Source organism: Cyprinodon tularosa, unplaced genomic scaffold (assembly GCF_016077235.1).
Source record: "Cyprinodon tularosa strain WSP-4 unplaced genomic scaffold, ASM1607723v1 ctg264, whole genome shotgun sequence".
Taxonomy (NCBI): domain Eukaryota; kingdom Metazoa; phylum Chordata; class Actinopteri; order Cyprinodontiformes; family Cyprinodontidae; genus Cyprinodon; species Cyprinodon tularosa.
This window is the reverse complement of record NW_024038968.1, coordinates 210,143-342,353: the sequence shown is the minus strand read 5'-3', so window position 1 is coordinate 342,353 and position 132,211 is coordinate 210,143. Positions and strand designations below refer to the sequence as shown.

The following is a 132,211-nucleotide window of genomic DNA, read 5'->3' as shown; positions in this document are numbered from 1 at the left end:
TAAGATCTGAGGTTAGAGGAGGACAAATGGAACATCCTAAAAAATGACTTTCCACGAGATTTTATACAAATAAATCAGTTATTCTGCTTGTAGAAAACGTAAATTTCTCCAACTTCAGCAGCTGCTGCTTCTGTATGGGAGAATTATCCTGCCATAATGCAAGAGCACATCATTTCAATTTGAGAAAAGAATTTCATCTTCTTGCACTCAAAACTTATAATGCTCACACTCCAAACATGCGCTCTCTCTCAAATATTTTCTCTTTTTCTCTCAAATCTTTGTTTCTTCTCTCAGATTTAATGCTTCTTGCACCGATATTTTCTCCTCTCGCTTGCCTCCTTCTCTTCGCGCACAAATTTAAAAGCTATCCATTTTCAGAGGTGACGTGATGTGAACAGAAAACTCCCGCCTCAGAGTTGCTCGTCAGAAAAAAAGAAAAAAAGTTTGCTAGTCAGAGCAGATGCTAATTCTGCCTCCAGCAGAAATTAAGTGACTTTTCATTGGTGATCCTTGAATCGCCCTTTATTATTTCCTTTTTTTATGTTCGCGATTGTTGTTGTTTTTCAGCTTCTTATTTTAATAGCTTTTAAATTAAAAAGCCAATTTATTGTCGGTAAGGTTTATCACAGGCACGCTCAGTAGAGTTAGACAAGCGCACCCTTTCCGAGGCTGTCACTCTATTGGCTGGAAAGGTTGCTAGGCGACGATCCGATCCAATCTGAGAGAGAGCAAAAAAAATCCGCAAGCAGAGCCTCTGGGTTTGTGAGCGTATCTGAGACTCGAGCAGAGCGCGGTTTGTGCGCGAAGAGAAGGAGGCAAGCGAGAGGAGAAAATATCTGTGCAAGAAGCATTAAATCTGAGAGAAGAAACAAAGATTTGAGAGAGAGCGCATGTTTGGAGTGTGAGCATTATAAGTTTTGAGTGCAAGAAGATGAAATTCTTTTCTCAAATTGAAATGATGTGCTCTTGCATTATGGCAGGATAATTCTCCCATACTTCTGAAGCGCATCACGCTCCTCAGAAGCTCATGAGCTGCTGCTCTAAACGCTGCAGGATCTTCTGCTGCACCTTGATGTGCGTCAACCAATGACTTTGCATGTAAAGCAGCTGCTTCTGCTGCCTCTGATGCTTGCGGTCTGAACGCAGCATAAATAAAGCTTAGGTTAGCGTCGTTAACTTGCTTATGTCTCATATTAATGTGTAATTCACACTGAGAGGAACTGAAATCTTTCATCTGCAGCTGGCTTTATTTTTCCGTCTGATGGTTCCAGCTTAGCTAATTTCTCCCGTATTTCTGGATCATCTCTCTGCATGGAGCAGCGTAACCTGATGAACTATAGATTGCATGTCTCTCTCTTTCACTCATTCACACTTTACAGATGAAGGAGCCTCTCTTGTTCCTGCCAAGGCAGTGACCAAGCACATGCATTCAGCTTTTAAAATGTTCTTTGTATTTTGTTGGATGTAATGTTAGGGAATGTTTTTAATCGCCTGTGGACTTTTTCTCCGGCATCATCTGTGTCACAGATATTTTAGAGGGACATCACAGCAGGACAGGATGTGATGACCAGAAGAGTTTACTTTCATAAACTACTGTAGCAAATACATGTGAACTGCCAGGTTTGCCTCAGCTCTGCAGAGGAACTGATAGTAGTTTTTTGTTTAATTTTGAACTAGTTAAAACAGCATGCTAAAGGGACACATTTATGCAGATTCACTAGTTTTGGTGTTAATCAGCTGCAGTGTTAAAAAGCTTTGATCTTCATATAAACGCTTTACAGTCACCTTATGCTTAATTTGTTTTTAAATAGGGATGCAGGATATAATGGGCCCCCTATCGGTAACGGCCTTAAAACTGAATATCGGACATCGGCCACCCCACCGATATTTAACCCGATATTTGATCAGCTTCTGAGTTTCTAAAGTTGGAAAAAAAAAATAAATACTACTTCTTCTTCTTCCTCAAAAACTTCTTTTTTACAGACTTAAAAACTTCTAAAGACGAGGGAAAAAATATTGATCCATTAAAATATCCCAATATCTTCATATGCTGATATATTGCCATTTAAAAACACCATATCAATCTCTGTTACTAATGAAATATTGCTATATGTCATCGTTATGCTACGAAATCCCCCGAAAATTCACCAAATGTTGCCATATTTTTATATGTTGATATATTGACGCGGTATCGATCTATTTTACTAACAAAATCTCACAAGAATTTGCAAAATATCACGAGAGTTTGTAACAGAACGATGAAATTTCACCAGATTTTGAAAGTAAAATAGATCGATACCGCGGTTTTAAAAATCTATTTGATATCAGCATATGAAAATATATTTGAGTATATTATTTTTCAAAGTGTTAGAAATGGATAACAAAACTGCTATTTTCAATGACTACTTATTTTTGTCCAGCTTTAACATCGGTATCGATATCGGTTATCGGCTACATGAGGTTTAAAATATCGGCATATCGGATATCGGCCAAAATGCCAATATCGTGCATCCCTATTTTTAAAGGAAAAGTCGCTAATACTCAAGATTTAAACTTCTGAAAGTTCTTTAAATCTGAAATGATTCCATCCTGTTCAATAAATGATCCGTGTTTTTAATTCAGAGTAATTTCCATGTGAATGTGCTTTACTGGAGGCATCCATGTTTGTCAAAGAACACTACTGCCACCTACTGGTTAGTGACGTCACGGTGCGGTATCGGCTGTTGATCAAGTCCCAGTGCTGTATCTGGTGTTTGTCACAACGCGCTATTATCCAAGTCATCTTGAAAACATTCTTCTTCCAAATGTCGGCTACATATTACGGGTTTTTTCTCTGGCCAGAAGTTCGATGGCAAATCCTCCCTCTTCAAGTTGGCGATCCAACGACCAACCCGTCCGTGGAGGATCAGGAATCAGAAAGGTGGAATAACTCTTTTTTTTTCCACTTTTCCCCGATGGATTCCAACATTTTCTTGTAAAGCGGGGAGAATGGCGCTAGGCTAACCGCACCGTGATGTCACTGCCGGATTAGTAGGGAGGGGTTACTATATTTGGGCAAAAATGGCCGCCCCCAGACTCAATGATCGCAACGAAAATTATTAAATTTTTTTTACTGATTAACGCTAAATTCATTAAATCACCGCTAACGTATTAGTTTAGGTATAAAAAATGATTATTCCTCGCTGATCGGATTTTTCCTTAAAAAACGTTATAAATTTTCAGTATGGTTGTTTCCTGCCGTTCGTTGACCAGCTCTGATATTCTTAGGAGGAAATATTGAAGAATAGCAATTAGATGGACATTTAAACTGCATATTTCTTCTCTTTGTTTCTGTCTGATTTGTAACCATAGCAAACAAACATATCTGCTCTTCGGGTTATTGATTGAATCATGCCTGCAGTAAACCATTGTTCTTGTTTCTCGGGTTTTTCTGCTGATACTTCCTGCTGATAAGCTCAATCACAGTGTGAATGAGTTATCAGTCATGTTCAGCTGCCGTCGGACTGATGTAACACGTCTGACTTGCTGCACACATTACACTGCAAAAAAAGAAATCTAAATACGTCCATTTTCTCTTGAATGAAGGAGGTATGTGTGACAATGTGCAAATGGAACAAGACAATTTACATTTAAAATAAGTAAAAAACAACAGTAGTCTCTTATTTCAAGTGCATATTATCTAATTAAATTATTTTAAGAGTAAAAAAGCTCATTTAATCGGCAAATCATCTTATTTACCTACTAAAATTAAAGGTAAATACACTTGATTTAAGAAATTTGTACTTATTTCTAGATGTTTTTGCAGTGTAGAAACCAAGTAGCCTCTGAAACCCTTGTCTGTTATTTGTGCCTCATTTGGTTGAATACATTGTTTGTTTATTTATTTATTGTTTTGCCAAGATGTCTTTTATTTGCACATTTGCTGTCAAAGCATTGCTCCTCCTTTCACTTTCTCTGGGAATTTAGAAGTTTAGAAGAAGCCTTTGTGCCAAAAGGGTGCATGAAGTCCAGAGATGAAATGATCCGGTTAGAGGAAAAACTGGGCTTAGTTTCCGTTCAGATAATAAGGAAATAAGAAGCTTTGCAGATTTCATCCCCGGATGAACATGGATTCTAAGTGCTTATCTTATGTAAACATTTTCTTCTGTCCATAAACTGGCGGAATGTTTTAGAAAAACCAGCGAGTGCCGCTAAGCTTTCATCTGAAGGAATGCTTTGCTTTGCTTTCTCCTCTTAAAACAAAGATTGTTTTTTTAAACTAAAATCTGCTCTTAGAAGAAAATCCTGTAAATGTTTAGTGGAACCTTACGAAACATAGAAGTGTTTAAAATGTTTTTATTTATGAATCCAGTCATTCCAAAATAGTTCAAAAACAATCTACTGGACTTTGTTTCCAAGTTTAAAGATGTTTCTCTTCCATCCAGGAAGATTTTTCAATTCAAAATGTCAGAAATAGCGTTTAGTTCCAGGTTTTATCCAGCAGCCCAACAAAGCCTGGTTTTAGTTTAGAAAACATGCAAATAGAAACAGATGAACGGGTCCCCCCCTTTGGAATGGGGGTCATTTGGCTTCGTTGTTAGCCTGCAATGCCCCATACCTGTCTATGTCTCTGAAAGGGGGTCGTTAAAGGGAATTGTTGGCCTGGCTGAATAGGTGAGGTCTTCTGTTCTCCTGTAAAGGGGTTGGGGCTGCGATGATAGCAGGAATGAATCAACTCTATCGCTGCATTGTAGGTTTTTGAAAGCTGAAACCTGAGTACCCCCTTCCCCCTTCCCCCCCCCCCCCCCCCCCGTTAAAGGTTGATGTTTCTTTCTTATCATTAGGCACAGACAGGTATGGGGCATTGCAGGCTAACAAAGAAGCCAAATGACCCCCATTCCAAAGGGGGGGACCCGTTCGCCCGTTTCAATTTACATGTTTTCTAAACTAAAACCAGGCTTTGTTGGGCTGCTGGATAAAACCTGGAACTGAAAACTATTTCTGACATTTTAAATTGAAAAATCTTCCTGGATGGGAAGAGAAACGTCCTAAAACTTGCAAACAAAGTCCAGTGGATTGATTTTTAACTTTTTTGGAATGACTCTGACCTGGATGGCTGAGAATCTGAACCAGTATTTATGAATCCAGCTTCAGCTCCTCTCTGTCAACCTTGGTGTATCTGCAGCCAAATTAAGCGCATAATAAAGAGAAAGGATGATTTGGTGTCTTTTTAAAAGAAATCCCAGGAACATCTACGTGAAACTGAACTATTGTCATCTTGTGATTATAATAGTGACCAAAACCTAAAGGAAGACTCTAAAATAAACAGAATATGATGCAGAAAGGGTAAAACTGGAACCTTTTCTCAGTTTGAGGCTAAACCTTTCAATTATTACTTTGTTGTGCCTGAAAAAGATAAATCTGTTGTACGTTCATATTAAATAGTGTTGATGACCAAACATTTTGATGATTGTTGCATATTAGACTACTGGATTGTAGTCCATTTGCTTTATTTAGTCATTTAAACATTCTCTTTGTTTTTCACCCATGATTTGGATCTATTTTTGGAATATCTGTAAGGATTTCCATAGATGTGTTTTCTGCAGTTAGTACTGTTCATAGGATGCAGGGATGCTGGTTCAAATCTCCAGCTCTGAGTGAGGGAGAGGTGGGGAGCTAAAACCTGGGAAAACAGCAGTAGACATTCAAAATGATGAACTTTCCTTGGCTGGTCCCCTACAATTCATTTTTAAACATCAATCTTTGTACTAAAATATTCATTCTGTCATGATTTGTGGACATTAAGATCCAAAGAGAAGCGCCATCTCCTGGTCAGACCCTGTAATTCAGTGAAAGGGTGGAGTCAGAGTACAAAAATATAAAAGGGGGTTCATTCCTGCAGCTGCTGCAGCACCTGCTCTCTCCTCCACCCAGAAATTGACAGCATTACACAGCAGTTGTCAGAAGCACTGAATGTCGTTACTGTTTATGCTGTGGAGAATTTTCCTCTAAATGCCTTTATTGCTCACTGCAGAGCCATAAAGACACGCGGCCATGTATGAGCGCTCTGGTGAAACAAGCATGGCTTTATGGATAGTGTTTACCTCCCTCCAGTTGTTCCGAGTGTCTCGGTTAAATCATTGCTGGTTTTTATTTTGCTTTTTTATGGTTGAATGGAAAAGCCAACATTTTAAAGCTGATTTTAAATAAAACACATTTGAATTATCTTTGAGCTGTTTGATCATTTAACCAGTGGCGGCCGGCCCATAGGGGGCGCTGGGGCACCGCCCTCCCTGATAAGAAGAGAGAAACGTAAAATATATTTTTAGAAATTAACTCATAAATGTCAGTTTTACTCTCTAGACTGTGTAACTATAAGCAAAACAAATTATATAAACTACATTTCCCTATCTACTGTCATTAATTTGTGGATTTCCACAGACAGACTCCTACCGTCTCTGTTCTGGGGGCGCTGATCAGACTGACCCACATTTGCAGAGAATCTGTCAATCATGTACTATTGCTAGGTGAATTTAATGGCCAATCAGCGTCTCAGAACTTTATGGTATTGGGGCGCTGAAAATACTGCGCTTTAACAGGCTTCTGAACCCAAGCGCAGGTGCAGACAATTAGAAGGAAGATGGCGAATGTAACGAACGAGATGCAGCTTCCACCAAATTCGGTGAGATCCTTATTTATCTACCCGTTTGCCAGAAGAACATCCCTGTTGTAGGATATGAACATTTCATGTCATGGTTATTGTGACTGTGACGAATCCACCTCGTCGCTTAAAACAACCTCTCTAACTTTGCGCGCCACACACACATTCCTGTTATACTGTGTTTGTGAGGACCAATACACTCGCGCTGAGACCAGTAGCTCCATGAACTTAAAACACACAAGCTGTTCCTGGTTACCTGCTGGCGTATTGAGGGTGCACACTTAATATTTCAGTGGGGTTAGCCGTGTGTGTGTGTGTGTGTGCGTGTGGGTGTGTGGGGGGTGTGGGTGTGTACGTGTTTATGCTACGGGGACTTGTCATCTTCAGTCTGGCTGCGTCTTTGCTGGGTTCAAACCCAGTTTGGTGTAATTGAATAAGTAAATGAATCTGTGTAAAAGAATTAAGTTGTAAAAATTATTTGTTTTTGTACATCAATTGTTTGTGGAGGTAATATATGGACAAAACTGATTAATGAGAAGAAATCAGAAATAAGAGAGCCTGTAGGGGCTTGAACTATTTAATGAGGGCTGTGGGAAGAAAAGCGGCAATTTTTGTTTTCTGTTTCTTTGTTACATTGCTGGTAACTGGAGGGAGGCTGAGGCCCAGAGGATCTTGTACATGTTTAGTTTCTTTTGCACCCTGTTTTGAGTTTTTGAGCTCAATAAATCACCAACACCGGTAACCCGACTGAGCCTGGATTCTTGGAGGCCAAAGAACCCCGTCACAGTGACCCAAATCATCACTGTTACTGTTATTATATAGTAAATTAAATCATTACTGTTAAATTGTATGTATTGTCCAATTGTTTATTTGAATTCTTATTCCGGATTAGTTGGAGACATACACTAGGCTATATCAGCCCCACCAAAAATATTTTTCACCAGCCGCCACTGCATTTAACTGCATGTTGACTTTAACAGGATCAATGACTGATTAGATGCTAGAACCGTAAATACTTTGGCAAAATGGTTAAACCAACTTTCAATTCTATTCAGTTTATTTCTATAGCTCCAATTCACATCACGTCATCTCAGGTCACTTTCCAGTTCACCAGATCATCCAGTCAGATTGATTCAAAGTTTTCTATCTAAGGAAAACCAGCTGATTGCATCGACTCATTGACTCTTCAGCAATCCCTCACACTAAGCATGCTTGTAGCGACAGTGGAGAGGAAAAACTCCCTTTGAACAGGAAGATACCTCCAGCAGAACCAGGCTCAGTGTGAGCGGCCATCTGCTGAGGCCCACTGGGGTTCAAGGAGACAGAAGCAGAGATACAAAAGGCAACTGTCAACCAGCTCCACAGGCGGCCCCGTCCAGGAAACACACAGCCAGGCAGACGAGCTCCGAGCCAGCTCCCATGTCAGAGGATGAAGAGAGCACATCCAGTTAGTCACAGTCAGAGAAACAGGACTACACTGGAAAACAGGCCAAGCTCCAACATCTAGAAACAAAGGTGTTGATGGCAGCAGCACAGCTGATATTTCTCTCCAGGATGGAGTCACAGCCAAACAGGAACAGACCAGATGAAGCTACTATGAGAAAAAGCAGAGAGAGCAGAACGTTAGAGATTGAACTAACAGATTCTGCAGAGTGGGAGAATAGAGATAGAATGAAGCAGAATGAGGAAAAAGGGGTCCCTATGTCCTCCAGCAGTCTAAGCCTATAGCAGCAGAACTATAGAGATAGCTCAGGATAACCTGAGCCACTCTAACTAGAAGCTTTATCAAAAAGGAAAGTTTTAAGTCTAGCCTTAAAAGTAGACAGGGTGTCTGCCTCACGGACTAAAACTGGTAGTTGGTTCCACAGGAGAGGAGCCTGAGAACTAAAAGATCTGCCTCCCATTCTACTTTTAGACATTCTAGGAACCACTAGTAAACCTGCAGATTGAGAGCGAAGTGCTCTGTTAGGAACATAAGGAACAATCAGATCTCTGATATAAGATGGAGCTTGGCCATTTAAGGCTTTATATGTGAGAAGGAGGATTTTAAATTCTATTCTGGATTTAACAGGAAGCCAATGAAGAGAAGCCAGGATAGGAGAGATATGATCTCTCTTTTTCATTTTCATTAGAACTCTGGCTGCAGCATTTTGGATCAGCTGAAGGCTTTTAACTACAGTTTGTGGACTTCCTGATAGTAAAGAATTACAATAGTCCAGCCTTGAAGTAACAAATGCATGGACTAGTTTCTCAGCATCACCCCTGGACAGGAGATTGCTCATTTTTGCAATGTTCCTCAGATGAAAGAAGGAAATTCTAGAAACCTCTTTGATATGGGATTTAAATGACAGGTCCTGATCAAAAATAACACCAAGATTTTTTACTTTATTATCTGAAATCAGTTTAATCCCATCCAAATGAAGTGACTGACTAATCAGCTTCTTTTTCAGAGACTCTGGTCCAAAGACTATAACTTCTGTTTTGTCTGCATTCAGAAGCAGAAAGTTAAGAATCATCCAGGTTTTTATGTCTTCAGACATGCCTGTAATCTATGTAATGGGTTAGCTTCATCTGGATTTATAGACAGATATAGCTGGGTATCATCAGCATAACAGTGGAAATTAATCCCATGCTGTCTAATAACTCTACCAATTGGGAGCATGTATAAAGTAAAGAGAATCGGTCCTAGCACTGATCCCTGTGGTACTCCACAGATAACCTTTGAGCATGTTGAAGATCTATCATTAACATGAACAAACTGAATTCGATCAGATAGATAAGATTTAAACCAGTCTAGTGCTGTTCCTTTAATTTCAACAAAATATTCAAGTCTTTCTAAAAGAATATTATGGTCAACAGTATCAAATGCAGCACTAAGATCCAACAGGACGAGCACAGATACAAGTCCATTATCTGAGGCCATGAGAATATCATTAGTGACTTTCACCAGAGCTGTTTCAGTGCTATGATGAGCTCTAAAGCCAGACTGAAACTCTTCAAAAAGTTCATTATGGTGGAAGTGATCGCACACCTATTTGGCAACTACTTTCTCAAGAATTTTAGATAAGAAAGGAAGATTGCTGTTTTCATTTTTTGACGACCCTTTGAGGAAGTTTAGGTATAATTATTAGCAGGTGTTATTTCTTTTATAGAGTATAACAACAAGAGATGGCGCCTAAACATCTGCTATTTTTTTGTTTATAAAGCATAATTAGGGTTCTACATAATAATAGTTCTATTTAATTGACTATTTCTACTCCAAGAAATAGGTTAAAGACAAGAACAAACAAAGGGACATTATTAACATTGATTTTATGTTACAAAGATTTCCACGCAGTCTATAAGTAAATTAGTGTTTGGTCGGCTGTTATCTCCACTTCACATGTATTTAGTAAGAAATGCGTTTGCAAGGGAGCCCCCTCTCCAGAGGAAATACTGCAGCCTATTGTTATTTGTAAGGGAAGTGGGGGCTATAGCTCCCAGAGGAAAAGTCATAGCATCATTAAAATGTGGCTGTTGTCATAATTGCAAAAATTGTCTTATTTCAAAAAGCAATCTAGTTATACTGCATTAAAAAATTCTGACCTTGCATCAGGAAATAAATTGAATTTCACTCCACTTTTCTGTGAATGTTGTTATATCCAATGTAGAAAATATAAATAAAAAAAAATGAGTCCTACCAATCTAAATGTATTTCTTAAAAAAACACAAAATTTAAGAAGTCAGTCCAGTTTTAAAGTTCAGTGACCTAGAAATGATTTGAGTGCTTTGGCTGTGTGGAACTTTCCCTTTAATAGTAGCTGCCATTTCTTTCAATTTATCCTCCTGGCTTCCTGGTTATTGTTCATCTGGAGACAAATCATTGTCCCAACCAGGAAGTTCCTTCTTCGGTAGCCTACTTTTATTCTTTTATATCTAGACAATTTAGTCCTGTTTTTATTACTTTATCATTTTAAATTATAGGGATGCTGTATAATATAATTCCACCTTTCAGTTTGACACTGCGGCCCACTGATGCTTATCCTTGAAGTAAAGTTAGCAATTATATTAAACGGCTCTCTTTCATGTTGAATTCTTATCAGCTGCACTTTGCCCCCTTCTATTAGTCATTAATTGGTCAAATATAAATAAGATGCCTCTTTAGTGAAGCCTGTATTCTGCTTGGCTCCTCTTAAGGAAAGGTAATTATCAATTTCATGTTATGGATTTTATATTTTGGCATAGTAGGTCACTTTACAAAAACGTGGAGAGATTTTCAAATCTTAGTTCCTCTGCTAAATGTAACCCTCAAATATTAGCTCCAAAATGAAAAACAAAAAAACAAATTGAAGTAGCTGATGTTCTTGAATTGCTTGGAATAGATTAAAAGTTGAATGTCTTTGTAAAGATAACACTATAATTTCAACAAAGCAGTCTATTTAGTTACACTACCAATCAGTTTATTGTAGAACTATGATAAGATTTAAAAAAAAAAATCTGTAAGGAAACCTTTGTCCTTATAACAGCTAAAGGGTTAAAATGGAAGAAGATTGACAAAAAATAAGACTCACTTAGAAGTAGTTATCTTATGAATATCTACATGTAAATTTTTGCTCATCTTGTTCATTTCGTTTATGGAGTTTCAGATTTTCAGGTTGTCGGAATTCAACCAGGAAAAAAAAATGACCAAACTACTCCCAGGTAAAAACCTCTTCATTTTTTCTGATCATTCATTTTCATCTGAAAATCAGCAGCATTTTTATATATATGTATATATGTTTTTTAATTCGTCATCGTCATGGTTGACGAAATGAACACTGGTCCAGAAGCGTGCCCACACAGACACACACAGATGCAGACAGCCAGGCTCCATAGTTGAGGGACAGAGATAAAACGGGGGTACCGGGATTTCTGCAGGGAACTTTAAACTGGTCTCCTCCTTGGAGCCAGGCTTACGGGAATAGAACTGACCTTCCCCGCTTTCCGAGCCAAAACCCTGAGGGCTCTGCGGAGAAGGATTGGGAAAAACAACAAGCAAAAAAAAAAAACCCTCTTACTCCACTGGCCGACAGGAACCAGAACATAAACCTTGGGACTAACTAAACACGACCAAACAGAAAATAACACAAAACAAAGATCTGGCCTTGATAGCTGGGCTGAGCCGAATATAAAGGAACAGGCACAGGTGGGTGAGATGAGTGATAATTAGAGACTGGGCAGAGTTAGGCAGTTGATTGAAATGAACAACTAAGGCCAGCTATCAGGGCAGATCAGTTTCCCCAGTGTAAAATCGATATTAGTTCCCCAAAAACAGACCTTATCAGTTTTCTTATCTACCAGGTAAAACTTTATAGTCATAGACAAACAAACACTACAGATATTCCCGACTCAGTATACGGAGGCTGCATTATGTCATTTTCATTTGTCAGACCAACCTAAAGTTTTTCATCGTAGCATCCACAGATGGCAGAAGTACTCACTTTCCGTACTTGAGTAAAAGTACAGATACTTGTGTTAAAAAATACTCTGGTAAAAGTGGAAGTACTGATTAAACTTCTTTACTCAAGTAAAAGTAACAAAGTACAGGATTGTAAATTTACTTAAAGTATAAAAGTAAACGTAGAAACCACTTTTTTCATGCCGTTGCCTACATTTTAAATGGATGTCTGCCAATAGGACTAGATCTCCGTTGTGTTCATTTTCAATCATCTCGTCGTCCATGCTACTATGCTAACGCCACCGCCACCAAGCTGCAATGATTTGCCGCCAAATAATACCGCCGAATCTGTCAATTCATCTTGTAGTGGTGCGTCAAATGCAACGTAGATTCCCATCCAATTAGATTGAATTTGGTATTGATGACGTGAAAAATAATAACGGTAACTCCATTGAAATTATTCAAAACTAAAGTAACGAGGCAATTTTTTTAAATGTAAGGAGTAGAAAGTACAGATATTTGTGTAAAAATGTAAGGAGTAGAAGTAAAAAGTCGCCATAAAAAAAGTAGTAAAGTAAAGTAAAAATATCAGAAAAATCTACTTGAGTACAGTAACAAAGTATTTTTACTTCGTTACTTCCCATCCCTGGTAGCATCAACCATGTGATGTAATGTCACTGGCATGCGGAGGTCACAAGCCAATCTATTCCCTGCAGTGGAACAGCTTAGGCCAGGAGGAACTCTTCAAGCTAGGTTAAAAACTGGCTTCATCTCTTGACTGATTATTTTCTTCGTCTCTCTCTTTGTTTTGCTTCTAGTTGCTTTGGGCTTTCTGCTCGTTCTGCACATCGGTAAGTCTCTGCTGTGAAGCTAAAAGTTGATAGTTTTGAGCTAGAATGCTAAATATCTTTTCCCTATAAATGTTCTCAGCTGTATCCAATAAGCTGGTGTGTCACATGACCAACTGGGCCCAGTACAGACCAAGTGGTGCTAAATTCACTCCAGACAACATTGACCCTTTCCTCTGCACCCATGTTATCTACTCTCTGGCTACAATCAACAGCTTCAACCAGATTATTCCCGTGGAGTGGAATGATGAGCAGCTGTATGGCAGCCTTAACAGCCTCAAAAACTAGTAAGTCCCCATAGTTACGTGGAAACATCTAGAATTGGTGCAATACTAATGAAAGGGAAAGACTGTGGTCCAACAACCAAAGGATAACACTTCTAAGCCTACCAAGGAAAGTTTACTCTTAGTTGTTAAGGTTGTTAAAGATAGGCTCTGTGTGTGCACCTTGACCCCCTACCTCTCTGGTTCTTTTCCCTGAAAAGAGATCACTCGGGACAAACTCTTTAAATAACACTTCATAACTATTATGTGTTAAATAACCAGGAGCAATGACAACAGATTCTGATGGAAATTGTAATCTTACGCCATTCAGAGAAGTTGTTTAGAATGTACAGAAGGCAGCTGCTAACCTCTGGGCTCACCTCTCAGGAAGTTGCCCCAATTAGCAGTTAAAAAGGCATTTTATACATCTCCAGTCTGCCACATCATTACATCACACACTTTAGAAGATGAGGAGACATTCAGGCCTCCAGCCTTATCAAGATATTACACTTCGTTCTTAGCTGAAGGACACTGCTCCAAATCTTTGCCACGAATAGAAAGAAGATTATTATTGTATATCCAGACAGAGGAACTGTCTTAATTGCAATAAAACAACAGTTCTGACACGCAACAGGCAGCCAATACCAAGGTGGAATAAACTCACACATCTTCAATGATAATTATCCTAGCAAGGTTGAGGCTTCCAATTATTCTTTAACCTCTAATTTAGGAGCTTTCATCCTGCCTAAGGAGCAATCGGCTGGACCTTTACCCTCACATAATCAATGTTGAAAGTATGAATCTTTGGTTCACATCTGTCTTGGTGATCTTTGTTGCTGACCTGAGACACTTTTAGGGAGATACTAATGGGAATGTTGAATCAGGCTGGTTTTCTAAAGCCGGGTATACGCTGTACGATTCTTTGCTCTTTTTGCGCCGATTCTCCAGTCGTGGGAGAATTTTTAGATCAAGCCAACTTTCAGCCTGATGTTACGTTGTCTAGTGTACAGGGGGTAACGAGAGGCGATCAGCCTCTTGGATAAATCGCTCAGTGTGCAAACAAAGATTCTTCTTCTTCTTCCTCTCAGAGGAAAACCCAGAAGCATGGCGGGGGTGCAGTGAGTGAAATGGAGTTTGTTTAAAATTGACAGACCGTAGTAGCCACGGTTGCTCAGCCATGTCTTTGTCCAAATACGTTGTCCCCTTTTCTTTTTAGGGCTTTCAGCACAAAATCGTACAAATTGCCAAGGCAGCACGTTTTACTCTAGTGAGCTTCATATTCCTCTTCTACTCATTTGGCTTTTGGAGAGAGTCCAAGTAGCGCCATCTCACTGTGGAGCTAAGTCCCACCTGGTTTTTAGTCGTATAGTGTGAGCAGGTGTGAGCAGGTTTCCCTGCGGTTTCATCATATAGTTGGAGTTGTAGACGTGTGCGACAATTGAAAATATCGCACAGCGTCTGCCCGGCTTAAGACTATGACCTTGTATACCTTGACTGATCCTGTTTGTGGTGTCAATAAGTAGGATGTAAAGGCCTTGTCTTTGACTTGTCTGATTTTGGTTGTGCAATCGAAATATTTTTGCCCATATGCGACCCCAATTGGAGCCACTCAGCTATGTGGTCCTAAATCCAATAAAAGTCCAATGTTTTCAAATGCGATGGCCATGTCTTTATCATCTGTTTGTCATTATAACTGATGAATCTCACCATGCTGCGTCTTGCTAAGTAGAAGTGAGAAGATAAACAACAACCATAGCTGACGATAATGCGGAGAGCAGTCCTTTCTGATCTACTTGAAAAGATACAATTTTTAATTCGCTGGCTCCGGTTGAAAATAATGTTAAAGATTACATTACCATCCATGTTTGCTTCCATAAATGCAGATGATGCTCACTACTTGTGTGAAGTCAGTGTGTCCTCTATTGCACATGGACGATATTTAAATTGTATGCATGCAGCTCAGACAGAAGGTCATATACAAGTTGCATTTATCTAGAAATGTGAACAATCACACAAAGCCATCGGATTTCACTAAAAGAATGGAATTGAGCGTTAAGGCCTGCAGTATGAACGTAACCCTACAGTCTCCTCTTTTTGATGTTGCTCTGTCTGGTCACTTCAGGCCATGACCTTCAGCTTTCATTGAAAAACAACCGGGGGAGGCTCAGCATATCTGATACAACAAATTGTAATTTCTTTACTGGAAAAAGGTTGATTTCTATAGAATTGCCAGTCCTTCTCAGGTCAGTTGTGGTGAAGTAACAGACCGAAGCAGCAAAACTCTATATATGCTGGTCTGTTAATGTTGCAAGTCTCAAAAAAGTGTAGGTATTTAAACCATATGGCTCCAGCATCTCTGTGTAGAATTTTCTCCCATAGCCTTATATATAACCGCGCTTGTTTTCCAGCCAACTGCTAAGCCGCTAAACTACGTAAAGTGCTAGCCATTCAAAATTTCCCCACTTTCCTTGACTGGTCCTTGGCTGGCCCTTGGCTGGTCTTTGGCTGGCCCTTGGCTGGTCTTTGGCTGGTCCTTGGCTGGCCCTTTGCTGGCCCTTGGCTGGTCTTTGGCTAGTCTTTGGCTGGTCCTTGGCTGGCCCTTTGCTGGTCTTTGGCTGGTACTTGGCTGGTCCTTGGCTGGCCCTTGGCTGGTCTTTGGCTAGTCTTTGGCTGGTCTTTGGCTGGCCCTTGGCTGGTCTTTGGCTAGTCTTTGGCTGGCCTTTGGCTGGTCTTTGGCTGGTCCTTGACTGGCCCTTGGCTGGTCTTTGGCTGGCCCTTGGCTGGTCCTTGGCTGGCCCTTGGCTGGTCTTTGGCTTGTCTTTGGCTGGTCCTTGGCTGGCCCTTGGCTGGTCTTTGGCTGGCCCTTGGCTGGTCTTTGGCTGGTCCTTGGCTGGCCCTTTGCTGGCCCTTGGCTGGTCTTTGGCTAGTCTTTGGCTGGTCCTTGGCTGGCCCTTTGCTGGTCTTTGGCTGGTACTTGGCTGGTCCTTGGCTGGCCCTTGGCTGGTCTTTGGCTAGTCTTTGGCTGGTCTTTGGCTGGCCCTTGGCTGGTCTTTGGCTAGTCTTTGGCTGGCCTTTGGCTGGTCTTTGGCTGGTCCTTGACTGGCCCTTGGCTGGTCTTTGGCTGGCCCTTGGCTGGTCCTTGGCTGGCCCTTGGCTGGTCTTTGGCTTGTCTTTGGCTGGTCCTTGGCTGGCCCTTGGCTGGTCTTTGGCTGGTACTTGGCTGGTCCTTGACTGGCCCTTGGCTGGTCTTTGGCTGGCCCTTGGCTGGCCTTTGGCTGGTCTTTGGCTGGTACTTGGCTGGCCCTTTGCTGGTCTTTGGCTGGTACTTGGCTGGTCCTTGGCTGGCCCTTGGCTGGTCTTTGGCTTGTCTTTGGCTGGTCCTTGGCTGGCCCTTGGCTGGTCTTTGGCTGGTACTTGGCTGGTCCTTGACTGGCCCTTGGCTGGTCTTTGGCTGGCCCTTGGCTGGTCTTTGGCTAGTCTTTGGCTGGTCTTTGGCTGGTCTTTGGCTGGTCCTTGGCTGGCCCTTGGCTGGTCTTTGGCTGGTACTTGGCTGGTCCTTGGCTGGTCCTTGACTGGCCCTTGGCTGGTCTTTGGCTAGTCTTTGGCTGGCCCTTGGCTGGTCTTTGGCTGGCCCTTGGCTGGCCTTTGGCTGGTCTTTGGCTGGTCCTTGGCTGGCCCTTGGCTGGTCTTTGGCTGGTACTTGGCTGGTCCTTGGCTGGTCCTTGACTGGCCCTTGGCTGGTCTTTGGCTAGTCTTTGGTTGGTCCTTGGCTGGTCTTTGGCTGGTACTTGGCTGGTCCTTGGCTGGTCCTTCACTGGCCCTTGGCTGGTCTTTGGCTAGTCTTTGGCTGGTCCTTGGCTGGCCCTTTGCTGGCCCTTGGCTGGTCTTTGGCTAGTCTTTGGCTAGTCCTTGGCTGGCCCTTGGCTGGTCTTTGGCTGGTACTTGGCTGATCCTTGGCTGGTCCTTGACTGGCCCTTGGCTGGTCTTTGGCTAGTCTTTGGTTGGTCCTTGGCTGGTCTTTGGCTGGTACTTGGCTGGTACTTGGCTGGTCCTTGGCTGGTCTTTGGCTAGTCTTTGGCTAGTCCTTGGCTGGCCCTTGGCTGGTCTTTGGCTGGTACTTGGCTGATCCTTGGCTGGTCCTTGACTGGCCCTTGGCTGGTCTTTGGCTAGTCTTTGGTTGGTCCTTGGCTGGTCTTTGGCTGGTACTTGGCTGGTCCTTGGCTGGTCCTTCACTGGCCCTTGGCTGGTCTTTGGCTAGTCTTTGGCTGGTCCTTGGCTGGCCCTTTGCTGGCCCTTGGCTGGTCTTTGGCTAGTCCTTGGCTGGCCCTTGGCTGGTCTTTGGCTGGTACTTGGCTGATCCTTGGCTGGTCCTTGACTGGCCCTTGGCTGGTCTTTGGCTAGTCTTTGGTTGGTCCTTGGCTGGTCTTTGGCTGGTCCTTGGCTGGTCCTTCACTGGCCCTTGGCTGGTCTTTGGCTAGTCTTTGGCTGGTCCTTGGCTGGCCCTTTGCTGGCCCTTGGCTGGTCTTTGGCTAGTCTTTGGCTGGCCCTTGACTGTCCATTTGCGTATCATTTACTGGTCCTTGGCTGGTCCCATACAATTCCTTTTTGAACATCGATCTTTTACCACAATATTCTTTCTGTCCTGATTTTTGGACATTAACATCTAAAGAGAAGCGCCATCTCCTGGTCAGATCCTGTAAGTCACTGAAAGGGTTGAGTCAGAATAAAAACATATGCAAGAGGGTGTCACTCCAGTGGCTGGAAGTTGGAGGGGATTTTGTTGCCATTCAGCTGGCTTTTGACTGGGAAGGGCCATTTTGAGTGGCTGTAACTGTGTTATTGACATAATTGATATGAGAGGGATTGTAAATTTCATATTTTCTTAATTTATTGTTCTATTACATGCATATTTTTTTCACTCAGCAACCCTGCGCTGAAGACTCTGCTGTCTGTGGGAGGCACTGTAAATGGGATTAGCCCGTAAGTTCTACTTTAACAACACTTTCACAGTTTATTTAATTCAAGTTTTATATGTAGGGAATCTCTAAAACACAATGTTTTCCTTTTAAGCTTTATTTCCTTGGTTGGCAAACCTGATAGTCGTGAAGCTTTCATTAAGTCAGCGATCAGCTTCCTGCGAACCCATAACTTTGATGGGCTAAACATCGCCTGGGAATACCCTGGAGACAACGGCAGCCCACCGGAGGACAGGGAGAGGTTCACTCTGCTGGTTACGGTTGGCAAGCCCTGCAATGCATTGACATGCTTTCTTACATGCTATTTATTCAATATTATTACATTAGATGTTTGGAAAAAGTTATTTGCATAAAAAGAGGTATTGGTAGTTTAAATGGGACCTTAGATAATCTAATTCATTTTAGGTTAATTCATTTCCGTGTCAAACAACAAAATAATCCCACCATTTATTTGAAAATTTTCAACTTAATATTTAGATAAATAATTTGGAAATTGCAGTACAAATTTATAATTAATCACGACTAATCAGATTTATTGAATAACTAAACAATAATATGGTGTAAATATTAGCTTGTTGTACCAAACACTGATAAACCATGGCTCTTTGTTTCTGTCTACAGGAGCTGGCCAAGGCATTCCAGGATGATGCCACAGAAAACAAGAAGACGAAGCTGCTTCTCTCAGTCAATGTGGCCAGCTTAACTACAACTATAGACAAGGCTTATGAGGTTAACAAGATTGCACCGTAAGTTTTAAAGTCCCCAGTTAGTTTATGCTTGTTTATGTTCTGTAATTTATGTTTTCCTTGCGCTCGGCTACGAAACAGGCTGCAGCCTTAGTTGGACTGAAAAATCGTTACACGGGGTGCATGGCAGAGTCCTGTCAATATATAATAACAGAGGCAGAAAAAATATTTGCCTCACGCTCAAATCCAGAGCGCGCTGCACTCAAATATTAACATCTGTAAATTTGGTTGAAGTAAGAATAGAAAAGAGAATACTGTTATCAGGATATTCTTCATCAATTTATTTAAAAAAAATAAGAACATATAAATAAGTTTCATTCATGCTGTCACTCTATGATACCTAGATTTTGTTCATATATAATATGTTTTTTTAGGGATGCACGATATAATCGGCCCCCTATCGGTATCGACCTTAAAACTGAATATCGGACATCGGCCACCCCACCGATATTTAACCCGATATTTGATCAGCTTCTTAGTTTCTAAAGTCTAAAAAAAATAAAAAAATACTACTTCTTCTTCTTCCTCAAAATCTTCTTTTTTACAGACTTAAAAACTTCTAAAGACGAGGGAAAAAATATTGATCCATTAAAATATCCCAATATCTTCATATGCTGATATATTGCCATTTAAAAACACCATATCAATCTCTTTTACTAATGAAATATTGCTATATGTCATCGTTATGCTACGAAATCCCCCGAAAATTCACCAAATGTTGCCATATTTTTATATGTTGATATATTGACGCGGTATCGATCTATTTTACTAACAAAATCTCACAAGAATTTGTAACAGAACGATGACATTTCACCAGATTTTGAAAGTAAAATAGATCGATACCGCGTTTTTAAAAATCAATTTGATATCAGCATATGAAAATATATTTGAGTTTATTATTTTTCAAAGTGTCAGAAATGGATAACAAAACTGCTATTTTCAATGACTACTTATTTTTGTACAGCTTTAACATCGATATCGGTTATCGGCTACAGGAGTTTTAAAATATCGGCATATCGGATATCGGCCAAAATCCCAATATCGTGCATCCCTAGTTTTTTTTCTACCCGTACCTATACAGGTACCCGCCGGGTAATCTGGGCCATGGGATTCACTTTTTTAGCTAAATTAATATAATAACATGCTGTAAATCAGGCATCCCCAACCTCGGTCCTCGAGGCCCCCTGCCGTGCAGGTTTTAGAGGTTTCTCTGCTTCAGCACAGCTGATTATAACGATTGCAGTAGACCAAAACCCAGTTAATCAGCTTTCAATTAAAATCAGCTGTGCTGGAGCAAGGAAACCTCTAAAACCTGCAGGACAGCGGGCCTCGAGGACCAAGTTTGGGAATGCCTGCTGTAAATGATCTATCTTACATAGTTGGAAAAAAGCCTTTTTGCACATTTTGGTGGTGTAGTTATAGAGTGCTCTATCTAAATATGGAGGCCTTAGCTCCTGATGCAGCAGTCTAGGTCCAGTCTTGACAGCTACATTTCTTCGAAGATAAACAGCTATTTAAGAAGCATTGCTTATCACTGTTCAATTTCTTTTGGATATTTAAAATATTGCTCTTTTTGAGAAGTAGCCATACTAGTAGTCATACTTATGTCCAAGTGAAACTGTCATGAAACGCGGACAGATGGACCCAGTATTTTACCGCCCAATCTCAGACACTCTAGGAGAGAAACACAGGTAAGTGACCACGATCATCTGACTGAAGATGTTCTCAGTGAGTCACTTACAGGTGCTGGTCATAAAATTAGAATATCATGAAAAAGTAGATTGATTTCAGTAATTCCATTTAAAAAGTGAAACTTGTATATTATATTCATACATTACATACAAACTCATATATTTCAGATGTTTATTTTGTTTAATTTTGATGATTACAAATGACAACAAATGAAAATCTCAAATTCATCATATCAGAAAATTAGAATATTGTGAAAAGGTTCAAAATTGATGGCCCCTGGTGCCACACTCTAATCAGCTAATTAACTCAAACCACCTGCAAAAGCCTTTAAATGGTCTTTCAGTCTAGTTCTATAGGCTACACAATCATGGGGAAGACTGCTGACTTGACAGTTGTCCAAAAGACGACCATCGACACCTTGCACAAGGAGGGCAAGACACAAAAGGTCATCGCTAAAGAGGCTGGCTGTTCACAGAGCTCAGTGTCCAAGCACATTAATAGAGAGGCGAAGGGAAGGAAAAGATGTGGTCGAAAAAAGTGTACAAGCAAGAGAGATAACCGCACCCTGGAGAGGATTGTGAAACAAAACCCCTTCAAAAATGTGGGGGAGATTCACAAAGAGTGGACTGCAGCTGGAGTGAGTGCTTCAAGAACCACCACACACAGACGTATGAAAGACATGGGTTTCTGCTGTCGCATTCCTTGTGTCAAGCCACTCTTGAACCACAGACAGCGTCAGAAGCGTCTAAAGAGAAACAGGACTGGACTGCTGGTGAGTGGTCCAAAGTCATGTTCTCTGATGAAAGTAAATTTTGCATTTCCTTTGGAAATCAAGGTCCCAGAGTCTGGAGGAAAAGAAGAGAGGCACTTCATCCACGTTGCTTGAAGTCCAGTGTAAAGTTTCCACAGTCAGTGATGGTTTGGGGTGCCATGTCATCTGCTGGTGTTGGTCCATTGTGTTTTCTGAGGTCCAGGGTCAACGCAGCCACATACCAGGAAGTTTTAGAGCACTTCATGCTTCCTGCAGCTGACCAACTTTTTGGAGATGCAGATTTCATTTTCCAACAGGACTTGGCACCTGCACACAGTGCCAAAGCTACCAGTACCTGGTTGAAGGACCATGGTATCCCTGTTCTTAATTGGCCAGCAAACTCTCCTGACCTTAACCCCATAGAAAATCTATGGGGTATTGTGAAGAAGAAGATGCAATACACCAGACCCAACAATTCAGAAGAGCTAAAAGCCACTATTAGAGCAACCTGGGCTATCATAACACCTGAGCAGTGCCACAGACTGATCGACTCCATGCCACGCCGCATTGCTGCAGTAATACAGGCCAAAGGAGGCCCAACTAAATACTGAGTGCTGTACATGCTCATACTTTTCATGTTCATACTTTTCAGTTGGCCAACATTTCTATAAATCCTTTGTTTTTATTGGTCTTCAGTAATATTCTAATTTTCTGATATGATGAATTTGAGATTTTCATTTGTTGTCATTTGTAATCATCAAAATTAAACAAAATAAACATCTGAAATATATGAGTTTGTATGTAATGTATGAATATAATATACAAGTTTCACTTTTTAAATGGAATTACTGAAATCAATCTACTTTTTCATGATATTCTAATTTTATGACCAGCACCTGTACCTGGTTTAACAGTCCAGACCAAGAATGTCCCAGTGCTGCAGCTCCAGAGGACATGCTGGAGCTGCATGCTGATCCTGGTCAGGGATCCAGAACAGACAGGAACAGAAACAGGTGGCAGGATCCAGGCTTCCAGGCATCCACAGGCTTCCAGGAGGGTTCAGAGTCTGACTGGGACCAGAAGCATGACCAGGTGGTCACGCACAGGAGCAGACAGGATCAGGTGCAGACAGGCAGGCTCAGTGGAAGAGGGTAGCCGAGACAGGACGTAGAACCGGAACTTGAAGCAGGACTTTAAACTGGTCTCCTCCCTGGAGCCAGGCTTACTGGATAAAAACTGAACCTCCCCACATATTGAGCCAAAAACCCAGAGGACTCCGCGGGGGAGGAACAGTGGACGATGAGGAGACGAGACAAACACTAAAACCCTCTTTCCACTGGCTGCCAGGATCCAGGACATGAACCATGACAAAAAACTAAACAGACAGACTGACAGAAAGACAAGCAATGATCTGGCACTGAATGCTCAGGCTGAACTGAATATAAACCAGAGGAAACAGGTGAGAGGAATAAATTATGATTGAGGCAGGGAAGGAAAACAGCAGGTGAAAGGAATGACTAATTAGGGAGAGCAAACAGGCCAGATCATGACCGAAACAGGAAATAAAATCGCTTACCGAACTATTGTTGGAAAACTTAATGCTACAAAGATACCAAGAATCAGATTCTACAAATAATTCAATGTTTACTGCTGAGAGAATTAGAGATCAACTTAAAGGAAAAGTCCGGTCAGCAAGGAATAATCAGTGGATCATTATTTATACCTAAAATATTTGCTGTCATTTAATGAATTTAGTGTTAATCAGTAATAAAATTTTAAATAATTTGTTAAACCTGGGAAATAACAGATCCTATTCATTACCCTGAGTCTTATTATCCTTAAAAATTAAGTGTACTGTTATATTACTATCAAATCTGTCGGCTACAATTTAGCTTACTACCATCGGCAGTAAATGTATTGTTCTGATCAAAAAAGGAAGATCAGGTTGAATTACTGTGAAGATATGTTCCCGAAGAGGTACCATGCATATTTGATCTAACTAAATCCTGTCCTAATTTTTTGGAAAAGCACTGTATACGTACATATTTACAGAGAAACTCTTTTTTTAATAATATGTAGTAAAAATGCTTGAAATATCATCAAACAATATCAATGTGATAGACGGAAGAACTTCTCTGGGCGTTTCCATTAAAAAGAGCCTAATATTACAAGTTCTTAAGATTTTGCTTTCAATATGATCAAAAAGATGTTTTATTTCTGTTTCTCTACAGCCAGTTAGACTTCATGAACATCATGACTTATGACTTCCATGGACACTGGGAGGATGTGACTGGACACAACAGCCCATTGTACCCCAGCTCTGTGGACACTGGAGCAAACCTGGACTATAACATAGTAAGTTCCACAGGTTTTGGGCTGACGGGTTTTAATATCATTCATTTCTAGGTTCGTAAACATCAATCAATCAATCAATCAATTTCTTTACTGTCAAATCCAATTTACATTGTAATCAGTTTGAGTACAAACCGTTCATCACAATACATCACATACATTGGCCATGCGTGCCGCAGAACGCTGCCTTTGGTGTGTTGTTATGGCTGCCGAGGGCCCCAACCCATAGCTGGTTCCCTATAGCGCTGCCTTTCTTCTGTGGAAAGAGAGGAGCCACATTGGGGCCACATTTTTTTATATCTGAAACTGTATCATTGACAGGATACAGCTTGAGATATATAAAAAAAACTGCATAAAAATGTTCTCTAAAATGCTTCTTATTTTCACTGATGTCACTTCCAATAAGAGATATTCAGGGGACCGTGCTAGAGACTTACATTGATTTTATATACGTATATATATACAGTCCATTATTGTCCCACAATGGGGAAATTCTGGTGTTACAGCGGCAAATTATTGTAGCAAAAGCAGTCACTTAAATGTGGACCTTAGAAAAGTGCATACAAATAACAGAATAAGTGACAGAAAATAAACAAATGAAATACTGTACTGTAGAGCGTTTTTACTATATAAATACTGTGCATCTGGAGAAAAAATAATCAATATACAGCTATGGACATTTTTACAGTAATAGATATGTGAAAAATGGCAGCAACACCACAGATGTGCAAAATGACACAGCAGGTTATTTAATTGACTAAGGTAGAAACTGAGCAAAATCAGCATGAATGGAAGAACTGATTGAGGTTGTTGGGAACAGTGGTGGTTCTAGAGTCTAGCAGCTGCTGGGAGGAAGGATCTGTGATAACGCTCCCTGGTGCATTTAAGGAGCAGCAGTCTGTCACTGAAGGAGCTCTCCAGTTCAGCACCAGATTCATGCATGGGGGGGGACATTATCCAACAGAGATGTTCATTATTTAGGATCCGTCTGTTTCCCACCTCCTGCACTGAGTCCAGAGAGCATCCAATCACAGAGCTGGCCTTCCTGATCAGCTGATCCAGATGCTTTCTCTCAGCTACAGATAAGCCACTGCTCCAACAGACAGCTCCATAGAAGATGGCCGATGCCACAGCAGAGTCAGAGAAGGTCTTTAGGAGCGCCCCCTGCAGTCCAACAGACCTCAGTCTCCTCAGCAGGAAGAGTCTGCTCTGACCTTTCTGATCCAGAGCCTCAAAAAAGTTCTTATTTAGACCTGCACAACACAAAACCGCTAATAATGAAATGTTTCTGTTTTTTCTGACCTTATTAATATACTTCATCATATTTATAAGCTCAGAGTCTTTATATCCGGACTCTGAAACATTTTATATTGTACTTTGTGACCGTTTCTCCATAGAACTCCTCTGTATCTCACTGGCGGATGCGGGGAGCACCAGCAGAGAAGTTGCTCCTGGGTTTTCCCACTTATGGCCGAACTTTCCGTCTCAGCACATCGGCGAGTGAACTGGGAGCTCCATCAAATGGCCCTGCAGATGCTGGACCTTACACTCGCACAGATGGGTTCTGGGCCTACTATGAGGTAGGACTAAAGACTTTAGGGACTTTATTTGTGAAAATAATGTACCAATTATCATATTCAAATATTTTTGTTGAATCAATAGATTTACTGGTCATAATTAGAATCAAACATTTAAAAATGAAAAAAAAAAAAAATACAACACAAATTTGAATTTGTACATCAGATATAAAAATAAGATGGCTAAGTTATAACTTGTCTGGCGTTGCAAAAAAGGCAATCCAATGGACTTGTCTGGAGATACACATCACAGAATATTTCATATATTTTCTGTCTTCCCAGATCTGTGATTTCACCAACAGTGCAACACTTTCATGGATCTCTGAGCAGCAGGTTCCATATGCCACATATGGCAGTGCTTGGGTAGGCTACGATGACAAGCGCAGCTTTTCTTCCAAGGTAAGAACTTCTGCTCTTTGAGCTAAGCTCTCTTTTTCAGTTTCACCTGCTTCAATCAGTCTAATGACCATTTGATGTGGATTCTTCTGGTTAACTGTTGGTGAACTTTTAGGTCCAGTGGATGACGAAAGCCTCTCTGGGTGGTGCTCATGTGTGGACTCTGGACATGGATGACTTTAGTGGATCCTTCTGTTCAGATGGACCTTACCCCCTCATAAACCATCTTAGATTGTCAATGGGTAAATATTCTTCAAATCTGGTGAACTGTTTGCATCTTATTTTTGTAACCAAATATACATTTTCTCTGTATGAAGGTTTTGGTCCAAAGCCAACCACCACCCCACGACCCACAACCACCAGGGATCCCATTGCAGATTTTTGCCAGGGCCGTCCTGATGGGTTGTATGAGAACCTCGCTGATAAGAACACCTACTTCCAGTGCTTCAAGGGAAATACTTACCTCCATAGCTGTCAGCCTGGCCTTATTTATTGGGATTCTTGCAAGTGTTGTGACTGGCCCTCAGCCAAATAAGCTTCAAGCAGAGCATACAAAGTCCTAAAGAATGTTGACTAGCATAGCTATAAGTAAAATGAGATCAAACTGTTCAATACTGCTTAAACTGAGGTATGCTCTTCAAGAGCCATTAATAAATCATTTATAAATCCTATTTGCGTCTGAATTTTGTTCCATACTAAAAAACGTACATATCACATAATTTAACCGGTTCAGGTCTGAATCCATCATGAAATCCAAATTCAGACCATGATCAGTGGTTTCTAGCTGGAGTAGCTGAAGCTGTGACATAACTCCAGGAACCCCACATGAAATATTTCTGGTCTTGAAGTTAAAGTCCCCTACTAACATATTGAAGTTTCTGCCCTTCAGGTAGGATGTGAACCAGTCCAGTCCTGTAAAAGAAACAGAAAAGCCAACCTAGTTTTCTAGCCACATTAATAAAATAGAGTGATCAACAGTATCAAATGCTGCACTGAGCTCCAGTAATACCAGCACCGTGGTTCTTTCAGGCTAAATTGAACAGGGCAGTCTCTGTGGTGCAGTTAGCAAGGAAACCTGACTGGATGACATTTAAGCACCTGGTTGCTGTTAAGAAGGCATTTAACTGTTATAAAACAACTTTTTTCAATAATCTTACCAATAAAGGGAAGATTTGAGATGGGTCTGTAGTTCTGCATGAGTAATTTGTTCAAGCTTTTCTTTTTCAACAAAAGTTTAAAAATTGCTGTTTTAAAATCCTGGGGGAAAATACTCAAAGTGAGGAATGTGTTTATAATTTAAATCAAATCAGACTCTGAAACAAGTAAAACATTCTCAATAAAACCTGTGGGTAAAACATCGAGACAGCAAGAAGAATCGCCCAAAGGGATTAATAAAGTATCATTTATTAATCCTAACAACTGTTAGGTTAAGTAGCTTCTCTAAATTCTCCTTAAGTGTGAGTATGTGCATAAACGGTTGTTTGTCCTTTTTGTCTCTGTGTTGCCCTGCGATGGACTTGAGACCTGTCCAGGGTAGACCCCGCCTCTCACCCGCATCATCAGCATAACAGTGGAAATTAATCCCATGCTGTCTAATAACTCTACCAATTGGGAGCATGTATAAAGTAAAGAGAAATGGTCCTAGCACTGATCCCTGTGGATCCTGTATTAATCACATCTAAAATGGAGGAGGAGATCTCCTTCAATAACTTGGTTGGAACTGGATCTAACATCCAAGTTGAAGGCTTAGATGAAGACAATAGTTTTGCTAAGTCTGAAAGTTCAACTAGATCAAAGCAGTCTAAACCCGGTTCAGATTCCATGACTACCTCGGATGCTGCCCCACCTCCCAGAGACAAACAAATTGCGGATAGAGGAGTGCTAATGATCTTATTTTTAATAAGATCAATCTTATTTATAAAGAATCCCATAAAATCATTGCTGCTAAGAGCAGGTGGAATGGACGGTTCAACAGAGCTATGGCTCTGGGTGAGTTTGGCAACTGGCTTAACAAGACTTAACAAGTTTAACAATCCCAGATAAGCTGGCTTATCTGGGATTATTCTCAGTCTGCTCTATTAATGAGGAGAAATATGCTACTCTTGCTTCACAAAGGGTCCTCTTATAAGGTAGTAAACTGCCTGTGAAGGGGAATAAACTAAGCTTTTGCACTCTGCAGCACTGCTAAGCGACACAGAGGAGAGAGAAAGGGAAACAGATTCTTTAAAATGTATAGCTGCACTATCTGATAATGATCTGCTAAAGTAGGACCTTCTTTTGGGGAAGGAGAGCTCTTTTGAAGTAATCCTGAAGGTTATCAAAAAATGGTCAAAGAGGACAGGGTTGTGAGAAAATACTGTTATTTCTTCACATTCTATGCTGTAAATCAGCACAAGATCCAAAATATGAAGATGAGACTGTGTGGGACTATTCACATTTTGAACAAAGCCAATAGCGTCTAAGATAAAGGCTGCTCTTAAGCTATCGCCTTCAATGTCAGCATGGATGTTAAAATCTCCCACTATGATGACCCTGTCAGTATTTAATACCAAATCAGAAAGGAACTCTGAGAAAGGAGCAAGAAGAGGTTTTCTTGCTTTGCAATTTGGATGAGGGAAATTAAGGGTTGTTCTAGTGCTAAGTACTCCAGTGATGTCTCAACAGTGTTCTCATGGTTTGTGAAGACCATCAGAACTACCTCAGTTAGGTCAGTAATGTAAACAAATAGGTAATTCATTATCATATGAAGGTACATGTATTTGGAAACACATTATCTTCTCTTGTTGCTGTATATGGACTGCGCAAAGGTAGCAGCAAAGGACTATTAATCTCTTTGAATCTCCAGCGTAAGCCATTAACCTGCTCCATAAAACACAAGCCTTTCTCGCTCTCTACTCCGTCAACTCTCTTCAGAGTGTTCAGAATGGGACAGACAGCTATCAGAGGACAAGCAAAACAAATGGGAAAGTTGGAAAGATTCTCTCAAAGATCTAAAAGAACTTCATATCCCAAGACTTACACATCCACGTCTCTCAGGCAAGCAAAAGCCAACAAACTGTATGCTTAAATCAAAGCTATTGGTTCTGTAGCCTACCTGAAAGCAGTACAACCAGATGATTATGTTGAGGTAGTATTTATAATGTGCAAGGCAAGACTCTCCCAAGTCAGAACCTACCACACCAAGGCTTGAACTGTTCCCCGCTGTCTTGGCAGTTGAGATTGCCCTTCTAATTTGGGACGAGTTATACCTATAGCTGGACCCAGTTCACTTTTACACAGACAGTAAGGTAGTCCTTGACTATATATATAACCAATCCAAAAGATTCTACACATATGTCCACAACACAGTGCAGCATATTCATCAGTACTCACAGCCAGAACAGTGGCACTGTGTACAGAGGAAGACCCTGTGGACCATGCCTCACAATTGCTGACAACATCTCAATTGACAAAGACAACTTGGTTCACTGGACGATTCTTCATCTACAATGCACCTGCTGAAACAAAACAAACTTGGAAAGAGTTAATTGGACCAGATAAAGATTGGGAAGTAAGGCCACAAGTGAAAACTCTGGTGACTCACCTCCAAATACTCATGTGCAAATGCTTTCAACGCTTCTCCACCTTCAAGTCCCTAGTGAGAGCAGTAGAATTCCTAATCCGCAATGCAAAGTCATTCAATGGCAGCATTCCAAACAGTGAATGAATGCAAAGTGTGTCACAAATGTCACTTACATTGAAAGCCTGAAGAAATGACTCGAGCAAAGAACATCATTATCCAAGAGACACAACAAGCAACCTTTGAAAAGGAATTATTGGCTCTTCAAGTTGGCAAATTAATGCCTATGCAAAACCCTCTGCAAAAACTCAGCCCAGTCCTCAACGTTGGTCTTATAGATCTAGATCAAATACTCTGAGCTTGAGAACTTTGAAAAGACCCTAATAATCCTTCCCAAAGACTCATTCCTCTCTCCTGCTCACTCGTCACCACCACGAGCAGGTAAAACACCAGGGTTGCCACCCAATCAGGGCTGCAGGTCTTTGGCTTTTAGGAGAAAAAAGACCTGTCAACTCAGTAATCCACAAATGCATTGTTTGCTACAAACTAATTGGAAAGCTGAAAGAAACCCTACCAGGCCTACCAGAGGCGGACAAACCCTAAGCAAGAGCTGCGCCATCATATTAAGTTGCATGAGTTCGAGAGAAGTACAAATTGAGGTGATCAAATCCCTAGACATGTCCAGCTGTGCAAACGCCCTATGATGCTTTTCTGCTCTAAGAGGCCCCGCCAAAAGACTCTTATCCGATAGAGGCACTAACTTCATAGGGGCATCCAAGGAGATAGGAATGGACAGGGCCGTGCTGCAAGATCTAGAAGACCAAGGCTGCAGCCTGGGAATTCAACCCGCCTCCTGCTTCCCACATGGGAGGCTCCTGGTGGCGGATAATTGGTGTTGCTCGAAGAATTCTGGACTCCATGCTTCTACAAAACAATGTACATCTAACTCATATAGTGTTGAGCACGCTCATGGCGGAAGTTACCTCCATCATAAATGCAAGACCATTTTCCCCAGTATCTTCGGATCCAGAGAACCCATTCAACCTCTCTCCATCAATGCTCCTCACATGCATATCTTACCTTCTGCCACCTCTTGGAAACTTCCTGCAAAACAACTTAAACATAAAGCAATGGAGACAAGTTCAGGCCCTCGCTAACCAGTTTTGGACATGCAACCAGTAACTGAAGTCCTCCTACCTAAGGACTCACTCTACCAGGGTTTAGTTTATAGTGCCACCTAGAGGCCAGGCAGGGAGTGTTTAGGCAATTTATTATTTAATAAATATTTCATAGGTAATTTACACATTTGAAATAAATGAAAAATGTTGCAATAAGCTTTACAATCATTTATTAAGTTATTTAATCAGTATTAATAAATAACTAAGGGTTTTCTTCATTCCTGCGATTGACATTTGATCCTCAACAGCAAAATTCCTTAAGGAAAAAAATTGCTTAAGCACATGTCTACCAAAATATCGTATTTTATTTCTTATATATATCAGGTTCAATATAATTGCTGAGATGTGTGAAATCACAAAAGCAAATCTCTGGAGGGGGATCAAAGTTGGTAAGTTTAGTTAAAGTTGGGGACCTTTAACTAAACTTACTTAACAAATATTTGCGTTTTAATATTTAAAATTTCTAAAGTCAGTTTAGTTTTACAGTTTAGTAAATTAATAATGTTTCATTTGAATAGAAACTTCCCTTTAATATTAGCTGCTCTTAAGCTCATTAAATGTATGAAACCAAAACTATGGATGCATATAAAGTAACTCATACGGATTAGTAGTAAATATTGTTTAATAGTTAATAATAAATGTTTAAAGTTCTAACTTAGATAAGAAAAAAAAAATACTTCTGTTAACTGGAAATGCTCATGGAGCTCATTGCACAATAATGGATCAACTCTACAATAAAAGAGGACATTAATCTATGAAAACATTTAAACCCAGAAAAAAATACCCAAAACAATAAAGGTAATACGGAAAAACAATCTAAGAAAACAGTTTTCGCTCTCATTTTTTTCTGATCTATACTTTCTAAACATTTAGTAATGTTTGTCGTTTGTTTTTTTCTTTTTTTTCTTTCCTTTCCCACCCTCTGTGTTTATTGCTTTAAGCAAGTAATATATGTGGTGTTAATTCGGATCTAGAAAATGTAAAATAAAAAGGATTTAATAAGTTTTACTTCTGCCTAAACCCTTTAGGTCAAAATTCCAACCGTAAAGTTGCAAGATTTGTTCTCAGGTACTTTATTATTTTATCTTTAGACTGTTTAGTCCTCCTTTTCATTAGATGTTTTCGTATCTTTTTCATATTTGTAGAGATGCTGAATGATTACACTAACTTACGATGACTATTCCCACCCTGATAACCACAGACCTTTTCCCAGAACTGCGGTTGGTCTTTCTTTGAAGTAGGCGTTATTAATCATATTTGGCATGCTGACTTCTTATCAGCTGTACTTTGCCACCTTCTATTAGTCATTAATTGGTAAAATATAAATAAGATCCCTCTTTAGTAAAATCAGTACTCTTCTTTGTTCCACTTGAAGAAAGGTAATTGTTTATATTGTATATTGCCTCATAATATCAGCATTTTCATATTTCCAGAGTTATGCGAAACTAGATTGATGTTATTTTCCTAGTTGCTGCATTTAAAAAAAAAGGAGATCAAAGAAAAAAACAAATTCATTCATGAACATCTGTGTTTAAAAGTCTGCTAATTTTTTAACTTCTAATCTGCAGGTTAGCAGGTGGTTTTGACTCACAAGAAGAAAAAATGACTAAACTACTTTCAGGTAAACTGTCATTATTTCTTCACTCTGAAATGCAATTTGACATTTTTTATTTGGATTCAAACCAGAGAGTCTAATTTTTCCCTCTGCAAAAAATAGGCAGACTGCTGCTCAGCTAATTAAAGGTTAATAAGCTACTGTTAGCTGAGTAATTAGTAGGCATATCTGCTCAGTTAGCAACAGGGATCTCAGCAGCTCTATAGAAAAGCAGCTTTTAGATCGCTACAGTAGCAGCACTTTTATTTTTTCTATAATATACAGTAACTTATCAAAGATGAATTTATCTTAACCATATAAAGCCAGAAACATTGTATGTAAAACTTGCATTTAACGCATGTAGTTTTTTTTTTTAATCAAACAAAGTATTTTGCAAATCCTTTCTAAATGTAGAATATCGGGACAAATTGCAATAAAGTGTCTGAAATGGTTATGAATTATGACGAAATAAATAAAAAAACAAAGAATAAATAAAAAAGGAAAAAGGAATGTTTTATCTTTTGTGAAGAGCTTTCAGAGAAATATTTTATATATTGTTTTAAAAGCGCAAACAGACTGCATTATACTATTCAGATACAAGATGTATCTGAAGATCATTAAATTTATGAGAAATCTGATCTAAATGATTTTTCTGGCATTTGGATCTTATGAAGAGGGGGGGTCTGTTGAGTTAGCTGCTAAGAAAATTAATTTAATTTGTTTCTCTGTGGCTATTTTTTGTTTAATATGTTTTATTTCAGTATGTAGATAAAAGGTGATTCATTATTTTCTCGTTCTTCATCCCTCTCTCTGGTTTGCCTCTAGTCGCTTTGGGCTTTCTGCTCATTCTGCACATCGGTAAGTTTCTGCAGTGGGAGTAAAAGTTGATATTTTTAGCTAGAAAGCTTAACATCTCTGCCTTTACTCTCCAAATGTTCTCAGCTGCATCCAGTAAGCTGGTGTGTCACATGACCAACTGGGCCCAGTACAGACCAAGTGGTGCTAAATTCACTCCAGACAACATTGACCCTTTCCTCTGCACCCATGTTATCTACTCTCTGGCTACAATCAACAGCTTCAACCAGATTATTCCCATCGAATGGAATGATGAGCAGCTGTATAGCAGCCTTAACAGCCTCAAAAACTAGTAAGTCCCCATAGTTACACCTTTCAGATGCCTATCATTTCCATATGGTCAGATATTTTTATACAGTATTATTTTATTGATTGTGGAGCTACTGACAGTTTTAAAAACAAAAATGAAAGCACAGAAACAATTAAATGAAAGGTACAAAGAATATATCTGTTAAGCATCCTAATTTATTATATTATTGTGTTGTTGATCTGAAGGATCTAAAAATTACACAGCATTTCCAGTATGGAGTCCTTGTCAAAAACCTTTTATATGCTCCACATGTTATGGTATCATTATTGATACCACTGTTACAAATGCTAATTGGTGCCTATATGTTGTCTAAGTTTTTTAAAGGAATAGTACACCCAAAACATGTTTAGCCTTCATTTTCTACTCACCCCCATGCTGAACAACACTCTGGAGTACTTTTTTGATATCTCAAATGCATCTGGAGATCTGGGAGGCTTCTTGCTGTCTGCTGACATTCAAATAATGGAGGTCTATGGCGCCCGAGGCAGAAAGGTCCATAAAAGTCCACAAAAAACGTGTCAATATTCCTCCATACTGCTCGTCCAATGTATTCCAAGTGTCCTGAGTGGGTAGCGTCCATAATTTACTCGAAACGAAGTCATTTAGAATGTTTTTAGAGCATAAACAGTAGTTTATAGGATTTCCTAAAACCGCGTTCACGAGTCTACGGAAACCGCGGCAGACCAAACCAGATGAAAGTGCGCATTCAGCTCGGCAAAGAACTCATGCTCTTCCTCAACACTGAAGTCCTCAGACATTTTTCTTTCGTTGTTTCTTTCTTTGCACAGGTAAACAGCACATTTCTTCTTCTACGCTTGCATTATCGGCAGAGCAGACGCTGAATGCGCACTTTCATCTGGTTTGGTCTGCCGCGGTTTCCGTAGACTCGTGAACGCGCTTTCAGGAAATCCTATACACTACTGTTTATGCTCTAAAAACATTCTAAATGACTTTGTTTCGAGTAAATTCTGGACGCTACCCACTCAGGACACTTGGAATACATTGGACGAGCAGTATGGAGGAATATTGACACGTTTTTTGTGGACTTTTATGGACCTTTCTGCCTCGGGCGCCATAGACCTCCATTATTTGAATGTCAGCAGACAGCAAGAAGCCTCCCAGATCTCCAGATGCATTTGAGATATCAAAAAAGTACTCCAGAGTGTTGTTCAGCATGGGGGTGAGTAGAAAATGAAGGCTAATCATGTTTTGGGTGTACTATTCCTTTAATACCAGTGCAGCGCTAAAAGACTCTGCACTAAAAGACCCAGACTGCACCATGGCTGATGTACACTGATTTTATTGATTCGGGTTCCTTGTAGTGCCCGCACTGCAGCTGCATCTTGTTCATTTTGAGCCTGGTGCTATGGCTACTGAAAAACCCTGTTGCATTATGGGCCCCGCCTTCTGGTTTTGGAGACCGTTGTTTAGACTGGAGACCATTGAGCCTTACCAGACTGTGTTTATGGCCAGGCTAAAGCAACAGTATTATATTAACATTTATCAGTCAATTCATAAAGTAATGGGAATGAATGGTTTCTGGAGGGAAAGTGGAAAAAGTTGTTTTTAAAAATCAATCTTTGGTTATATAAATCATCCACAGGAAATTATATTTAGTATATGAAGGCTATGAAAACCTATTTTTTTAAATCTATAACGCTCTAACAAAACTATTAGCATTATAATTCTCATTAATTTAAATCTCTCATTTGATCAGTGTGCCTTCTGCACAGTGCTGCAGAATGTTTCCTCAGGGAAGAGCCAGAACTTCCCAGGGATTTCCTGGAATCAGCCAATGGTTGAGTTGTTACCCCAACAGACTTGATCTAGTATAACCAAGACACAGCGTATACAGGTGCTGGTCATAAAATTAGAATATCATGAAAAAGTAGATTGATTTCAGTAATTCCATTTAAAAAGTGAAACTTGTATATTATATTCATACATTACATACAAACTCATATATTTCAGATGTTTATTTTGTTTAATTTTGATGATTACAAATGACAACAAATGAAAATCTCAAATTCATCATATCAGAAAATTAGAATATTGTGAAAAGGTTCAAAATTGATGGCCCCTGGTGCCACACTCTAATCAGCTAATTAACTCAAACCACCTGCAAAAGCCTTTAAATGGTCTTTCAGTCTAGTTCTATAGGCTACACAATCATGGGGAAGACTGCTGACTTGACAGTTGTCCAAAAGACGACCATCGACACCTTGCACAAGGAGGGCAAGACACAAAAGGTCATCGCTAAAGAGGCTGGCTGTTCACAGAGCTCAGTGTCCAAGCACATTAATAGAGAGGCGAAGGGAAGGAAAAGATGTGGTCGAAAAAAGTGTACAAGCAAGAGAGATAACCGCACCCTGGAGAGGATTGTGAAACAAAACCCCTTCAAAAATGTGGGGGAGATTCACAAAGAGTGGACTGCAGCTGGAGTGAGTGCTTCAAGAACCACCACACACAGACGTATGAAAGACATGGGTTTCTGCTGTCGCATTCCTTGTGTCAAGCCACTCTTGAACCACAGACAGCGTCAGAAGCGTCTTGCCTGGGCTAAAGAGAAACAGGACTGGACTGCTGGTGAGTGGTCCAAAGTCATGTTCTCTGATGAAAGTAAATTTTGCATTTCCTTTGGAAATCAAGGTCCCAGAGTCTGGAGGAAAAGAAGAGAGGCACTTCATCCACGTTGCTTGAAGTCCAGTGTAAAGTTTCCACAGTCAGTGATGGTTTGGGGTGCCATGTCATCTGCTGGTGTTGGTCCATTGTGTTTTCTGAGGTCCAGGGTCAACGCAGCCACATACCAGGAAGTTTTAGAGCACTTCATGCTTCCTGCAGCTGACCAACTTTTTGGAGATGCAGATTTCATTTTCCAACAGGACTTGGCACCTGCACACAGTGCCAAAGCTACCAGTACCTGGTTGAAGGACCATGGTATCCCTGTTCTTAATTGGCCAGCAAACTCTCCTGACCTTAACCCCATAGAAAATCTATAGGGAATTGTGAAGAAGAAGATGCAATACACCAGACCCAACAATTCAGAAGAGCTAAAAGCCACTATTAGAGCAACCTGGGCTATCATAACACCTGAGCAGTGCCACAGACTGATCGACTCCATGCCACGCCGCATTGCTGCAGTAATACAGGCCAAAGGAGGCCCAACTAAATACTGAGTGCTGTACATGCTCATACTTTTCATGTTCATACTTTTCAGTTGGCCAACATTTCTATAAATCCTTTGTTTTTATTGGTCTTCAGTAATATTCTAATTTTCTGATATGATGAATTTGAGATTTTCATTTGTTGTCATTTGTAATCATCAAAATTAAACAAAATAAACATCTGAAATATATGAGTTTGTATGTAATGTATGAATATAATATACAAGTTTCACTTTTTAAATGGAATTACTGAAATCAATCTACTTTTTCATGATATTCTAATTTTATGACCAGCACCTGTATATGGATGTATTACAGGATGGATGGATGAATGAAACTGGCCTACTGCTAAACTGCAGCGTATTGACAGGAGAGTGACTGTTAACGTCTCCTTCTCTTGACTCTATTTCTTGTCTTTCTGTCTCTCAGCAACCCTGCGCTGAAGACTCTGCTGTCTGTGGGAGGCACAGTGAATGGGGTTAGCCCGTAGGTTCTACTTTAAACACTTTTTACTCTTTAATGCAATGAACGTTTTTCTATAAACTGAAATCAAATGTTTTCCTTTCAGATTTATTTCCTTGGTTGGCAAACCTGATAGTCGTGAAGCTTTCATTAAGTCAGCGATAAGCTTCCTGCGAAGCCATAACTTTGATGGGCTAAACATCGCCTGGGAATACCCTGGACACAACGGCAGCCCACCGGAGGACAGGGAGAGGTTCACTCTGCTGGTTACGGTTAGCAAGCCCTGCAATGCATTGACATGCTTTCTTTTAAAGTTTTTCTTGTTATAATCATTTATCTAACCATCTTTTGAAAAAAAATGTTTTTTTTTGTTAAAAAAAAGAAAACCATTCTGAGGTTTAGATGGGACCATCTTTTTAATTTTCACTTCTTTCTGTTTAGTGCCTAATACCAATTTCATCCAATATCTTATTTCATTATTGTAAACTTAAAGCCCATTATGGCACCAGGTATAACAAGCAATTAGACAACTTTATTTATCCCGATTGGGACAATTCCTTCGAACAATACACAAGAAAAACATCAAAAAAATAAATAAACATTTAATAACATAAGAAATAAGATGTGTCAGGCAGCTTTGGGACCAGAATCTATAATAGAAAACACAGGAAAAAAAGTAAAGATAACAGAGTGGTCTTAAAAAAGAAAACAGCCCAGCCAGCCTGCATAGAGTCTAATGGCTGTTGGTACAAATGAATTAGCATAGCGCTTTGCTTTACGTAGCGGTGTCCTTAAGGCAGTGAAGAGAGTTCATTTTAGAGAACCTGTTAGATGAAGAGATGATCACTTTAGGTTTTTATGCAATTTGTTGATTACAAAAGGAAGGCAGCCCCCTCTGGTTTACACCATCCAGACAGCAGCGATGAACCATGGCTCTTTGTTTCTGTCAACAGGAGCTGGCCAAGGCGTTCCAGGATGATGCCACAGAAAACAGGAAGACAAAGCTGCTTCTCTCAGTCAATGTGGCCGGCTTCATTTCAACTATTGACAAAGCTTATGAGGTCAACAAGATTGCACCGTAAGTTGCCCAGTCCTGAATTATTCAAAGCTGGTACATGGTACAGCGTTTCCTCAACATGGAGAACGAGAAATACATATTATCATGCTCTAAATAATCTATCTTCCATAGTTAATTTTTGACTTCGTATTTATCTATACAAAATCTAACCAATAAGTAGTTATTAAAGAGACGTCTCATTTTTCTAACACTGAGAGATTTTGAGTTTTGTGACCATCTTTATCCTTCCCCCAAAACACCAGACGCCTTTTAGATCCAGAGGCGTCAACAAAGTACAAATATTTTGTTACTCTGGTTAAAGGTACACTATGCAACCGGTGTTGATTTTCCAGCGAGGCTCCCCCCAGAGGGCGAAAGTAAAAGTGCACTGTCGTGAATATGCTCAGCTGTTCTCCTGGTTTCTCCGTCAAGCCAGGCGCGGTTGTTTTGGCGAACGCAACGAATGACTAACACAGTGAAAGTAGGAACATGCACACAGAGAGAGAGAAACCATTCCAATGTTACTTACAATCGCATCAGCAAAAACGCGAGGTCCGCATCAGCCTTGCAGCCTTCTTTTTATTTTAGCTCTCGCCATTCGGAAAAAGCTTGCCCGATGTTCACCCGTGTACGACTCCTCTCTCTGTCCGGAGCCCTTTTCCTCTTTCTTGCCTGCTCCGACATGGGCTTTCGCTGTTTTCACGCTGGTTCCGCCATGATAACTGCAGAAAGATCGCCCCTGCGCTAGTAACGAGCATGCTTTTAACTGGGGGCGTGTAGCGCTTCCGCCGTAAAGCAAGACCGACTCTCGCGAGACTTCTGAGCCTGTGGGTGCGGGCCGAGGGCTCCTGCAATTGCAAGTGCGGTATTTCCCCCACAGACCACCAGGGCGGCCGAGAAAACCTTTGTTCGACCTGAAATTACTAATTTAATCATCCAAAACGTTATGGAACACATTAATTAACTGAAAAATGTTGCATAGTGTAAGTATGTTTAAGTAAAATGTTGGCTATCTATACCTCACTCAAGTAATAATTTTTTTAGACAACTTTTTCCTTCTGCTTCTTAATTTTTAAAAATGAACTCGTTAGTTTTCTTTCATTTAAGCTCATTTTCATTATGGCCTGTTGATATTTCAAGAAAATAAAAACCATCAAAATAATTAGTTTCATCCAGACAATTCCTTTCTTTGCAGTTGAACTCGGTGCTGCCCCAATTTGTTGTTCGCCACATACCAAAATAAATAATTCTTCGGGATGATGCAAAGTTATATTTAACTCTGTTACCATTAGTTGTAAAACTAAGAAAATGAAGTCTAAGGAAGTTATCATCCAGAATTGTTAACATTATCTCTACATTACTTTTACTTTTATACTTGAAGTAGTTTTAAAAAGCTGAATTTGATTTTCTAACTTCTACAAAAGTGTTTTTAAACAGGAGTAATTATAGTGGAGTAATAAACATCAATACTTTTTAGACCTCTGTTTAGATGTTGTTTTTTAGTCTGTCATAGTCGCAATTTAGTTCAGAAATAGTATTTGAAAATTGGGCTGTTTGGTCAGTATGATTTCATCCCATTTTAGTCCAATAATAGACGTTGAAGAGATGTTACAAACCCTGTTTTTAATAGGTCTTTTAAACAATCTCAAAATTACGGCTTTTCACCTTTCAGTTCTGAATCAAATGAAGATAGTTTGTATATAAATGATGTTGTCTTTTCAACCAATTTGTGCTCGATAGGTATGCACATGGTGAAAGATAATCCTTCTTCCTTACAAAGCTGGGTTTAACACTGTTGCATTTATTTTAAATTATTTGATTTTTTTTTTCTTTAAATGTGGATGTGAGCAGATTTAGGCAAGTGGGTTTTTTTTATGTAGTCATTTCCTGCACATTGTCATGTTCGGGCGAATATGCCTAACCCACATGCAGAACACTCGGAGGCAGAAGAAAAGTTCAAAGATTTATTTGACAATAAATGTTTAAAGTAGTTGTGGTTCAGAGAGTGGCTTGACTGGTCACAAGAGGATTCTGTTAGAGCACACAGGTTAATCAGATCCAGGATGTGATTTGACTGGTCACAAGTGGGTTCACTGCAGGGGAGGACAGAGAAGTTAGCGGAGGTCCAGGGAATTTTGCAGGTAGAGTGATTTCAGATCTGTACCTGTTCTTGAGTGGAGCGGAGCTGCAGAGGGTGGGAACCTTGAGGGTCCAGAGGCTGACGGCAGGCAGAGGGCAGAGGCGGAGGCGGAGCTTTACTGAGTGCAGGCAGATCACTGATTGAGTTTCCGGTAATCTTCTGAGAGCGGGCAGGCAGATTACCGGTAGAGAAACTCTCCAGAGTTTCAGGTTTCAGGCAGGTTCAATCTGAGGAGCAGAGAGGAGAGAAAACAGATCAGGTTGGGTTCTCAGGGGGGTCAGAGTTACAGACAGGCTGGCTGGCTCAGGCTTGCTAACCGTTACTGGCAAACACTCTGGTACTGGAGAGAAGCCCTCTGCCTCCTTAAGTACGGATCTCCTGATGAGCAGATGAGCGACAGGTGGTGCAATCAGCTCAGGCTCCAGGAGATCTCGTACGCCCTCTGGTGGAGAAAGTGGACAGACCTCCAGATCCCAACACACGTTTTAAAAGTTCACAAGTCTCATCTCAGTGTCCATCACACTTACACTCAAGTGAAACAGGACATTGTCTAAAAACAATCATTTTGTTTGAAGCCATTATACTTTCTTTAATGTGAAATTCTTTTTTCTTATTTTCTACCTGAGTGTTAAAAACTCTTATAATTAAATTAATAAAATGAAAGAAAACCGTTTTTTCATGATTTCATTGAGCTCAGCAGAATCTGAGCCTTGAGGAAATTTATTTTGATGATCATTCATAAAACGGTAAAATCGGGGACATTTCTGGGGACAGCTCTAGTCCAGTGGCGGCCGGCCCATAGGGGGCGCTGGGGCACCGCCCTCCCTGATAAGAAGAGAGAAACGTAAAATATATTTTTAGAAATTAACTCATAAATGTCAGTTTTACTCTCTAGACTGTGTAACTATAAGCAAAACTAATTATATAAACTACATTTCCCTATCTACTGTCATTAATTTGTGGATTTCCACAGACAGACTCCTACCGTCTCTGTTCTGGGGGCGCTGATCAGACAGCCCCACATTTGCAGAGAATCTGTCAATCATGTACTATTGCTAGGTGAATTTAATGGCCAATCAGCGTCTCGGAACTTTATGGTATTGGGGCGCTGAAAATACTGCGCTTTACCAGGCTTCTGAACCCAAGCGCAGGTGCAGACAGTTAGAGGGAAGATGGCGAATGTAACGAACGAGATGCAGCTTCCACCAAATTCGGTGAGATCCTTATTTATCTACCCGTTTGCCAGAAGAACATCTCTGTTGTAGGATATGAACATTTCATGTCATGGTTATTGTGACTGTGACGAATCCACCTCGTCGCTTAAAACAACCTCTAACTTTGCGCGCCACACACACATTCCTGTTATACTGTGTTTGTGAGGACCAATTCACTCGCGCTGAGACCAGTAGCTCCATGAACTTAAAACACACAAGCTGTTCCTGGTTACCTGCTGGCGTATTGAGGGTGCACACTTAATATTTCAGTGGGGTTAGCCGTGTGTGTGTGTGTGGGTGTGTGGGGGGTGTGGGTGTGTGTGTGTGTGTGTGTGTGTGTGTGTGTGTGTGTGTGTGTGTGTGTGTGTGTGTGTGTGTGGGTGTGTGGGGGGTGTGGGTGTGTACGTGTTTATGCTACGGGAACTTGTCATCTTCAGTCTGGCTGCGTCTTTGCTGGGTTCAAACCCAGTTTGGTGTAATTGAATAAGTAAATGAATCTGTGTAAAAGAATTAAGTTGTAAAAATTATTTGTTTTTGTACATCAATTGTTTGTGGAGGTAATATATGGACAAAACTGATTAATGAGAAGAAATCAGAAATAAGAGAGCCTGAGGTGAGGGGCTTAAACTATTTAATGAGGGCTGTGGGAAGAAAAGCGTCAGTTTTTGTTTTCTGTTTCTTTGTTACATTGCTGGTAACTGGAGGGAGGCTGAGGCCCAGAGGATCTTGTACATGTTTAGTTTCTTTTGCACCCTGTTTTGAGTTTTTGAGCTCAATAAATCACCAACACCGGTAACCCGACTGAGACTGGATTCTTGGAGGCCAAAGAACCCCGTCACAGTGACCCAAATCATCACTGTTACTGTTATTATATAGTAAATTAAATCATTACTGTTAAATTGTATGTATTGTCCAATTGTTTATTTGAGTTCTTATTCCGGATTAGTTGGAGACATACACTAGGCTATATCAGCCCCACCAAAAATATTTTTCACCAGCCGCCACTGCTCTAGTCCCCGTTTTGGACCACCTGTCCCCGGAATTTGGGGGTGTCTGGTCACCCTGAGTTTAACTCCCTTTACATTTATCTATTTTTCATATGCAGAATGTCTATAGAAGCGATGACATTTTGCAGGTAGTGTCTGTATCCCCCAAAAAACTCCTTGATCAGCTTTTCTGATCAAGGAGCTTTCTGGTAAAAGTTAAATTTACTGAATTCTATTGTGTAATGCTCGGACCCCCGAATGCTCGAAATGTGCAACTCCTGATGCCCATAAACTTTGCAATTAAACCCGAGGTTTGTTATGCCTTTGGTGTGAACGCAGCATTGGAGTCAGATTCCTGGTTTGTGTTTTCAAAAATGTAACAAATAAAGCTAAAATAGCCAATAAAATCATTCATCAAAATATGTGATGAATGACAGAAAGCCATAGAGGGGCTGCTCTCTGGCCCTTATAGTCTGTTATTTGTAGTTGCAAAGAATTTCCTGTTATTCAGCAATCTTTTTCTACCTGTATCTCAACAGCCACTTTGACTTCATGAACATCATGTCATATGACTTCCATGGACACTGGGAGGCCGTGACTGGACACAACAGCCCTTTGTACCGCAGCTCGGTGGATATTGGATCACAGCTGGACTATAACATAGTAAGAAACTAAGTCTCACAGATTCTTTTTAAACAATTTTAATTTATTGCTTTATTACTTTATATTTTTAGAAAGGAGGAAGACTGGATAGAAATGTGTGGCTTCATCTCTGCGATGCTTTAAGGGTTATCATCAGTCCAGTTGTCTAAATTAGTCCTTTATGCTGACTTTAATGGGTGAACTTACTTGGAAAATGTTTTTCAACACATTTACATGCATAATTACACATAAACATAGGAAACCGGTCTAGCATTTATATATATATAAATATATATATATATATATATATATATATATATATATATATATATATATATATATATATATATATATATATATATATATATATATGTATATATACATATATATATATATATATATATATATATATATATATATATATGTATATATACATATATATATATATATATATATATATATATATATATATATACATATATATGTGTATATATATATATATATATATATACATACATATATGTATATACGTATATATATATATATATATATATATATGTATATATACACATATATATACATATATATGTATATATATGTGTATATATATATATACATATATATGTATATATATGTGTATATATATATATGTATATATATGTGTATATATATATATATACACATATATATATGTATATATGTATGTATACATATATACATATGTCTACGGTCTAGCATTTATATATATATATATATATATATATATATATACATATATGTCTATATATATGTATGTATATATATATATATATATATATATACACATATATATATGTATATATGTATATATACATATGTCTACGGTCTAGCATTTATATATATATATATATATATATGTATATATATATATATATATATATATATATACATGTATATATACATATATGTATATATGTATATATACATATGTCTACGGTTTAGCATTTATATATCTATATATACATACATATATGTATATATGTATATATACATATGTCTACGGTTTAGCATTTTTATATCTATATATACATACATATATATATATATATATATATATATACGTATATATACATATATATATATGTATATATACATATATATATATGTATATATATATATATATATATTTATATATATGTATATATGTATATATACATATATACATATATATATACATATATATGTATATATATATGTATATATATATATATACATATGTCTACGGTCTAGCATTTATATATATATATATATATGTATATATATGTATATATACATATATACAAATGTCTACGGTCTAGCATTTATATATATATATACTTATATATACTTATATATACTTATATATACTTATATATCAGCAAACACTATTCAATGAGAGCGTTCACGCATAACACTGTCCCCATTGCATTTATGAGCATCTTATCATTTTTATTATCATTTATCTCTACTCACAATAAGCCGTCCATGTGGCCATAGGCTGTCTCAGTGATAATCACGGCAGCCTTGTGGAGTCTTTTTTTTTTTTCTGATCAAATAAATCTTGAGAAAAAACAGGTATTCAGACCTACTGGACATGTTTGAAATTGGGTGTGGGGAATTGGCACTATATAAATAAACTGTAATAAATGAATTGTAAGCCTCAGTTATGATGGAAGAATATTGTTGTTGTCCTAAATTGATCCGTATATTTACTACTTAAACAGATGCATGAAGTCAGTGTGTCCAAAAGCTTTACACTTTACTTTGTGACCGTTTCTCCATAGAACTCCTCTGTATCTCACTGGCGGATGTGGGGAGCACCAGCAGAGAAGTTGCTCCTGGGTTTTCCCACTTATGGCCGAACTTACCGTCTCAGCACATCGGCAAGTGAACTGGGAGCTCCATCAAATGGCCCTGCAGATGCTGGACCCTACACTCGCACAGCTGGGTTCTGGGCCTACTATGAGGTAAGAATTCATGATTAAAAAACTTAGCTAAATTTTTACTGAAATAAGTGATAAAGAAAGTACTGAAATGTTGCTTAATGACTCAAAAGCTTTTAATTAAAGCTAAATGTGTCCACTCTTAATTAACAAGACACTAGTATTACAGAAACGTGGATCAGTAAAATAAATGTAAAAATGAAAAGGAGATGGCTAAGTTAAAACTGGTTTGAAAAATATATACATCACAGAATATTTCATATATTTTCTGTCTTCCCAGATCTGTGATTTCACCAACAGTGCAACACTTTCATGGATCTCTGAGCAGCAGGTTCCATATGCCACATATGGCAGTGCTTGGGTAGGCTACGATGACAAGCGCAGCTTTTCTTCCAAGGTAAGAACTTCTGCTCTTTGAGCTAAGCTCTCTTTTTCAGTTTCACCTGCTTCAATCAGTCTAATGACCATTTGATGTGGATTCTTCTGGTTAACTGTTGGTGAACTTTTAGGTCCAGTGGATGACCAAAGCCTCTCTGGGTGGTGCTCATGTGTGGACTCTGGACATGGATGACTTTAGTGGATCCTTCTGTTCAGATGGACCTTACCCCCTCATAAACCATCTTAGATTGTCAATGGGTAAATATTCTTCAAATCTGGTGAACTGTTAGCATCTTATTTTTGTAACTACCTCACCTGAATATACATATTCTCTGTTGTCTCTGTATGAAGGTTTTGGTCCAAAGCCAACCACCACCCCACGACCCACAACCACCAGGGATCCCATTGCTGATTTTTGCAAGGGCCGTCCTGATGGGTTGTATGAGAACCTCGCTGATAAGAACACCTACTTCCAGTGCTTCCAGGGAATCACTTACCTACATCGCTGTCAGCCTGGCCTTGTTTATTGGGATTCCTGCAAGTGTTGCAACTGGCCTTAAGCCTTAAGGTCTATGTCATTAAAACAGCCGAAATTGTTATTACTGCTTAACATCAGAATCACTTTTCAGGAGCATTTTTTAAATCATCTATATATATAAATATATTGCATCTGATTCAGCGCTGAAGGCATTAGACAAATAAAATTATACTACACAAATTAGTAGCTATTTTGTTTTCTTTGAATGATACACAAACATCATTGAAACACCTACCATTTGAATTTGGACTAAGGTCTTAGTGTCAGAGTCTTGGTCTGTTTGTTCCTGTTTTTCTTGGTTTTCCATTTGTTGTTCTCTGCTGCCCTCTTGTGTCCTCCCTTGCTCTGTTTTTCCGTTCTGCCTTCACCTGTTTTCAATTCCCTCGTTAGCCCTCTCTTTGTCTCTGTCCCCTTTAAAAGCCCTCCCTCTTCAGTTCCTGTTTGCTGGATGCTCGTCTAACTTCTGTCTGTGTTCCTCGTCTCTCCTAGGCTTCTAGTTTTGGTTTTCCCCCAATGTCTCCTTGTTTCAGGTGCGTTAGTAGTTTTCTGTTGGACTTTGATTCCTGCCCTTGGATCTGAGAACTTAAATAAACCGACTTTAATTCACCTCTGCCTACTGGTCTCTGCATTTGGGTCCTCCTAACAAACACCGCTTCATGACACTTAGTAGTTCTACAAAAAGCTTAACACAAGACCGCGATGAAACTTTGGCTGAAATATAAACAATTTCAGCTTCAAGATGATTTATGAAAATAAATATTGCTGCATTTCTTTATTTGCAAAGAAGGTTATTGTGGCAATTTCAGCAACAGGACAGGGGTGCAGGAAATTTGACACAAATGCATGAAGTTTATTGTTTCCCCATTAGCTGTCAGAAACTTGACTACAATTCTTCCTGGGAACCTTCTTAAAAGTCAGGCAGACGATTCTACGTATGCGTTCCACCTTGAAAAAACAAGAGCAGCTGAGCTCCAGTCCAAAGGAAGCAGCACCCATAGCCAAACGTGGCACATGGCATATGTCAGTTAAAAAACGACATATGCCTGTTGGGAACTGGCTTATGTTGGTTCCCAACTGGTATATGGCATTTTTCAAAAAAGGTTTTTTAAAACCGTCATCTCAGATACCACTTTTGGCTCTCGCTGTCACTCCAAAAGGCAGTTGTGTTCTGTGCTTACTGAAGTCTAGATCGGTGTCTCTTTACTGCACCAAAACATACTAAACACTTTCAAAGCATAAAAATGGGAGGACAATACCGTATCATAAGCCAAGAAACTAGGAATAAAAAAGAAAATAACACTCAGTACCCTTCACTGCTACACATGGATTCACTTTAGTTAAATTTACTGTATTCAAATAACTTGTTCGCATCAAATTTCTTCTCAAGGATTTTTCAAAGGGAGACAGATCAACTTAACATAGAAATACATGACCAAGTCAATCAGGTCATAAAGCCAGACCAGGGGATCATCCGTCATCAGGAGTAATGGGATGTGGCCAAGGCTCTCGTCTTGACCGATCAAGAGTCCCTAAAAGGCTTTACCACAGACAAGGTTTGAGTTGCACCTGATTCTCTAAATCAGGGGTCTTCAACGTTTTCCAGGCCAAGGACCTCCAAACTGATGGCGAGATGGAGCAGGGACCCCCTTATTATATATATTGTATGAAATTGTGCTATATCAAACTGGTCCTATAGTCACTCCATTATATAATATGAAGTCATGTAATCAAAGTACCGTAAATCCTCTAATATTGGCCTGTATTTCATTAGCAGCCGGGTCTCTAATAATGGCCTGTGTCGCTGTCGGTGGAGGTAAATACTGGCCGGAAACTCTTATTCAGGCCGGGGGGAAATGTTTGCTAAAGAATCCAAGCCATTAGCATGGGAAGTCTTATCCTTACACAGAGATCGTAGTCGCCTCAATCGTCCTAATCCAAAAATGATGAGGAGATTATGGGGAGAGATGAAGAGGAGGAGGAAATTGTGGAGGATTAAACAGAATTGGAGAATTTTTATTTTTTTGTTTCACTTCAAACTAAGCAAGACTATTTGAGTGAGCGGCAAGGTGGTTAAAACTGTAAGTTGCCTTTTGTTATGAATAATTATCACCATGGAAAATGTTTACAATGCACTCAATGTCGCTCTGATGGCAGAACAGTTTTTGTCCCATTTTTTTTTTTTTACTTTGTTTCGCCAGTCGGTTTGGCAAAGATTCGTATTGCCATGCAGAAAAATTGCCTGGAAGCTGCTGGAAGATGTCTGAATTACCGGTATTTGTTGAAAATGTTCTGTATATCACTATGTTAACTTTTTCAATAAATGAATTTAGTATTTTATAGGTTCAAATAGACACAAAATCTTGTTTTTATTAATTCCACTGGTAATATGTTTTGCTCAAATAGAAATAGAGGCCTGCCTCCAATTCTGGCCTCCTTCCAATAATGGCCTGGACCAAGATGTACCTGGGTGAAATAAAGGCCCCGTCCTATATTAGAGGATTTACGATAATTTAGTCCTGGGATTATTAAAGTATTTATGATTCTGATTCCAGGTGTTGTGAATGAAACGGTGCCCAGGTTTGAAAGAGCTCCTGTGTGTCTCTGAATGTGAGCATTGATGACTGAAAGACATCTTCTGCCTCCATTTATCTGTTTAATACAGTGTGTGGAATTCATGTTAATGTGGATTTAAAGGCATTTCAATTAGTGGAAAAATTGCAGGGGTGAATATAAAAAGAAGTCTATTTAACCAAAACTTTCCCGACCCCCATGCAGTACCCCCGTGGACCCCCTGTTGAAGACCTCTGCTCTAAATAAATAATCAGTGTTCTTTGTGGCTCGTATGGAAATCTGTGTACCTGAAACTATTCCAGACTGAGCAAAAGCAATGGTGTGTATGTGCCCATGTCCTTGCTTTCAGTTTGTCACAGCAGTTTAAAAATACACAACATATTGAGCCCAATTCCCTGTAGTTTGTGAAGGAGCAAGAGAGACCGAAAAACAACAAGGATCAGAAGGAAGGAAAAAGACAAAAGGCACCGGCTACAAACCAGCACCGTTATAAATACTGATACTTGTTTTTAGAAGGAGTGGTAGGACATTAACTTTGATGGTAAAAAGAGGAAACATTAGCAAAGCTAGCAGAACAAGGCTATGCTGGTGAAGATTCTCAGTCATACAGTAGTCATTCCAAAAAAGTTTTCAAGTTCTGTTTTTGGGTCTTCCGAGTGTTTGGTTTGTCCCTGTTTTGCTGTTAGCTTGATCCTCTCTGGACTCATTCCTGGATTCTGGAATGATTACTGAACTTGGACCTGTCTTCTGACTCCAGCTTTGGATTTCCCCTCACGGACGCAGCTGGCGCCTGCTCTTTTGTCTGCTCTGCTCTTTCACTAGGAACTCTGAGGGGCGGCTCTGAACTCTGAACCAGGTTAGAGACTTATAGTGCTTATAGTTGTGGCCCGTCTTAGATTTAAAGTCACTAACCCGAGTTTTTGGCTTTGCCAGAGAATCCAGTGAGCCGAGCGGCCCTGCGTTCCTGGTTGTTTAAAGGCACACTATGCAACATTTTTCAGTTAATTAATGTGTTCCATAACGTTTTGGATGATTAAATGAGTCATTTCAGGTTGAACAAAGGTTTTCTCGGCCACCCTGGTGGTCTGTGGGGGAAATACCGCACTTGCAATTGCAGGAGCCCTCGGCCCGCACCCACAGGCTCAGAAGTCTCGCGAGAGTGGGTCTTGCTTTACGGCGAGAACTGCTACACGCCCCCAGTTAAAAGCATGCTCGTTACTAGCGCAGTGGCGATCTTTGTGCAATTATCAAGGCGGAACCAGCGTGAAAACAGCGAAAGCCCATGTCGGAGCAGGCAAGAAAGAGGAAAAGGGCTCCGGACAGAGAGAGGAGTCGTACACGGGTGAACATCGGGCAAGCTTTTTCCGAATGGCGAGAGCTAAAATAAAAAGAAGGCTGCAAGGCTGACGCGGACCTCGCGTTTCTGCTGATGCGATTGTAAGTAACATTGGAATGGTTTCTCTCTCTCTGTGTGCATGTTCATACTTTCACTGTGTTAGTCATTCGTTGCGTTCGCCTGTTTGCTAAGCTCAAAACAACCGCGCCTGGCTTGACGGAGAAACCAGGAGAACAGCTGAGCATATTTACGACAGTGCACTTTTACTTTCGCCCTCTGGGGGGAGCCTCGCTGGAAAATCAACACCGGTTGCATAGTGTACCTTTAAATAAACGCTTTGAACTTTCCCACTACCTTCCCACTCACCTTGAATATAGGGTCCTAGTTCTGAGATCATTACAAGATTAGATTCTAACTAATATTCTACCCAATAATCTGATATGTGCCTTTTTAGGCACCTGCCCCTTTAGTGGTTTTTGCAAAACCCTACTTCCTGAGGCAGTTTAGGCCATTCAGTCTCTCTTGTGGAGAGTGCAATCTATTCCATGATTATCTGCAGTAGTGTCAGCATCAGAGCAAATGATTTAAAGAAGCTCAACAAGCTGATAGAGACAGTTGGTTTCTCATCTGAGCTGCATACAGTCAGATTTGCAAACAATGTGTAATATATAAAATAATTTTACAATATGTTAATATAAAAAAATTATTTCCCCCTGTTAATTCCAGCTGCCAGTTCAGCATATGGACTAGCAAGGCGGTAAAGCATGTGATGCAGGGCTTTGTGAGTGTGATTACAGAGTATTTATAGGTTACTCATAAAGCAAATATTGATTCAAACCAAGTCTTCTGCCAGAAACGGAGCGCCAAATAACTTATTTCATTTATGTCTTTATCTAGGGTGACCATATTTTCATTTGGGAAAACCAGGACACCTTGGAGCGGGGGGGAGGGTGATATTGAAAGAACAAATGTCTCATCATCGGGATTTGCTCCGTGATCAGAGGAAATGTTACTTGGCGCAGAACAGTTGTGAAAATTTGAAGTTCAGTTTAATATAATAATACAACTCAGTGAATAGTTCCGTCTGAAATGAATGAAAATAGTTGTTTTAATGGTTATAGAGTCAGATATGTGGCGGTAATATTTGGTTTATCTAAAGGTTTTTATCTGTTACTGTGTAAATGGGTTTGGCTGTAATTTAAGGACAGATTCTAATAGATCTGCAGAATGGGAACTATAAATCTGATAGGAGTTTAATTTTTTTATTGTTGTTTTGCACAATATGCTTAACTACAGGTGCTGGTCATAAAATTAGAATATCATGAAAAAGTAGATTGATTTCAGTAATTCCATTTAAAAAGTGAAACTTGTATATTATATTCATACATTACATACAAACTCATATATTTCAGATGTTTATTTTGTTTAATTTTGATGATTACAAATGACAACAAATGAAAATCTCAAATTCATCATATCAGAAAATTAGAATATTGTGAAAAGGTTCAAAATTGATGGCCCCTGGTGCCACACTCTAATCAGCTAATTAACTCAAACCACCTGCAAAAGCCTTTAAATGGTCTTTCAGTCTAGTTCTATAGGCTACACAATCATGGGGAAGACTGCTGACTTGACAGTTGTCCAAAAGACGACCATCGACACCTTGCACAAGGAGGGCAAGACACAAAAGGTCATCGCTAAAGAGGCTGGCTGTTCACAGAGCTCAGTGTCCAAGCACATTAATAGAGAGGCGAAGGGAAGGAAAAGATGTGGTCGAAAAAAGTGTACAAGCAAGAGAGATAACCGCACCCTGGAGAGGATTGTGAAACAAAACCCATTCAAAAATGTGGGGGAGATTCACAAAGAGTGGACTGCAGCTGGAGTGAGTGCTTCAAGAACCACCACACACAGACGTATGAAAGACATGGGTTTCTGCTGTCGCATTCCTTGTGTCAAGCCACTCTTGAACCACAGACAGCGTCAGAAGCGTCTTGCCTGGGCTAAAGAGAAACAGGACTGGACTGCTGGTGAGTGGTCCAAAGTCATGTTCTCTGATGAAAGTAAATTTTGCATTTCCTTTGGAAATCAAGGTCCCAGAGTCTGGAGGAAAAGAAGAGAGGCACTTCATCCACGTTGCTTGAAGTCCAGTGTAAAGTTTCCACAGTCAGTGATGGTTTGGGGTGCCATGTCATCTGCTGGTGTTGGTCCATTGTGTTTTCTGAGGTCCAGGGTCAACGCAGCCACATACCAGGAAGTTTTAGAGCACTTCATGCTTCCTGCAGCTGACCAACTTTTTGGAGATGCAGATTTCATTTTCCAACAGGACTTGGCACCTGCACACAGTGCCAAAGCTACCAGTACCTGGTTGAAGGACCATGGTATCCCTGTTCTTAATTGGCCAGCAAACTCTCCTGACCTTAACCCCATAGAAAATCTATGGGGTATTGTGAAGAAGAAGATGCAATACACCAGACCCAACAATTCAGAAGAGCTAAAAGCCACTATTAGAGCAACCTGGGCTATCATAACACCTGAGCAGTGCCACAGACTGATCGACTCCATGCCACGCCGCATTGCTGCAGTAATACAGGCCAAAGGAGGCCCAACTAAATACTGAGTGCTGTACATGCTCATACTTTTCATGTTCATACTTTTCAGTTGGCCAACATTTCTATAAATCCTTTGTTTTTATTGGTCTTCAGTAATATTCTAATTTTCTGATATGATGAATTTGAGATTTTCATTTGTTGTCATTTGTAATCATCAAAATTAAACAAAATAAACATCTGAAATATATGATTTTGTATGTAATGTATAATTATAATATACAAGTTTCACTTTTTAATGGAATTACTGAAATCAATCTACTTTTTCATGATATTCTAATTTTATGACCAGCACCTGTAAGTATTTTTTGTTGTTGAATATTAGAGATTTTGCAGATAGATTTTTATGAATACATTGTTTAGATTTACTTATATATTTCTACCCTTTTATAGAATAGAATAGAAAATCCCTTTATTGTCCCACAATGGGCAGATTTACAGCAGCAGAAAGATTATTGAAAATGGTCACACAAATGTGGACCTTACAAAAATGTATAAGAATAACATAATAGGGAAGAGTTAAAATATAAAAAATAAAATCCTGTAAAGTGTTTTAACAATATAAAACTGGAGAATTAATAACCAATATGCAGCTATGGACATTTTTACAATAATGGATATCTGAAAATAGCAGCAGCATCAGAGATGTGCAGAATGACAGCAGCAGGTTATTTAACTGACTAAGGTTTCTATCATTACATTTGATTTTATTTGTTCCTGCTCCCGGTGGTTGGAACATTTATTCCACTCTGGATTCTGGTGAGTGTAGTCTTTGTTCACTTTAACTTTTTAAAAAATAAATAAATAAACAAACAGTTTTGAAAACCTCGGTATTCATTCTTTTCCTGCTTTGTGTGTCAACTTTCACGGTTGCTAAGCAACAGAGCATACGGCGGTAAAACCCGCCGAAGGGTAGACCTGTTCGAATTTACAGCCTAAACTCTTCCGGCCTTCTTATTTTCAAGGACTTCGAAGGATCCAGTCTAGGCAGACCGCGTCTTTGGAGGATGCGTCCTAGGTTTTTGAACAGAGCCTCTGATTAAGAACAGGGCTGCCCGCACTGACGCGGCTCAGGAATTACGTCACAGAGCGTCGTGCGCAGTGAAATCAGGACATTTCCTCACTTTCTAAAAAAAACCCGGGACGCCCGGGACAGGACGTGAAATACGGATATGTCCCGGGAAATACGGACGTTTGGTCACCCTACTTCATCTGCTTCTGTCTCCTTAAACCCCAGTAGGCCTCAGCAGAGGCCGCTTACACTGAGCCTGGTTCTGGTTCTGCTGGAGGTTTTCCTCTCTACTGTCTCTACAAGCATGTTTGGTGTGAGGGATTGCTGAAGAGTCAATGAGTCGATGCAATCAGCTGTTTTGTTTCTTAGAAATATTGTAAGAAATATATATATATATATGTATGTGATTTTATAATAAAATTATTACTTTTCTACTTGCAGTTTTTCTCTGTGTGAGTCTCTCCAGGTTGAATGAGGGCCATACTAAGGTCATTTTACTAATTCATAATTTTAGCGCTATGAGAATGAAGGCATAACAATACAAGTTAATATCATCATATTACAACAATGGATTTGAACTATGATGTGAATAGTGAGATAATATTACAGGATTGAGAAAGTAGCCTAGTTAGTGTAAACTGTCTTAAGATGCTGAGTTCAGGCTGTATTTCAGGGAAAGCTTGATCAATCACTTTATCCCAACGTTTGTGTTAATAAAACAACATTTTGGTCTTATAATATTTCAACTTTACTCTTATATTATTATCATATTTCATTTTCCCACTGTTACAATTTTAGTTTTAGCTCAACTGATATTGGGAACATGGTCTGTGACTCAACAAAATTATGTAATGCTATTTAAAATACAAGTTAGTTTTGGTAGTACAAAATGCTCGAAGTTGGTTTGATTTTCTTTTAATGTTTGAATTTTTAACACAATCACATTTTTTATTTGCCCCAATTTTTTATTATCACTCCAAAATAGTTTTCATCCTGTTAAATCCATAGGCTTTAGGATACCATCTCTCTAAATGAATGAATTGAATAAAATTAAAGACAAGGCATTAAATTTAGTAACAATTTTGCAAATTGATCTGGCATCAGGAAAACGCTAAATTGCAGTCGGTAGATTTATTTTATTGGCCAATAGTTATTCTTGGTAACCATTTTTATAGCTGAAGCCTGCCTTAAAGTGATAGTCACATTATATGACTACTTAAAAAAACATTTGATCATGATAAAACAAGTTTATATACACCAAGCAACCATCGTGATGTTGTTTTGATTGCCTTTGTCGAGCCAAGATCAATTTCCAGGTGCAATGAAATGAAACTAAGAAACGTGATGCCATCTGCTGGTAGTAATGCAGAACTAACAGAAATCCAGATCATGGCGATACACAACTACATTACAGCCCCCGACCGAGCCAGAACTTTAATGCAGTAAAATGCTATTTACCCAGTAGGGGAATTGATGACCCCTAAATCAAATTATTCTTCTGGATTAGCAGCTGTGACAGAAAACTGCAATCCCTGCTTTATTAATTTTGATCAATCTCTAGACAATAACAATAACTTCATCATTGATAAGTTTAGAGATGTTGGAGCTTGGCCTGTTTTCCAGTGTAGTCCTGTTTCTCTGACCGTGACTAACTGGATGTGCTCTCTTCATCCTCTGACATGGAAGCTGGCTCGGAGCTCGTCTGCCTGGCTGTGTGTTTCCTGGACGGGCCGCCTGTGGAGCTGGTTGACAGTTGCCTTTTGTATCCACTGGGGGATTGCATTTGAGTCAATGAGCCGATGCAATCAGCTGGTTTTCCTTAGATAGAAAACTTTGAATCAATCTGACTGGATGATCTGGTGGACTGGAAAGTGACCTGAGATGGCATGATGTGAATTGGAGCTATAGAAATAAACTGAATTGAATTGAATGGGTGAATATAGCATAAAACACTTTGATCAAGTCCTCTGACATGAAAAAGTGAAATATAAGTACGGGCAATTTACCAATTATCTAATGTTCTTTATTACTCATAGGGATTAAATGAATCTGCAAGTTGCTTGATCTTTTGAAAACAGTTTTTGCGACATGTGGTGGATGATCCTCCCACCACCACATCGTGTTAGTATTTTCTTTTCTTGCTTTATATTATATTACAATTTATGTTTTAGTTGGTTATTTTAGACAGGTATTTTCTAATGGGTGCACACTTTAGTTAATGTCTGTCTGAATGGTTTGTTTACACTTGTTCTTTTGTTTGAGGTGCTGGTGATACAAACCAGCTGGAGAAGGAAATGTGGAGCGTACCATCTTTGAAAGACTGAAGGGGGAGACTTGTTTCAAGAAGTTTTCAATTAGTTTGTCACTTAAATACTCATTTATTGTTTCTGTTAAGTAAGTTAGTTTTGCTTTATTTGTTTCATAGAATGGTTAATTTTGTATTTATTGGTTCTTTTGTTATGTCGTGCCTCCCTCATTTTGTCGACTTGGGTTACTCCATCCCTTTTTAAGCAGCCTTAAGTTCCTTGTTTGCAGGTCAGTTTTTTGTTTGAGTTGGATCCTCAGTTGACCTCAGTTAAGTTGGGCCCAGATTCTGTATTTAAGTTATTTTGTATTGCTTTTGAGCCTTTGTTAACCCTTTTTACACAATTAAATGAAAGCACTTTTTCAAATTTTGAACACAATTTGTCCTTATTTAAGTTTGGGCCTTCACAGTTGGTGTCAGAACAAGGAATTCACTGACACTATGATGCTATATAGTTAGACAAGTTTTCAATTATCTCAGTACAAAATGTTAATCTATATCAGACAGATAGCTCCATGATGACTCGTCCTCTACCAATAATATCTCTGCGATGTGTGCTGTTCTTGCAAAGTGTGTCCTTGCTGATCGATCAGTAATCTTTAAACTCCCTGAGTGGGATCAATTTCTGTCAGAGATGAAGTCCTGTTTTACAGTTATTTCAATACTGAGAAGTTTTGTTTACTGTGAGGTTAAATCTAGTCATACCCTTCAGGCCAAAAACTGTGAATAAAAGCTCATCTGATAAGTACCATGAGGGACCACAAGCTTTTATGACATTACTGTCTTATCCTTTGAACCCTGTTCTGTCTCTGACATATTAGCACATATATTTGACAACCGTCTCCTATCAGGTTCCCTCTTTTTTTATTCCTGGAAATGTTTATTTCTGAATTTTACCACCTCACCCAAGTTTATTACGTTCACACTGCAGCCTGAAGTGAACTAAAATCACATTTTTTTGCCCATATGTGACCTATATCTGATCTTTCCATGAAAGTCTGAACAACACAGATCCGATATTTTCCAATGCGACCCAGGCCACTTGGCTCCTGAATCCGAAATAAATGTGATCTTTTCAAATGTGACCTGTGTCTGAACAGCCAGGTCGCATTCATCCGAGCTGAACGCAATTAGTAGCCGACAAAGGTCACTATTCTTGGTCTTGCCAGCAGAAGCAGCAACAAAAATAACAACCACTGCCATAATGAGGAGAGCAGTCTTAATTTTCAAGCATCTTGAACGGTTGAGTATTTAAGGTGGTGAAAGATCGTTAGATGCACTCCAGCGCTACCATCCATGCTTACTTCCATAAACACAGAGCACACTGGCTTTTAACAACATTACATCCTCTACTGCGCATCAGTGTTAGTTTCGTCAGCTTTATTTTATTTAGTCTTAGTCACATGACAAAAATACATTTTAGTCTTAATCATATTTAGTCATTGCCTTCCCGATTTAGTTTTAGTCTTAGTCTAAATGACCAGAGATGGGAAGTAACGAAGTACAAATACTTCGTTACTGTACTCAAGTAGATTGTTCTGATATTTTTACTTTACTTTACTACTTATTTTTATGGCGACTTTTTACTTCTACTCCTTACATTTTAAAAAATTGGCTCGTTACTTTAGTTTTGAATCATTTCAATGGAGTTACCGTTATTATTTTTCACGTCATCAATACCAAATTCAATCTAATTGGATGGGAATCTACGTTGCATTTGACGCACCACTGCAAGATGAATCGACAGATTCGGCGGTATTCATTGGCGGCAAATCATTGCAGCTTGGTGGCGGTGGCGTTAGCATAGTAGCATGGACGACGAGATGATTGAAAATGAACACAACGGAGATCTAGTCCTATTGGCAGACATCCATTTAAAATGTAGGCAACGGCATGAAAAAAGTGGTTTCTACTTTTACTTTTATACTTTAAGTAAATTTACAAGCCTGTACTTTGTTACTTTTACTTGAGTAAAGAAAGTTAATCAGTACTTACACTTTTACCAGAGAATTTTTAACACAAGTATCTGTACTTTTACTCACGTACGGAAAGTGAGTACTTTTGCCATCTCTGTAAATGACGAACATCAATTTTAGTCTAAGTCAAATTTTAGTCATTTTAGTCATCACTGTAAATAATAGAACTTCTCCACACACTGCTTTTTTTTACATATAAATCACACTGTACAGAATAAAAATTCTTCACACACAGCTTCTCTTTTTCTATTTTTTATTTATATAACACTGTGCAGAATAGAACTCCACACACTGATTCTCTTTTTAACGTACACTCACCGGCCACTTTATTAGATACCCCATGCTAGTAACGGGTTGGACCCCCTTTTGCCTTCAGAACTGCCTCAATTCTTGGTGGCATAGATTCAACAAGGTGCTGGAAGCATTCCTCAGGGAGTTTGGTCCATATTGACATGATGGCATCACACAGTTGCCGCAGATTTGTCGGCTGCACATCCATGATGCGAATCTCCCGTTCCACCACATCCCAAAGATGCTCTATTGGATTGAGATCTGGTGACTGTGGAGGCCATTTGAGTACAGTGAACTCATTGTCATGTTCAAGAAACCAGTCTGAGATGATTCCAGCTTTATGACATGGCGCATTATCCTGCTGAAAGTAGCCATCAGAAGTTGGGTACATTGTGGTCATAAAGGGATGGACATGGTCAGCAACAATACTCAGGTAGGCTGTGGCGTTGCAACGATGCTCAATTGGTACCAAGGGGCCCAAAGAGTGCCAAGAAAATATTCCCCACACCATGACACCACCACCACCAGCCTGAACCGTTGATACAAGGCAGGATGGATCCATGCTTTCATGTTGTAGACGCCAAATTCTGACCCTACCATCCGAATGTCGCAGCAGAAATCGAGACTCATCAGACCAGGCAACGTTTTTCCAATCTTCTTTTGTCCAATTTCCATGAGCTTGTGCAAATTGTAGCCTCAGTTTCCTGTTCTTAGCTGAAAGGAGTGGCACCCGGTGTGGTCTTCTGCTGCTGTAGCCCATCTGCCTCAAAGTTCCACGTACTGTGCATTCAGAGATGCTCTTCTGCCCACCTTGGTTGTAACGGGTGGTTATTTGAGTCACTGTTGCCCTTCTATCAGCTCCAACCAGTCTGGCCATTCTCCTCTGACCTCTGGCATCAACAAGGCATTTCCGCCCACAGAACTGCCGCTCACTGGATGTTTTTTCTTTTTCGGACCATTCTCTGTAAACCCTAGAGATGGTTGTGCGTGAAAATCCCAGTAGATCAGCAGTTTCTGAAATACTCAGACCAGCCCTTCTGGCACCAACAATCATGCCACTTTCAAAGTCACTCAAATCACCTTTCTTCCCCATACTGATGCTCGCTTTGAACTGCAGGAGATAGTCTTGACCATGTCTACATGCCTAAATGCACTGAGTTGCCGCCATGTGATTGGCTGCTTAGAAATTAAGTGTTAACAAGCAGTTGGACAGGTGTACCTAATAAAGTGGCCGGTGAGTGTATATCACATTGCACACATTGAAGCTTTTGTCGGCTTGTTTATGTCGACTTATGTTGGATACGTCGGCTTGTCATATCCACAAAGTCTTCATCCTCAATGGTCCTTGCAGGCAGACCAGAACACCCAATCCACTTTGCCATTGAGTTCTCCAGGGCTTTCTGCTCTTTGGAGTCAGGTTTGTACAATGGGGAGCTCCCAACATCTCTGCAACAACCTTCCCCAACCTCTGATCTTGCTGTGGTGTCACTGTGTCAGGAATCTAGTTGGGAGGAAGGAAGTCAAACTATAAAGTGCCTTGAGATGACATGTGTTGTGAATTGGCGCTACAGAAATAAACTAACTTGAATTGAATTGAGGTACACTTACAGTCACAAAAGACATGGTCATAAAAAAAACTGCTTTCTTAAACAAATAGGTTTTCAGTTCACTCTTAAAAACAACAACAGAATCAAGTAAGTGCAAGGAAAGTAGGCCGACGTGACCGCCTGAAAGGAGCGATCTCCCCTGGTCCTGGAACCAATTACGAGGGACCATGAGCAGGTTCTGGTCCTGAGACCTGAGCCTCCCAGAGGGGAGTATAAGGACACAACAAGTCTCTAATGTAGAAGGGAGCCTGACCGTGGAAGGCCCTGAAGGTCAGCACCAGGATTTTAAATTGGAACTGAAAATAGACTTGGAGCCAATGAAGAATTTTTAAAATCCACGTAATATGAGCCCTTCTTTTTGTATGAGTCAGTAACCTGAACCTGCTGAAGATGCGACGACTCCTTTTTGTTTAGGCATGATAATAGACTGTTACAGTAGTAGTAAACAGGAAAACACAAACGCATGGATAATCATTTCAGGATCATCTTGTCAGGATTCCTGTCTGGAGGTTTGAACCCACTTTCCCTCAAGAGATCATTTGAGCTTCACACTGAGCAAGGGATTCATCTCCACTACGACCCGTTCAAGTACCTCAGGAAATCTGAGTGGCAGTCAGCTTCTCCGTTCGCCTACAAACAAAAGCATTCTGGGTAAACCCTGTCCGCCCTCCACCGAATCAGACAAACACTGGAACTACCGCACACAGACTGGAGTCTAACAGTCAGCTACTTCTCTGGAAATGTGAGTTATCTCCCAAATTCTCCTCTTCAAGTTCGAGAATCAAATTTCCTACTGAGCCTGAACTAACCGCAGTGTCTTCCCCTCACCTTTCAGTTCCGGTTGAGCAGTGGTCAGAGCAACACTGGATTCTTCACAAACTCTTAAATAAACCTGTTAAACCTTTCCCTTGGTCTCTCTGCATGTGGGTCCGAGCTCTTGACAAACCATGACACATCTCTGGACACAATTGTTCTTAGTTTAGAGATTTTAAATACAGTTCCTTGTCAGTAGTTAGGTACTCTACGGACAATGTTTTGTCAAAAATAATGCCAAGGTTTCGAAGGCTTGGTTTAGCAGACAAACTCAAGTCGCCCAGATACTGGTGGACATGGAAACATGTCACAGGTTGGAAAATATTCCACTGCATGTTTTTTGGCAGTTTTACTCTAGTTTTTCTGTATGCTTGCTGTTGCCATTGGAATTTAATAGATACATAAATACAATTGGACATTGTTTTATAAAGGTTATAACAAACTGCAGTAAAACAAAATATGTTCTTATTTCATTTTTGTGTGAAAAGAAAACTCCTTTTGTGTAGTTAATTATTAAACAACAAAGATGGATGAAATACCCATCTTATTTTGACCATATCTGTTCTCTCAACAATTTCTAATGACAACAGCAATAATTCTTTACTGATGATAGATATTATCATATCACTGATGAGCCAAAGTTCATTTTGGCTTATCAGTGATATGATATGTACTTTGTTGCAAAATCTATATAACACCCTGACTAAGTAAATTATTGCCTTTATGTAGCATCATAACATCTTATCTTGATATACTCTAATAATCATTACATTTATGGTGCTGTTTGGGACATGTTGCTACAACTTTCGCTCTCTCTCTAATCACCTTTTTTTATATAAAAGCCCAGAGAGTTCTGCCACTTTTTGGATGGTTGATCTGGTCCCAAGGTGAGTAGATGTTAGAATTTTATATTTGCAGCTCAAACTGTCAATGAGCGAATAACCTAAAAATTCTGGTTTCTTTTTAGCGTACATTCATCAGAGTTTTGAAATATACAGACAACATGGCGAAGCTCATATTGCTAACAGGTAATGGTCAAAAAAACAGTTTAACTGTCATTCTGAGATACATAGTTCTGTTGAATTATTGATTTGATTTTTCTCCCCACTCCTCTTCTCCAAAGCCTTGTGCCTGGTGTTATTCCAGCTTGGTGAGCTTTGAACAATTTTTACCAACCAATTTCATTTATCTTTTATCATTATGATATATTGTTGAATTTTCTATTGCTCCTTTGCAGCACACAGCAACAGAATGGAGTGCTATTTCACTAACTGGTCTCAGTACAGGCCTGGCGATGGCAAATTCCTGCCACAAAATGTAGACCCCTTCCTGTGTACCTCTCTTATCTATGCCTTTTCCATCATCAATCATGCCAATGAGCTGGTTACCTATGAATGGAATGATGATGTTCTCTACAAGGCCTTCAATGACCTGAAGACAAAGTAAGTCACCATTGTAATGAACCTCCAGTCAGACATTAGAATAAACCACAAAGTACATACGAGAATGAAATATTAATGCATTCCCTGGAGGATTACTAACATTTTCTTAAAATATTCTGCTTTTTCCAGGAATCCCCATTTAAAGACTCTGCTGGCTGTTGGTGGCTGGAACTTTGGCTCAACTCAGTAAGTCATCATTTAAATTAAAGCCTTATCTAGAAGGACTTTCTTGCAAGAGATACATCAACATTATCTTCTAAACTCTTCATATTCTAAATCACTTTGAACAACTTAGCCTAAGTCCTTAAACTTATTTCCTACAGGTTTTCCATCATGGTCTCCACTCCAGAAAACCGCCAGAAGTTCATCCAATCTTCTATTAAATTCCTGAGGACTCATGGATTTGATGGACTGGATCTGGACTGGGAGTACCCAGGTTCACGTGGAAGTCCTCCTGAAGATAAGCAAAGGTTTACTCTTCTCTGCAGGGTGGGTTGAAATAAAGTGCTAGTTCAGTTATCTTTCCCCATGCAAAGATATTCACACACCAACCTTTTGGTGTGATTATTGCAGGAACTTGTTGCAGCTTATGCAGCAGAGGCTGCCGCCACGGGAAGACCTCAGCTCATGTTGACTGCTGCAGTGTCTGCTGGAAAAGGTACCATTGATGGTGGATATGAGATTGCTGAGATTGCCAAGTAAGTACTCTTTCAAGTTTCTTTCTCTCAGTAAAAATGAGAGCATATCTTTATTTTGGCTAAGGATTTTTCTTTACCCAGGGAACTGGATTTCATCAATGTTATGACCTACGACTTCCATGGAACTTGGGAACAGTTTTCTGGGCATAACAGCCCTCTGTACCGTGGATCTGAGGACTTTGGTGACCTCATCTATTTCAACACTGTAAGTGTCCCTGTGGAGATATTATACAGTTACGCTGAGGGTGTATTTTATTCATTTGGAGGTGCAGCCATGTTTCACTGCATGAATGGGTTTAACCCAGGGAACTTGGTTCTTCCCACCACTGTCAAACATGCATCAGGTTAATTCTCCCCTAATTTTTCCTTTAAGGTGTGAGAGGGTTTTCTTTTCAAATCGGTGTTCATTTGAAAAGATCTGTTCATGCTTAGCCAGGGCTAAGCATGAACAGATCCTGAATGAATGGATTGTTTAGGTAATAGTATTTCACCTTCCTTTTTAAACAACATGATAGGACTATGCCATGAAGTACTGGAGAGACAACGGCACCCCATCAGAGAAACTGAGAATGGGCTTTGCAGCTTATGGTCGTACCTTCCGTCTGACATCATCAAATACAGGTGTTGGAGCCCCAGCTAGCGGACCTGCATCAGCCGGACCATACACCCGGGAAGCAGGATTCTGGTCCTACTATGAGGTAGGAAGCACTCTTTGGATAATAATCATGTATTTTGCATTATTAGTATCTGATAATATTGTCTATTAACAATATGGAAAATGTATCTTCATAATATACATTTATATAGACCTGACAATGTTTTTTATTTAATGTTTTATTGTTTAGATCTGCAACTTCCTGAAAGATACCACCGTCCAGTGGATCGATGACCAGAAAGTTCCCTATGCAACTAAAAATAATGAGTGGGTAGGATTTGACAACAAGGAGAGCTACAAAATCAAGGTATTTAGGGTTTTTCTGTGTCAGTATGTTACCTACATACGTATGAGGTGATTCCAGCATTCTCATTATTGTTGTCACATCAGGTCAGCTACCTGCAGGAGCAGAAGTTTGGTGGTGCTTTTGTATGGGCTCTTGACTTAGATGACTTCTCTGGAAAATTCTGTGGAGAAGGCAGCCACCCCCTGCTGTCTCATCTTCGCAGTCTTCTGGATATTGGTAGAGCATGAATTTTGTCCCATAATGCAAATATTGTGTGTAGGTTTCTTACCAGTAGATAAGAAATACATTTTTCTATTTATCACAGTAACCTCTATAACCCATTCTTTCTGTTTTATATGTATTCAGAGCTTCCACCACTGCCCTCAACCACAACCCCTAAACCTGGTGCGAGCACAACGTCTCCAACCACAACCACCACCACCACTGCTCATGCCCCAGGACCTGGATTCTGCAATGGCAAACCAGATGGACTGTACGCCAACCCAGACGACAGGACAAGTTTCTACATGTGTGCTGGAGGCATCACTCATGTGAGGTCCTGCGGCACTGGATCTGTCTTTGATGATAAATGCAAGTGCTGCGTTTGGCCTTGAGCTTTTCATGGTACTGATGTAAAATACAGGTGATACCAAGAATGAAAAAGATTTAAAAGACATCTCAATTGTTTAAATAATTATGCGACACTGAGTGCCATTACTTATTACAGAAAAATCTGAAATGCTGGTGAAGCATGGGGCAAAAGAACACACACCAGCAAAAAGAAATGACTAATGTTCTCCTTAAAAGCTTTCAATGTACGTTGTTGGAAATAAAGTAATAAAACACTGTCATCGTGTGAGTTTAAAATATGTGAGACTGTAAACTTACATTTTGAACATTTGGTAAACAGAGTGGAAAGTTTTCATTTTGATTTATTAATTGATTTTATTACACTCCTAGTGGAGAAATTTACTCTTTCTTAAACTTTATTCCAGTTGTGAAGTACAGTGGTGGCAGCATATTGCTATTTGTATGTAGATGTCCTCGGGGAATTAACACATGTTGAAATACAGTGGGGCAAAAAAGTATTTAGTCAGCCACCAATAGTGCAAGTTCTCCCACTTAAAAAGACGAGAGAGGCCGGTAATTTTCATCATAGATATACCTCAACTATGAGAGACAAAATGAGAAAAAAAATCCAGAAAATCACATTGTCTGATTTTTAAAGAATTCATTTGCAAAATATGGTGGAAAATAAGTATTTGGTCAATAACAAAAGTTCATCTCAATACTTATATACTTATATACAATACTTAATACTGTTATATACCCTTTGTTGGCAATGACAGAGATCAAACGTTTTCTGTAAGTCTTCACAAGGTTTTCACACACTGTTGCTGGTATTTTGGCCCATTCCTCCATGCAGATCTCCTCTAGAGCAGTGATGTTCTGGGGCTGTCGCTGGGCAACACGGACTTTCAACTCCCTCCAAAGATTTTCTATGGGGTTGAGATCTGGAGACTGACTAGGCCACTCCAGGACCTTGAAATGCTTCTTACGAAGCCACTCCTTCGTTACTCGGGCGGTGTGTTTGGGATCATTGTCATGCTGAAAGACCCAGCCACGTTTCATCTTCAATGCCCTTGCTGATGGAAGGAGGTTTTCACTCAAAATTTGATGATACATGGCCCCATTCATTCTTTCCTTCACACGGATCAGTCATCCTGGTCCCTTAGCAGAAAAACAGCCCCAAAGCATGATGTTTCCACCCCCATGCTTCACTGTAGGTATGGTGTTCTTTGGATGCAACTCAGCATTCTCTCTCCTCCAGACACGACGAGTAGAGTTTTTACCAAAAAGTTGTATTTTGGTTTCATCTGACCATATGATATTCTCCCAGTCATGGTCTGGATCATCCAAATGCTCTCTAGCAAACTTGAGACGGGCCTTGACATGTACTGGCTTAAGCAGGGGGACACGTCTGGCACTGCAGGATTTGAGTCCCTGGCGGCGTAGTGTGTTACTGATGGTAGCCTTTGTTACTTTGGTCCCAGCTCTCTGCAGGTCATTCACTAGGTCCCCCCGTGTGGTTCTGGGATTTTTACTCACCGTTCTTGTGATCATTTTGACCCCACGGGGTGAGATCTTGCGTGGAGCCCCAGATCGAGGAAGATTATCAGTGGTCTTGTATGTTTTCCATTTTCTAATAATTGATCCCACAGTTCATTTCTTCACACCAAGCTGTTTACCTATTGCAGATTCAGACTTCCCAGCCTGGTGCAGGTCTATCATTTGGTTTCGGGTGTCCTTTGACAGCTCTCTAGTTTTGGCCATGGTGGAGTTTAGAGTGTGACTGTTTGAGGTTGTGGACAGACTGCTGCTTATTTACACATTTTCTTGTTGATTTCTTTCTTTCTGTTGGCGCTGTCATCGTAAGGGCAGGGAACAGTCGGAGAATAACCGCACGCTACTACATCAATTTGAGTTTCCACAAGGTGCACGTCACAGGCAACCTTTCTTTAATTTGTCACACAACAACATTGCCCAGGTTCCACAATTTATAGTCACACCCATGAATGACATCATTAAAGAGCACTCATTATCAACACACATGTGAACACCCCCACTTGCTCTTGCACTATACAATCGTCATTCAAAATTACTATTTTTTTTTTTGTTTTGAACATTTAAAACAAGTTATTTTACATTCCAAACGTATAATGCCTACATTTTCCCAGTTTTAACTTTGTGGCAGGTTTGGTAAAAACGTCTGCAACCATATCTGCTGTTGAGCAGTACACAATGTTTATTTTTCCATCATAAAGTGCAGATATGACAAAATGATACTTGATATCAACATGTTTATGATTCTCTAATGGATAGTGTTAAAGACATGCTAAAAATGAGAGAAAGGGGGACGCTTAAACATTTTTTGGGCATTGATTTTACACAGACAGATGGAGAAATAAAAGTTAACCATTAAAGGCACATAATTAAAATACTGGAGAAATTTGGTATGTCTGAATGTCGTACTAGATGCACTCCATGTAAGCAGTAGTTAAACTTTGAAAGTGACAGTGACCTTGTAGACCTAAGATTGTATCGTGAGCTTGTAGGAAGCTTAAAGGAATAGTACACCCAAAACATGATTAGCCTTCATTTGCTACTCACCGTCATGCTGAACAACAGAATGTTAGAATGTTTTTAGAGCATAAACAGTAGTGTATAGGATTTCCTAAAAGCGCGCGCCTGCGAGTTCACGACTCTACGGAAACCGCGGCAGACCAAACCAGATGAAAGTGTGCATTCAGCTCGGCAAAGAACTCATGCTCTTCCTCAACACTGAAGTCCTCAGACATTTTTCTTTCGTTGTTTCTTTCTTTGCACAGGTAAACAGCACATTTCTTCTTCTACGCTTGCATTATTGGCAGAGCAGACGCTGAATGCGCACTTTCATCTGGTTTGGTCTGCCGCGGTTTCCTTAGACTCGTGAACGCGCTTTTAGGAAGTCCTATACACTACTGTTTATGCTCTAAAAACATTCGAAATGACTTCGTTTCGAGTAAATTATGGACGCTACCCACTCAGGACACTTGGAATACATTGGACGAGCAGTATGGAGGAATATTGACACGTTTTTTTGTGGACTTTTATGGACCTTTCTGCCTCGGGCGCCATAGACCTCCATTATTTGAATGTCAGCAGACAGCAAGAAGCCTCCCAGATCTCCAGATGCATTTGAGATATCAAAAAAGTACTCCAGAGTGTTGTTCAGCATGGGGGGGGAGTAGAAAATGAAGGCTAATCATGTTTTGGGTGTACTATTCCTTTAATGTATCTCATGACGTTGTTAAATGAGGAAGTTATGTCCCCTAAAAAGGCAGTTGCGCCTCGTTGCTTACTCACCCGTTCTTTTCCTGGGAGCAAGTTATTTACTACTCTTAACTCAAACTGGGTAAAACCATATAAAAAGGACTATAAAAACAGGAGTAAAAAATAACAAGAGTTTATTCCAGATCAGGTCGTTACAGGACAGAGAAAATGCTTGGAGCTTGCACAGCTGTGGGCTCAGAAATCACGTCCGCGAGCGTCCGGCAAAGATTGAGCCCCGAAGAAGGTCGGCTTCTCCTTCTTATAGCTCATGAGTCCATGTGTTGGATCATGTCGATGTTTAGATATCCGTATCAGAAACTGACACGCCATCCATGCCCTGACCTGTATGCATCTTGCCTCTATGCCCAAGATTGCAGCTACATCTCCTCTATCAGTCCGGCTCAAAGATGTGCCCATATCCTGTATATCTTTAAAAGACAAGAAGGCTGTCCTATTTAGATGACCTATGTACACAAAGTGACATTCTGGTTATGTCTACATTTGCATTGTTTCTCAGTTTAACCAGAATGTTGGTCACCTTATGAGCATGTGCATTAAAGAAGAACTTAGTCTAAGGTCTCTCAGGTGACAGTATGTATCTGTGACTTTTAAAATGTATGCCGCGAAGAAGAGAATAAAATTCAAAATAAGAAAATGGGGAAAAAAAGAACTTTGTAACTGTCCATATAATATTCCTATAAGACCAGTGGCCAAACCAGGCAAACAAAATTATAGATTGGTACTGTACATCATTTAATGAAAATAAATGCCTCATTGAGAACCTCTGGCTATGAAACACCTAAACCTTATAATATGCAGTCAAATCTAGGACCAGAATATAAATGGTTTATCACTCTGGATCGTAATAATACCTCATGTTGTATTCGCATTGCACCAGCCTACCAGCAACTTACACCAGGTTGCCACAGCGACTTAATGACAGCCCATCCCTTTATATAAATGTTTTTCAGGTTTTACTTACCTTTTTCCATAGTGATCTTTCGGAACCCTGTTGTATTTTTCAATATGTTGATGATATTCTCAGGAAAAAGCTGCTGCTACACTCACACAGATAGTTGGTTAAGCACTCAAGGCTTTTAAGTATCCAGGGACGAGATGCAGCTTTGGAGGCCGCATGCTGTTTTTCTGGGCAGTTATTACAACACAGGGTGTAGGCATAACAAGAAAAACACCGGAAACCTATTTTAAATTATCCATAGTTGAACATGTGATGTCATTTTTAGGAATGGAAAATTTTAGCAGGAACTATGTTACAAATTATGCTGCTTTTGTAGCTCGTTTGATAATAATCACAACTAATATGAGTACTACACATTGGTATGCTCCGCTGACGGACAGCAGAAACCAAAGAAGCCTTTGTATGCTTGAAACAGTTGTTAAATCAGAATTCTGAGTAGGCCTCTCCTGACTTAGGGAGGATGTTTTATTTGGATGTTAAAGGAAAAGTCCGGTCAGCAAGGAATAATCAGGGGATCATTATTTATACTTAAAATTAATGCGTTTGCTGTACATTTTTTTAATGAATTTAGCATTAATCAGTAAAAAAAATAAAAACTATAATTTTCCTTGTGAGCGGCCATCTTTGCCCAAATCTAGTAGCCCCTCCCTCCTGCCATCTTCCAGCAGTGACGTCACGTTGCGGTAAGCCTAGCGCCATTCTCCCCGCTTTCCAAGCTAAATCAATGGGAACTACTAGACACATCTGCAATCAACAACAATTATTGAAGATTTCCAGAGGACTTCACCATTGAAATTCACCAGAGCTATAGTGAAACTGACAATGCCCACGTGCATGGCAGCTGGATGCTGGAATACATCGGGTAAAAGTGAAAAAAAGAGTTATTCCACCTTTCTGATTCCTGATCCTCCACGGACGGGTTGGTCGTTGGATCGCCAACTTGAAGAGGGAGGATTTGCCATCGAACTTCTGGCCAGAGAAAAAACCCGTAATATGTAGCCAACATTTGGAAGAAGAATGTTTTCAAGATGACTTGGATAATAGCGCGTTGTGACAAACACCAGATACAGCACTGGGACTTGATCAACAGCCGATACCGCACCGTGACAATGTCACTAACCAGTAGGTGGCAGTAGTGTTCTTTGACAAACATGGATGCCTCCAGTAAAGCACATTTACATGAAAATTACTCTGAATTAAAAACACTGATCATTTATTGAACAGGATGGAATCATTTCAGATTTAAAGAACTTTCAGAAGTTTGAATTCTGAATATGAGCGAACTTTTGCTTTAAAGAATTTGAAGGGTTTCTTAGCTCTGTTTTATGGTAGCCTAGGATATCACGCAGGGAGACTTTTATGCTATATTAGTACAAAATTAGATCCATTTGAAAAGAAATAGCCGTCCTGCACCAGAGCTCTGCTTGTAATTGCTAAAGGTCTTAAAGGGACAGCTCATGTTAACCAAGGCCAGGACATCACTGTGCATATCTCTCATGCAGTGACTAGTAAGACGTTCACCTTTTGGTCACAAAAGGACCAGTAAAATACAGGAAATATTCTTACAGCCTACTGTTCATTATGCTTTCTCGGATCTAAATATGGCAGCACCAGTGTCTAGTAAAATCCCTCATGAATTTGAAGCCTTGGCAGCTGAGGAGACTAATATTTTCCCAAATAATTTTACAGAACTAATTTAGCATGCTATAGATCTTTTCACTGATGGCCATAACCATGCTATCCCAGGAGATGGAGTTGTTGCCTCATATGTTGTGGTCTCTCTTGTGGGAAATTTATCAGATAAATTGAGGCAGAGGTCATCCCTCCTCCTGCTGCCGTCACTAGAGCCTGTGAGCTTCATAAAGGCCAGAGCATCAATGTTTATACCGATTCTTATTATGCGGTCAAAGCTGTTCATGTAGATTTGGTACATTGGATTAGAACTGACCTCCTTGCAAAAGCTAAACCAGTAAAACATATATTCCAGTTGCTTTACTGGCTTAAATTAAGCCACATAAGGTAGCTGCAATCAAATTCTCAAGTCACCAGTCTTGCACAGGAAAGTTACTCTTAGAAATAGTGCTGTAGATGCAGCAGCTAAGACAGTTGCTTTTTATCATAATAAAGGAAAATGTTTGTTTCAGATGTAGCAGTTCTCCTCTTCTACTTTTTCATTAGATAATAAAACAAAACCTGGACTTGTGGATATGCAGATTGCGGCAGCCCGCATGAGAAGCAGGCATGGATAGAAAAGGGAGCATTGAAATGTAAAAATACTTGCAGTTGGGAGTCAAATGATTGGAGAATTGTGGCCCCTCAAAACTTCTTAATATTATGTGTGAGGAAGCCAATTATAGGGGTCATCAGTACTATGAGTAAGTAGCTGAGAGAAGGCAGCTGGATCATCTGATCAGGATGAGGTGATTTGATGCCCTCTGGACTCAGTGCAGGAGGTGGGAATGGACGGATCCTAAATAAATGAACATCTCTGTTGGATAATGTCTCCCACCGCATGCATGAAGCTGGTGCTGAACTGGAGAGCTCCTTCAGTGACAGACTGCTGCTCCCTGAATGCACCAGGGAGCGTTATCACAGATCCTTCCTCCCAGCAGCTGTTAGACTCTAGAACCACCACTGTTCCCAACAACCTCAACCAGTTTTTCTATTCATGCTGATTTTACACAGTTTCAAACTTTCAGTCAGTTAAAGAACATGCTGCTACCTCTGGGATCCAAGCACAATGCCCAAACCAGTAGGCCACCACATCCCGTAAATGACAATCCCGTAATTCTACAAAAGTTAGAGAAGCTCTTTGCCATTAAGCACAGGTTGGGCTCGGCATTCCACCCACAACTGTGTGACACAAAAATAACTTGACTAGAAGCTTTTCCTTTGCTCATGTTCTCACTTAGATCCTCCCCACATACTCAGCTTGGATTGACCCAAAAATGAGTTCTGACAGGGAGAAAGATGCCCTGTCCTTTCACTGCTCAGCTGGGCTGAGGTTGCTCGCTAACTCTGGGTGAGCAAAGCGAAGAGAAGATTATATAAAGATTATATAACTCGACTGCAATCTGCTGTAAAATTCCTGCCTCTTGATGTACATGAAGTACTGACAAAGGAACCAATCAAACATGTCAAACAACGAAACAATGGAACAGATTTAAAAGGAGAGTGGGTGTACAGAAAAGTACAGAATCTGGGAAGATCCAAGGTTAAATCACGATGAAGAACAAACTAAGGTAAGCATACCTTGGCATAAATCTCATTGCAGAAAAGGAGGATCACTTAAAAAAAGAATTTTCAGAGAAATCAGAAAGCATCGCCAGATATCAGAGCAGAAGTAGAGAAGTAAAAGATCTTGTTGTATGGAAGATGCACGGTCCTGGGAGGACTGTTGGTGGTAACACGGCTAAAAGTGGTGCCCACTACAGGTGGAAAAAAAATAACAACAAACTTTCTTGTGGGAAGGTTCCACAGAGAAGAAGAGAGCAAGAAGGGAGCTAAGGAAAAGGAGACACAAGAGGGCAAACAAAAAATATCTAAGAACTCAAAAACAATCAAAAATAACAAGAACACAAAACGGAAATATAAACCAAAGGAAAATTTGAACAGAACCAAAACCATGACATACAGGAATAAAAAAAAATCACTAATATAAAAGGAAAACAGTCATCCTTAATAGACAACTTAAAAAAATAAAAAAAAAACTCGAGAAAAACTATTATAGTTCAAATATTCTTAAAACTGTTTAATAGAAAACTAAAGACTTTCTAGAAGGTATTTATAGTGTGTTGTTCTGTGATACTGTTTCCTGACAAGTGTTTATATATACAGTGCTTTCTAGAGAAGGTAGGCAAGGTTGAATTTGTCAAAATAAATGGAATGCATATTTGCCCTTTTTCTTAACTTTGCCCAAATTGATGCCCAACATTCCCATCTCTTTGACAGCTGCCTGTTGGACAAACAGACTGGATTGAAGACGGGATCTCCGATCTGCAAAGAACCGACCAATCTGAGAAGTCCCGTCCATTACACCGAGCCAAAACAGTAATATCCATTTCAAAAAGTTAAAAAACAATCCACTGGGCTTTGTTTTCAAGTTTGAAGACGTTTCTCTTCCCATCCAGGAAACTTTTTCAATTCAAAATGTTACAAATTGCGTTGAGTTCCAGGTTTTATTCAGTAGCCCAACAAAGCCTTGTTTTAGTTTAGAAAATATTCAAATTGACCTGACTAACGGGTCCCCCCCTTTGGAATGGGGCTCATTTGGCTTCTTTGTTAGCCTGCAATTCCCCATACCTATATGTCTCTGAAAGGGGGGTCGTTAAAGGGAATTGTTGGCCTGGCTGAATAGGTGAGGCCCCTGTAAAGGGGTTGGGGCTGCGATGATAATGGGAAGGAATCAACTCTATCGCTGCATTGTACGTTTTTGAAAGCTGAAATCTGAGTCCACGCCCTGTGTCTAAAGTTTTTTTTTTTTTTATTAACATAGATGGCTTCCTTCATGGTCCTCTCAAACCACCTGCCTTCTTTGTGTCATGATGGGTTATGGAACCTAGCCCATATGCAGAACACTCGGAGGCAGGAGAAAAGTTCAAAGGTTTATTAAAGGAAATGTGAAATAATAAAACAGGTCCTGGGTTAGGGAGACTGATCTGGATAGGTTCACCACTGATCAGGAGATGAGCAGAGCTGCAGAGAAGGGGGGAACCTTGTGGATCCAGAGGCAGTTGGCAGGCCGAGGGTTGAGGGCTAGCAGAGTTTGAGCTAAGTGCAGGCCGGAGGAGAACTGAGAGCTTTGGCTGAGGCAGTCTGAGTACTGGCAGGCAGGTTCCAGGTTGGGAACACAGTGCAGGCAGGAGGAGAGCTGAGAGCTGGGCAGAGGCACTCTGAGTGCAGACAGGCAGACTCCAGGCTTGGCACTCTCTCTCTCTCTCTTGAGGACCTGGCTGAGGTGGAAGCAGAGCTTACTGTGTGCTTGAAGGCAGATCACTGACTGAGTCTCTCTCCAGGTTATCCCCTGAGGGCGGGCAGGCAGATTCTGACTGAAGAGGCCCTCCAGAGTTAAACTGAGAACGGGCAGGCAGATTCCCAGCAGAGTAAACTCTCCAGAGTTTCAGGTTAACGGGCAGGATCTACCGTTACTGGCAAACACTCTGGCCTTGGAGTGTTAGTCTCCTCCTCCTTAAGTAGGCCCAAGGCTGATGAGGAGATGAAAGACAGGTGTTGCAGGTGAGCACAAGCCCTCAGGAAGGGATCCTTGGCGCCCTCTGGTGGGCAAACCTCCGGATCCCAACACTTTTTCCAAAATGTGAACATTCTGGTCCTCCAAAGAATGTCCTTTGTCCATAAGGTGTAGAGTGGTGGTGTAGGTGTAAAGGCTTTTCCTGAGGAGGTCGCTTTTATGTGTTAGGCCATGCATCTGTAGAGAGGATGTTTGGTTTCATTCCTAACTGCATTGAACTGCATACACCACTCCACTCATGTTTGTTCTGGGGGGTTTTGTCCTTAGGATGCACTAGTCTCTGTTTAAGGGTCTTGTTTGGTTTGAAATGTTCTGGGATTTTGTGTTTTGAGAAAATCCTTTTATCTTTCAAAACCCTTTCAGAGACATAGACAGGTATTACAGGCTAACAAAGGAAGCCAAAGAACCTCCACTCCAAAGGGGTGGACCCGCTCGTCTCTATTCAATTTGCATGTTTTCGAAACAAAAACAAGGCTTTGTTGGTACACCTTGGCCTGGAACTCAACGCTATTTCTGACATTTTGAATTTAAAAAGCTTCCTGCATGGGAAGAGAAACGTCTTCAAACTTGGAAAAAAAGTCCAGTGGATTATTTTTAACTTTTTTGGAATGACTGTGACCCGGATGACTGAGAATCTTCACCATCACAGTAACATCGAACCTTCCCTCTTTCCATCTGATGCTTAACCCTTTATAGGGCAAGTTACTGTTTTTGATAAACTTTTTACCCATGGATCTTAAAATAAGATAATTAGATAATATGCTCTTGAAATAAGGCAATCCAATTATTTTTTTCTTATTTTAAATCTAAATGATCTTGTTTCATTGGCAAATTGTCTCTTTTATTTCCTCAATTCAAGAACAAATGCACTTATTTTAAGAAAAAAAAATGACCCATCTAGATTTAGATTTTTTTCCAGTGTACTGTAAATTAAGTTGGAAAAAAAGTTAAGTCAAGAAAAAAAGGTAAAAAGCTCATTAAAAATTTAAAAAGTTAATAAGCCTATTTAACAATAATATTTAGATTTATAAGCTAAAAAATGTAATAATTAATGCTTATTAATGCCTCTAAGGTTATGTTGGACCAAAAAAAAAAAGTGTTTCATGAATTTCTTATAGAAGAACTTTTGTTATTTTACCTAATATATTCTAGCAAGTTCTAGTTATAACATTGACATTAATTTTTGCCATCAAAATATCCATATTTTTTGAATGTTACAAATTGTAATAAGGTCTTGTTGTGGATTCCAATAAAACTATTGGCTGGAAATTGAGTGGAGTGCACTATAAAGGGTTAATAAGTGCTCTGCTTTGGTGAACTAGGTAGAGTAGATAATTGTGCATATGTGCGTGTTTTATCTAAAAGAAGCTTTCTTAACAGCCTCTATTAAGAGATTGGAATGCTAGTGTTCACTGAGTCAACAATGTTGTGCTATCCGTTTCTGGAGACACTGCAACAGGGGACTGCCTAGCATCGTTAGCTCGCAGCTGCCTCATGTCCAGCCACATTGTAGAAACCACGTTGTGAGCTTTAACCTTTCCTTTGTTTCAGAACTCGCCCAGACTGGAAGTTCCTGGGACCAGCTTGTCATGTTTTGTTTTAGGTTCATAACCCACATGTAGAAACACTTGGAAACAGGAGAAAAAGTTCAAAGGTTTATTGAATTAACAGGTCAGGGGGTAATCAGATTCAGGACTGGTCACGACTGGTTTCTCTGCAGAGGGGGACAGAATGGTTAGCAGATATCCTGATATGTTTGCTGGTTGGATGAGTGCAGGTCTGTACCTGTTCACAGGTTTGAGGAGAGCGGCTGAGGAGGGGAACCAGGAGGGTCCAGAGGCTGTGGGCAGGCAGAGAGCTAGGCAGACCGGTATCTTACAGATTAACCTTCCAGGGTTCTCCAAAGGTCAGACAGACTGGTTTCAGACTGAGAAACTCCTCCTGAATTTCTGGGTTCAGACAGGTTCTTCCTAGGAAGCAGAGAGGACAAAAACAGGTTAGGTTCTGGTTCAGGTTTCTGGGGAGTCAGAGAATCAGACAGGCAGGTCGGCTAAGGTTTGCTAACCATAACTGGCATAACACTCTGGCGTCGGAGTGATGCTCTGCCTCTCCTTAAATGCCGGTCTCCTGGTGAGCTCATGAGCCGCAGGTGTGGTGGTCAGCTTCAGCTCCAGGAGACCCAGAATGCCCTCTGCTGGAGAAAGGTGGACAGACCTCCAGATCCCAACACAGCTAAGCTAACCCATTCTGTTTCAGCTTCAACACACTTTTAAGCATTCCTGAGTCTTTGTTCATTTTTCACCGTAAAGCCAAATTAAACTTCACTGTTTTCACTGCATTTAACATCTCTGCTTCAGGGTTTATTTACATTTATCTACTTCTATTTTTAAAAGACGCTTTCAATGTCATGATTTTACCAAGGTTCAGATCCAAATGCAGAAGACCAAACAGAAAGACCAGGGAAAAGGTAAAACAGGTTTATTAAGAAATTGTGATGAATCCAGTGTTGCTCTGAACACTGCTAAACCGGAACTGAAAAGTGAGGGATGACATAGCGGTTAGTTCAGGCTCAGTGGGAAATTTGATTTGTGAACTTGCAGAGGAGGATTTGTTGACTCTTTGACTCCAGTTTGTGTGCTGTAGTTCCAGTGTTTGTCTGATTCGGTGGAGGGCGGAACAGGGTTTACCCAGAATACGGCTGTTTGTAGGTGAACGGAGAAAGCTGAGTACCACTCAGATTTCCTGTGGTACTTGAACGGGTCGTAGTGGAGATGAATCCCTTCCTCAGTGTGAAGCTCAAACGATCTCTTGGGGGAAAGGTTGATTCAAACCTCCAGTTTAAATCCTTAGCTCAGTTTGAAGCTCAGTTGATCCTTCCAGGGAGAGAAGGTCCGAAAAAAACAGTTTGCAGGATGACTTCCTGCCGTGAGGCAAAGACAAAAAAACTATGTTAAAACTCAGGTTGACAAAACACAGTTTGACTCAGCAAAACTCAGCTTGGCTAGAGTACCCAAAACTGGCAAACACTCTGGCGTCGAGGTAGTGGCAGTCAGCAGCTTAAGAACAGTCCGTTAACGAGGAAACCATCAGCAGGTGTGTGAGGAGGCGGACCAGAACCAGGCGCCTCCTGGTGGAGGAAGGGAGACAAACACAGAAACACAAACACGCAGAGAGGAGTCCTGCCATTCAATGCATTTAGCCTTAAAAACTGAACATCCACCAGAGGCTCTTAATGGGACCCTTTTATTTATGTATATACTTTTGCTTATTTTTAATAGTGTTTGTGTTTGTGTAGTTATTAGATATAATAATACTGTTATAGGGATTATTATTGACTTATTATTATTGATTATTATTGTTAGCAAATAAAGGTACAATTCTTAATCTCTGGTGTTTTTTGTGGCCTTTATACTGTGAAAGTTTTTCTCTCAATGTCAGAAGCATCCAAATGAACAGAGACAGATTTATTTGGTTGGTGATTAATATCTCTGCTGATAGCCATAGTCTAAATGGCCGGTCCAGCAGCCCATCCTTTTAGATAAGAGATTAAGAACCCTAGTGAGTAAGCAAATTGCAGTTATAATCATTATTCTTATGATAATTTATAAGTTTTAACATCAATTTGAATTACCTATTAATTAATTATAATGTGCATTTGTAATTATTTCATATATTCATAATATTCTGGTAAAATTCACAACACAGACAGGAAAAACTGGTTGGTGATTAATATCTCTGCTGATAATCTTGGTCTAAATTGCTGAATTTGTGAAAGACAATTGGATTTGAACAGCCGGTCCAGATGTCCAACCTTGGGTAGAAGACTAAATAGCTTGGTGAGTAAGCAGATCACTCCTAACCATTTAACTAATAATCATAAAGTGGCTTTACCTATGATTTAATTGACCTATTAATCAATACATCATCCCGTTGTAGTTACTTAATATATTCATAATCTGCTAGTGAAATTGAGCAACACTCCTGTTTTACTTATCAGAACGGGTGGTTAAGCAACTATATTTGCATTTTCTTATCAGCTAAGAGCAGGATCCTGCTGCATTTCCGTTACTATTATAAGAAAGACAAAATGTAAGTTTTAATGATGTAAAAAGCTAGCCTGGGTGCCATTCCGAACTTAGTCCCGCCCACAACGTTTGAGGTCGGGAAGTTCGGTCTGGCATTGCTCCATAGTAGCGCGAGTATGATCGCCCACTCTATGGCGATCCAATCAAATTGTCAGGGCGGGCTTTATATGATGATGGACAGATGATCAACAGTAACGTAATCAACCACGTGACCAAAGCGCGCTTGGGTGACAACAACAATGGCTGCCGCTGGAGAGTTGAGGTGTGTAGATTCTGCTATTAGGTCTGTTCTAGAAGATATCGACAGCAAATAAATTTTAAAAGAGGAACAGAGAAACGCGATCAAGGCTCATCTTCTTATTCTAGGCGTGCAACTGCACGCTTTGATTTTTGTTGACAACAACTATGCGTCGCTTAACATACGTCACGCACTCCGTTGCTCTTATTGGTTGTAGGTCTATCCAATTGAGTGCAGAGGCATTTTTTTTCCTGGTTCGTTCGAAACACGCCCCATAATCACAGCTCTATGGAGCAGCATCAGACTCATTCTGGCTAGAATTGAGTCGGACTACGTCAGGCTAGTAAAAAGCACCACTGAGTCTAGTTCCCTTCAGTGTGGTGGTGTCTCCCTGAATGCCCATGGCTGACAGAGTCTTTGGAAAATCCACCAAAAGTCCCAATATCCCAAAAGGAATAGTAGCGTATCTGCCTTCATCTCAGATATTTTAAAACACAGGCTACTTCTCATTGGCCTGTCAGATCATGCGGTTGCTTGGTTTTCAAATTATCTAGAAAACAGGTCCCAGTGTATAAAATGTGAGGAGCTTTGTTCTGAAGTTGTTACTGTTCACAAGGGTGTGCCACAAGGTTCTGTTTTGGGACCCCTCTTATTTATCTCGTACATCAACAATGTTGAACAAAATGTCTCTGATGCTAATATGCATTTTTATGCTAATGATACCATTATTTATTGATTTGGGTTGTCTCTTGAACAGGCTATTCATTCCCTAAAAAAAGCCTTTGTTGCTGTACAGTATTCATTTATTAGTCTTAAATTATTTCTTAATCCTGACAAAACAAAGTTCATGTTGTTTTCAAGTAATAGGAAGGTGCCTCAAACCCTTCCAGCAGTGTCCACTCTGGAGGGGGATGTCATTGAGGTGGAACATGAATATAAATACCTTGGAATTGGAATTGATGACTCCCTCACCTTCAAACCTTTTATTGATGAACTTAAGAAATCACCAATTAAACTGGGTTTCTTCTTTCTTAAATGGTCATTTTCTTCTTTTGGAGTAAAAAAGCGCCTTGTCTCTGCCACATTTTTATCGGTCTTAGATTATGGTGACCTTTTAATATAAGAATGCTGCTTCTTCATGTTTTCAAATGTTGGACTCTGTTTACCATGCTTGATTGAGGTTCATCACAAACTGTAACACATCACTGACCTCTCAGGTGGGATGGCCTTCCCTCTCTACCAGTGTATCGTTGCTACACTTTTATTTCCAAGGCCCTTCTTGGATTACTGCCCTCTTACATTTGTACCTTACTTCCACAGAAAAGCATGGCTTCCTTTGCCCTGAGATCCAACCATCAGCCGTTGCTCGCTGTTCCTTTTCCCCGAACAGAACGAGGGAAGAAAGCCTTTAGCTACGCAGCTCATTGTGTGTGGAATTTTTTTTTACAATGAAATTGGAAATTGACTGAGTTTTTTTCTTTAAATGCTTTTAAAGCTACAGTGTGTAATAATTACAGGGATATACAGTCAGAAATGTAATATATTATACATAACTATGTTATTTATCATCATCTACGAGCTCAGCCTCTTAACCTTAATATTTGCGTTGCCTTAGAATTCGTCATTTATAATTACATAGGAGCGGGTCTCGCAGCCATGGAGGCATACATCTTTGCGCTACGGCAGCGCAGAGCCAACAAACTAGTGATTGCGAGATCGCCAAAACGTCACAACGATGTAGAAAAAATAACAGGTATATTTATTATCTTAAGTCTACATGAAATCTATACCCTACACAGACTAATGAAATACTATCTGTAAAATTATCTATGTAAACAAACCTCATCACTTGAGAAGGTAGGTGATGCGGACGTCGTGGAAGACATTTTGTCCCGTAACGCTCGCCGTACTGTTGGGGGGGAGAAGCGGTGGGGGGGAAATGTTCATGTTGCTGCAGTCTGCAGTCTGAGCGCTAGATGTCGCTAAAAGTTACACACTGTAGCTTTAAGTTGAAAGTGAAAGAATTTAAAGCAGCCTCAACAATCTGTAATTGTTTTACTTGATATATATATATATATTAGGGGTGGAACGATTCACAAAATCCACGGTTCGGTTCGATTCACGGTTTCTGGTCACGGTTTTCGGTTCGATTCGATACATGTTGATTGTTACACCGAAATCCCATAAAAAATTATGAAATTAATGAAAAAATCCCCCCAAAAATAATGGATTGTAATTATTTTAAATGATCCGCGGAAACCCTGGATCATTTCCGTATGTTTTGCTGCTTTGGATTTAATCTTCCGGCGCATGATCTCTAACCTGACAATAGCCAGATGCATGCGGAGCGAGACATGCATCTGGCTGTTGTCAGGTTACATGCTCTCTACCATCTCCAAGGAGGGGAGCAGACGAAGCCACAGTGGAGGCTGTAGGCTTTGCTTTGAGCAGCCGGTCTGGAGCGCAGCGGGGCGGAGCGCTGATGGAGTATGAGGGATTTCGGGGTTAGCATGACATGTTGCTGTTAGCATAAAAAAAACGTGTTGCACAATGCTTGCACACTGTTGCACTTTTATCCACAGCTTTCTTTCCGCCGTCATCGTAGGTCACTCTAAATGCAAAGCCTCTTGGTACTCCCAGTTTTAATTGCATCTGAGAGCAACACGCAACAACACCACATCCGAGCGGGCGCAGGGAGGATCGGGGTCTTCTCACACCCCTGTTCTCCGGCTGCCGCCTGGAGTCTGGGGCCTGGAGGTAGAGCAGGCCGCCTGGTCCGTGGTTTTGGCTGGGGCTGGCTGCGGGGCCTAGGTGGCCTGCTGGTGGCGGGGCTGTCACCTCTGCTCTCCCCAAAGAAGGTTGGATGGAGGGGCATGAAGTGCCTGGTTGAAGGTTTTTTTTTTTTTTTTTTCTTTCTGTTTGGGGGGGGGCGGTTCTGGTTGGGTGGCCGGCGCGGGATGGGTGGGCCCCGGTCCCGGGGGGGGCTCTTGCTCGGGGTGGTCCGGTCCGTGTGCGGGGTGGGGGGCCGGGCTTGAAGCAGGAAAGAGATGGGTTGGTGTGGCGGTGTCGCCGCTCCCCTCCCCTCACATCCGGATTTTAGGTTCACTTATGGGGTCATCCGATAGTCCCGGGACCGACCACCGGTGTCACCGGGTTTTTGGTCCTGGTATTATTGGATGTGAGTGTTATGTGTGAATGTGTGTCCGCGTTGTTATTTTCTTTATTTATTATTATTATTATTTTATTCAATTTTTTTTTTTTTTTTTTTCCTGTAGTACGAGTGGGGGCACTAGGGAGGGAAGGCATGATTGAGATGGTGTGTTTTTTTTTTTTTTTTTCCCAGGTTGGGGTCTCAACCGCACCCTCTCCCAAATACATCTCAAGTCTCCGCTAAGTGCGGAGCCCATTCCCCCCGTCCTGCTCTCCCTCCGCTGGCTGGCGTCGGGGCTCACCGGTGCACTGGTGGAGCTGGGGGTGGATGCCCGGGGGACTGCTGGCTCATTCCTGGCGGCCTCTCCGCTGGCCCCGGCCGGCCGGGGCTTTGCTGGGGCTCCTGTCTGGGGATCGGGTGCCCTTGGGGCCTCGGATCCCTGGGGCCTGGGACTGGATCCGCTTCGGGGTGGGGCTGGGTGTTGTTCTGGGATTTTCGGGGTCAGTGCCGGTGCCTTCGCTACGATGCCGGTTCCTGGGCGGTGTTTCTTTCCTATGCCGGTTCTGTGGTACCGGTTCGGGGGGGGGGCTGCACGGCATGGTGGGGTGCGGGTCTTGGGTCCTGTTTTGGGCTCCGGTTTTTCCGCTCGCACTTCTCCTCTTGCCTATTTATTTTAATTGTAATTATTAATTAATTAATTAATTTACCTATTTATTTATGTTTTTTTTTCTCTTCCTCGGTGGGGGGGAGCGGTTGCGGGCGGGTCGGTGTCTGGTGTCCGCTGTCGCATTGTGGGGCATTGTTTTTTTTTTTTTTTTTTTTTTTTTTCTTCTTCCTTTGGGGGGTTTGGCATGTCTGTTTTCTCGGGGGGTGGGCGGGCCTGCTGGGTGGGGGTCCTGCTGGCGGCGCACCGCTGGTGTGTGGGGGTCCGGGCGGCTCCGGCGGGGGGTAGTGTTGGGGGGCCGGTCTGGGCGGGCTGGCTGCGCTGGCTAGGTATTCGGGTGGGTTTTCCCTCCTGGAGGCATGGCGGGGCTGCTCTGTTCCCGCTGATCGCGGCGGGTGGGGCTGCGGGGCGGGTGGGGGCCTGGAGTGGCTATGGCCGGCGCGTGGTGGGGGGGCCGGGGCGGCGGAGCTGCTCTGGCTGCGTGTCAGGGCCTGGTGCGGGCGGCGGGGGGGGGCGGCGGACGTGGCTGGGCTGCTTTGGCTTCGTCCGGTGGGGGGGCGGTTTCCGGGGCTGGCCCCGCCTTGGTGCCTTCGCTTCTGGGGTCCCCTTGGGCGCCTGGGGCTTTGGGTCTCCCGGCGCTGGACTCAGTGCTCTGGGGGGGGGCGCCTCTCCGGCTCTCCACAACCACTATTGAGCATTTTTTTCTATGGTTAAAACTTTACATGCACAAGTTCACCCTCACAAACAACTACAGGTGCTAGGCTTCAGGTACTCAGAGATTCACTTCCAAACAGAAACCCCACATTCATATCTTCAGGTAACACAGAGTACATGTCAGACTTAATAATATTACGTTAGCGATAGTTTCAAGGTGTTTGCTTTATTGTATATCTCGTACCATGTTTTTTGGTTGTGCTGTTCTCTCTTTTTTTTTTTTTTTTCTCCATCTCATTGCAGGTGTTGAAGCAGACTGAAAATGTTTTGTCATTGTCTCCTTCCTATCTCCTCTTTCTTTCATCTTTTGTCCTGTTTTTTTCTTTTTCTTTTTCCTTCTTCTTCTTCTGTTTTTCTGCTCTACTTACATTGCAGTGTCCATATAAACTGTAAAACTCCCTGCATAATTATAATAAAGCAATTTATATACATGAAACAAGTGTAGCGGTATGGCAATTGCGATACCGCTACACTTGTGAAAGTAAAATCTGTTGGGCTCCTTTTGGCATCAAGACAATTATTCTTATTGCCACCTTGCCAGACAGGACACTGTAAAAAAAAAATAAATAAAAAAAAAATAAAAAATAAAAAAAAAATAAATGCAAAGTGGTCCCATATAGCAGACCTATAAAGTGCTGCTGGCGCGTCTTCCAACTCCTGTTCTTTCCCACTCGCCATACCCACACAATTCTCCACAACAACTGATTTTTTCCCCCTGCTACGCTGCTTCGCTTCTTCTTTTTCTTGTTTACTACTGGTGGTTGGCTTTGGTCGCAGTACCGCCACCTTCTGCTCTGGAGTGTAAACGCTTCGCATATGAGAAAAAGGAGCAGCGCATGAACCGAACGAAACACACGCGAACTAAACCGAGACAGTCGAACCGAACGGTTCGGACGGTTTTCATAAATCGTCCCATCCCTAATATATATATATATATATATATATATATATATATATATATATATATATATATATATATATATATATATATATATATACAGGTACATATTTTTTATGTACCTGTCATTTAATTTAATGTATCTCTGTTTTATATGTAACTTTGCTGCCTCTTGGCCAGGACTCCCTTGAAAAAGAGGTTTTGAATCTCAATGGGATTTTTTCCCCTGTTAAATAAAGGTTAAATCAAATTAAAAAAATATTTAAAACATGTTAATACCCCTATATATTATTTTGTAATTATTTAAGTGTGGTTTTTACTTTTCAATAACTGAAATATTTCCTGCATCTCAGGAAACTCTTCAGCTATTTATTTCTGCCTCTACATTTTCCACTCAATGTGCCAAAACGGTAAAAACAGAGGGAAGTATTTTAGAACAGTCACTGCTGCAGCTTCTTTCTGTTAGGTTTAAACACCAAACATTTTATGCAGTAACCTGTACAAAGAATGACACAGAGAATTTTAGTATGATTCACTTGCAAGGAGAGTGATCAGAGACTGTTCAGTTACAATTCTCCAAACCACTCTGAAAAAGTCTCCGCTCTACCAAGCTTTTTATTAAGGAAACGCCTACAATGTGGTTCCGACTGCTAAGGGGAGGGGGAAGGGTGAAGCCAGTCGGAACCAGAAGGGAGGGGTGAAACCCAGTCGGTACCAGAAGTTATACAATATCATGAGATAAGAGCTTTCACTCCTTTCTCCGGTGTTAGTGAGTGCATTTCCCCGTGTTTTCTCCCTGCTGACCTTGAGCAGCCAGCACTGCATCTGCACACACTAATAACAAGCATTAGAAAGACAGCAAGTGAAACATTTCAACACTTTGTGTAATACAAGTATACAGGAATATGCAAATGTGTAAATATGAATGTATAAGGATAACAAAATGTGTGAGCATAATAATATGATCTCAGTGTGTAAGCATAATAATATGATTAAAGTAATATGATTAAAAGTAGAATAACTTGAACAATTAATCCAACATTTCCCCCCTGTTTATTCACTTTAAGCTATTTATTTTATCATTCAGTAGTCACTTCTTTTCAGATTTTCAACTATGAAATCACGTTTTAGCTGTAAAGGGTACACTCAGAGGTACTTTAAGCTGGTGGGTTACTGTTAATGTCATTAGAATTAAGCAGGAGATTTCATCCTCTGCGCTGTCTTCATCATCAGATGGGTATTTTTCAGTGGGCATGAGGGCATACATTTCTGCTTTCATGGGTTGTATTGCTGTGGCAATTAGTCTATTTAACAGTGCTCTAATACATGGAATACAACAACATCCACATAAGGTCAAGATGGCGGCAAATACAGCTATAGACATTAAAATAGAAAGCACCAATTGTTTGTATTTACCAAAAATGTCTCCAAATCCATCCCACATTTTTGTGTCAACTCCAGAATGGTCTTTCATTTTGCTGTTAAGAGAGCGAAGGCCTTCAAGGGCCTTTGTGAGGCTGCCATCTGCAGCGGTGTTGTTGGGAATAAAGGTGCAACACTGATCTCCAAAAATAGAGCACACACCACCTTTTTCAGCTAACAACATGTCAACAGCAATACGGTTCTGGAAAGCCATCAGAGAGGTAGCTGACAATTGTTCATGGACGGCGGAGAAGCCTTGTTCTGTTTTATTTCCCAGCCTCTGGACGTTATAATGGATGTAGTTGATTCTGTCTACATTTTTATTTAGAGTACACCACCAGCATAAAAAAGATTCAAATCCTGCAGAAACCTGATTGGCTAGTTTATACTCATCAGGAACACCTCTGGGTACACCAATGCTATCAATATAAGTAGGGTCATCTCCACTCCATGCATTTTCAGATGCCCTCCTCCTTCTAGTATGCTCTGTGTGAGGTAAAATGCTGTTTGCAGTCGTTAACAATTCATCCGTTGTGAGTGATGTAACAGAAACAGGTAAAATCAAAGTGACAGCAGCACATAATCCAGTGGTGTTACATGGAAGTTTGTCAAACAATTTGTCATCTCCACACCACCACCAGATGTCGCTGCGGGATTGAGGTTTAAAAAAGGTGGATACCAGTAAAATACTTGCACATTGTGTTTCATTTAGTGTGCCTAGTTTCGGGCCCGCTCCGGTCCTGTTTACACAGGTGAAATTTGCCACAGCTACTTTTTTCAAAAAGATTGGTTTCTTTTTCTCATCTGTGGTCAGGGGATAGATGTTATCCCAATAGGTGCAATTATCAGATGGGACCGTATAATTCATTATATTTAGAAGACATTGAGGAGTTATGGTAGCAGGAACCACACGTAACAGCGGTCTAGCTCCCATACACACAAGACAATCATTAGACACTGTTTTAGCTGCTTGTTCTGCCATTAAAAGCCAGTTGTTTGTTTGCCCAGAGATTCCAGTGATGACTTGAAACAATTCATCTGTTTTAAGCGGACCATTAATATTTTGAATTTTTATCTGTTCACCTTGGGCAGAAGTAAGAATCCCTTGTATCTCATCTCCTTTTTGTGTAATATTTACGGGGCACAAATACAAAGGCCAACATGGATCGGTTCCACTAGACCGTGCACATAGAAATGAGGAAGAACAGCCTTCCTTCTCAAGGGGTTCTGCTGTGGAGTTTATTGTCATAGTGAAAACTTTGGAGGCATGGTTAACAGTGAACCCTGATATTCTACTCATCCATTTCTTAGCTAAAGGTGTCCATCCATATGATCCCTTTTTCCACTGTCCAGTGGTTCTGAAAACGTCTCCCCAACCATTATGAGTTCTTTGAACTACGCGAGGAAATAGGTAGAAATCATAACCGTGCCAATTTCCGGGGTCATGTTTAAATCTTTGCGAGAATGTTTGAAAAGGAATAGTCACCAAACTGATTACTCTAGTAGAGTTATAGCAGAGATAGACGTCCCTTTTACAAATAGCTGGATCTTGAGGGCAACAAGAATCCTTGCTCTGAGCGAGAGCTGAAAACAAAACTAATATGAATAATCGCAACATCATCTAGGTTTAAACTTCAAAAGTGTTCTATATGGATAATCTTTTTACACAATGGTCTACTTCCTATGACCTCTCGGCAGAGTTGTTGAACCTTCACCAGTTTGAGATGGTTGTATGCTAAAAAATACAACCCCCTTTGTACGATGGACTTCCTCTGGAGGTCGGTGAAGGAGACCAAATGTGTATTCTATAACAGGTACCACAGTAGAATTACTAGAGTGCTAAGCAGTATGGTAAGGTTCCACAGAATAATTAAGAAAGTGATTTTACTCATTACTCATCTGATCTAACTATCACTTTCTTGCAATCCATTTAGAAAACAAATCTATTATAACCAAACAGAATTGAAAGGATAAATAGGTTTAGGGAAAGCACATTTTTTAGGTCTTAAATTTCCTTGAAGATTATGTTTAGCACATACTAGACATGCTTTACAAAAGTTTTTTGCATAGAATATAAATCCATATGCTGTATAATGATGCTCAATGCTCAATCAATCCTACAATCCCCCCGGTTGAGACATGAGTAAAATCATGACTCAATATAGCAGCTCATTCAAAGAATTTTTTTTTTTTTTATTTGGAAGGATTGGTTTATGTTCTGGTCACATATAGGTGCCATTATGGATTTTAAGATAGTTTGGCTGATTAACATGTTTGTTTCGTTGAATGTCATCCCCATTTCACATGTTTTTAATAAGAAATGTTATGTTTAATACAATGTTACGATGAAATTAGGACAGCAACTAACAATTATTTCGTAAATCGATCAGTCTCGTTAATTCTTTCGATTAATTGGTTAGCCAAAAGTTCTGTAAAGAAGATTACTAATGACATTAAACCAGGTGAAACCAAAACATCTCCTCCTGAAGAGCTCCTTGACAGACAAAAACATTATATAATCGTATTTGCAAAATGTTTATAAATTTATTTTACAGTTTTGGTATGATTACTGATCCAAGTGGGTTACTCTGTCGGGGAAAGCCAGATTTGACATGTATATTATGTGTTAGAGTCTCTATACTCCATTTAATGATGAATCACTAAATTTTTTTACGAATATGCAAATAAACAATGAATTTGATTCAGGTTTCAGCCACAGATAAAATACATGAGATGGGCAACACAGAGTAACTACAGCCCAGATGTTCAACTTTCATAGTGAAGTTATTATTTTTAATGAAGCATAGTAGGTAAAAATATAAGAGTGGGGTTTAACTCTGCACGATTCTATATATTCAGAAGAAAGTACTGTATTTACCGTCTGTCTCAGTTGTTCAAATAAAATCATTTACAAAGTGGAAAACAGTCCTAATTCCACATTCATCAGAGCCGGTGATACTCCAACATTGATAAACAGCATCTAGTTAGTGTAGTGCTTAAAAATGTTTATTAATGTAGCAAAATGCTCTTTTTTTCTTTAAACAATGAATTCCTCTCATCAGTACTGATGCTCATATCAAGCATAAAAAAAAAGAAAGGCATGCATAATGCATAGTACCAATGACACCAGACCAATAGTGTCCCTACCAGGGATGGGATGCCCAGCCTCTGTCTAAGCAAAGCATAGAGCATCCCTGCCTAAGAGGTTAACTGGACATTCAGGTAAAGTCAGTGCAGACAGCCGGCAGGAGAGTCCTTCAGGGTCTCTCAACCACACAAGCTGGATCTCCTGCACAGCCTTTAAATGACCTTGAGCTAATCGGACTATGACAGTCTCAGGTCCTTGGCCAGCACCTGGAATTTGTTGTTTAACAGTTGTTCTGCATGCACCACTGTCACACAGGAAAACTGTTGGGGTGCTATTCACATGTATAGTTAATACAACTAATCCTTATTTGTGCATATTAATTATGTTTTTGATAAAAATGCTTTGGCTAAAATGCCATCAGAAGGCTGATAAATAGAGAGGAAAAAGGAACAAGAACAGAGGGACAAAACCTAGAACAAATAATGAATGTCTATTTTATTAACATTGCTCTATCTGTAGAATGCGACTGTTTTATAGGTTTTCTTGTCAGGGGGGGGGGGGCCCCCTGCCCATCCATGCCCAGGGCCCCAAATTTCCTAAATCCGCCCCTGCCTATAGACCAGGGGCGCAGATAGGTTTTTGAAACTGTGGGGGACAGTTACTATAGGGCTTGGTCATCGTGACGTAAGCACTTCGCGTCGCCGCCATGTTGAATGCGTCTTTTACAGCAGCTCAGACTACTGCCTATGACTACCGCGTACTGTACTCCCTCTCAGCCGTGTTTTAATTTGATTAATTTCACCTTAACTTGATTTCAACCATGGTAAACCGTTGCTGTATTGCGGGCTGTAACAGCTCAACACATGATCGCCATGGAAACATAGAAAATGGGTTAACTTTCCACCGCTTTCCTGACTGGAGGCGTAACCATGGAGACCAAGCGTCAGAGATAAAGAGTCGTCGGCTAGCTTGGATCGCGGCTGTAAGACGACCGAACATAACTTTCCACAGTATTCCGATGTCAATGAGAGCGTGTTCCCTGCATTTTCATTCTGGTAAGTTAAAGATGCACGGTTTTATTTTATAGCCTACAGTGTTTCTTTCCTTCAAAGTTGGGATCTTTTACGGGAAAATAAAAAATAACGGCAGCGGGAAAAGGCTCAAATACGCGAGAAACCCGGAGGGTTGGCAGTTAACGTTACTAAATACACCTTTGAAACACATAGCAGCTAGTTAAAAGTACATTACATGCGTGAGTGGTTGTTAGCCTTAGCGGTTAGCAGTTGCTAAGCTAGCAGGTTCCAGAGCCCCTCTGATCACAGCTTACCTTCGTACGGATTACTGTGTTCCCACTGTTTGCTGGCTTTATGATCTGCAGCTCCTGAACCCATCCATTCATGAACTGCACATGAGACTCCAGGGACTTGTAGCTTGGGAACTGTTTTGAAGTATAGGCGCTCACTCATCGGTGCTCCACTCATTGTTTGGAACTTTATATGGATCCAAATGATTAACAATGCTGATTTTGTCACCATACCGGTCCCTGGCTTCTCTATTTAATGTGTCCCGGTAAATTCCAGATCCTTTTCGGGATTTTAACATCTTTTTTCTCTCTACTTCTGTCTCTTCTTTCAACAACAACGTTGTGTCAGAGCTATGCTTACGTTTGCGTAGCAGTCAATATGGCTGCGACGTCCCACAATGCAACGTGGATCCTGAGCCCTATTACTGGCTATTACTCAGCTATGACAACCCATCAATCTTAATTGCCCATCATTGCAAGAAAATAACATGTATTGGTACCAAGTACTCACCAAACATGCCACATGACGTGTGAAAAAAAAAAGGTTTTATTTAAACATGGACTGACTTTAAGTGCAGGCTGTAAACACACAGAAACACGAACAGCAAAGCCTACATATATACAAAAACAAATTTGTAAATAAGTACTTTACATGGCTTTTCAATAAATGGCCTCAAATGAAGAAAGTTGTGTGTCTACTTTGTCAAGAACTCTGTAGAACTCCACTTTGTGGTACTCCACAGCAGATTCTGGCCTGTGTGCAGGTGCTGGCCCAGAATATCTCTTTGGGGGCCTATGTGTTAGAGACAGCTTCTCAGCCATATCCACTGCTTCCTTAAAGACTGCCTCAAAGTGGGCTGGCTTTCTTTTGTCCCGTAAACTCTCTTGGACAACTGAGACTGCAGAGACCATGCCCTCCAATGTCTGGGTGCTTTTTTGGAGCGATGTATTCAGCACTTCCAGTTCGCTCATTACATCTAAGGCCAGTGAGCCCCAGTAGCCCCAATTTCAGTAAAATCTCAGGCTTTTAAATGTTGTAAAATCACCCATAAGTTTTAGGCGTTTTAGTCCTTTATAATTAAATTTATACATTCAAAAAACATAAGGAAGTTATTATCAACGTCTCACTCTACTTTACAGCTTTGTATTAACATTGCTTTAATGTGTGTTATTGTGTACAGCTGGGGATGTTAAGGGCCATGTTAATTATAGATTAAATAATTTACTGTTCTGTAGTTTAAGCAATTGTCATATTTGTAACATCACTAGTCTTTCCTGTGACATGCACCTTTTATTTATTTATATATACACACACACACATTATATATATATATTTATATATATATATATATATATATATATATATATATATATATATATATATATATATATATATATATATATATATATATGAGAGAGAGATTCTTTCCTCCGAGTTACAGTGACATAGACAAACTTGAAGATACATGACATCCTCAAATTTCTATTCTATTAAAATTTCTGTATCTGTATAATGGGTCTGTTCTATATGTTGTCTTCTCAATTCAGAAGGCCCCATGCCTGTCTTTGCCTAGGGCCCAAAATTTCCAAAATCCGCCCCTGTGTAGTGGAATTTGTCTAGCTTTGAAGTTCGTTTTTCTCATGATTCAACCTGTAACAACCTAAACCATTTGGCTTGACATAAATACGGATTCAAGTAGCCTACTGTAGCCTACATATTTCTGAAAGACCCCCAACAACTCCAGAAAAAGTCGGAACAGTCGATTTCATTATAAATAAATAAATGCCAGTCGATTCCCCCAGCCTCCCGCCTTATGACATTGGCACCTCTCTTCACGCTATTCTCACTGACCGTCTCCACTCTTTTTTCCACGGCGACATCGAACAGACAACCAAAAAAATGCAAGGTGATGAACAGTTTACTTACAGTTGGTGCTTTTCGAAAAAAGGATGCAATTGTTTTCTGTTTTTTCGGTTTGGCTGGCCTCATGTTGATGTCCGGACTCCGGAATTGGGAACTGTCCCGCCACTACTGTCTGTCTGAGTAACCATGGAAACCAGGCTCGAGACGTAAATGCCAGAGACAGGATAACTTTTAGATTTGAATCTCTACGACGCAGGCAGCCTGCAGTTAAACAAAACGATTGCCCGTCTATGATCTGACTGTTTTATGTTGTTGTTGCAAAGCAGTAAATTAGAAAAAGCTTTTTGATTTTCTGTGAGTTTCGCCATATGTTTTTTTTTTTTTTTTATAAAAGTGGGGGGGACGGATTGAGGGTCATTCGAATCTGTGTACGTCAGAACACCCCTGACGTACACGCTATCTGCGCCCTTGCTATAGACCATCATGACAGGAAAAAATGGATTTTCAGCTGGCCCCTGGCCCGCCAAAGGATTTGGCAGCTCAATTAAAGGAAACACTCAATTTCAGGTTTGGGTTCAGGGGCTGGCAGTGGGGAGATTAAGCCTCCCCCCATATCTTTTGACCAAGCCCCCACAGGTCCCCCAGAACGGGTAACCCTTGTGGAGGTGCTGGGCATAGGAGAATAAACCGGTGGATTTTCAACTTTAGGAGCTGGCAAGACTGGGGCTGAAGCAGAAGCAGCAGCAGCACCAAGTTCATTTGGGTCTTGCTGTAAAGCTGCTTCTGCAGCTGCTTGTGCTTGCTGTAATAATGCTTTTCTAACATCTTTCTGTGTCCAGGTTCTGTATACCATTACTGTGGCTGGTTGTTGGGCATTCCCCTCAACCTGGCCTGCTAAGGGGTTTGGTAATTCTATTAAAGGAAGCGTGAGGACTGCTCCTTCACCTTCCAGGTTCACAGGCATCACTCGGGGTGTCCGTGGATACAGAATGTCATTAAATGTTGTCGCTAAAGTTTTTGACCAATCCCCTACAGAACCTTTGGACCTTGTAATATATCCCTGGGAGGTATCAGCTTGTGGAGAAGCTACTTGAGGAGGGGCTATTTTCAATGGTGCTTCTACATGTTGTGGGGGAGTGTATCGTGGAGGATCCCCCGTGGGTGAGAGAGCTGAGGGATCGGCTGCAGCAGCAGCACCTCCCATTGATGGGAGATTATGTATATGATGTATCAGGTTAGAATAGGGCCCTGCGTACTCATCGTCCTCCTTTCTATGAAACATAACTGATCTTTCCTTTTCCTTTTTTCTTTCCCTTTCTTCCTCTTCTTTCTCTTTTCTTTGTCTCTCCCCCCTGTCTCTCTTAGCTCTACGCTCTCCCTGTTCTCTCTGTTCTGCCAATTTCATCCAGACCATGGTTTGCATGTAACCTTCTTTTGCCATCAAAGTGTCTTTATTTTTGCTCTTTGTTTTTATTTTTTGTTGCAAATCTTTTATATTTGTGGTGCTCAATTTGCCTATTAAAACCGTAGTTTTTTATCCAGTAATTTTCGACTGCTTTCCAATCTTTGCACTGGAGTTTCTCTAATAATATAACGTACAGGATTTTGGACCCAGGAAACAACTCAGAACGGTAAGCAGAATGCAACAGTCTTTATTTATAATGGAAGGCGAGGGGAGCGTACAGGCGGCTCTCGGTCAGGAAACCCCCTGTGGCGGAGACAACAGGTTAGTGATCAGCAATCAGAGAGCTAGAGAGGAACTGAGGCTGGATCACTAACCTGTTACTGGGTGGCAGGGTGGGCGATTAGCACCGCTTAGAGTCCGGGGCAGGAGTCCGATCGATGAAGGGGCTTGTGGAAACGGTGGCCGTTGAGCGGCGGATGGTCAGCTGAGGGCTTAGGCCGATGAGCTCCAGAGGCAGTTCGTTTGTGGATTCAGAGACGGGGTCCAAGCGAAGGTACAGAGGGGCAATCCAAAAGAGAGGTCCAGGTCCGTTCGAGGGTCCGTTTACTGGTTTGGGTTCAGAGCAGGCAGTCAGAATCAGATAAGGGGTTTGGCAGGCTCGGAGAGAAAAAGGGCAAAAACAGGTCAGGTAACAGGTAGGCAGGCAAACAGTAGAAGAGCTGGAAGGTACTCAAAAGATGGTTTGAGACGATCTGGCACTGGGAACAGATCCAAATGAGCTATATATAGAAGTGGGACCAATTAGAGATAATTGCAGGCAGGGTGGAGTGAGCAGGTGTGAGGAGTTGGAGATTAACACTAGATGTCCCAGAGATTTTCAGTTTTCCTGCAAGCCCCCCTCCCCTCTGCAAGTTTGTGTATTCACTCTGCCTTGCTAACTGTCCCTATTGTAATGCAAATAACCTGTGATATGACCAGCCCTTCTACATTAAGACTGGATAAAGGCTGAAACAAACTGGCATCAAGACCAAGTTCCAAGCACTTTTCAGTACCTGCCCCTGCAACATCATACCTTTTTGCAGGAATATATTTATATGTCATATCTAAATTTTTATTTAGGCAAACCTATTGAACAACCAGATATCATAGTGGTCCTAGTTCCTGAGCTGAGAACAAGTCATAACCATGATTTTCCAACAAGGCAAGGCAGAGCCTATTTCTATTGTCCATTCACCAACAGACTCATTTATATTGCAAAGCTCACTATATGAAAGAAAGAATAATTGTATTTTGTCTTGTCTCGCCTTTTTATGTCATTCAAAATTTAATCTTAGAGAATGACAAACAGTATGCCTTTAGTATTGGAGTAACATATATGTCACAAAAGGAACAGCCCTAGTCTCTTCATCTCACAATGCTGTCTCATGTGTTTTTCCTTTATTGCCTTTTCTTGCATACAAATGTTACGAAGTTCATTTGCAAGTAGCAGAATTAACTTTGGTGGACTCTCTTTGGTCCCTGTGCATGGCTTGTACAACACATGCTCGTCTGTTGCAGCCAAGCTTGTACGCCAAGCCAAGCCAAGCTTGAAATCTCAATAATTCTGAGTCGATCTGCTGGGCCTATTTATTCTGGGAGCTAGACTTCCCACCCACAACCTTTACATTTCCACCTGCCGCCAGATTGGAATTTGAGCTGGAAACGGGTTTCCAGCACAAAACCGGCTTTCCGCTGGAAATCGTGAGCGGATGATGTTTGCTTGTTTGCCCTCTAGTAAATATGGCAGATGGTCATTGTTGTATAAATATTCTTGTCAGCTGATGGAAATATTTTCATCGTACAGATCAGTTGGGGGGACTGGAGCCAATTCCCACCCCAAACAGCTCAATTTTGAAAAACAACAGACAGAAGGTATAGCCTCAGAAAGTTTTTTTTTTTTTTTTCAGATAAAGAAAAACAGTCTACATATGGATAAAGCACTAAATATAATGTGGAAAAATGTAAAATGCAATTGTCCCATCTAGCAGTTTCCACATTCCCATGGTGAGCCTTTCCTACATTTGCCACAGGTAAATTTGCCGCAGTGGACACAACGTTCAGTACTTCTGTTGTTATTGCAGAGTATGCGCACCTGGCATTGAGTCTTTTTTCTGCTGGGAAACTCTCATCTCACGACGTAGCTGTTTTTGCTCTTCCTCTTGTGTCTTTTCCTGCAGGAGCCTGTTTTTGAGTTCCTCTGAAAGCTCCAGCATGAACAGTCGACGACTTTCTTTGGATCCTGTACACGCTGTGTACAAAACATGTGCATTTGTGGCGGCCATGTCAAGCAGGTTATAAAACACAGCCATAGGCCACCTCCATGTTCCTGCACGCACAGAGTAGTTGCGCAGTTTCTGGTCCATAATATCAACACCACATTTGAGATGGTTGTAATCAACCACAGTGTTTGGTTTTTGTTTTTGAATGTCCACAATTTCCACTCTGTGATGCATGGTACTCAGAAGAAAGACAGATTTCTTTTTTTTTGTCGCATACACCATCAGCAAGGCACTTCCAGATTTGAGGACCTGCGTGGAGTGCAACTGGCGCCCCGAGGTTTCCTTTGCAGTTGCTGGTAGCTCCCGACGGATTTTGTTGATGGTGCCAAGCAGAGTTGTATTTCGCTGAAGGAGCCTGTTAGCCAAAGACAGAGAGGTGAAGAAATTGTCCATAGCTACAGTCCTTCCCTTGTCCAAAAATGGTTCCATCAATTTCAGAACAACGTTCTCTGACAACCTCTCTCCTTTTGGACGAGTGGGATCCTTTCCCAAGTAAGGGATGGCATTACACATGTATTTTGTGTCCAGATCTGCTGCAATCCAAAACTTGATTCCAAACTTGTCAGGCTTGGATGCAATGTACTGCAAAAAGGGGCACCGAACCTTGGACGGAAACAGCTGCTCATCCACAGTAACATGCTGCCCTGGACTGTAGGACGACACACAGTTCTGAACAAACCGCATCCAGATGTCAGAAATTGCTGCAAATTTGTCATTGTGTATGCGTTCCTTGCGGGTGTCCTTGTTGCCAAAACGAAGGTACCGTCTTATTCCAAAAAAACGGTTACGAGGCATTATGGGTTTGATATCTGCGTTTCCGAATTTATTGGCCCACATGTGTCGCATGGGACCAATGTAACCCATGGCAGCCCTTCTAAAAAGGATTGCGAGGAAAGCCATCAGCTCGTAGACACTCATCTGCCAGCTGGGATTTGTTCTGCGGGCCTCGTGGACTGTGCAGTCTCTGATGGTCAGCAACATGTTCATATCCAACAAACACAGGAAGCTGCGAAGGCGGCTTGTGATTTTGCGCTTCGCAGAATCTGTTGGCCCTCTGGATCCATTGAAGGCAGTCTGTGGGGTTTCAGGAACAGAAAAGTCTTCAACTTTCCAGTGGGACCAAACAGTGCCATCTTTCGCCTTCTCTGTGGATCCAGGCATTGTGCCAACATCAGCAGTTTTTTGTTTTTTGCAAGGAGGGGAGTTGCCGCGCACTGTGTCTTCCTCTTCATCTGATGTAGCCTCAGTGTTTGAACTGTCCCGCTCAGTCATATAATTGACCACTCGGCCCCTGGTGCGTCTTTGGAGGGGAGGATTTGCTGGTGCAAAAGCAGTCGCATTCTCATATGAATCATCCTCTTCACTTGAAGAATCGGTTGCGCCGTTTTCATTCTGAAATGCTAAGTCTCCAACAGATCCACCATCAGATTCGTAGTCTGGCATGCTCTGAAGCATGGCTAAAGCCTCTTGAGCGTTCATCCTTCTTGGTCGCCTTGGTTGTGCCATGGTGAATTCCGGGTGAATTCTGAGTCTGTGTGCTGTGCCTGCTCTATTTATCCCCACAGAAATTCTGTAAATTACTCAACTCCTTGAAAAAGCTCATTTAAAACACAAAGAGAGGCAACTTTAACAAATAAACCCCAGCACACCAGCTGAAGTCACCAAACCACATTCCTACATTTGCATTTGATTTGAAAATGGAGCACCAGAGGAGAGCCGTTAACACCTTTGGGCGGATACTTGATACAAACTAGGTGCAGACTAAAGTCTGCACTTTGGGACTTCTAGTGTTAAGCCAGCACCAGTGCCGAGATCGTCACAGAGCCCCCCCCTCAAGGGCGGATACCAGACGCCCCAGGCTGGTCAGGGTGGGTACTGTGGAAATCCCTGACGAGAGATTTGTCCAGGATGTACCGGGAAGGTACCCACTGCCGCTCCTCCGGACCATAGCCCTCCCAGTCAATGAGATACTGAAGACCCTTCCCCCACTTCCTGGACCTAAGAATGCGCCTCACCGTGTAGGCTGGGGAACCATCAACCAGACGGGCGGGAGGCGGGGGCCTGGAGGTGGGCACAAGGCAGGAGGTCTTGACGGGCTTAACCCGGGACAAATGGAACGTAGGGTGAATCCTCATTGACGGGGGAAGGCGCAGACGGACCGCCACCGGGTTGATGACCTTGGAGACGGGGAAGGGGCCGATGAACCGAGGAGCCAGCTTCCTGCTCTCTACCTTGAGGGGAAGATCCCTGGTGGAAAGCCAAACTCTATCCCCAGGCTGATACAGAGGGGCCGGAATCCGTCGGCGATTGGCTGCTCGTACCTGAGAATGTAAGGAGGTAAGTATAGCCCTCCTAGCCCTTCTCCAGGCACGTTGGCACCTTAGTGCAGAAAGGCGGGCAGACGGGACCCTGGCCTCCCTCTCCATGACGGAAAACACCGGCGGCTGGAAGCCGTACACAACAAAGAAGGGAGAGAGCCCGGTGGAACTGGAGGGTGTGGAGTTGATGGCATGCTCCACCCAAGGCAGATTTTGGGACCAAGTAGTGGGGTCAGAATCACATAGAAGGCGAAGTTTAGCTTCGACCTCCTGATTGAGTCTCTCCGTTTGACCGTCGGTCTGGGGGTGAAAACCAGAGGAGAGGTTGACTGAGATCCCCAGTAAAGAGCAGAATTCCTGCCAGTAACGGGCCACAAACTGAGGACCCCTGTCTGAGACAATGTCGGAGGGGAGGCCATGCAGCCGGAAAACCTCCCTCGCCAGGATGAAGCCCATCTCCTTAGCAGAGGGGAGTTTAGCTAAGGGGACCAAGTGGACCATCTTAGAAAAGCGGTCCACAATGGTAAGGATTACGGAATTGCCCTTAGAAACAGGGAGGCCAGTGACAAAGTCCATTGACAAACTAGACCAGGGCCGGGAGGGAACAGGCAGAGGCCGGAGAAGGCCTGACGGGGGACGACGTGAGACTTTGGCTTGGCAACAACGGGTGCAGGCCGAGACAAAGTCCTTGACATCCCGGGTCAGGGTGGGCCACCAAAAACGGGAGCGAACAATATTTAAGGACTTGATAATGCCAGGGTGGCAAAACAGCCGGGAGCAGTGACAGAACTCGAGGACCTTACCCCGTAAGAGATCAGGAACAAAAAGTCTGTTTTCGGGGCAGGCCTCAGGAATATTCACCCCAACCAGGGAGTCTCTAACCTCTTGTTCCAGACCGAGCCGAGTAACACCACATCGAACCGAGTCAGGAAGAATATAGTCCTGTGCCCGATCATCGTCCTCTTCCAACTCGAAAATTCGAGAGAGGGCATCAGGCTTGACATTTCTGGAACCAGGCCTGTAAGAGAGAGTGAAGTGAAACCGACTAAAAAAAAGGGTCCACCTGGCTTGTCGGGGGTTGAGCCTCTTGGCCGTCCTGAGATACTCCAGATTCCGATGGTCTGTCCACACAAGAAAAGGCAGTTTAGATCCCTCCAGCCAGTGCCGCCACTCCTCCAATGCCAGCTTGACTGCCAAGAGCTCCCGGTCGCCCACATCATAGTTCTTCTCAGCTGGAGACAGCTTCCTGGAAAAGAAGGCACATGGGTGAACTCTGCCTTCTTCTGTCCTCTGGCTGAGGACTGCCCCAACACCCACACTGGAGGCATCAACCTCAACAATGAACTGCCTTTCCGGGTCAGGGGATACCAAAACCGGGGCAGAGGTAAACAGGAGCTTTAGTTTGTGAAAAGCCTGGTCTGCCTTTTCATTCCAGTTGAACCTCGCTTTAACTGAGGTCAGGGCATGGAGAGGGGCAGCGACTCGGCTATAATTCCGAATAAACCTTCTGTAAAAGTTGGCGAAGCCAAGAAACCGCTGAAGCTGCTTGCGGTCGGTTGGTGTGGGCCATTCTGTGACTGACCGGACCTTGGCAGGATCCATGGCCATCCGGCCAGGGGACAGGACAAAACCCAAAAAGGCAGTGGTAGTCACATGAAACTCACACTTCTCCGCTTTGACATATAACTGATTCTGTAAAAGTCGAAGCAGAACAGAGCGAACGTGTTGTCTATGGGAAATGGGGTCTGTTGAGTAGATCAGGATGTCGTCAAGGTAAACAAAGACGAACCTCCCAATCATATCCCTGAGGACTTCATTCACAAGGTTCTGGAAGACAGCGGGTGCATTTGTGAGACCAAAGGGCATTACCAGGTACTCATAATGACCCGTGGGAGTGTTAAAAGCTGTCTTCCACTCATCCCCCTCCCTTATCCGGACCAGGTGATAGGCGTTTCTAAGATCCAACTTAGTGAACAATTTAGCCCCCCTGACCTGATCGAATGCCGTGTTCATCAGAGGAATGGGGTATCGGTTCTTAACCGAGATGTCATTCAGCCCCCTGTAGTCAATGCAGGGACGGAGTGAACCATCCTTCTTCCCCACAAAAAAAAACCCCGCGCCAGCAGGCGAGGAGGAGGGGCGGATAATACCTGCCCTCAGAGCATCCTCAATATACTTCTGCATGGCCTCAGACTCAGGGGGAGAAAGAGAAAAAAGGCGGCCCCTAGGGGGAGTGGTTCCGGGGAGCAGGTCGATGCAACAGTCATAAGGGCGGTGAGGAGGCAAACTAGTGGCTTTGGCTTTATTAAACACCTCCTTAAGGTCGTGATACTCAGAGGGAACCCGGGAAAGGTCAGGGTAGGCCTCCTCAGGCTTACTCACGGGTGACTGGAGAGGTTGGGCCGACCTCAAACAGGAGGCAGAACAGGAAGAAGCCCAGCCAGTAACCTCCCCCCTCCGCCAGTCTATAAGAGGGTTGTGTTTCTTGAGCCAGGTGCTGCCCAAGACAATGGGGACCTGAGGAGAGTTAATGATCATAAATGTGATGACTTCGCTGTGATTACCTCCAATCAGAAGCCCGACAGGTTCGGAGACCAGATGAGAGTGATGCAACTTATGGCCGTCCAGTGCTAGGATGCTGTGAGGAGACCGGTCTGGAAGAAGCTGGATGTTAAGTCTCTTGGCCAGTCCTTCATCCATAAACTCGGTATCGGCCCCAGAATCAATAAAGACAGACAGGTCATGAGTTCTGGCAGAGACAGAAATAGTAGCAGGTAGCAGAAAATCGGAGGAGACGTAGACCCTGGTATGACTCAGTAGGGATCTCCCCCCCCCTACTGAGTCTGCCCTTTTAACGGACAGGTGTTGGCTCGGTGTCCCTCTCCTCCACAGTAGAGACAGAGGTTGTGTTGGAACCTGCGGCGCCGCTCTTCAATAGTGAGTCTAGTTCTCCCTAACTGCATAGGCTCAGGGTCTGCCAGAACCTGAGGGGGCGGCACCGCTGCCTGATTAGGGGAGGACGAAGATGGTCGGGAAAAAGTTGAGCGGCGTTCCCTCCGCCGTTCCATAAGACGGAGATCGATGCGGGTAGCTAAGTCCTCTAGTTGCTTCAGGGTTCTAGGGTAATCTCTGGTAGCGAGCTCATCTTTAATTCTATCGTTCAACCCAGTGATAAAGACATCCATGAGGGCGGGCTCGTTCCACGGGCTTTCGGCCGCTAAAAGGTGAAAGTTAATGATGTATTCAGAAACTGGCCTGTCTCCTTGTCTCAGAGACAAAAGCCCCCTAGTGGACTCCCTGCTGGGCAATATTGGGCTGAACACTCTAATTAACTCCCTGGAGAACTCATAATACGAGTGGCATAATGGAGAGTCGTTCTGCCACTCAGAGGTTCCCCACAGTCTCGCTTTACCAGTGAGAAGGGAAATAACATAAGCAACTCTTGAACGCTCAGTGGGGTAGGAGGAGGGTTGCAGTTCAAAATGAATCTCACATTGGGTGAGAAAAGCCCGACAATGCTCGGGATCGCCCCTAAAGAGCTCTGGCGGAGTCAGACGCGGTTCAGGAAATGACGTCACAGCACGTGACGCGGAATCAGGAACTGTTTGCGGAAGTGGTGGGGCTGGGGGAGCCTGGTTACGAAGATGGAGTAAAATTTCGTTCACGCCGGATTCTAAGTCTGAAATGGATTTTTCCACGCCGGCCCGCCACTGACCGTCTGGTGATGGGTCCATGTTTGGCCAGATCGTACTATAACGTACAGGATTTTGGACCCAGGAAACAACTCAGAACGGTAAGCAGAATGCAACAGTCTTTATTTATAATGGAAGGCGAGGGGAGCGTACAGGCGGCTCTCGGTCAGGAAACCCCCTGTGGCGGAGACAACAGGTTAGTGATCAGCAATCAGAGAGCTAGAGAGGAACTGAGGCTGGATCACTAACCTGTTACTGGGTGGCAGGGTGGGCGATTAGCACCGCTTAGAGTCCGGGGCAGGAGTCCGATCGATGAAGGGGCTTGTGGAAACGGTGGCCGTTGAGCGGCGGATGGTCAGCTGAGGGCTTAGGCCGATGAGCTCCAGAGGCAGTTCGTTTGTGGATTCAGAGACGGGGTCCAAGCGAAGGTACAGAGGGGCAATCCAAAAGAGAGGTCCAGGTCCGTTCGAGGGTCCGTTTACTGGTTTGGGTTCAGAGCAGGCAGTCAGAATCAGATAAGGGGTTTGGCAGGCTCGGAGAGAAAAAGGGCAAAAACAGGTCAGGTAACAGGTAGGCAGGCAAACAGTAGAAGAGCTGGAAGGTACTCAAAAGATGGTTTGAGACGATCTGGCACTGGGAACAGATCCAAATGAGCTATATATAGAAGTGGGACCAATTAGAGATAATTGCAGGCAGGGTGGAGTGAGCAGGTGTGAGGAGTTGGAGATTAAGCCAGCACCAGTGCCGAGATCGTCACAAATAACTTCTGTTTTTCTTTACTTTGCCCTTTTCCCATTTTGAACTAAATTTGGGCCCAGTGGGTTTTTAACACCTGTCGTGTTCTAAACACTGGGGCTTCAGACAAGATGGTGATCAACTACTTTTGTGGTAAAACTCACTTCAACCTTTACAGGTGGAGTTTTCTTGTCTACAAACTTCCACAAAAGCTCACCATTTAACCCTTGTCTTTTGGTATGAAATACAGATATCTAGTGATATCTATATTTCCTTTCACACACACACACTCACACACACACACACACACTGCGCAGTTAACTTTTACTTTATTTTAAACACAGAGGACGCCGCCATCCTACGCAGAATTTAACTAGTTTACAACTCGGGGAACCTGCCCTTACAAACTAGGGGAGCCTGCCCTCCCGCGGACTTTAACTGTTTTAAAATTTCTGTTTTACCTGATAGAGTCTAGAATTGTCAGGGTTTTAGTACAAAAGGGGGACCTCGTTACCCCATGCGGAATTTAACTATTTAAGATAGAGGACACAGCCGTCCTTCACGAGGTTTAAACTGTTTGCAAAGGGGAATCTCGTGACCCCACGCTGAGAGGACTTCGCTGTCCTTCACTTCTATCTTTTTTTTTTTTATATTATTAAATTTTTATATTTTTATATATTTTTCTTCCAATAATTCACTCACTCCTTATTAAAAGAAAAACTACTCACAATTCTCTGCGTCCTCGAAATGCTTCAACCGTCGGACCCCAGCCTGTAAGGGAGAGACCAGTCCCGTAAAGGGTCTCTTTGCTGCGGCCGCAGGCTTATCTGGGTCTCACTTACCTGCTGGGGGTCGTCGGGTATCTTGCAATCCGGCTCGAAGGACCAATTAATGTTAGGTTTAAACACCAAACATTTTATGCAGTAACCTGTACAAAGAATGACACAGAGAATTTTAGTATGATTCACTTGCAAGGAGAGTGATCAGAGACTGTTCAGTTACAATTCTCCAAACCACTCTGAAAAAGTCTCCGCTCTACCAAGCTTTTTATTAAGGAAACGCCCTGGCTACAATGTGGTTCCAACTGCTAAGGGGAGGGGGAAGGGTGAAGCCAGTCGGAACCAGAAGGGAGGGGTGAAACCCAGTCGGTACCAGAAGTTATACAATATCATGAGATAAGAGCTTTCACTCCTTTCTCCGGTGTTAGTGAGTGCATTTCCCCGTGTTTTCTCCTTGCTGACCTTGAGCAGCCAGCACTGCATCTGCACACACTAATAACAAGCATTAGAAAGACAGCAAGTGAAACATTTCAACACTTTGTGTAATACAAGTATACAGGAATATGCAAATGTGTAAATATGAATGTATAAGGATAACAAAATGTGTGAGCATAATAATATGATCTCAGTGTGTAAGCATAATAATATGATTAAAGTAATATGATTAAAAGTAGAATAACTTGTACAATTAATCCAACACTTTCCTATTAGTTAAGGTCAATAGCTGCTCTTCTACAGCCAGGCCTTCTGTCTGGCTATAGGAGAGTTAGAAGCAATAGCTTAGTTGCATCATGATCTTGCTGATGAAATTAGAAGCGTTAAAGATTTAGCATAGAGTTAGAATAGCTCGGTTAGCAGCAGGTGGTACACTTAGTCAGCTGGACTGATTCAGAGGTTTGAAAAGTTTAACTTCTTAGTTTTATTTTACCCTGCATCCATAAATAAGACACTACAAGGGGTTTCAGAAACTTTTGATATGTTTTATTAATCATGAACAAAACTACTTTACATTTGAGTCTGTGTTTGTTTGGGCTAAAACTTACATGTGGCAACAATTAAATATAAATAAAAGGTAACATAATTGTATTTTCCTGAATTGATCAATAATAAAGTATCTGATCTTATGAATCTTGCTTAATTTGCATTATTAATCAGCTCTAAAAATCTTGATATGTTTTAATACTTTCTTTGGACCTGGCATTTGAACAAGAAGAGGCATTTTATCATTGGAGAGATTAATTATATATCTGTGCTCCAGTGCATCATCAGATACCATGAATGAATGAGAAATACCAATAAGCTTTTACACCCATCTCAAGTGCTTTCCTCTTTATTGAAGAAGAAAAGATAAAGGTTATACAGTTATAGATTAACTGTATAACAGGCTGTTTACAATCGACACTTAGTTGCTATGAATTGCATGTCATAGTTTGAGTGAAGCTCAATCAAGAGTTTGACTCAACTGAAACAGTCTCATAATGTTAACACGTAGTACATGTGTAGCATGATTTTAACAGCCAAATAAAGACTAGAGATCCATCCGATTATTTACAAAAGTTTACAGGAACTGAATTACCTTAAATCACCTGCTTCTGGTTCAAAGTTTTCTTTACATAACAAAAGCTACATGGGCGAAGTGAGCATCCATCTCTGCATTTAACTCTCCATTTCAGTGTGCAACGCCCCGCCCCCCCCTCACCCTACCCCTGCATTCTCAACACTCACAACTGCATTTCTACAAACTTGATAAAATTACATAATAACACACTAGAGGAAATAATCTCAGGAAATCCCCTGTCTGCTCTGTTTTCGCTGTTGTTGACAGTTATGGATCATAAATCCTCAATAAATCAAAACCCATACATTTAAACTTTAACCTTCTAGAGTGAGCTTTAGGGAAATAAAGCCAAGGGAAAAGAAATACAAGAACAACACATTTTCCAGCATCAAATAGGGACTGTTAAATAAGGAAAGCTGAAGAATACATACTGATCTTACTCTTACAGCTCTGCACCAAAAACTTATTTTACAGTATATTCTTACTTTTGTATCATCAAATCAATAAGCTCTCCAATTTGTGTGCATGCATGCTTGATGTGAGAGATTGCTGCAAAGCCAAAGACAAAGGAAGTACCATCTCTACATGCTCATCCAGGAGGAGTAGATCCTGCTAAACCATTTTGCAAAAAGCTTGTTTTCCTTAGATAGAAAACATCAGTGCCTTGAGATGATGTGTGTTGTAAATCAAAGCTATATAAATGAACTGAACCGAACTAAGTTTTATCTTTTTTATTCGCTATGTTGAATACTAAATCAATTGAATACAATGTTGTAGCTAAACCAGAAAAAAAAAATAGATCAAGCTGGAGAGGTAAAAGTGGCTTTTCAAAAAAGTGGCAGTTCAAACAGGAGATCACTTACAAGACGCATATATTTGGAAATATGAACGTCAACGCAAAAAAAAAAAAAAAAAAATTGGATTTCACAAAAAAATCGGAATTGAGCATCAAGGCCTGCAGAAGCACCATAGAGAGCGTTCTGCCCCCCCCATCCTCCCCACCTTCTCCAGAAGCACCATAGAGAGCGTTCTGAGCAGCTGTCTCACTGTGTGGTGTGGAGGCTGCAGTGCCTCAGACTGGAAGAAGGTGAGAACAGCAGAGAGGATCATGGGGACTCCTCTTCCCTCCATTAAAGACATTTCATTTCAGCCCGTGACATCATCAATGACCTCCCACCCCCCCACCATGGACTGTTCTCTCTGCTGCCCTCTGGGAAGAGGCTTCACAGCATTCAATGCGAGACCAGCAGGTTCAGCAACAGCTTCTTCCCCACCTCCATCACACCGATGAATGTTTTGTAGAATAGGTTATTGTATTGTATTTTATTATAATATTTATTATATTTTATTATTATTTATATATATATTTTAAAAAATGTTAGAACTGTACATTTACAGTCATTTTTACTATTTTTCAGGGCTGCACTTTTAAAAGATGAAGTTGTCCAGTGAGCTGTTTCCAAACAAAATTTATTTTTGTTTTACACTTGTGTAAACAAAATGACAAATAAAACTGTCATGAACGAGGTGTTTGTATGGAGGAATCAGAGTCCAACAGAAAATTACAGACGTACCAGAACCAGGAGACATCAGGGATTAACCAAAACCAGAAGTCAGGGAGAGACAAGGCAAGGCAGGCAGATGACAGACGGGAAGTAAGACGAGGTGTTTGACTAGGATCCAGCAAACAGGAACTGAAGAGGGAGGGCTTTTAAAGGGGACAGAGACAAAGAGAGAGCTGACGAGGAAATTGGCAACAGGTGCTGGCAGGACAGAGAAACAGAGCAAGGGAGGACACAAGAGGGCAGCAGAGGACAACAAATGGATAACCAAGAAAAACAGGAACAAACAGACCAAGACCCTGACAAAAACCTGTCTAAGTCTAAGATGACATGTGTTGTGAACTGGCGCTATAAAAATAAACTGAATTGAATTGAATTAATGTTGGACCATGCAAAACACAGATTTACCTTCACAAAGACTCAGTGTTTTTATGCTGTTTTTTTGTTGCTGACATTCATATAATATGCTGGTGTGATCTCTTGGTATACGTCTATCTTGAAATTATAGCCCCTCCTGAGGTGGTGTTCTACAAAGCAGTGTCGCGGGAAGTTTATTGAGTCTCTGTTAAGAGGGCTGTCCCAACGGCGGGGGAAGATGACAAGTATGAGAAACTAAACTGCTAGATGAGTCTTTCATTGGCTTAAAAGTTTAGGCTATTGTTTAACTATGTTTTTAATAAAGGAAGCAAATAAGTTCCCAATAATCTACCTTGTTAGCCTTGAATGAAATACTTCACAAATCTACTTGTCAGCATTTGCTCTGACAGGAATTTAACATAAATCAAAATTAAATACTATATTTTCCTAAATTGATTTATAATAAATTATGTCTTCCTTTCAAATGACCTGATCTTGTGGACCTTGGTTTATTGATATTGTGAAACAGCTCTAAATATCTTGATAATGTATATCACTACTTTCTCTTTGAACCTGAAGTCTGAACAAGTAAAAGTATTTTATCAATCCAGAGATTAATTATATAGCTGTGCTCCACCGCATCATCAGATACCATGAAATAAGAAAGAGTTTTTACACTCGGCTCAATTGCTTTTGTCTATTGGTGAAGAAAGGATAAAGGTTACACGGTTATAGATTAAAATATTTTGTTTACAAAAGACTGATAGTTGCTATGAATTTAGAATGTTAATGTATGAGCTAAGCTTAGTCATATATTTGCTGTGAAACCGAAAGAAGTTTTATTGTTTTGAATGCATTTGAGATCTCTGCATCTGTTGTTTTTTATATTTATCTGCTGCTATTTTTAAAGGACATCCCTTTGGGTTTCTGAAAATGAGGAAACTTGAGCCATCAGCTGCGGGGCTGGTCCGAAAACCTCGGCGGAATGGGGCAGGGAGCCAGCCAGGGACGGAGGGAACAAACCCGACCTATGCTTCCACCTGCCTTCCTTACCAGGCAGGCGAGGGTAAGCATGGGGCTGCCAGTGTCCAAGCTAACGTCACCGCAAGGGTGTTACTTTGTGATGAAAGTTGTTGGGGACACTTGGGTGGAGGCTTATGGACCTACAGTTACACTTTCATTAGGCAAATTTTCCAAAAATGAGCTCAAAGATATATTTATTGAAAGCTTTCCTATTTTTGAGAACACAACACATTGATATTTATAGATGTTAGAGAGATGCATTTTAGTGCATTACAAATATAGGGCCCTAAAAACATGAAAAATCAAACAATTAATAATAGCCAATTCCAATAGATAAATCCATCCATCCAGAAAAAAATTGGATATGCTGCATTTTAAATATAATATAGCCTATTTATTCTTGTAAACTTCCTGTTAATCTTGGAGATATATTTTATTGCATGTTGTATATCCCAGTAAATGTGTTTCCCCTTCAAATCTGCAGCTCTCCCTACTTCTCTCTGTGCTGTTGAAAAAGATTTATGAACCTCTTTACAAATATAATGATGCCAGAAAGAACAATTTCAGATCTGTAGAATCTCTGCAGTCTGATTCTGTCTGTGTAATAAGAAAACATGTTAATTTTAACCCGTAGCTGGGAGTCATGGTCCTCTGAGAAGCCTAGATTGTTTTAACTAGTAAAGAAGAACAAACTATGTTTTCTAAAGCTTTTTGCATTATAACACTAATTTGTATAAACTTACAATCTGTTGCCATTTTTAGCAGAAAAAGCTCTGTATGTTTAACAGAGTTTTCGGTTGCTTCTCTAATTTTATTAACCAACCGGTCTCCTAACTTTTACTTAAACATGGAAGTAGCTGCTGGTTAATATTCACTGAGTGCTGCTGTGCGTCTCTCCTCCTCCACGGAGCGACTCTCTAAGCAGGGAAATGCGACCGCAAATCAGATGTCTCAAAGCGACAGATCCGATGATGTCACACTGAGAGGCAGGACACGGGAGCAGCGGGAGAGAGGAAAAAAAAAAACACAGACTCAAGTGATTTAGAATGTTTTTAGAGCCTAAACAGTAGTGTATAGGATTTCCTAAAAGCGAGTTCACGAGTCTACGGAAACCGCGGCAGACCAAAGCAGATGAAAGTGCGCATTCAGCGTCTGCTCTGCCGATAATGCAAGCGTAGAGGAAGAAATGTGCTGTTTACCTGTGCAAAGAAAGAAACAACGAAAGAAAAATGTCTGGGGACTTCAGTGTTGAGGAAGAGCATGAGTTCTTTGCCGAGCTGAATGCGCACTTTCATCTGGTTTGGTCTGCCGCGGTTTCCGTAGACTCGTGAACTCGCAGGTGTGCGCTTTTAGGAAATCCTATACACTACTGTTTAGGCTCTAAAAACATTCTAAATGACTTAGTTTTGAGTAAATTCTGGACGCTACCCACTCAGGACACTTGGAATACATTGGACGAGCAGTATGGAGGAATATTGACACGTTTTTTGTGGACTTTTATGGACCTTTCTGCCTCGGGCGCCATAGACCTCCATTATTTGAATGTCAGCAGACAGCAAGAAGCCTCCCAGATCTCCAGATGCATTTGAGATATCAAAAAAGTACTCCAGAGTGTTGTTCAGCATGGGGGTGAGTAGAAAATGAAGGCTAATCATGTTTTGGGTGTACTATTCCTTTAACCCCACACTGCTCCCTGGGCGCCCCACGATGGCAGCCCACTGCTCCCCAAAGGGATGGGTTAAATGCAAAGGTAAATTTCTCCCTAGAGCTGGTTCCAGACCCAAAAATAACAGAAAATACTTTTGATCATGAAAGAGAAACAAGGGGTGATCCAGTGGCATGTATTAGCCACACTGTAAAACCTGAGTAAAGACGACACCCTGCCAGGGAGAGAAAGAAGCCAGGTTTCCTAAACTGATATGTTTGTGGGATTGATGATGATGAGCTACCCAATATTGATTGTTGCTTCAATCGGTCCTGAAGCAATTCACATAAAACTTTAACTGTAAAATTAGTGAATGCTAAAGATTAGGTTGAAAAATGGATAAAGAAATGCTTCATCCATTGCTTCAACCCAAGCAATGGATGAAAGAATGAGAGGAAAATGAGACTTTTACCCTAACCGAATTACCAGGGTGCAAACTGCAGTGGGGAGTAAATTGGTTATGCAATCAAAAAGAAATTCAATGGCTCAGACAAATATGCGCCACAGTATGTGGATAAGGGCTAAAGCCAAAAGAAAGGTGATAACTATAATGAAACTTCCCCACCAACAGCTGACATGACAAGCATTAGTGCAGGGGTAACACATTAAAAATCAGCGGGATGCGAATCAAGAAAATCATCAATCAGTAAAGGTCCGGAGACATTTTTAATTATTATCTGTTACTTTAAACTACATTTAACTCTGAAATGCATCTATGCATCCATGTTATATATTGAATTTTAAATAAAAAGATATGAAAATAGAATTTTTTTTCCATTTTAACATCTAAGTTGTTTTTGAAGTAGAGAACAATATTTCAGTTGCGTATATAGACAATATCTTGACTCACTATTTTTTATGAAACACCTGAACTGACTGTTTTTTTTTTTATATTTGTTGTTCTTTTTTCTGTCTTAATTCTTAAAAAATTCTTAAAACTAATGTACAAATTGCAAAAACCTCTGTACGGACTCAAACAATCAGGCAGAAATTAGATCAAAATGCTACATGACTGCCTTTGTCAGCTGACTGCCTTTGAAAGCTGTAAATATGTTGATAACACACTACTTGTCTGGATCAGATGAGGAAACAAATAGAAGCGTTTTATCAATCAAAAGATTAATTATATATATCTATATCTGTGCTCCTGCATATCATCAGATACTATAAAACAATAAGAAATAACAATAACTTTTTACACCCAGCTCAAATGCTTTCATCCTTTTTTAAAGAAGATAAAGTTTACATAAGTGTACAGAATAAAACCATCTGTTTACAAAAGACTGATAGTTGCTATGAGTTTAGTTTGTTATTGTTTCAATTAAAATCAATATAAGTTTGATGAACTATCTTTAGAAAACGTCTAATAATGTTAACATGCAGGCATGTAGCATGATTTAAAAACCAATGAATATCAAAGCTAACCTGTTTTCGTCTGAATAGTTGTAATAGTTTGCTGGGACTGTCTGCAAACTGTCTCCAGTCTGTGTGTTTGTCTTTTGTGTTGTTCTCCCTTTCACCAGCAGGAGGCGCCTGATTCTGGTCCGCCTCCTCACACACCTCCTGATGGTTACCTCGTTAACGGAGTGCTCTTAAGCTGCTGATTGCCACTACCTCGACGCCAGAGTGTTTGCCAGTTTTTGGTACTCTAGCCAAGCTGAGTTTTTGCTGAGTAAGACTGAGTTCTTGTCTCCCTGAGTTTTAACTTTTTTTTTTGTCTTTGCCTCTTGGCAGGAAGTCATCCTGCAAACTGGACCTTTTCAGACCTCCACTCCCAGGAGGGATCAACTGAGCCTTAAGCTGAGCCAGGGATTCAAACAGGAGGTTTGGATCCAGCCTCCTTGAGAGGACGTTGAAATTACTCTCTGAGCAAGGGAATCATCGTCACCATGACCCGTTCAAGTACAGCAGGAAATCTGAGTGGCAATCAGCGTCTCGGTTCTCCTACACCGCCCGAGTTCTGGGTAAACCCTGTTCCGCCCTCCACCGAAACAGACAAACTCTGGAAAACGACACACAGATTGGAGTCAAAGATCCTTCAGTTCTCTGGAAACTTTAGTCAAAACCAGATCCTCTTCTTCAAATCAACGAATGAAATTTCCCACTGAGCCTGAACTAACAATCTGTCTTCCCCTCACCTTCCAGTTCCGGCAGAGCAGTGTTCAGAGCAATACTGCACCGTGCTTAATCTCTTTAATAAAACCTGTTAAGCTTTTCATCTGTGTCTCTCGGTTTGGACTTCTGCATTTTGGGTCAGACCTTTAATTCAATCATGACATCATCCATCGAGATCCATCCATAAAACAAAACTTAGACTTTCAAAGTAAGTATCCATCTGTACATAAATCCTCCTGTACATTCTTCACAGTAAAAACTGCATTTAGAATAGAAAATCCCTTTATTGTCCCACAATAGGGAAATTTTAAACATTATACTAATAAAATTATTTATCTAGGAGATGATTCAACTCGGGTGGGTCTGATTTGTGAAGAAGATGAGATGCCACACAAAGAAGAGATATAGTCTCTGCTGTGGAGAAAAAAACACATCAGAAATCCACATTTATGCTTGCAGGATCCTAAAAACCACGTATTTAAATAAACCGCAGAGTAAAACAGGAGATGGTAATAAAACTGGTTTTACAAACAGAGAGTTTACTAACAATATAAAAGGTTTTTGTCACGATTTGGTGGTGTTGGTAGAGGACCCAAATGCTGAGACGAGTTGGTTGAGATGAATTTAAGTGTTTTAATGGGTTTTCAGGTTCTGAGGCTGGAGGAAAACAGGCTCTGAGGCAGGAGTCAAAAAATCCAACAAAATATCTTAAGAACCAGATTCTAGGAGACATCAGGGAAAAACCAAAAACTAAGAACCAGGAAGAGACAAGGAAGGACGGCAGAGAACTGACCAGAGGTTTGATGAGATGTAAGACGAGGATCCAGCAAACAAGAACTGAAGAGTGAGGGTTTTTAAAGGGGACAGAGACAAAGAGAGAGCTGACGAGGAAATTGGCAACAGGTGCTGGCAGGACAGAGAAAACAGCAAGGGAGGACAGAGCAGAAAACAGAGCTAGGGATAAAGGACACAAGAGGGCAGCAGAGGACAACACATGGAAAACCTGGAGGACAGGAACTAACAAGAAAACAACAAAATAATAATTAGACAACTAAAACAAGGAGCAAAGTAAGACTGAATACTCTAAATAAACATAACAAAACCAAGACTGTGACAGTTTTGGGAAGTAAAGAAAGCAGAACAATTATGGAAATGCTATTTATTCTCTAATTTGTACCCAAGAAATAATAATTATATTTTATCATATTTTGTGTATAATAATGTGAATTAAGCTTTATCTATTTGAAAGCTTAATTCACATTATTATACACAAACATAACCGGAGGGTGTCCGGTTTGGGGACCTCAGGATATCATCTCTGCTCTTTGCAGATGATGTTGTCCTGTTGGCCTCATCAAACCAGGACCTCCGACGTGCACTGGGGCGGTCTGCAGCCCAGTGTGAAGTGGCTGGGATGAGGATCAGCACCTCCAAATCCGATGCCATGGTTCTCCACCGGAGAAAGGTGGACTCCCCTCTTCAGGTCGGTGGGGAGTCCTTCTCTCAAGCGGAGGAGTTCAAGTATCTTGGGGTCTTGTTCATGGAGCGTGAGAACGATGGACGGATCGGTGCGGCGTCTGCAGTGATGCGGTCGCTGTATCGGACTGTCGTGGTGAAGAGGGAGCTGATCACCCGTGACATCATCAATGACCCCTCACCCCCCCACCATGGACTGTTCTCCCTGCTGCCCTCTGGGAAGAGGCTTCACAGCATTCAATGCAGGACCAGCAGGTTCTGCAGCAGCTTCTTCCCCACCGCCATCACACTGATGAATGCTTTGTAAAATGGGTTTTGTATTTTGTTTTATTATATTCATTATATTTTATCATTATATATTAAAAAAAAAAACTTTAGAACTGTAAATTTGCAGTCATATGGTAATATAATTGTTTTTATATATTTATTTTTACTATTTTTCAAGGCTGCACTTTTAAATAAGATGAAATTGTCCAGAGAGCTATCTAAGTCTAAGTCTCTAAGTATAAAACAACAATTCACCCTGTGGAGTCCAGGTATCTGGCCTCACAAGGAGCAGACGATCCTAACCATGTATTATTTTATTTTAATAAAAAACAACAGTTATGTTGGCCACTTTTCCAGCATGTCAAAGTCCCTTATTTTCCAATTTAATATAGATTTTTCAACGACTTTTAAGAAAAACAAAAAGTAGTCCAACCTAATACATCTTATCATCTTTTGCAGCATCATGCTTTCTATTAGTGATGCACGATATTAAAAATTTCAACCGATACCGATAACCGATAATTTCCTGCTTCTCAGGGCCGATACCGATACCGATATGTTAAAATTTAATTTAATTTTCTTATTAACACAACATTAACATAATATATTGATATAATCTACTTTGTGCAGTATAGATAACTGATGAATTAGCTGATTTGACCTATCTATAACAAAAAACAACAACTTTGTGACACTGCAAATGTTTATTTCTTTTCATTTCACCAAAAAAATAAGGTAATCTGCTATAAAACATGTAGCAAGACACAGACATGCATCAAACATGCATCTTAATTTAACAAAAAAAGTGCATCTCTTATGGAGGTATGTAATAAAGTAAAGTGCATTCTGAAAACCATTAATGCTTGACTGCATTAAAACAAAACTCAGTCATTTAGATAAAAAAATGCTTACAACTTCAACTTAAAAGTTAAAGGATTTCCTCTTCTCAACATGTCCTTTGCTAACCACTCCCCAATCTTGTCACTGTTTTATGTCATTACATGTGGTCATATGCCATCATAAAACATATAGCAAAAGTTCTAACAACATCAAGCATAAAATGTGCCTCTTAATTTTAACAAAACGTACATCCCTTAAGGATGTAAATATTTAAGTCTGTTTCAAAACTAAAATGCTTAAATTCTTCAAAACTTCAACTTCAAAGATTTTCCTCTTCTGAACATTTCCTATCCTAACCTCCCCCCAAACTTGTCACTGTCACATTATCTGCATTATATTTTCTATATTCTGGGGGAGGGCACCAGTGGGAGATTTTTCTTAACAAAGAGAAGCATCTCTGCTTTCTCACATCCAAGTCTGTTTCGTTTTTCATCAATAACATCAATAACATTTGCAGCAGCAAGTTGTGGGAACCGGATTTTGTTGCTTCTCCAGTAGTCCAAGGGGCTCTCGGATCGAGGAATTGTGGGCTCTGAGAGATAGGCTTGAATCTAAGGTAATAGAAGAATAACAAAGAACAAAAACAAAATAATATTCAGTGTTGGGCACGTTACTTTGAAAAAGTAATTAGTTATAGTTACTAGTTACTTCTCCCAAAAAGTAACTGAGTTACTAACTGAGTTACTCCACAATAAAAGTAACTAGTTACTAGTAAAAGTAACTATTGCGTTACTTTTGCGTTTCTCGCCCCCGTAACCCTCACCACCCGGCACCACCTTCTCGCCGTGTGTTTCCAAAGCCAGCTGAATAGAGCGGACGTCAAAGACAAGAACCTGCAGAGAGTTTAGCATTTATTGCAAGTCAATGTAAATGACATCAGGGGGGAACGCAATGTGAAGTTTTTTAACAGGGCATTCAGATCTGAAATTAATAACTGGGGATGTCTAATTCTGAAATCCTGTGTGTTTGGGTTGTTATAGATACTGCAACATCTATCTATCTATCTATCTATCTATCTATCTATCTATCTATCTATCTATCTATCTATCTATCTATCTATCTATCTATCTATCTGTATACTCTGGGTGTGACGTAAAATATGGATCTCACTCCCTGCCACCCACAAAGGCCATCAAATAATGTTTAAAATAAAAAATACAGTAGGTTAAAAAGGCAGAGTATCCATCCATCCATCCATCCATCCATCCATCCATCCATCCATCCATCCATCCATCCATCCATCCATCCATCCATCCAGATTTCTCCCTTTCATTTGATCGTTCACGCTCTCCATAGTTCTCCTGTGGCGTGAGCACAGGGCGACTGTTGCGCGCCTTTAGCGAGCATGCGCGTTTCCTGTCGCTTGCGCGGTGACTCGTGCCGCCTGCGCTGTGCGGAGATGCAGGGGAAACCGTATGTGATGGGGAAACTCAGCTCGACGTAACAGCGGTATTTCCATCAGGAGAACGCTGTTTTGCTGCTTGATCCTCCTCACTCTCCATCTCTCTGTGTGTGCTGTACGTTAACACCCGCCAGCAGAAACACCCACCTACCCAACTGACAGACGGAATCTCACTATACATCAGCCATTCTCATCCTCCCCTCTCTCATGACAACGCGCGCACCTCTGGATGACCTAAAAAATTATCTTTAATATCTCTTAAACAAAAGTAGCACAAACAATATTTTTTTCTGCACAAATCTGCACTAACGTTGCACTAACCATTCAGTTTATTTAGAGAGTTTTTTGACGTGGGTGGGGTGTCAGCTTCACGCAGCTGCGCACGAGTCCTATCATGAAAAAAGGTTCATTGTGCGACCTGAGTAACGCGCAGTAACGGGGTGTCTGCAATGGTAACTGCGTTATAGTTACAGTCAAAGTAATTAGTTAGATTACTCGTTACTAAAACAAGGTAACGGCGTTAGTAACGCCGTTACTTTCAACGCCGTTAGTCCCATCACTGATAATATTTAATGTTATACATAGCATATTTAACATAATATAACATTTTTTTATCAGATAGCCCAAAGCTTTATATAAACAACAAATCAATTACCTGCTGATCAGCTTGGCTGTGGTTCAGCTCGTTTGTGGCATTTTCGTAAAGGATTTCTTCATACATTTTCTGCAGGGAAGTATTGTTGTTGTTGTCATCTGTCCTGGTTCTCTTCTCATGTGGCTCTTCCTCTGGCTCATTTTCTGTCTGTGATCTCATTTTGGCCGTTAAGACTTCTATTGCTTCCTTCTTTGTTACTTGGTCAAAAAAGCAGTCTTTATATCTGGGGTCCAACACTGTGGCCAGAAAGCACACGGACTCTGTCGAGATGTGACTGAAACGCTGCTCAACAGCTTGCAGTAGCATACTCTTTGAAGTTTTGATTCCATGATCTGTCGCAACGGTCTGGTTTAACAGACGTTTCAGGGCCTCAATGGAGGGGATCACATCAGCTGCGGTGGCTGTAGCTGAGCTCATGTTTTTTGTCAGCTGCTCACACGGGTCAAGAATTGTTAGCATGTTTTGGATTAAAGCCCACTGATTTGGGCTCAGAAATGCAGGCAAGTCGAAATCGACGGCATATGCTGCCAGGGCTCGTTTCTGCGGCAACAAGCTGGTCAGCATGTAGAAGGTTGAATTCCAACGAGTAGCCACGTCTTGTTGAAGCCTTGCCTCTTTCATGCCAAGTTGTTTCTGTAAGTTTCGTAGGCGGAAGGTGGCGACGTTGGAGTGTTTAAAGTGTCCGACTATCTTCCTGCTTATCGCGACACAGTCTGCGATGCTTCTTTGGCTCAGTACAGCCTCGTTCACAGCTAACTGTAGCCTCAGCACGACATGCACTTGGTCTTTCGTTATATTCCAGTGTGCAAGCATGGTGTTAAACGCCTGACATATCATTGCTGCAGTATGTGATCCGGGGCACTCCTGAGCATGCAGCATGGCTTGTTGCAAATTAAAGTCCTCGTCTAGCCACTGTGCTGTTGGACTTAGCATGCTAACGGGGCTAACATCGGACGTCCATATGTCCGTTGTGAAACTTATGTGTAGTCCGTTCTGGTCGATTAGGCTGTGGATGTGTGTGGCAACAACATCATAAAGTGCAGGGAGGGACACGTCTGAGAAAAAGCGGCGGCTTGGAAGAGTGTAGCGTGGCTCCAAGTGTGCCAACAGGCTACGAAAAGATGGCTCTTCGACCACGGAGAAAGGCTGGTCGCCGAGTGCAATGAACTCCATTATTTTGCCGTTAGTGGCTTTGGTCTTTTCACTGTCTCTCGCAAAGGGTCTACTTTTTTCAAAAGACTGCAGAATGGTAACATCGGATTTTCTCCCTTTAGTTACCGCATTGGTTTCACTGCTTGTGCTAGCTGCTGCAGCCGCTGCCTCATACTCTTTTAAAGGAATAGTACACCCAAAACATGATTAGCCTTCATTTTCTACTCACCTCCATGCTGAACAACACTCTGGAGTACTTTTTTGATATCTCAAATGCATCTGGAGATCTGGGAGGCTTCTTGCTGTCTGCTGACATTCAAATAATGGAGGTCTATGGCGCCCGAGGCAGAAAGGTCCATAAAAGTCCACAAAAAACGTGTCAAAATTCCTCCATACTGCTCGTCCAATGTATTCCAAGTGTCCTGAGTGGGTAGCGTCCAGAATTTACTCGAAACGAAGTCATTTAGAATGTTTTTAGAGCATAAACAGTAGTGTATAGGATTTCCTAATAGCGCCCCCATGCGCGCTCGCGATTCTACGGAAGCCGGCAGACCAAACCAGCGCATTCAGCTCGGCAAAGAACTCATGCTCTTCCTCAACACTGAAGTCCTCAGACATTTTTCTTTCGTTGTTTCTTTCTTTGCACAGGTAAACAGCACATTTCTTCTTCTACGCTTGCATTATCGGCAGACCAGACGCTGAATGCGCACTTTCTTCCGGTTTGGTCTGCCGGCTTCCGTAGCGTCGTGAGCGCGCATGGGGGCGCTATTAGGAAATCCTATACACTACTGTTTATGCTCTAAAAACATTCTAAATGACTTCGTTTCGAGTAAATTCTGGATGCTACCCACTCAGGACACTTGGATTACATTGGACGAGCAGTATGGAGGAATATTGACACGTTTTTGTGGACTTTTATGGACCTTTCTGTCTCGGGCGCCATGGACCTCCATTATTTGAATGTCAGCAGACAGCAAGAAGCCTCCCAGATCTCCAGATGCATTTGAGATATCAAAAAAGTACTCCAGAGTGTTGTTCAGCATGGGGGTGAGTAGAAAATGAAGGCTAATCATGTTTTGGGTGTACTATTCCTTTAATACCTCTTCGCCGCGGTGCCGACTTTTCAGGTGAGATATAAGATTACTTGTGTTAAAGCTTGATGACCTTTTTCCTCCTCTCGGAATCCGCAATGAACAGGCGTTGCATATAGCGAAAGCATTGTCATTTTCTGCCACTGTGAAGAACGACCATACTGGTGAAGGCATGTTTGTCTACTTCCCCACTCACTGGCTGCACGCATTGGATGTGACGTGCCACTGCGCGTCATGGCTTGTGTCGTCAAAATAAAAGTCGTTACTCTTGAACGCAGTTTCCGCGTTTTTATTAAATTATCGGCTATTTTTATCGGGAAAATATGGCTATCGGGCCGATAGACAATAAGCCCAAATCGGCCCGATAGTTTAGGTGACCGATATATATCGTGCATCTCTACTTTCTATTAATCTTAATGAAAGATAAGGATATCTTATGAAGAGTCAGAACTGAGTGCCCAGAATTCGAAACAGATTAGTTTTATTTATAAAAATGTTTATTATTGAATGAAGGATCTGAAATTCAGCAACAAGGGCGTCAAATGCAGGAATCTCTGGTTTTAGAGTTCAGTCTGTGCCCAGAAGAAGGAGTAGAATCCAGCCGATGGCTAACAACAGAGTTACCAGAAGATGAAGTCCAAGCCAATGTCGAAGAGGTTATCAGAAGTCCAGCCCAGAAGATCTGAGATCTGAAGAAGAGTCAGGAGACAGATCAAGGTTCAGTCGAAAAGCAGAAACCAGTGGGAGTCCGAAGACAGGTAAGGATGAAAGGTCCACGGGCAGAACTGGTCAGGATCAGGCAATCAGAACAACAACAGGTACGCTAGAGAACTCTCCACCAAAGCTCGAATAATCTGGCACTAATGACTGGGAGCAAGCAGCTTAAATAGAAGCAGGAGCAGGTGGATAAGATAAACAGTGATTATAAACTTTGCAGAGTTAGACAGGTGAATTAAATTAGGCATCAAACCAGTCATCAGTACATATCGACCTAATAAATATTACTGCATGCCTTTAAAAGTAAGCTGCTTTTACAGGTAATGAAGTAGACTAAAACAATTATTAAACGGCTTCGTTTAATAATAGGTTTCAAAACAATTCCTCACGCCTGCAGATCTGCTTGGAAAATTGATCAAAAATGCTTATCTGTGTCAAGACTCCTGTCTGTGTGTTTGTGTTTCTGTGTTTGTCTCCCTTCCTCCACCAGGAGACGCCTGGTTCTGGTCCGCCTCCTCACACACCTGCTGATGGTTTCCTCACGGATTGTTCTTAAGCTGCTGACTGCCACTACCTCGATGCCAGAGTGTTTGCCAGTTTTGGGTACTCTAGCCAAGCTGAGTTTTCCTGAATCAAACTGAGTTCTTGTCAACCTGAGTTTTAACATTGTTTGTCTTTTGCCTCTTGGCAGGAAGTCTTCCTGCAAACTGGATGTTTCGGACCTTCTCTCCTTGGAAGGAACTGAGCTTCAAACTGAGCTGGGATTTAGACAGGAGGTTTGGATCCACTCTCCCCAAGAGATCGTTTGAGCTTCACTCTGAGAAAGGGATTCATCTCCATTACGACCCGTTTGAGTACCGCAGGAAATCTGAGTGGCAGTCAGTTTCTCCGTTCACCGACAAACAACCGCATTCTGGGTAACCTCTGGTCGGTCCGCCACCGAATCAGACAAACACTGGAACCACGGCACACAGACTGGAGTCAAAGATTTAACAACTTCTCTGGAAACGTGAGTCAGCAACCAAATCCTCTTCTCCAAGTTCATGAAACTATTTTACCACTGAGCCTGAACTACCGTAAATCCTCTAATATTGGCCTATATTCCATTAGCAGCCGGGTCTCTAATAATGGCCGGACGCTAATACAGGCCGGGGCTATAACTGGAACCAACGATGTTCCTGTGCAGTCCTCAGCAACCTCTGATAGTAACATGCATGTACCACAGGGGGGCAGTGTTTGCTAACGAATCCAATCCATTAGCTTGGGAATTCCCATCCTTAGCGCAGACAGTGCTGCAGACAGGAGGCCGGATTGTTTGGTTTTTATGACCGGCTGTGATGGCAGAACAGTTTCCATTAATTTATTTTAAAACTTTGTTTGGCCAAGAATCTAATCTGTGTCTTTTTTCTTTTTTTCGTATTGCCGTGCAGAAAAATAGCAGCTGCTGGAAGATGTCTGAATAATGTTCTGTAAACCGTTATGGTAACTGTACTTTTTCAGTAAATTAACCTAGTATTTTATCGGTTCAAAGAGACACAATCTGTTTTTATTCATTCCACTGGTCGTCTGTTTTGATCAAATAGAAATAGAGGCCTGCCTCTAATTCTGGCCTCCTTCCAATAATGGCCTGGACCAAGATGCTCCTGAGTGAAATAAAGGCCCCGGCCTATATTAGAGGATTTACGGTAATCGCTGTGTCTTCCACTCACTTTGATCAGTGTTCAGAGCAACACTTCCCTCTGCATTATCTCTTCAATAAAACCTGTTAAAACTTTTCCTAGTCTCCCTCTTTGGTCTTCTGCATTTGGGTCTGAACTTTAGTAAAATCATGACAACCTGCCTTTAAAAAGGATCAAAACAGCTTAGCCAGAAATTAATAACACAATCAAAATGTTTAAGAAATGACTTGATTACTTCTGTTTGTTAATATTAGCTGTAGGATCTGTTAATGATAGGTGAGATGTCACCTAAGAAAAAAATCAAAGCAGGAACAACAGTTTGTAAATATGCTTCACACTTTTCGTCTTTTGTTATTTTTCTTCAGTTTATATAATTTCTCAAAAACATGCACACATCAATAGCCTAACTCTATGAAAACCTCAAAATCAGAAATACACTTTAATACTGAGTTCATTCTTCAGGGAATGAGAGCAGGGAAAATAAATTGATCAATTTAAAAACAGTGTTATTTCTCTATCTAAGCAAACACACAGGAAAACAAACTCAATGCAGAAAGACCCGTGGCTATATGTGTGATACCATGAAGACCATTAATAATATTTGTTCAGATTTGTAACTTTTGGGCCTCCATAATACATATGGAGGCCCGTTTTGGCCCTAGAAGTAAGTTTTTTTCCCCTGGGTCTATATATTTCATGTTGACATGCTCCCTTGACTGCTTAAGGCCTTTGGATCCCTAATAAAGATTTCCGCTGATAAACATAAGGTTTACGCTTATGATTGTATGCACGACACATCCAAAGAGACCTTTGCAAAAACATGTTTACAATGCAAGGAATCGTTTATATAAGTATCAATAAACATTAGAGTTTAACATTTTATAACGGGATTAAAATCTGAATTGTAAATATATTCAAACCCATATTAACTAAAGGTAATAAAGTCTGTTTCTGTACCTTATGTTACCTTAACTACTTCAGAAATATAATAAGTTAGTGGGTTATAAAGTTTGACATTTTTTATTTTTAAAACCATTTAATTATTTAATTAATGTTTTATTTTAATTAAGTATATATATATATATATAAAAAAAACTTTCACAGCCATGTAATAGTAGTGTAATATAATTAAAGTTGTCCGCTTTAAAAGACACACAGTATTTTGATAATTAATGACACTGCAAATAAACCAGGAAATATTCAATTTAACTACTCTTGGCATATCTATGCAGGCATTTAATATTTTATTAGAATTATGGCTGCCAAGTACAGAGTATAACATTTTATCAGGTTAATGATTTATCAAAATTGATGTTTTTTCACTCTTTAAAATGAAGTTATTTATGTGCTGCTGAGTTTCTTCCCTTTGGCCATTTAACTCTAAATCTGTGCAGAAATATGACGGATTGAGGATATATTAATGGACGACAGTCAGCAGAGAGAAGAAAGACATCTTTTTAATTTATACATTTTTCTATTTCGTTTTTTTTTTTGTTTCTCATAATAGTGGCAGTTTTTACAGTAGTTGTCTGTTTGCTTATGTTGAAAGCATGAAGACAGACATTTGCGTTAATTGAATTATGAATTATCTATTTTTTTTGAAGGAATAAAAATACTCCTAAGTAATGTCTTTTGTACTTTTTGAAAACTTCTAAAGTCTAGCAGGAGACTAAGTTTCCAGAGGGATAAAGATCATGGAGAAGAATATTGAGGCGCTTTACTGGTTAAACAAGGCCTTCTGAAAGGATAAATAACCCATTTCAAAGGTCGGTTGGCCTATCAGCAATATGATATGTCATTTGTTGCAAAAACTCATCCGTACCCTGACAGAGTAAAGTATGCTCTCTGTGTAGCATCGATCATCTTATCTTGAAATGCTCTAATGGTCGTTACATTTATGGTCCCAGTTTGTGACAGCTTGGTTCAACTTTTGCTCTCTCTCTCTCTCTTCCACAGTGTATAAAAGGCCGCAGCTCTCTGTCACTCTTTGGATACCTGATCTGGCCCCCAGGTGAGTCGACGAGAAGCAGAACTCTTTAATTTCAGCTTAGATTGTCAAACTGTAACTTATTTAAAATCTCTGCTTTCTGTTTAGCTTATTGGCATCTCAAGAAGTTGTTAAATCTACAGAAAACATGGCAAAGCTCATATTGCTAACAGGTAGTGCTGAATTAACAGTTTAACTGTCATTCTGAGATACATTAGCTTATATTGTTGTATGATTGATTTAATTTGTCTCCCCGCTCTATTTTTTTTTCTAAGCCGTGTGTTTGGTGTTATTCCAGTTAGGTGAGCCACAAAGTAGTTTTATCCACCAACATAATTTATGTTCATAATTTTGCAGAAAATGTGACTTTATTCTTGAATTTTCTATTGCTCCTTTGCAGCACACACCAACAGAATGGAGTGCTATTTCACTAACTGGTCTCAGTACAGGCCTGGCGATGGCAAATTCCTGCCACAAAATGTAGACCCCTTCCTGTGTACCTCTCTTATCTATGCCTTTTCCATCATCAATCATGCCAATGAGCTGGTTACCTATGAATGGAATGATGATGTTCTCTACAAGGCCTTCAATGACCTGAAGACAAAGTAAGTCACCATTGTAATGAATCTCCAGTCAGACATTAGAATAAACTACCAAGTACATATGAGAATGAAATATTAATGCATTCCCTGGAGGATTACTAACATTTTCTTAAAATATTCTGCTTTTTCCAGGAATCCCCATTTAAAGACTCTGCTGGCTGTTGGTGGCTGGAACTTTGGCTCAACTCAGTAAGTCATCATTTAAATTAAAGCCTTATCTAGAAGGACTTTCTTGCAAGAGATACATCAACATTATCTTCTAAACTCTTCATATTCTAAATCACTTTGAACAACTTAGCCTAAGTCCTTAAACCTATTTCCTACAGGTTTTCCATCATGGTGTCCACTCCAGAAAACCGCCAGAAGTTCATCCAATCTTCTATTAAATTCCTGAGGACTCATGGATTTGATGGACTGGATCTGGACTGGGAGTACCCAGGTTCACGTGGAAGTCCTCCTGAAGATAAGCAAAGGTTTACTCTTCTCTGCAGGGTGGGTTGAAATAAAGTGCTAGTTCAGTTATCTTTCCCCATGCAAAGATATTCACACACCAACCTTTTGGTGTGATTATTGCAGGAACTTGTTGCAGCTTATGCAGCAGAGGCTGCCGCCACGGGAAGACCTCAGCTCATGTTGACTGCTGCAGTGTCTGCTGGAAAAGGTACCATTGATGGTGGATATGAGATTGCTGAGATTGCCAAGTAAGTACTCTTTCAAGTTTCTTTCTCTCAGTAAAAATGAGAGCATATCTTTATTTTGGCTAAGGATTTTTCTTTACCCAGGGAACTGGATTTCATCAATGTTATGACCTACGACTTCCATGGAACTTGGGAACAGTTTACTGGGCATAACAGCCCTCTGTACCGTGGATCTGAGGACTTTGGTGACCTCATCTATTTCAACACTGTAAGTGTCCCTGTGGAGATATTATACAGTTACGCTGAGGGTGTATTTTATTCATTTGGAGGTGCAGCCATGTTTCACTGCATGAATGGGTTTAACCCAGGGAACTTGGTTCTTCCCACCACTGTCAAACATGCATCAGGTTAATTCTCCCCTAATTTTTCCTTTAAAGGAATAGTACAACCAAAACATGATTAGCCTTCATTTTCTACTCACCCCCATGCTGAACAACAGTCTGGAGTACTTTTTTGATATCTCAAATGCATCTGGAGATCTGGGAGGCTTCTTGCTGTCTGCTGACATTCAAATAATGGAGGTCTATGGCGCCCGAGGCAGAAAGGTCCATAAAAGTCCACAAAAAACGTGTCAATATTCCTCCATACTGCTCGTCCAATGTATTCCAAGTGTCCTGAGTGGGTAGCGTCCAGAATTTACTCGAAACGAAGTCATTTAGAATGTTTTAGAGCATAAACCGTAGTGTATTGGATTTCCTACAAGCGCGTTCACGAGTCTACGGAAGCCGGCAGACCAAACCAGATGAAAGTGCGCATTCAGCGTCTGCTCTGCCAATAATGCAAGCGTAGAAGAAGAAATGTGCTGTTTACCTGTGCAAAGAAAGAAACAACGAAAGAAAAATGTCTGAGGACTTCAGTGTTGAGGAAGAGCATGAGTTCTTTGCCGAGCTGAATGCGCACTTTCATCTGGTTTGGTCTGCCGGCTTCCGTAGCGTCGTGAACGCGCATGTGCGCGCTTTCAGGAAATCCTATACACTACTGTTTATGCTCTAAAAACATTCTAAGGCTACGTTCACACTGCAGCCTGAAGTGACCCAATTCTGATTTTTTTGCCCATATGTGACCTGTATCTGATCTTTTTATAACAGTCTGAACGACACGGATCGGATTTTTTCAAATGCGACCTGTGTCTGTACGGCCAGGTCGCATTCATCCGACCTACACGTCATTGATACTTGACAAATGTTACTAAACGTTACTAATCTGCGTCCTACTAAGCGGAGGCGGGAAAAACTAACAACCATGGCGGAAGATAACACAGAGAGCAGTCAATGGAGAGAAAGTGAGGTTGCTGACTTAATTCATGTTTGGAAAGATAGCTCGATTCAGACCAAACTCGAAGGGTCTTACCGGAACCGGGGGAGGGTCTTTCTTTTTGATCTTCTTAAAAAGATTTCGTTCGTAATGTGCCTGCTCCTGTTGGAGAAGAACTTAAAGAACGCAATATACGCTGCGGTATTACGAGTCATGTTTACTTCTGCAAAAACTGAGGACGCTTGCTACATGTGACGTCATCACGTCCTCAAGTGCGCATGCGGGACACTTCGGTTGAACGCTTTCAGTTCACACAGTAGATCACATACAAGTCGCATATACTTGGAAGTGTGAACGGACACGCAAAAAAATCTGATTTCACAAAAAAATCGGAATTGAGCATTAAGGCCTGCAGTGTGAACGTAGCCTTAATGACTTCGTTTCGAGTAAATTATGGATGCTACCCACTCAGGACACTTGGAATACATTGGACGAGCAGTATGGAGGAATATTGACACGTTTTTTGTGGACTTTTATGGACCTTTCTGCCTCGGGCGCCATAGACCTCCATTATTTGAATGTCAGCAGACAGCAAGAAGCCTCCCAGATCTCCAGATGCATTTGAGATATCAAAAAAGTACTCCAGAGTGTTGTTCAGCATGGGGGTGAGTAGAAAATGAAGGCTAATCATGTTTTGGGTGTACTATTCCTTTACGGTGTGAGAGGGTATTCTTTTCAAATCGGTGTTCATTTGAAAAGATCTGTTCATGCTTAGCCAGGGCTAAGCATGAACAGATCCTGAATGAATGGATTGTTTAGGTAATAGTATTTCACCTTCTGTTTAAACATGATAGGACTATGCCATGAAGTACTGGAGAGACAACGGCACCCCATCAGAGAAACTGAGAATGGGCTTTGCAGCTTATGGTCGTACCTTCCGTCTGACATCATCAAATACAGGTGTTGGAGCCCCAGCTAGCGGACCTGCATCAGCTGGACCATACACCCGGGAAGCAGGATTCTGGTCCTACTATGAGGTAGGAAGCACTCTTTGGAAAATAATCATGTATTTTGCATTATTAGTATCTGACAATATTGTCTATTAACAATATGGAAAATGTATCTGCATAATATTAATTTATATAGACCTGACAATGTTTTTTATTTAATGTTTTATTGTTTAGATCTGCAACTTCCTGAAAGATACCACCGTCCAGTGGATCGATGACCAGAAAGTTCCCTATGCAACTAAAAATAATGAGTGGGTAGGATTTGACAACAAGGAGAGCTACAAAATCAAGGTATTTAGGGTTTTTCTGTGTCAGTATGTTACCTACATATGTATGAGGTGATTCCAGCATTCTCATTATTGTTGTCACATCAGGTCAGCTACCTGCAGGAGCAGAAGTTTGGTGGTGCTTTTGTATGGGCTCTTGACTTAGATGACTTCTCTGGAAAATTCTGTGGAGAAGGCAGCCACCCCCTGCTGTCTCATCTTCGCAGTCTTCTTAATATAGGTAACTCAAAGGTTTCCTTTTATTCTGTCAATTAAAGGAAACATTATTATATATGTATGCAGTAGTCGAATCATTAAAAAAAAGAAGGGATGGTGGATGTTTGTTTTTTTTTTGGAAACATACATAGCCTAATTAATATATTCTATTCACCTAAAGCACTATGCATGGTCTGGTTGTTCCACGTCAGGTACGCCGGTCATTGACCTTGACCAAGGCACCTTACAGTAGAACTGCAGTCAGTCCCTGGACTGGAAATGGATGTCACTGCCCCTACATAGTTAGCATGGCTATCACTGTCCCTACATAGGTAGCATGGCTATCACTGCCTCTACATAGGTAGCATGGCTATCACTGCCCCTACATAGTTAGCATGGCTATCACTGCCCCTACATAGGTAGCATGGCTATCACTGCCCCTACATAGTTAGCATATCTATCACTGCCCCTACATAGTTAGCATGGCTAGCACTGCCCCTACATAGGTAGCATGGCTATCACTGCCCCTACATAGTTAGCATGGCTATCACTGCCCCTACATGGGTAGCATGGCTAGCACTGCCCCTACATAGGTAGCATGGCTATCACTGCCCCTACACAGGTAGCATGGCTATCACTGCCCCTACATAGGTAGCATGGCTATCACTGCCCCTACACAGGTAGCATGGCTATCACTGCCCCTACATAGGTAGCATGGCTATCACTGCCCCTACATAGTTAGCATGGCTATCACTGCCCCTACATGGGTAGCATGGCTATCACTGCCCCTACACAGGTAGCATGGCTATCACTGCCCCTACAGAGTTAGCATGGCTATCACTGCCCCTACATAGGTAGCATGGCTATCACTGCCCCTACACAGGTAGCATGGCTATCACTGCCTCTACATAGGTAGCATGGCTATCACTGCCCCTACATAGTTAGCATGGCTATCACTGCCCCTACATGGGTAGCATGGCTATCACTGCCCCTACACAGGTAGTATGGCTATCAATGACCCTGCATAGTTAGCATGGCTATCACTGCCCCTACAGAGTTAGCATGGCTATCACTGCCTCTACATAGGTAGCATGGCTATCACTGCCTCTACATAGGTAGCATGGCTATCACTGCCCCTACATAGTTAGCATGGCTATCACTGCCCCTACATGGGTAGCATGGCTATCACTGCCCCTACAGAGTTAGCATGGCTATCAATGACCCTGCATAGTTAGCATGGCTATCAATGACCCTGCATAGTTAGCATGGCTATCACTGCCCCTACATGGGTAGCATGGCTATCACTGCCCCTACAGAGTTAGCATGGCTATCAATGACCCTGCATAGTTAGCATGGCTATCAATGACCCTGCATAGTTAGCATGGCTATCACTGCCCCTACATGGGTAGCATGGCTATCACTGCCCCTACAGAGTTAGCATGGCTATCAATGACCCTGCATAGTTAGCATGGCTATCAATGACCCTGCATAGTTAAGGACCAATTTCCCACTGGGATCAGCTTCATTTAACTCTTTGATTTAACTTCTGAGAATCTTTTGGCAATGAATATATTAAAATTTCCAACAAAGCCTCATAAAGCATTGCAAATGAATATTTGATTCCTTTCAGGTCAAGTATTTTTTTTTTTTTTCAAATTCAACAAATTAAACTGAAATGGCTGAAATAATTTTCAAAATATGAAAAAAACTGCTTACAAATTCATATACATTAGAATTAGCCTGAAAATGACATAAGCCTGTAAAAAATCTAACAATTTTATTCACCTTTCAAATATTAAATTTAGAGTATTTATTTTATAAAATAGACTGTTTATTAGAAAATCAGTATTGCTTTTATTGGCTAATTTAAAGTAAGTTGGGCTATATGCTTGAAATGAATGAGTTTAAACTATTCTAACAGGTCTGTGGAACTAAACTATTTACCACTGATTGGCCGACGGGCATTATCTCTCTTTAAATATATGAAAAAAACATAATTAAATTGAAATGGATCTTAGTGTTCAAAAACTTGTTGTTCTCTGCACACCCCATACTGCTGAGTTCTTTTAACATTGTGGCATTTTGAAACAACTTTGTCAAGAAGAGCCAGCAACATTGCAGCCACGCAAAATTCTTCAGGCAACTCTTAGGACAGCTCAGTGACAGCACTAGGGGGATATTTCATAATTGGGATATTAGTTTTGACTGGTCCACATCAACGGAAATATCTTGATTATAATTCCAGATGTGTGACACTTAAAATGACAAATCAGATTTTGACTCTCCAAAATGTGATTAAAGATATCTTGAATTGTTATTTTTCCCTAGACATGATATAAAACTATATAAAACATCATTAAGGGCAGTCAAAATTTAGTAAATAATGTTTGTCGATTCTACTTATATCTCTATAATGGGTCTGTATTATGTTTTGTCTTCTCAATTCAGAGGGCCCCATGCATGTCTTTGCCTAGGGCCCCACATTTCCTAAATCTGCCCCTGCTTTGATTCCCTCTGTTGTGCCCAGAACGACCTCCTCTGAGCGCATCGCCCTAAACTTACGCCCATTGATGATAAAACTGTTTGAAACATGAATGAAAAGGAAAATTTGAAACATATTCTTGATGTTTTCATATTTCTTACACATGGATGCCTTAAAACTGACAGTTCTGGTGGACCAATAAATTTGAATTAATAGGATTTTACTTGTATGGAGACACGTTTCAGTCGATGTGCTACAGTCAGTATGCAATAAGTAAATTTTCTGCTCAGTAGATGCCAATTCCCCATTTTGCTCTCAGCACCATTCTAAATCATTTCTGACACTTTATTTGTTAAACTTAGAACCTGGAACCTGCTGAAGATTCCCTCCCCTCCTTATTTTCACATTCTCTTAAATGGCGCTGTCTTTGTCGCTCGGCCGTTATGCTGTTCAGAACAGCGCAGGCCCACCAAATGTTGAAAGGGCAATGTTATTGCCATTACTGTTAATATGTAATAGAAATTTACACATTCCGTGATAAAAAATCTTCCAGGGGATGATTAAGAAGGTACGGAGCTCCTCTGATGACATGGTCAAAAAAAATGTTTAATTGTGGCCACAAAGTAGTATTTCGTGTGCACGAAGTAGTATTTCGCGGCCACGCAATAAGTATAACGTGCACACGAAATACTTATTAATAATATCAATAAATCCGCCCCTGTTTTCAGGCTTATGTTAACTATAATGACTTATCTTGGACAGGCTGCTATGTATGTTTACACTACGCCTTTTCCACCTAAAATAGCGTCTTAGCAACAAATGTCACATGACTGGCGGAGACCGATTGGGTAAGCAAATCGAGCGCGCCTTAGACCATAGAGAAGGCGCGCTCGATTTGCTTACCCAGTTGTCCAGGAATGATATTAATATTATTAATAAGTATTTCGTGCGCACGTTATACTTATTGCGTGGCCACGAAATACTACTTCGTGCGCACGAAATACTACTTCGTGGCCACGCAATAACTTTAACGTGCGCACGAAATACTTATTAATAATATCAATAAATCCGCCCCTGTTTTCAGGCTTATGTTAACTGTAATGACTTATCTTGGACAGGCTGCTATGTAAACGGGCCTTTAGTCCTTCGTTTAGCTATGCTGCGGTTGTTTACACTACGCCTTTTCCACCTAAAATGGCGTCTTAGCAACAAATGTCACGTGACTGGCGGAGACCGACTGGGTAAGCAAATCGAGCGCGCCTTAGACCTTAGAGAAGGCGCGCTCGATTTGCTTACCCAGTTGTCCAGGAATGATATTAATATTATTAATAAGTATTTCGTGCGCACGTTATACTTATTGCGTGGCCACGAAATACTACTTTGTGGCCACAATTAAAAAATTTTTTTGACCATGTCATCAGAGGGGCTCCGTAAGAAGGTCAATTAAGAAGGGGGATGATTTTTTATATTTTTTTAAGAAGGGGGATGCCATCCCCCCTCATCTCCAGTGCTGGCTGTATGTATTTGTAAGTATTAGATTCGCCTTTTTTGAGTCACTTATTATTGTTTGTTTTTTTTTACTATTCAGAGCTTCCACCACTGCCTCCAACCACTACCCCCAAACCAGGAGTTAGCACTACATCTCCAACCACAACAACCACCACCACCACTACACATGCCCCAGGATCTGGCTTTTGCAATGGTAAACCTGATGGCCTCTACGCCAACCCAGACGACAAAAACAAATTCTACAATTGTGCCGGAGGTACCACGTATGTGAGCTCCTGTGGAGCTGGAACTGTCTTTAGCGACAGCTGCAAGTGCTGCGGATGGCCTTGAGCTTCTAATGATAGCCATGTAAAATACAGGTGACACCATCAACTAAAAAGACTGTAAATGTATACAGTTTGTGTAATCCTGCACCCATGTGTAATATTTACCACAATCTACTATTCCCTTTGTACAGAAAAAATGTGTAATTTTGGCGGATGATGTGATAAAATATGTAATTTGCTGCTAAAAACATTTCAAAAGAAAGAAACTACTGTTGTACTCCATACTACTGTCAATGTACATGACATATGGAAATAAAGGAATAAAAATAAGCACCAGTGTAACTCATTAATCATACAGTACCTGAAAGAGTTTAACTGCAGTTCCTACATTTGGAGAGGAAAAGAGTAAGTTTACAAGAACTTGATTACAACTGTGAAATACAGGCTGGTTGCATCATATATGTTATTTTTGTTTTGTTTGTTTGTTAATAAACTATCGTAACTTTCGGTAAGCAGAGACTGCAGTTGCTTAGGGACCTTGACCTCTTAGGGGCTCCGTCACTGACATCTGGTTGGCCCCCTATACAATAGTGGACTAGGACGTCTCTTTGCAGATGTGCGAAAAACTTCTCTTCAACCCACCTGATACTACTGTCTGGACCATATTTATACAGCAACACATGGCAGATTACATCATGATGAGCCGTTTAAACACGACACCAACAGCAAAGCAGACAGTGTTGTTGGGATCCGGAGGCTTGCCCACCAGAGGGCGCCAAGGATCCCTTCCTGGGGATTTGTTTTTCTGTTGGTTTCTGGGTTCTGTCTGCATTTCTCCTCCAGAGGGCGTTCTGGGTCTGGAACTGACTTCACCAGCTGCTCCTCATCTGCTCATCAGGAGACCAGCTTATAAGCAGTGGCAGCGCAACACTCCAGTGCCAGAGTGTTAAGCCAGTTTCGGTTAGCAAGCCTGAGCCAAGCAACCTGTTGGATTACCAGTCCCGATTGATTCCTGAACCTAACCAGTTTCTGTCCTCTCTGCTTCTTAGGAAGAACCTGAGTTAATCCTGGAACTCTGGAAGAGAGTTCTTTCATATGCTACAACCTGTTTGCTCTCAGGAGAGCATTGGATGATCAACTGGTCTGAACCTGCCTGCCCGCTCTTTAGAAGAGAATTGGAGAAAGCTCTGATCTGAACACTTGAAAGTCTGAAGTCAAGCCCTCTGCTCACCTTCAGCCTCTGGACCCTCCTGGTTCCCTCCCTCTGCCGCTCAGCCTGAACCGCAGAACAGGTATAGACCTGCATTATTCCACAAACAACTGAACCTGGATCTCAGCTAACCGAACTGTCCCTCTCAGCAGAGAACCCTGTTGTGACCAGTCCCGGACCCGCTTATCAGAATCAGTCTTTATTATCCATTGTGTAATCAATAAACTGTTGAAGTTTTCTTCCGTGTCTGAGTGTGTTCTGCAAGTGGGTTAGGTCCCTTAATCCCACCATGACAAGTGGTACTTTTTATTACTATGTTAAAAACTGCGTATAGTTCATTAGATGGTTGGTAAAAAATACACTCATATAATATGTTTCAAATCGCAATAAAGACCTTAAAAGAACAATGTATTTGAGTATTTCATTTTTTACAACACGACTTGGAATTATGGGTAATCCAGAGCGTAGATTAAAACCATAACCGTTACGCACAATGTGTTAGCGACGATGGATACCAAAAAGAGGAACTTAAGCGGATTCCAGAAAAGAAAAAGGAAAGAAGAGCTGCTGGAAGAACGGAAAAAAACTTCTCAAAATAGGAGGATGTTGCTGCTGCAGCGAGTAAAGGTTGCAACCAGGAGAAGAATGGAGAGAGCGTGGGGGGGGGAGGGGGCTGTGAAACTCAAGGAAGCCCGATAAGATTCATTTAACAGCAGAACATACTAAAGTATATCCATGTCTAGTGAAGGTGAGGAATGATAAAGTGTGCATGTACGGGTTATTCCAGCCTTCCGTCAGCGAATTCCGTATTATTATTTGGGCAAAAATGGCCGCTCCCAGACGAAAATGATCATTATCATTTTTCTAGCTAAATTCAGTAAATCACGCATTTAGTTTTAGGTATAAATAATGATCCATTGATTATTCCTGCTGACCAGACTTTCCATTGAAAAAGAAAAAACAAAATATTAAAGCTATTTGCTTC

At 41.0% G+C, this 132,211-nt stretch overlaps 3 protein-coding genes across 5 annotated transcripts; all 3 read left to right on the top strand.

Moving 5' to 3' along the window:
- The first annotated feature begins 10,771 nt into the window (after positions 1-10,771).
- On the top strand, positions 10,772-26,328 carry LOC119786078 (chitinase-3-like protein 2). The gene is made up of 12 exons (XM_038289166.1): positions 10,772-10,821; positions 11,266-11,320; positions 12,875-12,907; positions 12,987-13,191; positions 18,091-18,147; positions 18,238-18,403; positions 18,765-18,889; positions 23,564-23,687; positions 25,082-25,264; positions 25,544-25,660; positions 25,773-25,899; positions 25,975-26,328. The coding sequence occupies exons 2-12, from the start codon at positions 11,302-11,304 to the stop codon at positions 26,190-26,192; spliced, it is 1,374 nt and encodes a 457-aa protein (XP_038145094.1). The 5' UTR covers positions 10,772-10,821; positions 11,266-11,301; the 3' UTR covers positions 26,193-26,328.
- A 5,363-nt stretch (positions 26,329-31,691) lies between these two features.
- chia.1 (chitinase, acidic.1) lies at positions 31,692-45,878 on the top strand. Its single transcript, XM_038289167.1, has 12 exons — positions 31,692-31,773; positions 31,963-32,015; positions 32,814-32,846; positions 32,931-33,135; positions 36,747-36,803; positions 36,886-37,051; positions 37,733-37,857; positions 42,716-42,839; positions 44,621-44,803; positions 45,060-45,176; positions 45,289-45,415; positions 45,509-45,878. The coding sequence occupies exons 2-12, from the start codon at positions 31,997-31,999 to the stop codon at positions 45,715-45,717; spliced, it is 1,365 nt and encodes a 454-aa protein (XP_038145095.1). The 5' UTR covers positions 31,692-31,773; positions 31,963-31,996; the 3' UTR covers positions 45,718-45,878.
- Positions 45,879-61,006: 15,128 nt separating this feature from the next.
- Positions 61,007-130,133, top strand: LOC119786077 (acidic mammalian chitinase-like). 3 transcript variants are annotated; one of them, XM_038289163.1, is made up of 13 exons: positions 121,534-121,562; positions 121,683-121,737; positions 121,822-121,886; positions 121,989-122,015; positions 122,114-122,318; positions 122,448-122,504; positions 122,642-122,807; positions 122,892-123,016; positions 123,098-123,221; positions 125,122-125,304; positions 125,452-125,568; positions 125,652-125,784; positions 129,830-130,133. In XM_038289163.1, coding segments are annotated over exons 1-13 (1,509 nt in total). In that variant the 5' UTR covers positions 121,534-121,561; the 3' UTR covers positions 130,081-130,133. The 3 variants fall into 3 exon arrangements, with proteins under 3 accessions (XP_038145092.1, XP_038145093.1, XP_038145091.1); XM_038289164.1 differs by lacking the exons at positions 121,534-121,562; positions 121,683-121,737; positions 121,822-121,886; positions 121,989-122,015 and adding exons at positions 61,007-61,099; positions 61,180-61,240; positions 61,336-61,362; XM_038289165.1 differs by lacking the exons at positions 121,534-121,562; positions 121,683-121,737; positions 121,822-121,886; ... (8 more) ...; positions 125,652-125,784; positions 129,830-130,133 and adding exons at positions 61,008-61,099; positions 61,180-61,240; positions 61,336-61,362; ... (7 more) ...; positions 63,398-63,530; positions 63,660-64,144.
- Positions 130,134-132,211: the final 2,078 nt, after the last annotated feature.

Bases quoted from the DNA above. Each gene is read 5' to 3' on its own strand.
- LOC119786078 (XM_038289166.1), top strand. The intron at 18,404-18,764 runs GTTGGCAAGCCC...TTCTGTCTACAG, and splicing joins GGTTCACTCTGCTGGTTACG to GAGCTGGCCAAGGCATTCCA. The intron at 23,688-25,081 runs GTAAGTTCCACA...GTTTCTCCATAG, and splicing joins CAAACCTGGACTATAACATA to AACTCCTCTGTATCTCACTG.
- chia.1 (XM_038289167.1), top strand. The intron at 36,804-36,885 runs GTAGGTTCTACT...TTTTCCTTTCAG, and splicing joins ACAGTGAATGGGGTTAGCCC to ATTTATTTCCTTGGTTGGCA. The intron at 45,416-45,508 runs GTAAATATTCTT...CTCTGTATGAAG, and splicing joins CCATCTTAGATTGTCAATGG to GTTTTGGTCCAAAGCCAACC.
- LOC119786077 (XM_038289163.1), top strand. The intron at 121,738-121,821 runs GTGAGTCGACGA...CTTTCTGTTTAG, and splicing joins ATACCTGATCTGGCCCCCAG to CTTATTGGCATCTCAAGAAG. The intron at 122,808-122,891 runs GTGGGTTGAAAT...TGATTATTGCAG, and splicing joins GGTTTACTCTTCTCTGCAGG to GAACTTGTTGCAGCTTATGC.